The sequence below is a fragment of the Micromys minutus genome, assembly GCF_963924665.1.
Source record: "Micromys minutus genome assembly, chromosome: 27".
Taxonomy (NCBI): Eukaryota; Metazoa; Chordata; class Mammalia; order Rodentia; family Muridae; genus Micromys; species Micromys minutus.
In genome coordinates, this window is record NC_137962.1 from 26589932 (window position 1) to 26699159 (window position 109228).

Consider the following 109228-nt stretch of genomic DNA (forward strand, 5'->3'; position numbering starts at 1 on the left):
ACCTCACTGCTTAATAACTGTTCTGCTTGGGGGTAACCCCATTATTCAAAAGGGCCCTTGGTGATTTCCCCATACACATACAACAGTGGCACAGGTGCCTACAGGCTGAGCAGCAAAGAGACTGGGGAAACAGTTACATACCTGTTTTCGTCCAGAAGATTCTCACGGTTCACACAAGGAGAGTGCACTCGAGCAGTTTCCGTGGTGTTGAAGAATGTGAGCTCCTACATGTAGTAGCGATCCTCCAGAAACGACCGCTGCGTTGTGCCAAACACACTCAGGCCCAGGTGCGTGTGTCAGCTGAAGGTGGCAGGCACCCTGTACGCTCTGCAAATGCAATCTCAAAAGATTATTTTGCCGGTAACCTGGCAGCGATCACACATTTTCTGTTTCCTCACATAATTATACAGATCACCAAAAGGTACAGTAGATACTTTTTTTTTTTTTAAAGAAATCTATTTACCTGAGCACACTGTAGCTGTCTTCAGAAGAGGGCATCAGATCCCATGACAGATGGTTGTGAGCCACCATGTGGCTGCTGGGAATTGAACTCAGGACCTCTGGGGAAACAGACAGTGCTCTTAACCGCTGAGCCATCTCTCCATCCTCAGTAGATACTTCGGTTTCCTTATCTATGGACAATGCTAACAACTCTTAAATCTACTCACCAGAAATCTACCCAATATCTGTAGCTACATAAACTGTGACATGTCTATCAAAAGCTGAAAAGCTAATATCCACACATGAAAAATATAGACAATATTCATCTTCTGGGATCAGGTTTACATCAGGATGTTTTTTATAGCTCCATTCATTTACCTCAGAATGTTTGTTCAATGGCTGAGTAATATTCTACTGTAATAATAAAGAATTCTCCATTCATTCATATACTGATGACATCAAGGCTGTTTCCAGTTTCTGGCTATTATGAGCAGAGCAACATACATGGTTGAGCAAGTATCCCTGTGGTAAGATGAAGTGTTCTTTGGGTATATGCTCAAGAGGGGTACAGCTGCCTTTAGAGACACATCTTTTCTCAGCTGCCTGAGGGACCGTTACACTGATTTGCAGTGGCTGCATAAGTTGGCAGTCCCACTATGGATGGTGAATGCTCTCCTTTCCCCATTCCTCACCAGCATAAATCATCGTTGGTGTATCCTGTCCACCTGACTGCTGTGAGCCGAAATCTCAAAGCCGTCATGATTTGTACTAACCTGACAACTAAGGATGAGGAACTTTTCTTTAAGGGTTTCTCAGCCATTTGTGTGTCATCTCTTGAGAACAGTTTGGATTGTTGCTTCATTTTTAAATTGGGTTATTCGTTTTCTTCATGTGCAGTTTTGTTTTCTTTTGAGTTCTTTGTATATTGGAGAAATTGGCCCTCTATCAGCGGTGCAAAGATTGGTAAAAATCTTTTTCCTTTCTGAGGCCTCTTTGCCTGAATGATAGTGTCCTTTGCTATATAAAAGCTTTTCAGTTTCATGAGCAATTTATTGCTTGCTGGTAAGAAACTTTCCTTATGCTGCATTATATATTCAAGGTGGTAGTATTCTACAAACTTTAGAACTAGCTTGCAACCTACTTTCTGGAATCATTTAATCCCTGACAGCATACATAGTATCTTTATCAAGAGGAATATAGTTAGTTCCCTTATTGCTAGGCAGCCTAGTAGCCCTAGCCAACAGAATGAAGTGACTATTGGAAGACGGTACACTCAGCACAAGCTGATCCCACAAAGTGAGGCATAGCATGTCAGGAGATCTGGGTTGGGAGACCTGCTTCCCATCAGTGTCAGCAATACTGCTGTAAGAATACCAGCTCTTCTTAAGAGGCTTCCCAGCATTCTGGGGAGAAGAGTAGCATTCAGCATTCTCCTTTGCCTTACAGATTCTTAGTGACGAACAGATCTGCCTGTCAGGACCAGTGGTCTTCTCTGAAATAGCTCCAAAGAAGAAGTCACAGGAATCAACAGGAAACAAGTACAGAGACAGATACACCAAAATAAGACTCTTTTTCAAATACAAAGGTTACATTGTATCACATTGTTACAACGATATGTAACAATATATATAATCTCAAGTTGCACATTAGCTACACATATACCAAAGAGTTCATATGCATAGGCAAGATTTGAACCAGTTGTGAATGACAACCAACCTTTTCTATTTCCTCGTACAATTCTGATCACAGACTGGAACGACCTGTGTTAAAGCTCTGTCCCTGACAGGTTTGTTGACACTGACGGCAACAATAAGAAGAAATTCCTTACCGGGCCTGGGTTTCAACCTCAGCACTGTGGGGAACGAGCAAGTTCACTGGCAAAGGATTACCTGAGAACAGAGTTTCACATGGAGAGAAACCACCTGGTAGCTGAACCGTGATCACGTACCGAAGTAGGGATTAGCTGCTCCTTAGAGTGTAATAAACTTTGAACAGAATAAATCTAAAGCTATATTCAATATGGCATGGTATATTCTAATACACTAAAGTAGTAGAAAGGTCTTCAATTAATGGGAAGAAAACCCTTTAAAGCCCTTAAACAATTATAAAAATAACCTAGAGCTAGAACACCAACTTGTGTCAAGAGCTCGGGAGACAACATGCTGGTCCTGCTGGGATATAGCACACCCTATGATGCCACATCTTCCACCATAACAGCTGTCAATGCACATGCAGCTGGATGTGCACTGATAATCTCGGGGCACTGGTGAAGACCTTACACCTCCAGTTCCTTCCCCTTAAATCAAGGTCAGTGAGGGCACTGGCGATGTAGGACAGGTGTGACCTGCTCAGGCCACCATTAGTGAAGCTAAGCTTTGGATGCTAGTTGGTGAAATTAAGTATTCAAATGCAATAAAAAGCTCCCGTATCAAGTTGCCACAAAGTAATTTGCTTAAAAACATTGACCCTAACCTCACTCACCAAGAGCACAACACACGGACCAAGGTTCCTTCTATCAACGGCTTTGAAGAAACAGGAAGGCAGAAACCACCCTGTCTGGAGCAGCACTTCCTCCAAGATTCCTCAGGAGAGAATTCAGTTCAGACACTTAATCACGAGCATGGGAACTTGGGGCAACTACAGTCAGAATTTTTCTGTACCCACTGGGCTTGGAAAGGTGGGAGAAAATATGCTGGCAACTTGCTTCATGCCTACCCCGGAGCTGTTCTTTCTTGCTTACTGAATAGAGAGGATGACATCAGCGCTCTCAAGAGCTGGCAGGAAGGGCACAAAAGCCATGCATCAGTTCGACCTCGGTCTGGCAAGCAGAATGTGGCCTGTGCTCTCACCAGCTCCAGCTCTGAGGACAATTGGCTGCCTATGACGCAGACTGCCACCCACCATGAGTCCCCCAAAAGAGCAGCCAAACAACTGTCAGACCTACCTTGGAGGTTAGGGCGTAACAGCAAACCTAGGAGAGAAACTGGCGTTGGTATCAATACTGGCAGAGTTCAGCAGTGTTCTTCCTTAAGGGTATCGGGCTTTCGGCTCCATTCAGGATCTGTGAATGGCTCAGGGCTAGGAAGCAGTTGACAGCTATGAGAAATCAATGAATTTGGGCAGTAATTCCTGCAGTTTCAAATTCAGTTGTAAGCGACAAGATGCAACAGTGTTAACATTCTCTGACCTACCTGGTCCTGCAGAAGAGGGGTGTCTTTACTCTTCATCTCCAATGTCTGTAGTTGGAGGGCTGGAGAGGTGACTCGGTGGTTAAGAAAGAGTAATCAATGCTCTATCATAAGGCTAGAGTTTGGATCCCAGGACCTGCAATGGGAATGTTTGGGGGGGTGGGGGGATACATGCTTCTGTAGCTCCGAGGGATCTGACACACTTCTGGAACTCGGTGGGCAAACACGTACATAACCACACACAAACACATTTAAAAGAATAGTCTGTAGTTAGTACAGACTCCTGTAGCAGAAGAGAGATTAAGAACAGCTCAAAGCGGCAGGGAATGGGTATGGCTTGAGAAACGTTTCAACAAAGCCGCCGCAGAGTCAAGCTAGAAGAAAGCAATCCCAAGCTTGAGAAGCGGAAAAGTGTTGAGAATAACTTCTATGAAGGAAACAGCACAAATCTGGACAAAGCTAATGTCTAGGGAGGTCACAGGCCCCAGTGGGAAACTCTAGTTGACGTTTTGCTAAATGAAACCACTTACCTCATCACCTTCTAAATGACATGGGGACTGCCCGCAGATCAGCACCAGTGTCAGAGCTGATCAACTGCTGCTCTATGCAGGGGTCAGTGGTAACTGAAGACACCCAAAGCCATGAGGTCACCCCACCCGAAGATGACAGAGTATCACAGACCGGATAACAGGAAGAACGTAAAGAGCCAAAGGACAGATTGTTGTGACACTGTCTTATAGGTTGGCCATGCCCTCAAGTGGCTCTGAATACCCACATAAAAGTGAGTACACCAGCTGGAGAGATGACTCACTGACTGCTCTTCCAGAGGTTCAGTTCCCAGCAACCACATGGTGGCTCACAACCATCAGTCATGGCATCTGATGCCCTCTTCTGGTGTGTCTGAGGACAGCGACAGTGTGCTCACATTCATAAAATAAAAACTTAAAAAATAATTTTGACATAGAGTGCCAAGGGGCTCATGAGAGTCTCAAGATTAACAGGTAGTCTGATGGATGCGGGGTTTTTGTTTGCTGGTATTGCCATTGGTAAGGTGTCCGTGCTCCTGTATATAAATTCTCATCTGGGCTTCTGTAAAAATGGGAGATGTATGAGAGTAACCTAAGTATATATGAGAAACATAAGGACGCATGCTCTATATACTTAACACAAGCTAATTCACATGAAGAAGGTGTGCTGCGGCAGGCACCTCTGAGCTGACGGGCAAGCTCTGCAGATAATGTGTACCCAACTTCAGACAAGCAGAGTAGGGAAAGGGTGAGTTTTCTTGCAAGACCTTTTCTGTGCTTGGTTGGGGTTTCAAGGTCTCCCCATCACTAAGAGAGACCGTCCCCCTTTCGTCTCTTCCCTATGTTTGTGCGCACACAATCAGAGCTCCACATTCTAAGTCTTCAGCTCGATTCTTCAGTCTTGGTTCCTTCACACAAAGTCATGATTGTTACTGTCAACTTTACTGGACTGAGAAGCACCTAGGAGATTATCAGAAAGGCACACTTCTGGATGTCTGTGAAGCTCTTTCTCGAAAGGTGACATCCAGGGGGAAGACACTCCCTGAATGTGGTATCTAGAGGCTCAGGAGAAGGAAGAGGCCTACAGGTATTGAATTCTAGCTTCTTCCCTCCCTCCTCTCTGCCACCACCCCTCTTTCTCCCTCTGGCCCCGATGCTCTTCCCAGCTGCTGTGGATCGAGCAACTCTGCTCTGCCACATGCTCCATCCCATGAAGTCACGCTTCACCACAGATCCAGAATCAGTAGAGCCCAGGAACTAAGGTCTCATATGCATAAGATCACAACATAAAAAAAAAAAAAATGTCTCATCACAGCAGTGAAACTGACTTTGGTCACACAGGCACACACTAACCTTGCATCGTTGCGTTCCCTCCTTCTGAACTCCTGATACCTCTCAGCCCACATAAATCCTATCTCTTCATGGCCCAGCGGTTACGATTCACTTAAAGGTGAAGTCAGCTTTAGGCTGACAAGCATGGGTACCTACAGCATCCCAAGCTGTGAACCAGACTGGTCCAGAGAGGGAGGTGACTGCTGGGCAGGAGTGACAGCTCAGGCAGACGACTTCCAATCTTGCAGTTCAGCTCTATAATCACCGAGCGAGCGTCACTGTACCAGGCACTGTAAGGACTGGCTTCTGTAACATGAGAACTCCGGAAACAATCCAAGCTAACAGCACCTCACTTCTCCAAGCTCTCGCTGGCTGTTGCGAGGTGGACTGAATATGGAGTCATTATGCAGGCATATGTGAAAATGCTTCCACGTCGGTCATAGGAAACAGGAAAAATGAGAAGACACAAGCTCATCGCTTAGTATTGGATACTTTATTTTGCATTTTACAGTATCTGCTTCCCCCATATTGATCATCAAGGCCTTACGGTGAAACAATGAAAACTTATTACAGGAATTAGATATACTGAAAAACAATGGATAATTTACAAACACATCTCCAAAGAATCAAAAATATTTTTATATAATACATTTTTTAGTAAACATGAATTTTAGATGGTAAAAGGCATTTAAAAAAAAAACAAAAATAAACAAAACATTTAACACTGACGAGCCTAGCAGAACAACGCCGATGGCGAGCTGGACATAGCTTCAAATGCTGAGTGTAATTAGAGGGAAGAGGATCACTGGTTGGACCTTCATTTAAATAAATCTATTAGTAAGACTCTTTTTACATGAATTTCTACCAAGTGAACAATTTATTTGCCTTGGTAGCTTCTCAAATTTTATAATTATGCTTGTTAACAACTTGATTTAAAGAGCTGAGAATTAGTGGGAATTAAAAAGGAAAAACATGTAGCCTTACTGAAGAGTCAGCATTGACCACCACATGCACGGAAGAGGTAAAAGGTAAGAAAAGAATCTTAATACCAAAAATGACTCAACCTATGGAACTTATCATTTTCAAAATGGCATAATACATATCTTTAACACATCCACTGCAGGGCTCGTTAAAATTAATCATACTGCTATTTCTACTTTAAATATGATCTGTAAGTGATTTAGGGGTACCTCTGTAGACAGGATCACAGAGGCCACTGAACACAAAGGCAAGCATTGGGGCTCACACTTGCAATTCAGGAAAGCCGAGGCAGGAATCCCAAGAGTTAAAGGCCAGGACATGAAAGTCTGAAGCCAGCCTAGGACACATAGCAAGACCCTGTCTTGAATTAAAAAGTGAAAAGGACAGAACTGAATGAAATGAAAACCAAAGAGCCCCAGCATGATGGCACGTGGACATAAGGCCAGCATGCACGAGGTAGAGGTTAAGGCTAGCCTGGTCTACACAGAGTTATTCAAGCTAGCTAGGGCTATATTGTAAGAGCCTGACTTGGGAAAAAAAAAGTAGATAATGGGACTAGGCAGTAATTAAAACAGTGATTTTTTTAAGGTGCCTAATGTCACAAATTCTGTATTTTGCATCAATGAATGTTGGAAGAAACAGGGAGTGAGCGAGAGGCACTCACTGTCTCTGCACTCACTGCTGCTGTGCTGGCTTCACTGTGCTCACTCTCATTATCTGAGGACACTTATGAGGAGTGAGACCCTCTAACCCTACAGAACTGAGATGGTGGAGATTAACAGTAATCTGCAACTTAATCCCAAGCATGAGTGCCTTGTCATGTCCCTTTTTTGATACAGTGTGGGCCTAAAACAAAACTTAAGTGCTCTGTATATTCTAATGTTTTATTATACCCATCAGAAGGCTTTCTGAAACATCTCAACTTAAAATTCATCCTGCATCTCAGAGTATCCCTCCTGTTAGCCTATAATATTGTCTAGAGAGAGCAGTTAGGAGCCTCAGGAGCACTTCGTAGAGGAGATGACTTGGGAGAAAGATTTTGTTCTAATACATCCTTACAGATTTTCAAGTGCTTTTTTTTCTATACTGAATAAGAAATATCCTCAAAGCAAATATCGTACGATAGCAAAGTTCTAATCCATTAAGACAGCATACTGACATCACCAACTCAAAATGCTAACAGTGCCACTATCGTTTGCCACCTGGAATCTTAACTCCAGATTAAGCTCCTGAGACCCAATGATCAATATCAGACTATCTCAACCCACCAGCTCCCAACAATAACACAGGGACGTTTTGGTATTTATGGATGCCTAGGCCTTATAGCTTAGGCCTGTTCCCAACTAGCTCCTATAACTTAAGTAACCCATTTGTTTTGGTCCATGTCTGTCACATGGCCTGTGACCTCTCATTCAGTCCCTGAAAGTCAGACTTCCTTTGTGTCTGGGTGGCAAGTTCCCTGCACAAATTCTTACCATAGTTCCTATCTCTGCCCTGATATCCTGCCTTTCCTTCCTCACCTATAGGCGGCCAGTGCCTTATGAAACCAATCGGAAGGTGGTGGGGAATGTTTACCAACTGTGCCGACTCTGCTGACAACGTAGGATAACAATACCAAGTCCCGACAGTACTCAGCACTCTGCAGTACAGAAATCAACACGCACAGACAATCTTTACGTGATACACAAGATTATTATCCTAAAATATCACGGAAGACTATGGAACATGAGTTAAATTCAGAAGCTGCTCTCCAGAACTGCTTTTTTTTTGAAGATTAATATAACATTATTTTTAGAGGAAGTGTATGAAGATGGAGTAGAATATCCTACACATAGGGGAAACATTCTAATTAAGATACTTTAAAAGCTATTGAAGATGTTTATTTAATACTAGAAATGTGGTCAGCTATCATAAAGTATTTCTCTTCATCACAAAATAGTAAGGATTTACACAATCCAAGGAGAAAAAAAAATTCTAAAAAATTTTCTTGACCTGGGAACTACTTCTTCTAAAACGGGTCTCCAAAATCTTGAGTAGAATTATCGTACTCAGTAATGAAATGCTTGAGTTCTTCAACACAGCGCTCACCTATTTCATGTAAGTTCTGCCTCAGTGCAAACTGGATAGACTTTTCTAACGAGGGATCTTTCTCAATCAGCATTTTCACCACCATCCCGAAAGTCTCACAGTCTTGTCGGTAAACCTAGAATGGTGAAACACATTTTGGTTAGATGAGTGAAATTAACTAATTAAACACATGGCTGGCTGAGCCGGTAGAATTCTGCTGCTGAAATCTCTAAGGGAGACGTAGTAACACAGGTGAGCCTCCCGAATACCAGCCCAGCCACTGGTGGGGGCCGCCTCGGATGTGCACGCACAGCTGAATAAGCACATACAGACATCTGAAACAAGGCAGACCGCAAACAGGCTTTACCCTGGGGTTAGGCAAAGAAGGCAAGGGCAAAAATTAAGGCAAAAAAAAAAAAAAAAATCACTCATCTGTGAAGAAAGGTTTGTCAGGCGTGCTGGCCACACATTTAGGCAGAAGAATCTGAGTTGAAGGCCAGTTTGGTCTACATAGCAAATACAAATTTGATGTAAGCCAGAACTACCACATAGTAAGACCCTGTCTCAAACAAACAAAACAAACAACCCACAAAGGCTGGGCATAGGAAGAAGTTTCCGAACTTCAGAGTCTTTGAATCCCAACCAATCAACAAATTCAAATTTGTTTGGAATACAACAAAACACTGTAAGAATGTTGAGCATTTATCTGAGGGAAGCACTTTGCTTACAAATATTTAACCAAAGCCACCAAACAGGATCAAAACAAAAGATATGCACACAGAAGTGCACTATATCCATGTGCACATAAACAGATATATACACATGTGTGATTTTAAGTGTATATTCTTATTTCAAAATATGTAAGCTTTATCACTGGAAATTAAATATATACTGTCCACAAAATGTCTATTTCCCCCATGCTAAATTGTGTGTGTATACGCACTGAGTGTGAATGAATCTGTGCGTACGAATATTTATGTGTCTGTACACACTGAGTAAGGCAGGCAGGGACAGTTCTGCAGAACCGAACTTGGGACATCAGGCTGTGCAATGCTCTGACTGCTTAAAAACAGCTATTTAAGGACTCAATGAACTTAGGGTTGCTAAATTTTAATAAATTCGTTATCATGGTATTGAAATGAACTCACAAAGGAGGCTGTGCTAGTGTGGGCTCACAGCAGAACCTGATCTATAGAATAGGTTCAAGACCAGCCTGAGGCCCATAGCAAACAGGAAGGAAAGAGGGAGAGAGAGATTTACTGAAGAAAACAGAAGCTCTACAATGACATGGCACAGAGTAGAATATATAAACCTGTGTCTGTGAGCAGTAAGCAGCTTGCTGCCAAGCCTGAGGACCTTGAGTCTGAGCACACGTGGTAGAGAAGCAACTGTTCTGAAATCCACAAGCATGTACGTATGTATGCTTACATCACACACATATACCAACACACTCATACAGTAATGAAATCACCTTGTTAGCAATAAAACACACACACACACACACACACACACACACACACACACACACACACACACACACACACACGTTTCTAATATGATAAAATCTGCTTGAAAGCTATCCTGATCAACTCAACCACTTGTTCCAGTTTGTCCTGAAGCTTCCAGGACATGGAGCTGGTATTCGTATCCTGCAAACCAAGCAGAAACAGTCTAGACTATGAGTCACACTCACTGCATGTTGTACTGAGACAACATCACAACTGGCCTTATAGCACATGCTTCCCAAGTCAAGCCAACAGTCCTAGGGAGAGACTCACCAGGTTTGAGATGGGTGGAGGTAGCCGCCAACACACTGTTACACAATAACAGCACTCTCCTCTCACACCAACCACAGGCCTCAGAGGACTCCTTTGTGGGTGGCCTGCATTTTACTGGCTTTAAAAAATACATATAACAGATGCACTAGATAAAGATAATGTTACACTGAACTACCCTACAAAGTCTTAAATGCCAATTTACTTCTTAGTTAAACCCCATCACAGAACACAGTTGGGCTAAAAATCTGCATTTGAAAAAAAGCATCCTGAAATTCTTACACTGAAACCGTGACTGTCACAGGTTACCAGCATTTTTTTTTTTTTTTTTTTTTTGCTTAGTATATGCTTTTATTAAAGTCTTTTCTGGGATTTTAGAGAGGCGTCTCAGCAGCGAAGAGCACTCAGTGCTCTCCTGCAGGCCCTGAGTTCAATTCCCAGGACCCACCTGGCAGCTCACTACTTTGTGATGCCATCTTACAGTATGCAGATGCACATGCAAACGTAATATACATACATACAAAATAAAATAATTTTTGAAATTAGGGGTTTCAAGTCGTTTTAAAATTATTTACTGCAATACATTTTCTTTTAAGCAGAAATAACCAAAACTATTGAAAGTAACCTAAGTGTCTACTTGAGGGAATTTAAAAAAAAAAAAGTCTTTAATGCCCAGTTGGACATCAGATAGGAAATAGTTTTAGTTAAAGGAAGACCTCGCCCTGTAACATTTTATAAACACAACTTGAAACTGTCAGAAACCTATTTCCGAAATCTTTTCCACAGTAAATTCAATCCATGACAGGAAGGGTGCAGCTCCCTGTAGCCGGGCTTGTTTGCTTATGGTCCCTAGTTGGAAAAGCATCAACAACCTGCAGATCTGATAGCCACAGGCCACACAGGAAGACTCTGTTGCTGTTTTTGTTGTGTTTGGACCTGATGAAAATAGGAAGCAGCTCAGTGTCCGGGTGGAGCTCACACACTGCAGACGTTTGTTAGAGAAGGCAAGCTCCCAGTCCTTCATTAGAGAAGCCAGGCCTAACATCCAAGCTTCACACAGGGACTCCAGGAATAAAAGAGTAGATTAAAATAAAACAGGCAAAATTGTAGTTACTAATCACACTTTTAGACCAAATATTAAGGTTTTCAGTTGAATATAAAAGATGCCTTACCAAACTCAACAGCAAACTTCTCTACCTAAAATGGCTTGCCAGGGCCAGATAGGTAGCTGAGTGGGCAGAGTGCTTGCCGAGCAACATTGACAGCATGCAGCAAGGGACTGAACAACGGCATCTACTGGGATGTGAGACTCTCCTGAAAAGAACTCTACCCTGTGTTCCTGGGGCAGGGAAGGCACAAAGTTAAGGCAAGATAAGCTGTGATTAGCACACGCGCTCCAGGTCTGGAAGATCAGTATGGGGGTGGGATGTGGCACACTAGCCTCCAAGGCTCCTTCAGTATCCACAAGACTATTTCCTCTGCCCTTGCTGTCTCGTCTCATGTGATTTCCTTTATTCAAATGAAACTGCTTAAAATGCTTTATGTCCTGCTTCAGAAAGGGTCATATCCTCATAACAGAGGTAAATGGAGATGAGTCATATCTTTAGGGAAGTACCATCGGTCTGCCAGAGATTAAGTTTGTCTGTTTGTTTTCTTACAAGTCTAAGGATTGAATAAACACTCTAATTATCTCTAGCCTAGTATAGTTACAAATATAACACAGGCCAAAGAAGTCTCAAGAGAAATATTAAAACATTATGAATTAAATAAAAATAAAATACCAAAATTTGCAATGGGCAACAAAACTGTATTTATAGAAAGAACTGAAATAATTGAATATTATTAGAAGACACAAAATTAGTAATTTATGACACTAGAATAAAAAGATAAAATTCAAAGTAACTAGAAGAAAAAGGAAATGTTACAACAGAAAAATAAACCTAAAAATAGGAAATAAGGAATAGGGGAGATGGCTCAGAAAGTAAGGCCTTGCTATGTGTCATGAAGGTTTGAATTCTGAGTGCACACCCAGCAGTAAGGAGCCTGAGGCTGGCAGACCAGCCCAACCCCGACTCAACAACTTAGGCAGAGGCTGGAGAGATGGCTCAGTGGTCCAGGTTTCATCAGGCCAGCTAACAATGAGCACCGAACGCTCTGCTCTGGCCTTTGTCGTCATACACACACATCCCAGCACACACAACCCAAATAATACAAAGACTTACTCATGAAACACACACTGATGGCCCAGAGCTCTGGCTTCCATATTTATGCACACATTTAAGGAAGGAGGGAATCAATGGGACCAAGTGGCCTGAGGTCCTAATGCTGAGACTGGGTCTCATTTTAGCACAGACTAATCTCTGAGCTACAGAGCAGAAGAGAATGACCTTGAAATGATCCTCCTGCCTCCAGCCCTGGAGTGCACAGGCATGTAATTACCTGTAAATACCACCATGCCCTGTTTGTGTGGCCCTGAGCATGGAACCAAGGCTCTAAGCATGCTAGCCAGGCACTCTAGCAAGTGAACTACACCCCCAAAACCTGGCTTTCTGAAAAGAAAGCAAAACTGCTAACTCCATAATCAAAACTTTGGAAAGTAGAGAAGACAGAAATCACTTAACTTCAAGGATATTCACTACAAAAACAAAAAACAAAAACTCTTTTTGCTGATTAGATGAAATGGACCATTTCTCTGAAAGACACAATGTGCTAGAACTCTTAAAGAGACAGTTCATATCTGAACCCATCCATATACAGCCTATATCCACCTCCCAACACTCATTCAAAGAGCAGACAGCACACCAAGATGTTCCACTTGAAAGGAATAGAATAGAATCTCCACGGCCACCTCTTCTAGAAAACAGGCCAAGTCCTCCCTACCTCAGAAGACCTACTACCTGAATCTACCAGCTCCAAGATGCAGACCCTGGAATTCAGTTTAACAACACAATCAACACTGAGTGGTTTGCTAGTCACATCAATGCCAAATACTTAGGAAAGGGCAGTTCCAAGGGTAAAGGTAATTTTCAAAAGTTTCTGCAAATAAGAAACAATTTAAGAATTAGAGATATATTAATTTAAAAGAATCCATATCAATTAAAATGTTTTTTTCTTATTTCTGTGTGTAGTTTTCAGTCCCTGTGCACATCACTGATTCAGAGATTAATGAGACAATACAGAGCATTCACAAGAGAGACTTCCATAAAAGAAGGCTTATTCTGAACCAGAAATAGTGATGACCATGGAATTAGGAGGGCCAGCGCTTCTGTTTTGGACTTGGGGCTGCTCGTCACACTGGAATGTCAGGAAGCAGAGGAACATGAATGTTACTGCTGGGTTCATTGATCCTTTATCAGTCTAGCATTAGAGTGAGCCATTCACCTCAATAACCTAACACAGAAATTCTCCCCTACGCAAGCTAGAGATCTCTAAGATTACACAGTGAGACCCTGTCTCAGAAACGACACAGAACTCCCACCGGAAGTAGCATAGCTGTGAGGAAGTAAAGAGGGATAGAGACAAGGTTTTCCATGCGTACTCATTTCTAGCAATAAAGTTAGTACTAAGTATGTCAGCCAGAAGCTCAGAATGAGCCTGGACCTGGAGTAAAGTGAAGGAAGAAGAATGGAAACCAGAATCATTAGCAACATGAAAGAAAATAATTTCGTTTTCATTCCTACAAAACCAGAATAAATGAATGCTGCACAAACAGCAAAAGCAGGCATCAGAAGAACAGGAGACATAAGGGCCAAGCAGAAAAATATAGACATTTAAGCTCACAATAAGGAAGGTAATAGCAAGAAAAAATAGCACCAATGCTAGGGAGTTTGTATACCATGTTAATCAAATGCCCTCCAAATCAAAGAAACAATCAAAGTGCACTGACTAAAGGCAGAAAATAAATGGCAAGACACGAACGTTACTGGGGTGACCACAGTTATAAACTGCTCAGGATCACAGAGGCAGGAAGGGGGCAGGGATCATGTTGGTAGCAAGCAGGGTTAAAAGCAAAGCATTGACAACTGGGTCAGCGCAGTGTATTTAAGGAGCCCTGACTCTTAGGATCAAAATGGATTTGAAACACAATGAAAAGGGAAAGTCTACATTAAAAACCCAAACCAAATAAAACAACGAAGTAACTTCCAGGGCCAGGGATACAGCTCAGTTGGTAGAACATCTGTCTAGCATACACCGGGCCCTGTGTTTGGACCATGGCACAATACAAAACTGAGCGTGGTGATGAACACGTGTAGTGAGCAAATTCTCCCATTTCCATTCTCCATGTCACTGGCAAGTGCCGGGATTACAGACATGCTACACTGCATGAGTCTTTGTACCTGGTCTGAGTGTAACTCCGGCTAGCAGGCTGGGGCAGCTTAATGCTGTGGCCGCTGCTGAGCCATCTCACTAGCCCAGAATGTCTCTGCAGTCACACATTAGCTACAGTCACGGGTCCCAGGTGGAGCTCAGGAAAAGAAACCTCACGTATTAGATGTATGCCTGTACTTGTGTGAACAAGAATGGTTGCCTGTCATCCCGTGTGTCTGGTTGTAACAAGCTGAAGGCAGAGGGTAATACCACAGCTAAACTAAAATTCCTCAACACATCTGCAGAGCTGACCATCCCTGCACACGCATTTTCACTCCATAGTACCTCCTACTGAGTGCTTACTTTTCAAAGTTGAGTCACTGATGTAAAAACTGCTCAGCCAAATCGCCAGGACTAAAATAATGAAAAAATTTGAACTAAGAAAAACAGGGAAAATTAGAAATAAAACCTTTTGTTTTTAGAAGTGTCACCAAATATTTGATTGCTTTAAATAAAATAAGGGTCAAAGGCCTCCAACCTTGCCATGTGAGCCAAAAGAACAGCAGACAGTTCTTTCCTCTGTAATTTTCCTCTCACTGCACTGCCGTGTGCTTGTGCAGATAGGATGATAAGAGGGTTTTCATAGAAGCACATCCTGGAAAAAACGCATTGAGCCACCCTCATCTCCAAACAGATTTCCAGGATCACATGACAGTAAAACACCAACTTTAAAATAATGTGACTCCACCATTAGGGATTTAGTCTACTTATACTGTGATACTTAAAGGCCAGAAATTATTATTTATAGTCAGGATTTACCTCTTGAATAAACACCAATCATCTCCAACTTAACTGGAAAATTAGACCATTCTTTTAAAAAGGAATATTTACATGTTTTCAGAGGTACCAACCGCACCGGGGCAGCCAGTTTCTGCTCTGCCTTAATGACTGCCGGCTCTGACCTGCAGTTACATATGCACAGGGCCTAAGCAACACACCGCCGTCCATTCGGAACTGTCACCACCAACAATGGACACAATGAGAAATGTTGTAAGAAAACAAGACTAAATTGGGTTAATATATCTTTGGTAAAAAGCCAAACCAAAACAAACCCATGAGGAGATGGTGGCATTCAGGGTGGTACCTTGTGAAAAGTCAAAAGGATTACATGTTACCAGGTAAAGTAATAGTTCGAGTGATGTTCCTGGTTTCTGCTTCAGTCTCCACTGTGCACTGATGACAGAAAGGCTCCAGAATTCTCAGATACGGAGTCACCTCCAGTGAGCTTGGCCCTTCCTAGGCCAAACAGCTGAGCTGTGTCCCTTCAGTGTCAGCGTTCTACTCCCCCTAAACATGGCCACTTCAGCTTCGGACACACAGCAGGCCACGATAAACTGGAGCAGCAACACACTAAGTTTCTCCTCTACTCACATGCACAGCACACCGCCAACAGGCCAAATGGGAACCAGGTTAAACAGCCTGCGAGCTTTCCAGTGCCACAGACAGAGTTACAGAAAAAGATTCAAATGCAATACTTTGTTTCAACCTTGGAAAATGCAGCCTTCATATCTATGTGCATGCCATAAAGAGAGAAAAACACAAGAACTGCCAGAGATAAAAGCGAGTATCGGGGGCTGGAGAGATGGCTCAGTGGTTAAGAGCACCGACTGCTCTTCCAGAGGTCCTGAGTTCAAATCCCAGCAACCACATGATGGCTCACAACCATCTGTAATGCAATCTGATGCCCTCCTCTGGTGTATCTGAAGACAGATACAGTGTACTTATATACATAAAATAAATAAATAATTCTAAAAAAAAAAAATTACTTTCCAGACATACATGTCTGAAGGATTTAAAAAAAAAAAAAAAAAAAAAAAGCGAGTATCGTTTTCCTCCTATCATAAACAGGAAAGAAAAAAAAAAATCTACAAACACATGCATATCTACACTAAACAACGAAAACGTGGCTTTATAGTTTCATCTTCAAAAATGAAGGAAAAAAGGCCTCACTTTTAAAACTCACACAGATATGGCTACTCTTTCTAAGAGGTGGCTCAGAGCACTGAGTTTTAGTGGACTGTAAGTGGATGGAATACAGCAGAACTATGATAAAGTCTATGGCCACAGAATCTCCAGACTTGGGTGCTGGGAGCCCATGTCCTAATTCTTACTGTAAGGACTACTACAGTGCCTTAGCTCCTTGGACTTTCCCAAGGTTGTGTTATACTCTCTTCCCACAGTGGTTTTCCCCATGATTCGCCAGGACAGACTACAGTTTGAGAGTGAAGACTCACTTGGCACCTTTAGCCATATGAACAGCAGCAGAGTACCGCCTGTCTGTCAATGCCTACAAGGCACTGACTGATAACTCATTTCTAAAAGTAGAGACAGTGCCACCCTCAACTTAGGAAAGTAAAAGGGAGCTGCAAGAACATCTAGACATAATAAACCCTCCCAAGAAAGGCAGGACAAGAACTCTACTTACATCTTCTCCTGGATTCTAGGGATCAAACTCAGGCTTACAAGCACCGTCACCTGATAAGTCAGCCACCTTGCCAAAATCGTATGGAGGGAGACACGGAAGTGAGGACTGAAGTGTCCAGAGCTCCAAATTCTATGATAAGTATAGGACGTCTGAGAGACACGACAATGTCAAAGAAACTACTGTAGTGCCAGCCTACATGCCAGAGAACAGTACACACCCCCAACACTCCACATGGCCAGACAGTAAAACTAAGCCCAAATATTTAAGAGCACTTTCCTTTGTATGAAAATTCTAAACTATGAAATGTTTTAACCACTTCTTGCTTAAACCGTTTAATGTGAAGGTGATGCTTCCTTACGATCAATGCCTAGGGCTGAGTTACAGGCAAAAGTTTATTCTTATCTCTTACTTCTTTGTTTCTTTAGTTCTAAACTGTACAACATCCAGTATCTCAAGAACCTGATCACAGAATTAAAGATCAAAAAGAGTTTTAACCCTCTTTTTTAATGAAATAATTATCATTGCTAAGTTAGTGAGCATTTTATGTTCCTTGGTACCATGCAGAATATTCTCCCTTGGTCAAGCAGCAAGGTTTACAACTTGGTTAATTAAGCAGGTTGGTTTAGCCTATCTAATCCTTACTCACAGGATGCTATGAATTGTTGGAAGAAGTCCAAAACTGCAATTATTCAATCCACCGTGAACTCTCTACTCTCTGGTCAACTTCTCTATCAGCACATAACACACTGAATATTCTGAGCCCTTTCCACACCCAGTTCAGGAACTCCAGCAGTGGACAGCACCCCCTCTTTCCTATCTTCTTGTTTCCCTCTGCTCTTAGCAAAATTGCTTCTTTCCCATCTTATCTTCTTTCAAAAAAAAAAAAAATAAATAAAATAAAAAAAAATAAAATAAAATAAAAGCAGTCCACTCTATTCCTCTGCTCAGAAAGGGGTGGCTCTGAATTTTCAAAGTTAGGCCCTCTTACTTTAATAATTACTGTTTATCTTCTGTTTCCCTTCTACCCTTATAACAAAAAAGCTCCCTCCATTTTCCCGACACTGCCCCAGGCTAACCCAGGCAATCTACAGAAAAAGGAACCAAACATTATCTCCATAGCTAAACTAATCAGTCCAATACAAAATGATCACTATATGCCCGCACTAAAAATTCATCCGTAAGCTATTCTGCCCATCATAGAATTGTTGAAAATCCAACTTCCGACCCACACGTGTTTATATAACCACTGTGGGATATTTACTGATTGTGTTCTACAGGTTTCAGTAAATTGACTCTACACTAACACTGCTTCTCACTCTTGATTTCCCATCTAACCCTTGTCAACTGTGAGATCTACACTAACCTGACCAACTCAGGGATGAAACAGAATCCTTTCGTCCCGCTGGTCCCTCACTGCCGGTAAAACGGAGCCGAACATAGCCTTATTGGGTTCTAAGTAGTTCTATTAGGGAGATGTCATTTCCCTTGGAAATCCACATGAACCTGAATTTCTAAATATAAACTACAAACTCCAAATTGCAAGGCCTCAGGGAACTTTCTAAAACGAGTAAGGGTCAACAGAAACAGCAGCTGAGCTAAAAGCTCCCGGACCTCAGACACTGTAGTTCCTCAATATAAATTATAAAATCTTTCTTAAACATAGGCAAGCCCAAACATGAGGCTTTATTCTCACATAAAGGTGGTTGGTTAAAAATTGTTTTCCACACCGTGTGTGTGTGTGTGTGTGTGTGTGTGTGTGTGTGTGTGTGTGTGTGTGCGCGCGCTTGCTCGAGCGGGCGTTTTTAATGATTACAGGCTAAATGTAAAGCCAAACAGCAATAAACAGTATATCAATTGACTTCATTGAAAATGGCACAAAGGGAACCCTGTTTGTTCACAGCATGCTTGGTTTTTAAAGTTTTACACAGAGTAAAATGTGTATTGACTGGGCTTTATGATTTGTGCAGCTACTGACTATTGGCCAGTTAAATAGATCCACCAGAGTACCGCCCCCCTTTAATAGGCAGAAAGAAACTTGACTTAGCTGACAGTGTCCCTTTAGCTGCCAATGGCACTGAAGGAGCATCTGCAGGGCCCCGCCCTCCTATAATGTGTCCAGATATGAGAAATTGACTATATTTAGGATAATGTGTGCCTCCTGTTTACATTAAAGCTAGTAAGTTATAAAATGTCCTCCCTGGTGGGCATGGTGACACACACCTTTAATTCCAGTGCTCAGGAGACAGAGATAGGTGGATCTCTATGAGTTTAAAACTTGACAGATCTACACAGAGAATTCCAGGACAGCCAGAGCTCTAAAGACCATGTTCATTAAAAAGGAAAAAAGAAAAGAAACGAAAGTCTCTATGAATAGGACGTGCAGGACAACTTTTATCCACTTTGGCCCTGAATTGATGTTTTTGCCTCAGCTTCCCAAGTGCTGTGATCACAGGTATTTCCAAAATACAGCTTTGCTATTCCTTTTTTCTAGTGGGTAGGAGTGGGGCATATTTGGGGACAAACTTAGGGCTGGGGCAGGCTGGGCAAACATTTTGACAATGAAAAATATCTCCAATTTTTCTCTTTAAAAAATCTTAAATTGTAAGTTGTTAAAAATCTTAATTGTAACTAATTCTTGAAGACTGTCTTTGTCTGATTTAGTGTTTAATCCAGCCACTGAAGGTTTATCTCACTTTTTTGTTAAAATTACACTTTAATTATAAAGGAGGAAATAAAGAGATGGACCCTGTAAAATGTGAATTGTAGGGAGTTTTTGTTTTGTTTTTAACTGTTTTGTTTAATGTTTTCTTTCCTTACAAATAGTAACCAGTTCCCTTACCTCCCTGCCAATCCGCGTCCCAGTTTCAAAGGCTGCCCCTCCTCCCAGTTTTCCCAGTACTCAGCAGCTCCAAACTCTAACCACAGTACTAGCCATGTGCTCAGTTCTGCTCTCCTGGCTCACCCCACTTTCACTCTGCACCTGCCGTGGTCTCTCCTTTAGCCTACCCAGTCTCCTCCATCCTATACTGCCTTCTCCAACCCTACTCTTCCCTTCTCCGCCTTTCTCAGTCCCAGAAGTCCAGAAGGATACAAATTGAAGGTCATAGGGTGAAGCAGTTATCTTTAAGGGCCAGTTGACTAGCAACTGGGAGACCTTTAAGAAAAAAAAAAGGGGGCACAAGATAGAGAAATTACAGTATTGGACCCAAGTTCAGTTCCTAACCACATTTAAAAAAGTAAAATAAAAAAGAAAGGAAGAAAGGAAGAGAGGGAAAGGAGGGAGAGAGAGAGGGAAAAGGGAAGGAAGGAAGGAAGGAAGGAAGGAAGGAAGGAAGGAAGGAAGGAAGGCAAGAATAAGTTTATGGAAGCTGTGTACAGGTTACATGAAATACTATTTTTAGTTTTTTCTAACAGGGGCCCTGGAACAAAGTGTTCCTGGAATACCAAAGCATGGTTATAAAACCTTTCAAAGAAAGTTCAGAAACAAACAACACACACACACACACACACACACACACACACACACACACACACACACACACACACACACGGGGGGGGGTAGGGTGGGGGGGTTGCAGAAAAGGAAGGAAAAGAAAAGAAAAAAACCATCAATAAGATAAAGAGCCAGTGAAGTGGCTCAGTAGATGAAGGGTGTTAACTCCGCAATGTGTCTTTTACTCCCCACACAGCATGCAGGCACACAGAGACAGATAAAAAGACAAAGAAAAGCTGATAACACCGTGGGCGCCAACCTCCTCCAAACATGCCTAATGTGGAACTTTGAGTTAGTTTTAAATAGAAACACAACTTTTAGTGTGATTTTACAAAGATCTTCATAAAATACCAGCAGACTCACACTAGTAACTGCAGAGAACACATGAAGAGATGAGTTTGCTATTTCCAAGCATGATGACCATGTATTAAACAAAAGCCTAGAGAAGACAGCAGATGTTCAGGATTATATCTTGAAAAATAAAAGACAGTATATAAAGGGCTACACTGAAGAGAGGGAGCAGAAGACACAAGAAGCAGCAAGTCCACGCCCCAGAACAGAGGAGTTCTATAAAATACTCAAGAAGGATCCAAAAGTAACCAGTACCTCAAAGCTGTAAAGAAACAGGCAAATATTACTTAACGTTGGCATAAGTACTTGAGATTTCCAATACAGGGATGGCTTTCAGAGAGGTTGTCACAGAACCAGCACTTAATTAACAAATGTGCAAAGGGGGTCTGAGCCCATCAAGCACTAACTGAAAGCTGTGCTAACAAACCTGTGCCTTATGAACATCCTTAATGCTTTATTTAGTGACAAATAAAACTACTGACTTAAAGGGAACAGGACTGAATAGCAGGGACAGTAGTTTACTTCCGGATAAAGTCTTCACAGAATACTGACTAGTGTCTGGAACGGCTGCGCAGTCTGTACTTGATCTTACCTTTCTGAACTTTTATTTCCCCACATAGCTCTGTCTGTATCCCCTGGGGGCAGCATTCCCAAAGATAAGGTCTAGAATGGCCTGATATTGTCTACCCTTTTAAAGAACGGTTCTTATAAAATTTGTAATTTATATTGTTTATATTTCTACCAAACCGTCATTTAGCTTATTATAGACATATGCCAGGTCTAAAAAAAGGCAGAGACTTAATTTTGATATTTGCAATGTGACAGATTATCCGGTATCTAGTTCCTTCCCTTCCATGATCGTGTAATTCTCAGCCTCCATCTCCTGGGATGGAACTGCAGTGCACATCACTACAGCAGCTTTATGATGGGGGAAATCAAACCCACTGCCTCATGCTGGGTTAAGTGCCAACTTGGTTATAACCTCTGTCCCACCTACTTACCTCAAAACTAAAACTTGGCCCTAACACCTTAGCAGAAAGTTCCTGTAGTAATGCCACAGTAACATTTAACTAGTAAGCCACACATTTCACAAACTTTAAAACTTGGCAAACTAAATAATTTTTAATTATTGTAGAAATGCAATTTGTTTCAGAGGCAAACCCTGCACGTTGTGTTTTACTAAATCTATATATGCAAAGTCTGAAGAAGTGGCTGGTAATGGATTGTTACGTACAATTGGGTAGACTTGATGTCTAGACAAGATAATACCCAGTAAGAGCTGTACTTAAGAACATTTGTAGCTTGTCTGATAACATGGACAAACAAAGAATGTTTCTACTATGTGAGGTGGGCTAAATGCTTCCCTCATACACATAACAATAAATGGAGCTTCCTCTATTTGAAAACAATTTCATTTTAACCTATCACAAACTGAAAGCTGATTCTTCTATGGGCCCATACTCTTAGTAACATTTCCAGGACATCGGTTCAACTGCCGAATCTTTATCTATGGACTTCTTAAAAGAAGGAGACGGAGCAGGAGCTGGGGAGAGTGCTGGGACCAGGCTGCTTACAGAAGCTGTGAGCGACTGTAAGGAGGGAGCTGTGGAATGGATAACTGATCTGCTTCTGAACACAGGCACCCCGCTAGCTCAGCAAACACCAATGACTCTCCAAGCATAACCAGCGGCCACTAGGAAGATGGTTAAAAACTGAAAACGCATGAAATCCTATTATTAAATGTGAAATAACATGGAAGAAACGGTGTGAAGGGTGGACATACAGCTTAGCAGCAGAACACTCGCGCTGCACTGCAAAGGCCAGGATCCTATCCAAGAACACAGTAAAACACCAGACTCATAAATGAAAAGAATACTGAGCTTTGAACATAAAGATTTAAATAAGGAAAGTCAAAGATTACATAGTCTAACCTTTGCAGAAAAGCTAATTAAAAAAAAAATATCAAAACGTGAAATTTAAAGGAAACTAAATGTTGGCACATACTATTGGAGCAAAATAATATTTACCTATCAGCTTATGACTAGGCAGAGAACAAAATGACTTCTAATTTAACTTGATGTTTGTAGGTAGGTGGTGCTTCTGATAGCAATGGCCTATCGTAATACAACATGTACCAGAGCTAACCTGCCTGGTCTCAATAAGAACATATTTAGTGCATGTGTCCTTGTACGTGTGTATGCGTACATGAACAGATAGGTATGCATCACCTGAGTCTTATCCATGTTAAAAGAATCCCTTTTATCAAATGCTATGGGGTCCACTCTGCTTTCTATGTTCAAGAACATTTTCCTTAAGATGTTAGCATCCTCAAGACAATGGTGGTACATGCCTTTAATCTCAGTATCCTAGAACTCAGAAGTCAGGGAAAGGGACAGGGAGAGTCCTTGAGGACAGTTTGGTCTACAGAATAAGTTGTAGTACGGCCAGGGTTACAAAAAGAAACTCAAAACAAAAACCAACCGAAACAAAAAACTGACCAGCCAAAAAAATGTTCCCACACTTACCATATTCAATTAGAAATTATCCAACAAACATGCAGTAATACAATTTTCAGTAGGCAAAGTTTCATTAAGCAGTAGTATTATAGGATGTATTATGAGAGCCATAGTATGTATAGAAATGAATTCAGAGTAGCATCTTTTACTATCATAAAACAATATAAATACTATCATAAAACAAATAAAAGGAATATACCGTACACACATTGGTTTTAGGAATATTATCAACAATGCATTTAGATCAGGCAGAGCATGTGCCTGCCATCCGAGCCAATGATTAAGACACAGAAATTTAAGTTTAGCTTCTGCAGGACAGCAAGAATAAAAAAGGTTATTTTCAGCCGCATCCCTACAATTGTGTTGATTGATATTAATTATATTTCCTAACTTCAAAGATTCACAAATGATTAGTATAAGCAAGAAATTAAGCATTCTGGGCAAATGCATATGCTGTAAGTATTCTTGGGCCTTACTCATGAGGTGGCTTCAGATATAACCCATTCAGAATCATGGAAGTGGGGCTCTAACTTCCAGGCACTCTTTAACCCATTCAGTTCTTCCCTACCGGTGACAGCAGGCCCAGCAGACAGCACTACCGAGGTAAGGGTGCCCAGTGGTGAAGCAGCAGCAGGGCTACCATGAGGTAACCAACTGTGTTCTGGTTGGGTCTGAGCCCTGATCCATAGGAACTGGTACTGTACACATGGTCAAAAGCTCATGGCCTGGGAAGTCAAAGACCCTGGTAGGAAAGGTGCCCCTGTATTTTGCTTATGTGGATATGGAGTGCCTGTCAATTGCCATCTAAGCAATTGATTACTGTCACAGATTAGAGCTGCCATCTATATATTGGTCACAGAAGCTTCTTTCTGCAGCTAGGTGTTATTGTAGAGGCTAAAACATGGCCTAAGTGTTTACAGTAAGAATGTTCCATGCTTGGCTCTAAATATGACATCTATGTTCCCCAACTCCTAGGTTTGGGGAACATTAAAGGAAGAGTGTTGTGAGATGACATTTTCTAGGCAAGAGATGGTCTCTGCACTCTTAAACCCTTAGCAAGTGTGATCACCCTGCACAAAGCTGGGCCCTCAATACTGTACCATGGAGGGAGGAGCTGACAAGGTCCCACCCCCCACAAGGATTTACAATGGTTGCTGCTGCAGGAGGGAGAGGCATTTTCTTTTGTGATTGATGTAGCCATTGTGGAATTGCCTGCACTCTTACAAATAACACCCTATCCATGTTCACGTAAGTAACCCTAATTACACTCACTAACTCACAAGCAGACAGATGACTCTTTGGTGCTTTGTAACACATAATTCTAGGTGTGTGACACCCATGGCATTAAAGTCAATCCCTAAAGGAGCTGATTCCAAATGCCTCCTTTTTGGTTAAGTGCAGGTGAGCTCTCCCAGAGCAGAGAGCGTGTGTGTGGCAGTCTGGTGGCCCCACTGGCAGCCATCCCACACCAGAACCAGGTGAACGATTGATTCACTCAGAAGTATTCACTGAGCACAAACACACTGAGCTGACGCAGAGCACGCTACAGGAGCTCTGCCCTGAATGACTGACTTCAGTGCTGCTGGGTACATCTGCAATGGCTTTGTCAGATCATTTCTCATTTCTTACATCACATTCAAAAATGTAAGACTGACACACGACTGAACAACGGAAGGCTAAATAACTTCAGAGGGACTTAAACACAGTGAAGACAATAATGACAGTCCATAAAATAACCCACGTGGCCCTCAACTGGCCTTTTCATGATGGACCTGGTTACCCACTGGTTCGATCACTGAGCCATGAGGAAACTCTAGCAGGCTGTCACTGCAGGAGGCTTCAAAAGTGAAGACAAGTACCACCAGCCACTACAGAACAGCAACCAAGTACCTGGGGGTAATGGAGCTGAGGCTCAAAGACCTGGAGAATCAGAAGAAGCTTCCAAAGTCACTGCACTGAACAGCAGCTTTCTCAGGCCACAGCTTGAAGAAAATACAGCTTATGTGTTTGGTTTATGATTGTTTTATTTAAACACTTAACACAAGATTCTTGGTGCTAAGGAAGTAAAATGTGCTTATGTTGAATGGTGTCTTCAAATCTACGTCTATGCCAGAATCTTAGTACTTAAAGACAGTAAGCAAGGTCAGGTGCCAGGATACCTGGCATGACACAGTCACAGAGAACCCAAAACGCAGGAACTAAGGAGACCTCATATGGTTCATTTCATTAGTAATTTTAAATATTGACTGAAAGGCCTATATAGATTTTTGTTCAGTATCTTTTTATATATATATAAATTTTATTTATTCAGTATGTAAGCTTAACTATTGATCATGTAAATTTCTTTTAAAATCAAGACTTATAGTGATTATTTCAGGCCTTTCTGCTGTTACAGGAAATTGCCATCTGATAATCTACCCTGTTCCAGAAGTATGTCTTTGATAAAAGCCTTAAGGTAAATTTAATGTTTACATTCTAAGGTGCAAATTAACAGGGATGGCCTGAAGAAGTCAGGGAAGAAGGTATTACACATCATTAGGAAAACATTTTCTTTATCTTGGGCAGAGCATGTGGAGAATGCCTCTGTTTTGAGACTGCCTCTTAATACAGAACAAGTTCATTAAAAGGCAGGGATGTCTTCTTTCTTTGTAGACTATTTGTCTACCTGTGTTTTCATGTGTATGTACACACACACATGCAGAAGCATGCCACGTAGGGGTCAGATACCTACCTGGTTTTTCCATTCATCACATGGAGCCTCTGGGATCAAATGGTTTGATCATCAACCTTGGCTGTGTTTCTATTACTGAGCAATCTTGCTGACCCTAGAGATACTTTCTTATTGTGGCTAATTCCAAATCATAAAGTGTCTGAAATTCTCTTGTTTGTGTATTTATCAGAATTGTATATCACACCAACTCACTTCTTTGTCAACATATCTATATATTTAGGAACACTGACAGCTAAAGTAGAACAAAACACTGCATAGGATCATTACGGCTTCTAAATGCCACAATTCTGTCTGCTGTCACCTTAAATGCAGCTCCATAGACATACAACTGTCAAACTCAATCAACTGAATATTTAAGTCATATATTTTCTTTGTTTACTAATATAAATTGCACTTCAGTTTATATTATAGATATGTAACTTTTCTAACCCATATATTAAGTGGTAAATGTTTACAGCTTTCTACTGTAATATCAGTAAAATGATCTCTAATTATTTTATTCTAAACACAGGATGCAGAATCAGCATCAAAAGGAAATCTGTGAGACCATTCAAATCTTAATGGCTCACTCAGACCAGAGTGAGCCTATGACTTTTCAGGAACTACTCAAGTGGTCGGTCAGCAAGTGCTTCTTAGGAGCTGATGCCTAACAGAATATTTATGCTACATTCAAAAGGTTCTTGCTTTCTTTTATAAAAAAACTAAAATTTGTGATTACTGCGTGTATGTACATGATATATTTGGGCATGTGTGTCTTAACACCTGTGTGGAGGACAAGGACAGCTCTTTGGAGTTGGTTCTCTCTTTCACTTTGACATGGTTTCTAGAACTGAATTCAGGCTGCCAGGCATGTGCTACTTTACCCGGCTGAGGATCTTGCCCGCCTTGTATCTTACAACAAAAGCAACCGAGAATTACATAATATGCACTGTGGCTTTGAAGATGAAGAAGCTGAAGGTTCTGTTTTATTCGTCACTGAATGCTAGGCAGTCCGCAGCGCTCTAACAGCTACTTCCCTGGGCATAGTGTCTGTCACCTTACACTGTCATCTCATCTGCACACACGCAGACAAGCACCATATACCTGGTTAAAATGTCTATGTCTTTGAAGAAAGAAGAGGCTCTGTAAAAGTAACACTAGCTGATAGGACACCACGAATACAGAGGATCTCACACACAGGTAATACTAAGCACCATTTTATCAAGGCATAATGAACCTCAAATTGGGCAAGGGGTTGGTGCAAGCATTCAGCTGAGTATGACTCCCACATGACCCCGAGGATTAGATCTCTTTGAAATTAGTAAGGCCAGGAGAAATTATAAAACTTGTGCTGCAAACTCAGAATCTAGGAAAGGCTATCAAATCGAACCAAAGATTTAACATGAAAGATGGACCAACCTTGGTTAAGGCTAATTAACAAAATTCTGTCCAGAGATGAAAAGGTACAATACATCAAAAGAAGATGTCCCTACACTGTGGCAATCCCACCACAGTCTAACCCATGTGCCTGCCTTTAAACTCCAAGAACTATTGCAGCGTGTTCACTATGAAGTTTTCAAGTAGAATTTTATCTAAACTATAATATTGATCTAAGGGGAGCTAAATAGATGGTTTAGCAGTTAAGAGCACTTACTGCCCTCCACAGGAAGCAGGTTAAATTCCAGCACCCACATGGTGGCTCACAACTGTCTAGAATTCCAGTTCTGGAGATCTGATGCTCTCCTTTAGTCTCTGATGGCAGCACGTATACATACATACACGAAGGCACAAACTTGTACACATAACATAATTACTATTATTTAAATATTTTAAACAATCCATGTACATGAAAAAAATGTAAAGAGAAATTAGCAAAATTCAATGTAGCTACAACCTTGTTTATATAGACCTTCATGACTCCCTATCCATTGACATTTAATCCTTAAATTAGAAAAACATGATTTTGAAAATTATTTGTTTTATCTAAAAATTAGTTTTTAACCATACATTTATTATCATGTGCTAGCTTCCTGAATTTGTGGGAAATTCTGGCCTTATTTCTTGCCCGTGTGAAAGCCAAAGTCTCTAACAAAAGAGTACCCCCAGAGATCTTCTATTTTATACTGACATTCTTACTTTTTCAAGTCAGGGTATCATGATGTACTCCAGACTTAACAAATTATTTCTCTCCAGTCTCCGTTTCTCATAAACAACTTGAACTGCAGGTACCTGTCAACTTGATCAACTATTTTATACTTCTTTCAGTAACCATTTTAATGTAGTCATTCCATTTTCTCTCTTTATCCCCATACTCTCTCCTCTTTCCCCCACTGTCCCTTCACCCCTTCTCTGAGAGTCTCTGGCTGACCTAAAACTCACAGATCCTCCTGCCTCTGTCCCAGCACCGGAATTAAAAATGTGTGCCACTACCCCATAACAGGCTCTCTCCATTTCTTAGGGTCACTAGCCATCCTGCAAGTCTCAGCATCCTTTAGCAGCAGCTGCTTCATGTGTCTGAACAGCAACTATGAACACAGTCTTCCTACTCCCAACACATGTAGGTTTACAGAGAACTAGAAAAGCTGACCTCATGCTAAATGATTTTCAGAGCACCATCAAGGTATGACAACTTTCTCACAAAGAAATTATGAATAACAGTACAAAGAAAGATAAAATATTCAAAAAGACAACACAAAATACTCTGAAGCATTTCAGCTGAGTGTTTCTTCTAGCCATAGTCTTAAGAGAATTTGACTGTAAAAATCTACAACTCAGAGGACTAGACAGGTGGTATAGTGTTTAAGAGACCCTGATTTCAATCCCCAGTACCCACATCACAGCTTGAAATTGTCTGCATCTCCAGTTCCAAGGGACTGACACACTCTTCCACCCTCTGAAGGCACCAGGCACATGTGCAGTGCAGACACTCATATACAAAGGCACGTAACATAAGAATGAACCAGTCTTAAAAGAGTACAACATGGGAAGCGGAGGAAAGAACCCGACTCACTCGTCCATTCCTACAGCATCGTGAACAGCACTGTGAAGGTTTCGCCTCAGCAGGACAGGCAGTAACATAAGGCAACCTGAGCTTCAGTGACCCAGGAACCACTCCAAGGCCACTGTTAGGATTCTGCTTGAGTCTGCTACACACGAATCACTGTTGTACGTGGTGGATACACCACTAAGCAGAACGAGAAACTGCTCTTGTGACGTTTCCATTGAAGAGAGACAAGAAGGAAAACACACCACGTGAATTTTAGCCACGGCTACAATGTAGGACCCATTGGGAAACATGAGAAACCTCAGGACCCAGAGGTGGCAACTAGTACATCCTAGGTCTCCCTGGCTAGCCAGTGTAGACCACTTCATTGGTTCTGAACTAAACAGAATACTGTCTCAAGAGAGAAAGAGACCCCTTTCTACACACATTCAGTGGAATGTTTCGAGTGGAAGAGACAAAGCACTCTCTTTATTCAGTGCAGACACCGTGTGCCCGTGACAGAAGCCAACAGCTGTGCATATTAGAGGACCACACCCTCACCTGCTCGATCTCTTTGGTTTTGGAGGCGATGGCTTTAGAGCGGCTGCTAAGCTGGCTGTCTTCACACACTTCTGTGCCATCTGTGGTGTTTGACTCGGGTTCTTCTGTCTGGTCAATAAATAAGGGTGCCGTGGATTCCTCCTTGGAAGCAGAGAAGTCCAGTTACTTTCTTGAAGGACAAGGACATAGAGCATTTAAAATGGTGTATATGGTCACTAAGGGACTATTTTAAAAGGAAGTGCTGTTTAATCGATTTTAAGAAAAGAAAATGCATCATACTGTCTTGAGAGATAATGAGAGTATACGGGGAAGGCTAGAGGACATGATTGCCACTTTGTTGTGAGTCAAAAATTAAGAATGAAATAAAGAGCTGGTTCTGTGAAAAAAAATTAAAAAGTAACAAATGCTCTGCCAGATTAAATAAGAGAAAGTAAGGAAAACCCAAATGAGTAAAAATAGAAATGAAAAGCAAAACACAATGGACACCTAGGGAATTCAGAAAACCTAAAGCTATGGGTTTTAAAGCCCCATTACATTAGTGGCAGGAGAGATGGCTCAGCAGTTAAGAGCACCAAGTATCCCTGAGGTTCAAGGTTAGTTCCATACACCCACATGGGAGTGGCACTCTGGGTCCAGGCAGATACATTCAGACAAAAACTCAAACACATAAAATCAACAGCTGAAGAGAATCCATTACCAACAATAAAACCAGAGCAGTGATCTATCAAGTCTCAACTAATAGATGCCCACAGCCAGTGTACTCACTCCAAAATTGTATCAGAAAGCCAATACTATTTAAATTATTCTATAATTGGAAATAAGCAAAACAAAAGTCTTCCAAACTATTTTTATGAAGCAGGTATTATTGTGATACTAAACCCAAACACAAACACACACACACACACACACACACACACACACACACACACACACACACAAGGATCTCCCTGATGAGCAGATGGAGAATTCTCAGCTGAACTTAAGATCATAGCAAGAATATCACTCATTATGACTACACTGACTTTATTCAAGGGATGTGCAAATGGTTTAAAGATGTAAATCAATAAACTCTATCCATCAAGTAAGAATACTCAACAGAGAACATATTTGACCATCTCTTTAAATGCATCCCTTCTTGATAAAAATGGCAGCGCCTTTACAGAGGAACCATCTCTCAGAAATGAAGCCTGTGTAAAACAAACCTAGTCAGTCAGCATGGTGTGAAATGAAGAAACTCAAAGTGGTCCATTAAGATCAATAATGAGGCAAGGGTGTTCAGTGCATCTACTACTACTCCATGTAGAGCTTGAAATCTCAGCTAGAGCAGTTACACGCAAAGGAAACTTGTAGACAATTTAATTCTGTACATGAGACCCTAAAGACTCTCTTAGGTTCCATTCTACTGCAGTGATGATCACCAGTACCAGTTCTCTGGGGGAACAAGAAGGGTGTATTTAACTTAAACACCCTGCTCACAGTCCAGCACTGAAGGAATCCAAGGCAGAAACTAAAGCAGAAACCTTTCTCACACCCCAGGACTACCTGCTCTGGGCTTACACTGCAACCCAGTAAGGAGGGCCCTTCCACATCAACTAATCAGTAAGATGTCCTCAGGTCGTATGTCTTTGAGCCTGCTTATCTGTATGAGCACTGTGTCCAAGCAATGCCAAGGAGGCCAGAGGAAGACATCAGCTGGACTTACAGGTAGTTGTGAGTGACTATGTGGGTGCTGAGAACCCAGATTAACAGGATATAAAAGCATCTGAAACCTGAAACTGTCTAGACCAGTGTTTCTAAACGTTCATAATTCTGTGACCCTTTAACAGAATCCCTCGTGTTGTGGTGACCCCCCCAACCATAGAATTGTTTCATTGCTACTTCATAACTGTAATTTTACTGCTCTCATGAATCATAAATAACTCTTTTCAGATAGTCTTAGGCCACCCCGTGAAAGGTCTGTATGATCCCCAAAGGAGTCTCTACTTACAGGTTGAGAATCACTGCGCTAGAGGAAAAAGTAGGGGATAAGTGGCAACAGACAGGCACAGGTAGACACCGTGAACAGGACATGTGAGCACCGAGGGAGCCAACAATGAGAGCATTTCTGTACAGCAGAGGGAGCTGCCAGGCCAGTGAGAAGTTCCCAGAATGGGAAAACCTTGCCAGCTATAACACAGACCAGAGGACTGGTGTCTACAATACACATAGGACTAAAAAAACTTAAAGAAAACTCAACTTTAAAATGGGCTAAGGAACTGAACAGTAAGAAGAGATTCAAACAGCTAGAGAACACTTAAAACCTTTTCAGCATTCTTAGCGATAATGGAAATAAAAATGAAATCTTCTCTTAAGATTTGACCTCACACCAGTCAGAAAGACCATCACCATCAAGAATACAAGTGGCAGCAACTGGTGTACATGTGGAGAACTGGGAACCCCTACGCACTGCTGGTGGGAAAGTAAAGGACTAGCTGCTTCTTAAGCTGACCTGCCGCTTAAACTAGTGTGAGCACTCAGCCGTAGACCAACCATCACTAGGAACCCTCTCTCCAGGGCCTGGGAACATCTAAGGTGAGACAGAAAGAACTTAAGAGCCAGAGGGCAGGAAAAAACCCAGGTACACCAAACTGTTGTACTCTGATGATGGATGACCCTGACAATCATCTGCCTGCACCTCCTAAATTCTGGGATTACAGGTTGTGTACCATGTGGGACTTCCATCTATCCAGTTTAAAATCCAGACAAAACATTCGGGTGTAAAACAAAGGTGAAATAAAACCATACCTCAAACTCAGAAATTTCAGCCAAGTTATTTTCGTCTGCCTTCTCTAGGGTTTCGGTAGCCCACTTGCTTTCAGCCTCAGCAAGTTCCTTCTCAGTTAGCCTGCTGGGTTTGTCTAACACCTGGGAGAAACGGAGACATCTTTGTTAGCCTTCTTAAGGGACACACCATGCACTGAGAGCAAGCATAATCCCTTTTCCCTCCTTCAGAGACAACCAACAGAGAGCCTGGCCCTTTAACACATTTGTATTCTTAGCTCAAAGAAGGCTGAGGCAGGGGAACTGCAAAAGCCAGCCCAGCACAGCCACACTGGGAGACATTGCTTCAAAGTAACAACAGAAACTCAAAACCCAGCCCAGAAGTCCTTTAGGAAACATGGACTGCACACACATCACTCACAGTTTATTTACATAAAACTTCAAGACCCCATCTAAAGGGCCAGTGTAAAAAGCATGACAGATATAAAAATTGTACTCAGGATACACCCAACATTACACTGACTACAAGTCTTTATCTTTAATTTTGTTCAAATAGTTGACGTTTACTTAGGTAAATCTTTTTTTTTACATCTGTATTTTGTAATGTGTACCAGTGATTTTTAGCAGCATGTCTGTGCTGTCCACATGTGAGCTTATTACCACCTCCCCCAGAACACACACACCCCCCAAAAACCAGGCAGGAACAGGGCACTGAATCCCCTGGAGTTAGAATTACTAAGACTGTGATCCACCATATAGATAAAAGGAGTCAAACCTGGGTCCTCTGGAAGAGCAGCCAGTGCTCTTAACTGCTGAGCCATCTCTCTATCCCTAAAGTAAATTTAATACATAAAAAAGGCCCAAATATGTTATCTTTATAATTTATGATAAATTATATAAATCATACTCCTCGCACAAGAGGTTAAAGACTTGAGTTTCACTGTTATGTTTTCTCTGTCAAATACAATCCAGGCAGAGTGTGGGCTTTGGAGGGACCGGCAGATTACAGCACGCAGTGTTGCTCCATCACTGTTTACAGAGGATTTACTCCTTTACAAAGCAGTTGTGAGCATAAAGATAAAGGGCTTAAAAACAAACTATAATGTCTGGTAATTCCTCTTTTCTATGTTCACTGACAAATTTATCATACTAAGACACTTTTGAAAAAAGATGAGTAAGTTCACGGAGGAAATATAAAAGCACAGAGCACCATCTTTCTGGCCCACTCAATTCCAGTAAAGGAAGCAGCAGAGCTCAGATTAGAACTCCTTTCCTTAGGGAAGTCAAGATGCACGAGCCGGATCATTTCCTCAAAGTGCTCACTGCTCCTTATCTCCTTATGCACCACTCAGTGGCTGCTTGCTGACTTCATCCTATTTCCTGGAATAACAATGTTTACCAACTATGAGCCTTCACCCCTAACTTGATCCTGTCTCTTCTCTTAGAGTATGTCTACGATCAATCTTGATTTTCAGCTTGATGCAATCGCCTAAGAAATATGCCTCTGGTGGGCCTTCCTTGCGGGAAAGATTGACTGGGTGGGAAAGGCTTGTCCTCAAAGGGCCTCCCAACAGGTAGCCAGACATGACAGAACATTTCTTGGAAAGGTCCAAGGAAAAGGCGGTGGTGCTATGTCTGCCGTCCTCCCACAGTCTCTGAGCCCAGTTCCTCTGACCTGCACTGAGACCACTGAGGGATCCAGCAGTATGGACTGAGTGGCTCAGATCCTACCCACAGACCACCCACCCTATCATGAAAACCTGTGTGGTCAGTTCTCACTCACCTTCCTTACCGTGTGCACTGCACTGGCTCTATTCAGTACTCCAAAAAGCCCTGTTTAATGTACAATCCCAGTGAAAACAACAGAAACCTCAGCATTACTGGTATACTGCTAGGAATGAAAGATATGTATAGACAAATCAAAGAACATTCTGATAGAACTCCTTCACGGAAGGAACCTGGAAGGCCTCATTACTTCATGTTAGAAAACAGTAACAGAAAGACAGTAACTTGTCTAAACTTATTGCCAAATACCCATAGAAGGGGACACATGAATTGTGCTCACACCTGATTAAGCTCAGTGAAGTACAGACTGATCATGAATAATATTTAGCATGATCATGATATATGTGTTTAGATGTGGACACACAGATACAGACAGACAGACATGACACAACACATGCTTGCGGCACACACACACACACACACACACACACACACACACACACACACACACACACACACACACACACACAGAGTATTCTGAAGTATTTTGCTCCAAATATACTTGACTCAATTACTGAGAGAAACTGCAGGTTTCTGTGAAACTAGGAATGGCTCCAAAAAGCTGTCACTTTAAGAGATCTACATAAGCAAAGTAAGAAAAGCTGTAAGAACCCTCGCCCCCAAAACCTGTGTCTACCTAGGAAAGCTTATTACAGGACAAATGCTTGGCCCAGAGAGGCCTCCGTAGTCATTTTCAGAGATTCCACCGAGGAAAATTGGTCTGTATAATTTGGTTTCTAGCACCCACGTTGTTGGCTCACAATCACCTGTGACTCCAGTTCCAGGGGCTCCAAAGTCAGTAATCTCTGGCACTAGCACACAGACATGCACACACAATTTAAAAATAATCGTTTTTTTTTTTTTTTTAAAGCAAAAACAAAGGAAGACAGCCAATCAGAGTCGGCCCTAAGCTTCTAGGCCTTTGCGCACGGCAAGATACCTTCTCAGTGAGAACGAGTGCCTTGTGTGTGTGATGTTGGGCATCATGGCTGCCATGCACATAATACAAATTGTTAGGTTTATCTTCTGTAGATCTCTATTGTCTGCTCATCCTCCTGCCTCAGCCTTTAAGTACTAGGACTATAGGTATATAATAGATAGGTATAAGGCACCTACACAGGTCAGAAGGTTAAAATAGTATTACGACAATATGTTACTAGAAATATAAACAAAATTTTAAAGAAAACAAAGGCATATTCAAGAAAACCGTGTACACTTAATTTTAAAGAGGGGTTTATGTTTTCATAGCGTTATAGATTAAAAACGAGCTAGCGATTGCTAAGTTCTCATAAACAGTAAAGTGAAATCTAGCACAGTACCTTTACTATCTGCTCAGTCACTGGGTGTACTTGAAAGGCTATCACTCTGAAACGATACTCTGAGCGCAGGAGGCTGAGGCAACCTTATCAGGACCAGCCTGGGCTACTACTTAGTAAGTTCCAATTTCAAAAACACACATAAATACCGATTTTTCAAAGAGCTGGCTTTATAGGGCTGGGGATGCCCTCAGTGGTAGAAAACATCTATCAAATGTTGGCTAGGGCAAGGATCCACCCACTGCCACAAAACAAAACAGAAAACAATCTGACATTCCAGAAGCCTGAGATTTCTGAGGGCTCTCCTGATAAGATTTGTCACAGAAAGATCACTTTTCCCTTTCAGGACGAGAAGCTGCTGCCCCCTGTGGACCAACACCAGATTGACAGGTGATAACTATTTTTGCTAAAAATGTCAAAAACATTAAAAGAAAAAACAAAAACTAGAGAGTATCTAAACAAGTTCTGAGCAAGAGAAGGGTGTGAGGCTGACACAGGTAACTAGAACACGGGATCCACCTTCCCAATACATAAGGTAGATAAGGAGCAGCCAGCACTTGGAGGAAATTATCCAGCTTGTGAATCTAATGCATTCCTATAGAACTGAGACTTAAGTCTACTTATAGAACTTCTCTATGAGTCAGTTCAGAGAGAAAATGCTGAATACTAGATAGAATTGAGCAGTTTTAAATATGTTACACTTCTGCCTATATTCTCGGCTCCCCAAACCAAAGCCAATCCTAAGTACACGTTCCATCTAAATGTCTATTCCCATTTGGCTATAGAGAATGTACAGCAAAAGATCAATGAGAAAAATGGTCATTTATTTTTCAAGTTCTGATAACTTAAAACTCAAGGTTTCAAATGGCTCCATTTAGCAGCAACACGTGTGCCAGGCAACACATCATCTTTACGAGCTTCTTCCACCTAACTTAGAAAAACAACAAACCTTGGATGAAGAAACTGCTGACGAACTTGAGGGTGAAGTATCTCTTGAAGTTTTCAAAGACTGGATGGATCTCTCTTTACCTATGTAATAATGCCAAGAAAGAATACAGGAAAAGAAACAAAGTAAGATGGAGTTTCTACTTCATGTGTTCCTAATTCTATAGCTGAGTTAACAGAAAAAGCTAGATACATATTTAATACTGAAATTTCTTATCACATTATTGTATTAACATTGAAATCTACCTCTGAGTAATATCACAAAACATTAAAGTAATGCCAAAATGAAATAACATCATAGACCACATCAATGTCAGCTGACGACCACAGAAATGCTAAGAAAGGAAGAAGACATTTGAATTAGTGTGTCTCCTCCTAGCCACAGCTCTAGAGACCTGGGCCTCTAACAACCTGGAGCAGTATTAACACCTCTCCCCAAGGCTATGCAGGAAGACAGGAAGCCTCTCTACACAGCTTTCAGCCGGGAACCATTCGGTTCTTCCCATCCCAGTTTTGGGCAGTGTGCAAGCCATGAGGTTTCCTGTTGCTGATAATCTTTAACATATCATCATATCAATACACGGAATGTTATTACAGTTAGTGTGTAGATATCACAGGGCATTCAGTTAAGGGGCAGCCCAAAGAACTGCTAATTTAGCAGATACCTAAATATTCACACCATTTAAAAGCATTTAGAAACCCATCAATACAGAACACTGGCCCAGAGCCTGGCATGAATGATGTTAAAAAATGTCTTTGCTTATGAGATAAGGACACCCTCGTTAGTTATTTCAGATACTCACATGACATTTCATGGAACCAGTTTTAATAGAAACATAAGCCAGAAAATATATTAACAGTATTACTTTAGTAGGTTCAACAACCAAAAACTTAATTTAGTTTTTAGTTAGCCAATTTAGTTAAGCTACTTTAACGTTTAACTTCCATTCAATCCTGTAATCTTAAATTCTGAAAACCTAAAATATTATTAACAGAGTTGTTTTAGAAAGTGGCTACACAGAAGCTGCTCAAGCCTGGAAAGGGGAAGAGAGCCAGGAGAGCAGGCAGAGCAGAAGCACACAACCCAGCCGCCTGCAGAGCGCAGCAAAGCCAGCTTCAAATGGTGTCCCTCAGACCTCCTTGCTACAGCTAAGCAAGCTCTAGAGACCTGGGGTGATGTTAAAACAATAGTTCTCCCCAAGGTCCTGAAGACAGGAAGCCACTCTACAGAGGTCTTGTTCTTCTCACCCTGGCCATGGGCAGTATGTAAAGATATTCTGATTGTGTTCGGTCAGAGAGCAGCACTGACTTATATCAACTGCAGGCCCCAAAGGAGCTGAGTGTCTTCTGTGGGGGACGGCCCCACCCGCCAGCCTCATCAGAACCATCCGGCTTTGCTAATGTTGAGTCCAAGTGAGAACCCCCTGCTCTAGTATTCCAATTCTTGTTTTAACAGGTTTCTAAATCTAGATTCTTGTGGTACCATAATCCTGGTACCATAAGTTTCAGGCCAGCCAAGGCTGAATGGTGAGACCTAAAAATAAATTACCAAAAAAAGAAGAAGAAGAAAATAAAAGGATGATACAACTATGAAATCCTACAATAAACAGTCAGGAGCATAATTCAGTCAGTCATTCCCTAATATATTCCCAACTCATGTGGCAAATTATATACTACATTGTATAGTCGACCCTACTGCCAAAAGGCACTGCAAACAGTGGCTCTCAACATGTATGCCACCACCCCTTTGGGGTCACAGATCAGATATTTGCATTGCAATTTATAATAGTAGCCACATGACAGTCATGAAGTAGCAAAAACCTAATTTCATGGTTGGGCTCATCACAACAGGAGGAAATTTATCAAAGGTTGAAAACCCTGCCCTATTGGTAGTTTTAGTCTACTTGGCTTTTAGGAATATGAGTTGGCACTGGAAGTCAGGCAGAAACAAACTTACTTCCTACACTTAGGTTACAGTGTTGTCTCTGCCCTATTCTGTAACAGTCCTTTGAAAGAGGATGAAGTGCTGGACCAATGAGCACAGACCAGGCTAAATAAAGGTGTAATTGTTAGGTAGTTAGTTGTATATGAGTAGGCTTGAAGGCCAATCATTGAGAAATGACCTCTCTCCCTCAAATACACACTGTAAAACTAAGAATTAAAACTGGAAAACTGATTATGGGTCAAAGAAAGGTATGAGCTCTGTAACTGGCCCTAATGAAAACTGGCATTCTGACTATCCAGAAGGTCTGGATGGAAAAAAAAAAAAAAAAAATCACTGGAGCTACAGGAGATAGGCATGTCCTTGGTTTACTTCTTTAAGAGTTAATCCAATGAGCCCGTCAATCACTTGTGCAGGAAAACACCCCTGAGCAAACTATCCATCCTGGAGACCTTAGGAAGACTGGAAAGCCTGTTTACAGGTGAATGGCAGTGGTCACTTTGTAATCAACGCACTGTCATCTTATATTACACACTGTCTTCTGCATTTTCAAGGTCACAAGGATGAGGAGTCCAGGCAAGACCAGAGCAAAATCATGGTGCCAGTTACAGGTTCAATTTTAGCAATGCATCAGCTAGAACATAGGAAAAACAAAAACCAAGCAACAACACACACAGAAAGGTGGCAAACAGCTGTCAATCTGAGACTTTGCCTTACAAACAAGACATCACTACTGTAGCTAAGCCAGGTTTGATCAAGTGTAGCCCAAGAACGTTTCCTAATTTCAGATGCTTCATGGCTAACAGAAGCAGACAGCAACTGATCTCGGTATGCAAAAGCAAGGGTTGCTCAGGGCGAATCTCACACACACTCATTCGTGCCTGTTACACAAATGAGTGGACAAGCAGGAAGCAAGAGCGAGACACAAACACAGACGGCAACAAAACCACAGCGTGAGTAGGGATGATCTCTAGCTCCCACGGCCACTGGTCTGCAGGCTCTATGCTCCCCTGGCAGCTATTCCTGAGCAGGAATGGCTGGCCCAGACCACCAACTACCTGGCTGTACTGCTATCCAACCTTGCTGACAGTAGACTTGAGAGCAATAAAATACTTTCCCCATTTCCATAACTTCTCAAGTCAAACCTCCCACCCTTCAAAATTCCAGATGAGAACCTACTTCCAAACTCACCTCCTCCTCGAATTGCTTCATTCTGTCGTTTGTAGGAAGCACCGACACGCGAGGTCTCTAGGGAAAGGTGGCAGGGAGGGATTAACACCAGCAGCTCTGTGCCCAGAGGAGCAAGGGAAGACCCCAGAAGTATGAGCAAGGAAAAGGGGGCCTCTGAGCACTTGCTGGTGATACTCACTCAACTCCTCCTAGCCCACTTCAAGCTGAGCTGCCTAAGCAGCCTTAACTGAAGAAAATCAAGGTAGAACAGGAAAGAACAGAACGTTCTGATACTGCACTGGCTCCTCAGAGAACAGACAGACACAGGTCCTAAAAACCAGCTTTTTAACAAAGAAATGTATATGTATCTAGATTGATAAAGAGCAGATATAAAGAGACTTTGTATAAGCCCCCTTAACCTGCCTTAAAAAAGTTTCTTGTAACTATTTTCTCACAAGAAAGAGACCAGAGATCAACAGCCTAGCCAGACACTCAAAGGGTGGACAGCTACTCAGAGCCTGCCTGAGGCTGTCTGTGTATTAAGGAAAGCTTTTCCCCATGGCTCCAGCTATTTTAACACCCACAACTTAACATCCCCCACCAGACACCAGCAACCTGCGTTCAAAAAGTCTATAAATTTCAATTATCTGACCTGTGATGTGATTTCCCATGTGTACAAACACAATATATTGTATGTCCTTTCCCCTGCTAACATGTCTCCTGTCAATTTGCTTCACAATTATAACCTATCAGAGGACATAAAAACATTAAATGGGTATCAACACTTGTTCACACAGTGACCATAAGGTTCACATTGAAAGATGTGCTGCAGGATCACATCAGGTGGGGAGGGACGCAATCAGTTGACTGGAAGCTAAGTCACAAATAGAAATATAACAGCAAAGTCTTCTGACTTGTTATTAACAGATATACCAATACTCTAATAGTATGATATCTAAAACTTACTGACTTTTCTCTACAATGTCTCTCATATGTGGATTCTCCCGAAACAAATTTATGGCTACCATTCTGGGTGAATCCTTTATTATGCTATATTAAGAATCTCAAAACAGAGGCTGGAGAGATGGCTCAGAGGTTAAGAGCACTGACTGCTCTTCTAGAGGTCCAGCAACCACATGGTGGCTCACAACCATCTGCAATAAGATCTGGTGGTGCCCTCTTCAGGCCTGCAGCCAAACATGCAGGTAGAAAACTGTATACATAATAAATAAATTGTTTAAAAAAAATTCTCAAAACATTGTTAGCTTCCTGCAGGGACAAAAAACCAAAAATAAAGGGCCCAAAAGGCAGAATCCTTCACTCTCTAACAATCAGACCCTTGCTGCTTGGTGCCAGACCCAGTAAACTGTTATGAGATTTCCTAAAAACTCATGAGTCCACCCTAAATGGCCCTGATCAAAAAGAAAAGGTATTATAGAGACCTTTCCATAATAACAGGATCTTGTACTTGCCAACTTCTCTACTCATGTAAGACCCTGAGCTGTCCCAGAAGGCCAGGTAGCCTTTTCCTGACCACTACGGAGGGACCCTATTGTTTCTAGGTATGGTTCTTCCTTATTCTCCCTCTAGCGCAGCCACTGTGATCCTAGCTGCTAGCAGCTCTGGCCTAATACAATGCCCTTTTGCTTGGACACTTTGCGCCTCAGCAGAATCCTTTGGTAGCCTAGCCAAGGAACACATCCTGTGCCTCTCATGACATCTCTTGATTGGGTCTTAGTGGTGGCAGGAGAAAGTGGCTCTTGAGCAACTGAGCAACTTTAGCTGGAGCATCTCTCCAGTAAGACCCCAAGGCTTCTGGACTGCACCTACCCACAATCCTCATCTAATTAAGGTGTAAACTAGCAAAATCCTTTCAGTCCCCTGTGGCAAGCCCTACTTTTCATTTGCAACAGACAAATTCTGTAAAAACTATACTTTGAAGGCAAAATCAACAACAAAAAGGTCAGCCTGCTAAGGTCTCCAAGGATAAGGAGCTACTTTTTTCCTTCTGGGACTTTGCTCACTCTCAATCTGTGGTAGAAGGGCCAGGGACAATGTGTCTGTCCAGGTTGAACCCACACATATGATGGTGACACCCCCCTTTTCTCTAATCACTTTTTCCTAGCTCATCACTAGCTGTCTAGAGTAGAAGGGGAGAGCTGTATGATTGGCAGGTTCATGCCTACCGTTTTCTTTTTGGACAGACTTTGCAATTCAAGAAACAAAGGTAATCATGTCTACTCTGTGCTCAGGATAATGAGCCTCTTTCTACTCATAAGTTTGTAAAAAAGTTAGTTCATTTCAATGTTGGCCCAACTAACATGGCTTCTCCTGCACGGGTTGGTACAGTTTAGTATGTTCTAAGGATGCATTTGAAAATGGTGGCTCTCCAACTGAAAAATGCTTTACGTGTGACCTGGGAGACCTCAAAGCCTCTGGGCTACACTGACAGGCTCCATCCTGACCTTAGAGAACTTGGCAGCACTAACCACATGCTACTAGTTTTGCAGACAGGAAAGATACAAGATAAGGAGGTTCAGAAAGTCTTGCACCTCACGTCCAAAAACCCACTGAAGTTAGATAATGTGTGGCAGAATCGATTCCCTGGAAAGAGACCATGAAAGTTGTAAAATGCAACGCTAAGTTGAAGCAGGGACCCTTAGGATGTTGGAGATACTGAGACTGTTGGGGGACCACTGAGGAAAGCTGCAGACATAGAAATTAGGTATGCTGGAGGCAGTAGGATTGTGGAGTAGAGCTATGGAAGCCCCTCGGAGCTGAGACACTTCCATCACAAGCCCAGATGACACAAGGAGCTACAGGGAGATCGCTCTCACCCTTCAGTCCGATCACCACATGCTCTGACTGGATTTTCCCCTTCTGAAATGGAAATGTTCACTCTGTCACACTATCTGTGGGAAATGTGTAACTTGGTTTTTATAAGAGCTCACTTCACAGGGATTGCCTTGAGTCTCTGATGAGGCTAATCTCTATTGTCAACTTGATGGGATCTACAATCACTTACTAGTCCAAACCAGGCTGACTGAGAGGGAGGACTTGCCCACTGTAGATGGTACATTACCTGTGTTCCAGTCCCTGACCCACTACAGAGAAAGCAAACCGAGTACAATCTTTCACTGCTCTTCGCTCCCTGACTGTAAATGTGATTGAATGGCTGCCTCAAGCTCTTGCCCTACAGTGACGGATTGCACCCTGTGGTACTACGAGCCAAAAGAAATACTTTGTCATTCTTTTGTCATCCCCAACCCCCACAAAAAAGAAAAATGAAGAAAAAGCAGTGTAAAGGCTGGGGAGATGGTTCAGCCTAGAAAGTGCTTGCCTTGCAGTTATGAGGCATCAGAATTGTGAGGCACAGGACCCCCACATTTTAGAAGCCAGAGTGCTTCCATGCACTTATAGCCCAGTGCTGGAAGGCAGACACAAACCCACAGCCACCAGCCTGAAAGGGTGTTAAAAGGGGGTGGGGGGAGAACACACCTAACCTCCCTCTCTCTTCTCCCCCCCCCCCACAAACAGGTTTCAAAATACTTGTTTAAAGAATAAAGATCTTGTATTTTGTCAGGCTAACCTGGGATTTCTATGGAGTTTGTCAGGGTTTTAGCTAATTAAAAATTAAGTCTCAAAAGGATATCTACTTATAACCTTGTTTTTTTCGAGTTTTAAGACATGCTTAAACTACCACTCATGCTTCAAGATGATCACCAATGACAATTAAGGAGTTAAAAGAACAGCCGGTATTTCATCTCCAGGTTGGCTAGATCTCAGGGGACCAAGGAATAAATACCTCTACAGCTCTAGTAAGTTGCAGGCCCTCTCACCCAGAACAAAGAAATCCCAGAGGTGTGTCTGTCTAATAAGTATATATTCTGCTTAGGGACTCACAGTGTGTCCACATAGCAAGGCTGTAATCCTGGTAATGAGAAACTAAAGCAGCCAAGGGTTCCTCCAAAGTATCTCCAAAGAAGCCTTAGCAGATCATAACAAAAAAGACTAACCAAAAATAAAAACATTTCGAAATAGAATTCATCCTGACCTGGTTCAGCTGACAACGAATGCCCAAGAAAGACAGTTGGCAACCAGCTTCAGCTTACTTAGACCTTACCGGGTTCTTAAACCTTGTTACTCAATGGCTTTTACTGATCTCAGGAAGCAAAATCAACAAGCATCAGATTTGTCCTTAAGTCCCATAGCTTACCATAAATTTTACACTCTGCCAGATCCTTAATCCTCCCACTTGGAGGCGACTGACCTCACCAGATTTACCAGATTCACTCTTTCCAAACCAGAGGCCACCTGGTTCACAGATTAAAGTGCTTTTGATAAACAGACACAAACTTTCAGTTTGGCAGTAAATCACTCATGGGTCATATAATCTGGGCCCATTTGGGTTAATTCCAAAACAGCCGAAAAGCTAAAGTAATTGCCCATACTAAAAAAAAAAATCCTAAATTGTACTTTTAAAAGGTAAGACTAGTGATACCTTATTGACTTAGTTTAGTGCAGTTCCTACCAATTAGACGGTAACCTTATGGCAACAGATGTCTCTCCCTTGCCATAAACCATTAGATTCCATTCCTAAAGCTAGCCACCAAGGTCTAGTTCCTTATTTGGCCACTTTCTCCTCCTGAAGTTAATATAAACAGTCCAGATATCAAAGTATGGAAGTCCAGCAATCAAAAGCCCCCTTTGGACTACCCCAATTAAGCACCTCATCCTAGCACAGGGTTCCTCTTTTACTTTTATCATTTGCCTATGGGCCATGTGTGTCCCCCCTCTATGCAGGGAGCAGTTCTTTGTTCCTCCAGAGCAAGTGCCCCTTCCCCACCCACCCCAGTCCCTGTCCTCTGTCTTTGTGCTAAGAACTTGGTCTCAGTGTGTCCTGTGCCAACTCCAGTCCTTGTCACATCTGTTCAGATCTTGTGTTCAAATACAACATGCTGATAGCATGAAGTCACTTGCAATGGAAGGATTCACTCAACCAGTATCAGCAAACATGACAAATCACTTTGTAAAAAAAAAAAGGCAGGGTTGTACCATGTAATTCTGGCTGGTCTTGAACTCCCAAAGATCTGCAAGGTCTGCCTCCAGAGGGCTAGGATTAAAGGCATGTGCCACTATGGGTAGCTAAATCTAAATTAAAAAAATTTTATGTCCTGAACAATTACTTTACTGATGCATGTAATATCCGACAATTCTAAGTTCAAATTTTGGAGACACACCAGTAACTGACATAGTTAATTACAATTCTCATCCATGTTGCCTTAAATCCACTTAGATTACTAAAATCTAAGAAAAATAAAACCAATCAGAGCTGCAGAAATCTTGATTAATATTTCATAGCATGAAGAATGCCACCGAGCATACGTGCTTCACCCCAGTTTTCAACAACCCTCTCACATTAAGACGAAAGGTCTCAGGCTGGAGAGTTGGCTCAGTGGTTAAGTACTGGCTGCTCACAATCTTCTGTAACTCTAGTCCCAGCTGTGTCTTCAGGCCTGAGAGTACCTCAGGTATGTAGTGAATATACATACACACAGGCAAATATCCATACACTTGAATAAATCATGTCTCTTAAAAACCAAAGGGCTTCCTCTTCCTCCTTCGATACATTTTAACGACCCAAACAAGCTCTTAGCGTTCTGACATTTGATTTTTTTTAAATAAGTGCTGTTTGGCTTTTACCACTGTGAGAAAATATACCCAAGAGAAACAAAATTTAAGAAAGAAAGGCTTACTTTGGTTCAAATTTATGAGTTCTCACTCTGCAATAGCTACTGCAATATACAGTCCTATGACCGTCACGGCAGATACAGGTGACAGGAGAGGCCTAGACTTATCTCAGCAGGGCCCTACACCCAAGACATACTGACAGCAATCTGTGAACTTGGGTTAAAAAAAAAAAAAAGGACCATGAAGTTGGGAGGAGTAAGAAGGGAAGGGGGAAGGATATCAGAGGACAAAGAGTTTGGTATGGATTTATCAAAACACGGTATACACGCATACAATTTTCTAGTAGTAAATAAAACTACTCAAAAACATTCTTACCAATAAAAAATGAGGAAGAAAAATGAATTTTAATATTAGCTGATTTACAACTGTTTAACTTACATATTCCAGTGTCATGAGGGCAGAGACATATGCACTCAGGAGAAGCCTTTCTTCGAGTGTTCATCTTTTCTAGAGCTGAGGGTTAATTTTAATCATCTACTTGACAGAATCTACAAATTACCTGATAACAGAGCGTCTCAATGAGAGATCCTCTAGATCAGATGTCCTGTGTTGACTGTGGGATAAGCCATAGCTGACTAGACATATTTATTGATGTGGAAAGTCCCGATCACTAAGGTTTGTACAATTCCTTGGCAGGACCCTGCCCTGTGCAACAGTGGAGGAAGGGAGCTGTGCCTGAGGCTCACAGCTTGATGGCTACCTCCTGATGTGGACATAACCTGACAGGCCATTTCCAGTCCCTGGCACCTTGACTTCCTGGGGAGATGGACTAAAACCCCCACAGCTCTGAGCTGAAAGAAGCCCCTTCCCCTAAGCTGTTCATGATCAGGGTATTCTCATATGACATGCTACATGAAACACAGAAAGCTATCAGGAACAGTGAACCATGCTAATCACAACAACCGGCAGCCCAAACTGTAAAGTACGGTTTCTGAGTATGAAGCTCAGTGAGTAAGGTGTATTATTAAATTCATTACTATCTTAAAGGCATATTCAACTTGGTGCCACTGTAAGCCAGCAAGCATTTCCATTGGCTCCATATACTAGCTATAAAGTGGTTGGCACTGAATTCAAACAAAGTTATAGATATAACTCAAATGCTTCAAAGAAATATTAAGTCCTGCAAGAGTTTGTCTTTGGTGACTCCTCGCATTTAATATACTACTTCAAACAATACTTTCTTCTTGAGATAGGATTTCCTACTAAAAGAAAAAATAAATGTAACCAGAGACATATACTTTAACAACTGCTGTTCTTCAAATCACACAACACAAAGGACAGTGTAGAAAACCCAAACTGAACCTGATGGTTCTGGTCTCACTTTTCATGCTAAACAAATTATAAACGACTAAGTATAAAAAAGTACCCTACATCCTTAGCGTAAGTATGGACAACTAAAAGTACTACAACCAATGCGCTCACAGCTGTCTTCAGACCAGACCATGGAGGGCTGGAGACAAAACTTCCAAGGACTGAAGTCAATGTGAAGACTTCATTGGCATAGTGGGGCGCATCTACAATCCCAGAACTCAGAAAGCACAGCTAGCAAGAGCCAGTTCAGCAAATTTGAAGCCAACTTGGGCAGCATGAGACCCCTCCAAAAGAAAACAAAACAGGAGCAAAATCGTTCGGTGTCAATCCTGACAGCCTGAGTTCAATTACACAGGCTCACACTGATTTCCCCACAGAGTACATACATACATACACAGTGAGATCCACACACAAAGGCAAATGAAGGACACACTAAGAAAGAACGGATGTCTGGGGAAAGATGGCTCCAGCAGTGCAGTGCTTACCCATAAGCACGAGGACCTGACTATGACCGCCAGCACCCCGGTGACCTCTGTACATATGCCCCCAACCACACAGAAAAATTAACTAAATAGATATACTTTTACATCTGAACAGAAAAATCAGACATGGGGACACATGACTGAAATGTTGATGTTGAGGAGGCAGAGACAAGCAGAGCCCCAGTCTCTGACCACTGCTCTACTCTTAAGTAGTAAGCTCCAGCCAACAAGAGACCCCCATCTTAGCCCAGTAATGAAGCTAGTAATTTCAAAGTTCTTGCTCCGTCCCTAGCTGGGGTAGGGTTGAAGAATTAAAAGAATAAGGGCATGAGAAATAAAACTGTTATCCTTACCTAATATTTATAGTTACAGAAATATTTAAAATCATATCAGGATTTCAGTTATGAGTACATATTCAGTACATTTTAACACACTGATCATTCAGTTCATGCCCCTGCTAATGGAGGGGCTCTCAACACATACTTTCAGATCCAGGCAAACCTGTTACTTAGCTTCATAATCATTACTTTTCTTTCTTTGTTGCTGAAAACAGGGCTTTTGCATTGGTTGTTTTTCACACACCGGTGTTCTGAGAACTCTGGAACTGAAAGGCATATGAAAGCCTGTACAGCCTGCCTTAAAGAGTCAAAGGAACTTGTATGTCTTCTCCTTACTGTTCTAGTGTCCTGGGGATCCAAACCAGTGTCACACTGTGACCCATGCTTCTGACCAAGGCTGGGACAGTATCCTGGAGATCCTGAGCGAAGTGCAGACAGAAGAAAACATGGTGCCCCAGAAAACTCTGCTCTAAGCCAACTCCAGCCTGCACTCGGAAGGCTGAGGCAGGAGCACTACTGGGAGCTCAAAGCCATCCTAGGATAAACAATGGGTGCCGGGACAGCCTGGGGTAGTACCTAAACTCTGTCTCACAGTAAAACAAAGTAATTTCTGTTTCAGAAGATAAACAGGAAGCTGGGCTCAATGCCCTGCTATAGTCTCCTTAACAACTTCACTAGGCGCTAGCAGCAAGAACCTCACTTCCGCTGCTGTTTTATGCTTTATAAAACTTCATTATCAGCTGTCAGATAGACTGTAAAGACAATTACATTTAAACTGCACACTTGTGCCCAGGGTGAGGAGGTTGAGAGATGTGTGGCTTCTTTAATCTCTATTCACACTAGCTCTGAGTAGAGTTAGAGGTTGTCTATTGTCTTGAAAGCTTTTTTTAGGCAGGGAGGCTAGTACCTGAGTTGGGGGTCAGAAGGAAAAGACAAGTGAATGAACGCACCCCGCAATCACATGTCCATTACTGTTCATTTCAGTTAGCATTCTAAGACCTGCCCTATAGTTAGTTACCTAGCAATAGCCAGGTGTGCCTGACAGTAAAAAGGGGCTGCTCGTCCCCCGCCCGCCACCTTCTCTTGCTCCTTTCTTTTTCTTGCTCCCACTCTCCCCCCATTCCCTTTCCCCTCTCTCTCCATGTGCTCATGGCCGACCTCTACTTCCCTCTCCTCTCCTCTCTCTTCTCCTCTGCCCTCACTCTCTGCCTTACTCTGCCTCTACTACCCTCTTGACTCCCCTTCCCCATGCCCTGAATAAACTCTATTCTATACTATACCATCATAGTGTGACTGGTCCCTCAGGGAGAAAGGATGCCTCAGCTTGGACTCAGAGAGGCACCCTCTTCCCCCACCGCACCTCCATAGTGCCCCCCCACTTTTATCTTTTATAAACACATCAGTTTCAATTCATCAAAAGACATAAGTCTTAGGGTTTCCATTGCTGTAAGGAGACACCATGACCAAGGCAACTCTTAAAAAGACAACATTTAACAGGTTCTGAAGTTCAGCCCATTGTCACCATGGGAGAAAGCATGGCAGTGTCCAGGCAAACATGGCTCTGGAGGAGCTGAGAGTTCTGTATCAATGTTCCAAAGGCAAACAGGAGAAAACTGGCTCCCACATACCTAGAAGGAGGGTCTCAAAGCTCACCTCCACAGTGACACATTTCTTCCAACAAGCCTGTGCCCACTCCAACAAGTGTCACTCCCTGGGCCAAGGATATTCAAAACAACTTTTTAAAATCTTTTCCTCCTGGGGCTAGAGAGATGGCTCAGTGGTTAGTGTTGCTCTTCTAGAGGACTCCAGTTCAATTCCCACCAACCCACAGTGGCTCACAGCATTTATAACTCTAATTATAAGGGACCCAGGCCCCCTTCTGGCCTTCTAGGGTACCAGGCAGTCACAGACAAGCAAGCAGTACATTTGGTGAAGACATGGGAGCAGACAACGCAACCACACACATTAAATAAAACAACAACCTTGTTTTTTGTGTATGTGTGCATTCACGTGTATGAATGTAGACACAGATGTGTCACAGCACACACATGGGGTTCAGAGGACAGCCTTTAGTGATGCTCATCACTGAATGCAACAGGCTAGCTGACCTAAAGCTTCCCATTTGTCTAGGAGTGCAGGAGCAGAGCCCCTGTGCCTCTCTTTCCTACAGGCTCTAAGATCACAATTTGGGGAAAGTGCTTTTATTCATGGAGCCTCCCTCTTAGTCCTTCAGAGCTATTCTTACTTCACACATCTGTATGCAAACAGATGTGCACTGTGAAGCTGTACTACTTCGAAAGTAACAGACCACTTCTGCAGATATTGTCTGAACACAAGAATCCAGCAACTAGAAGACCCTATGTGGAAGGAGGGTGCAAAGACCATTCACTTAGTATTCTTATTTGGACTGCCACAAAGGATGGGGCAAACTAATTTAGACTTGATGACTTGATCTCTATTTTACACACTGATGGGTACCACGGAGTGTCACGCAGATGCTTTCCCACAAAGAACTGAGGAATGCTATGTGCACCACTCACTATTCTGTCAGGTTTCCGCGTGTCTGAACTTGTCAGGGCACTCTCCTCGTGGAGGTGCAACACAAAGTCCTAGAAACACTTGTGCAAGAAGAAACAAGAGAAGGAGACATACTTCTGTGCTGAGACTGATGGAAGGAGTGTGTCCTGCTCCGTTCTGGTGAGTAGCTTCTGCTGCTGACACTGGAGCCGGATCTGCTGTGTGGGGAGTCCTTCCGGCCTACGGGTGATTCTCTGAAGAAAGGAGCGTCCCTTTTATGGGGAGAGCGATCTCTTGAGTAATGCGAAGAGTAGAAACTTTTTCTTCTAAAGCCATCTCTCATGTCCCTTTGAGGGAAAAAAAAGTTTAGTTAACTGTATTCTCTATCCAGAAATATACACAAATGGCAAGAGACCAGACCACCTAGTTAACTCGAAACTTTCACCAAACCATGATTTAGAACGTACAACTCTTCACAGCCTGGGATACAGCCAGGAGATTAAGTACAAAGCCGTTTTATTCCAAAATGTGAAAAACAAACACGGTCTTTTCCAGGAAAAACAGCTCATAGCAAGTTATTCTCTTCTAAATATGTAATGGGCAACCCTCATCCAAAAGCTGCAAAGTCTGAAACCTATATCCAATAGTGTGGTGCTCACAAGGTTTCCTACTCTGCCACATATAAGAGTTCACACCAGAGATGTTCACACCATAAAGCTTGTATAAAATGCTTCAAAACAACTCCTCACCTCAGGTACCTCAGAAGAGATACCTCACGGGTACATACTTTTATCTCCAAAGTTAGGAGCTAATCAGCTTGATTTCATGGCCTTCGGGGAGGCTGAACACTGATGGAGAATAGTCAAAGATGCCTTAAAATCCTGTAATACTCGAGACACCAAAGCGAAACTAAAGAAATCCATCCATGGGCTGGAGAGATGGCTCTGTGGTTAGAGCACTGACTGCTCTTCCAGAGGTCCTGAGTTCAAATCCCAGCAACCACATGGTGGCTCACAACCATCTGTGATGGGATCTGATGCCAATCCTGTCTCCAGATACTACATCCTGGTTCCCTCAGTGCCAAGACTGGGATGCATCCCACCATCTTTATAAGTCACTGTGGGTTTTTTGTAAATTCAAACTTATTAAGCAGTATCCATTCAAAGTGATAAGTAAGCCTAAAATAAAAAAATCTTAGATGGAAATTCAATCAGGGCCGAGGACGCAGCTTAGTGTGTAGGATCACTTTGCACGCATACATCACATGACGCTGTAGGTCTGAGGCCAGCACGGGAAAACAGAAACACGAGAGGTAGGAAGGAAGAGAAGAAAACCTTCATACAGGAGAAGCAGCCATGTAAATCAAACTTACTAAAAAAAATAAAGAAAATTAAAATGAACATCTATAAAAAGGCTCAAAGAAGTTTTAATTAAGCAGACTTTCCCTATTAAAATTACCATTTTCTTTTCTGTTTTTAATTAACGTTTTTTTTTTAATATTATGTATACAGTGTTCTGCCTGCATGTGGGCCTACAGACCAGAAGAGGGCACCAGATCTCACTACAGATGTTCATGAGCTATCATGTGATTGCTGAGAATTGACCTCAAGACCTCTGGAGAGGTAGCTAGTGTCCCGAACTGCTAAGCCATCTGTCCAGCTCTTGTCTGCTTATTTCGTTGGTATGGTTTGATGACAGGGTCTTAATCTTAGCCTAGGCTACAATGCATTTAAGTCTGTCCTCAAACTCACAGCAGACTTCAGATTTCAACCTCCTAAGAGCTGGTGTTACAGGTGTGCACACCATACCTGCCCAGGCACTGAACCCTATACAGACAAGTACCGACATAAGAAAAAGGACATCAGGGGCTGGAGAGATGGCTCAGTGGTTAAGAGCACTGACCGCTCTTCCAGAGGTCCTGAGTTCAATTCCCAGCAACCACATGGTGGCTCACAACCATCTGTAATGGGATCTGATGCCTTCTTCTGGTGTGTCCGAGGACAGCTACAGTGTACTTATATAATGAATAAATAAATCTTCTTTTTTTTAAAAAAAAAAAAGAACATCAGTTTTTATTTTCATCTTTGTTTTTTACTTTTCCTTCTTTTCCTTGTGCTGGAGACCACACCCAAAGCTTTTTCTGAAAATAACTTAAAATTATCAGTCCCCATTACACAAGTAACCGGTTGTCTTAGTTCAAAGACTAGCTGATCAATCCTCTAGATATACTGCTCAACAGAAACAATTATGTTACCCTAGGGAAAAGTAAAAATCATCTAAAATCCACCTAAAGTAGCTCATAGAAAGCATCAATACAGAAAGTATCCAAGAATCCTACTGCCATTAAGTCGGGTTACTCCAACACCACTAATGAGTCAGCGGCTATCTACATACTCGTAGGTCATAAGAATGTCTGACAGAGGCAATGAAGAAGTGAATGTCACAACAGGAGCTAAGGGTCTCCGCTGGCTCTGAGCCTGCCACTAAACCAATACACACAACATGCGATGCAGTCGAGAAGCACTGTCGGACAAAGGGGAACTTACATATCCCACGGATGATAGCCATACGACAGAGGATACTGATTCTCAGTACTCTGGCGTGATATATCAATGAAACGAGGACCGCCAATCTGGGAAACAGCAGCGGTCCACACCTGTGTGCAAGCATGTTATGTGGGAAGTACCCATGCACTATCTAGGCAAGACAGCAAAGACAGCCATCTTAGGGTTAGAAGAGGTTCTTGGCTCTGTCTTTATGACTGGACTTAGGGCTGTGAGAATGAACATAAAGGATAAATAAACAGACAGCTCTGCTGACAGGGCTGGAAACTACAGTGCAGAAGAGACAGGCTGCTGAAGTGAGAATAGGCAGAAAAGTAAAGCTGATTCCAAGGAGAACAAAGACTGTCTACTGAGACTAAAGGATCTTTATTGACTGCTTACGGAAAGGGAGGCAGCAGGATCAACGTCAGATCAAAACCAGAGGCGCCACCTACCTCTTCCTTTGAAAAGATGAACTAAGTTAGTTTCCTAATCGCAACACCAGAGGGCAGTCAAAGCACAGCTTAAAATGTGATGAAATCACTTCCCAGCCACTTCATAACTGCCTCCCGGCTGCCTATGTCACAAGCAACCCCCTAAGAACTAAGGCCAATGCTCTGTCAACTGTGGGGCATGGTGTCCTGATGGGCACTGTGGCTCTAGGAAGCTGAGCGTTTCCTAAGGATCTGTGATGGGAATAGCAGTAACTGTCAGAGGGAGAAGCTTCTATAATTTAATAGTTATTAAATTAGATGTATAGTAAGGAATTTTTTAGGTGGGGAGGGCCAGGAGCACACATTGGGCTTATATATCACAATCTCAGTCTATCATTGAGAAATCAAGGCAGGAACTCAAGGGGACTGAGGCAGACCACAGAGAAGTGTTGTTCATCGGCTTCATCCTCATGGCTTCTTGATTTTTTTCTTTTCATGTTGAAAATAAATTGTTTTCACAAAGTATATTTTGTGAAATATATGGTTTTTCCTCCCCCAACTCCTCAGATCCTCCCCACTTTCCTGCCCAACAAAATCCACACCCTGTCTCTCTCTCATTAGAATAAACAAGCATCTAAAAAATTAGTAAGAATAAAAAATAAGATAAAAAGCTAACAAACAAAACAGAATAGGACAAAAGAAACAGAAAAAAAAAGAGCCACAGAGAAATCACAAGAAGCACACAGATACTGAGACACACACATGTACACAGACAGCTCTTGAAAACAAACAAGGGAACCATATAACAAAAAGATCTGTGAGATTAAAGAAGAAAAGAAAAATAAGTGCCCAAAGCAACATGAGACAAAGAACCTCCCAAAGTACCATGCGTTCACTTGCATTGGCCATCTCCTGCTGGGTGTGGGGCACGCCCTTAAGTGTGGTTTGTTTCTCAGGTGAGACCTCTTGGAGAAAACTAATGTTTCACTGGGAAGCAATTTTTAACTGGAGATATCCTTAGGGTTAGGGATGGGGATGTGTACCTATTTTCCTCTCAGCACCAGAATCCCATCTGGCTTAACCTGTGTAGACCCTGGGGCATTCTGCCACTGTCTCTGTGAGTTTGCACATCAGTCCTGGTGTATCTAGGAGGCCTGGCTTCCTTGGTTTCTTCCATCCCCACTGGCTCTTAAGAACCCTTCTTATCTTCCACATAGCTCCCAGAGACCGGAGGGAAGGGATTTGTTAGAGACAGGGCTGCCCATTTAAGACTGAGAGTTCCAAGATTGCAATAGTAAGTTTCTGTTTGTTTTTTTTTTAAGATGACGTGGAAATCTGACTTGATAGGGTGCTTACATGAAGTCTTGGCTTCAATCCGGAACACCACATAGGGCTGAGCACGACAGCGCACACGTATAACTGCAGTGCTCTGAAGGAGGAGGCAGAAGAATCAGGACAGCAAGACTGCTGATGGATGAAGAACAGCACGGTGGAGAGAAGCACCTCGTCCTCTGACCTCAGCATGCACTGCAGCAGGAGCACACCCCTATTTATACACATACAAACATAAAATAGTTTCCCCTTGAGACAAGGCTGTCCTGAAACTCACTCTCTGTAGACCAGGCTAGACTCAAACTCTGAGATTCACTGGCCTCTGCCCCCCAAGTCCTGGGATTACAGGTGCGCACAACTGCCCAGTTAAACTAAATACTTTGTGATCATCCTTACCACACACACATATATATACACATACATGTATATCAACAATAAACTCACTGATCTAGATATTTTAGAATGACTGAGAGTTGGGTTAAGTCTATAGCAGGAAGTAAGTAGTCGCATATGCAATAACCGTATCTAAATGAAGTTACTCAGGGTCACGTAGTAAGACCCTGTCTAAAGAAAAAATAAACAGGCAAGTGAATTAATTTTATCAATTTTTAACTTAGCCTACCATGTCTGTCTAATCAACATATAGTCAAGTCTTGAAAATCTACTGAAGTATTTTATACTGTGTTTCCATCTTAAATCTTTAAAACCCAGTTTTAGTTTTCAGTTATGGAATATTCCTATCGGAATAAGTCAAATTTCATGTGCTTTAAAACACCACCAGAGACTTGCATCCTAGGAGCCCAGATTCAGGTGCAGAGAAACCAAGTCATCTTCACAACACAAAGATGGGGTCAAACAGTGTTATGTGGAGGCATTATCAAAAGAAACTGAAATGCCATGTGACTAAGCCAATCTACTAAAAGACAGGATAAAAACATATTATTAGAAATCAAACGGGGCTGGAGAGATGGCTCAGTAATTAAGAGCACTGGCTGCTCTTCCAGAGGTCCTGAGTTCAATTCCCAGCAACCACATGATGACTCACAACCATCTGTACTCAGATCCAATGCCCTCTTCTGATGTGTCTGAAGAGAATAACAGTATATTCACATACATAATAAATCTTCAAGAGATAATATTAATAAATGTAAAAAAAAAAAAGAAAGAAAGAAAGAAATTCAACACCTGTTCTCATAGTGTCAGGCTAATGTTTTCCAGATGAGAAACTTGTTCTGGAGGGACCAGAACTGATTAATCTTGTTTTGATAGGGATGCCTATTTGCTGTGGATGGTGAGGAAAGGAAAAAGAAACTTAACTGTAGAATGAGAACTTAAAATCCAACACACAGGACTGTACCTGACAAGAAAGAGAGCAAATGCTCAACAGGAGCAAAGAGAAAGACCGTGAGGGAGGAGTAAGGAAAGGGGCTCTGAGCTCTGGAGCTTCAAACACAAAGTGGTAGGTAACCCATCAGAAAGCCTCATTCCAGCAAGTGACTACAGAGACATTGTGGAAAAGAGGTTTGAGAAAGAGCCTAGAATGGAACCCAGATCCCTGTAAGCATCACCTGTGAGTGCCAACAGAAATGCAAATCTAAGGACATCCCTTCCCTAGCCACAGCAGAACCTCTGTCATTCTAGATTCTGAACATCAATAAAGCTTCTCTGGAGACTGCTTTGCTCACAAAGCTTCTCTGGGAAGGACTGAAACAGAGGACCTTACTAATGTGGAACAGTACACATGTCCACAAGAGTATATAATTGTCCAGAGGCTAGAAGCCAGAAATTCAGATTTAAGGTTATCGGTCTAACAATTCCCAAAGATTCTAGGGACAGACCATGCTGCTGGAAGCAGCCCTGAAGCATGCAAATACGAACTGTGAAGAACTGTCAGAGACGGGGAGGTGACCAGAATGGGCAGAAAAGAGTGAACAGGAAAATCTAATCATCAAGGAAGTCGGGTCCTAGAGGGTGTCAGAGGCGAAGGTGGAGTTGTCTACGTGGGCAAGTTCCAGGACAACAGAGGCTTGGAGTAAACAGTGAAGAGTAAGAACTGGTTCCAGAATGTGTCTCACAAATCAAATTTAGGAAGCATATGAGCTGAGGAAGTCCCTCCATGCAGAAAAGCCAGATGTGGAGGGTGAAAAAGAAAAGGTAGCCACTCTGCTTGGGGGGTTACGAATAGGAAGGGAGGAAGGGTCCCTATCAGGAAGCTCATTGCCTGAACTCCAGCTCCAGGAAGATCCAAAGCCTCCGGTCTCCACAGGTACCTGTACTCATAGGCATATGCCCAATCACCACAAGCACAATTAATAAATTTTAAAAATTGTTTTTAAAGGTATTTAAAAGTACTATGTAGTGTGAGCTTAGGACCAGTGAATCTGGTGAGAGAGGGCCTGGGTCTCCTAGCAGCTCACTGCTACAGACTTTAAGCAAGGCAATGAAAAATCATGACTGAACTCAGTGAAGATATCAGATCTTAGTGGAGAACAGTGAGGAGTGAGGGGCTCTGGGCTTACAGAACTATACAGCATCAGACTTTAACAGCCGTCTGTCTTCCGTACACAGCCAAGAAGTAGTATCAGCCAGCAAAGGAAAGGGGGTTAGATAGACACTAAGATCCTCTGCATTAGCTTCCTAAGTACTCAAAAGACTTCTACAAAGTAACTAGCAAACAATATTATTTAAGGGGCTAAAGGGCTTTGAAAATATATAAACAAACTGTGGGTACTGGCTTCTGTGAGCTTGAGGCCAGCCCAGTATGCATACTTCCAGGAGAGCCAGAACTACATGGTGAGATCCTGTCTCAAAACAAACATATGTACACACACACACACACAAAACTTACAAAAATATGCATAATACAACATGCACTTAACTTTATTAGTTAGGGAGAATTTTCAATGACATAGGGAAAGAGCTGTCAGGGAAAGGAAAAAGAAGAGAGCAAATGCATCTCACGTACTATTTCAGGACATCCTTTCCCTCTCATTAAATAGTATATAAATACTCTGCACAACATACTGACTACTTTTTTAGTCTATGGCAACTTAAAAATGAAATTAAGGCTTCAAGAATCACTTTAGAAAAGCAGTTAGAAACAGCTAGACAGGCTTTTAAGAATAAATGAACTACAAATCTTAAATATCTTTTGTTTCTAAAGTGGGGCAATGTGACCATGTGACTAAGGGAGTTTCCATCTGACCTATTATTTATTCTGTGGTACAGGACTGGGGTGGAGAGTATCTGGCTGCTCTTAGAAGACATTAAGAGGGTCGTGGTGAACACTTACAATCCCAGCACTATGGAGGATCTGAGTCTGAAGCCAGCATGGTCTATGAAGTGAATTCCAAGACAGCCAGGGCTACACAGAGAAACTGAGGAGAGTGAAAGACAAAGACAGAGAGGGAGGGAAAGAGGGAGGAAGCAGAGAAGAAGGATACGAAAGAGAGAGACAAAGATGTGCCTAAACAAACTGTAATAAAAATATCAAAACTATCTAAAACGTAGTAAGCTGACCCTCCCAAATACTAACCAGTATCTTCTCTTCATTTAGGAAAGGTTGCTGAAAACAACAGAAAACGATGGAAACACAAAGGTTATTTAGCTATGTAGGAATTTAGGTCAAATGTCCCAGAAACTTTAAAGACCCACCGAGTTGCCCAAGGACCCACGGATGAAGACCATGTGTTTTTATGTCATAAGCTGGTCATAGTAGAACACAGTCCACCATTCTGGAACAGAAGGAAGTAGAATTCTATGCAAACCTGGGTTACACAAAGAGGGTTGGAAGTGGGGAAGTAGAAATGGAGAGGTGAGGAATAAAGGGGGCAATGAGAGTGGAGGAAAAGAAAAACCATAGGAGCAGAGCTCCACCTCACATTCCACTAGAGCTGAACAGGTCTTGTGATTACACACCTATCTGCAGAGAAGGGCCAGGAAACGTGGCGTATGTGCCTAAGAAGTTGGTAAATGAGAATGACCCCCATAGGCCCATGTATTTAAATGCTTGGTCCCTTGTTGGTAGACTGTTTAGGAAGGATTAAGTAGTGTGGCCTTGTTGGAGGGGGTGTTGGGGGAAGCGCATACCAACCCAATCTCTCTGCTTCCATCTCACAGATAAGACAATCTTAGCTACTGCTCCAGCACCTTGCCCGTCTAGTCTGCATGAACTATCCCCCAAATGGTTAAGTAACAAACATTAACTAAATGTCACAGAAGACAGCTACAGTGTACTCATATACACAAAATAAATACCTGTCTGGGCAACCATAAACAAATACTGTTGGGTAGCCTGTTATTTATTACCTCTGGATTTTTAGCAGTACACGGTCCTCAACCCAGTTTCATTTGGTACCTTTCTGACCATTTGTCAACACAAACCCTGAATTAATCCCACAAATCTGTCTTGCTAGCAGAGCGGGACTGCTGTATCCTAGAGGTTCCACATGTCTGCAGGTTAGTCTACTACAGTGCCTGGTCAATGGCTGTCAGCAGGGTCTTTGTCTTTGGGAGCTCAGACTACATCAGTAACCAGTGCACATTTTAACCATTCCCTTCCCCCACCAATCTAATCCAGAAAACTTTGCTGTCCAAGGAGTCATCTCACTTTCCTAGGGACAACGAGACAGAGCAGCTGTAAGGAATAAACTATCCAAATAATGAGTACTTGGGCTCTAGAATACATTGGAAAGATGTCTAAGAACAAAAGACTCAGAGGGGATAGGATCAACTCAAAGCCAGGGTCCTCACTGACCGAAAAAAAAATTGTGACACAAAGTTACTGTCCTCAATATAAGTAAATACTGTATAAAAACAATGGAGTTGTAAAAGAGCAGGCACCTTTGTGTATATGCACACCTAACATACGTCTAGCCCTCAGAGCTCAAGTCTGAGCTCAAGGTGCCAGAAGATCTCATGTATGGCAAAGCACTTCTCCTTGGTTTGCAGTTGGTTGTTTCCTTCTTATATCCTCATATAATGGAGAAGAGCAAATTAAGTTGCACTGTTCTTAATATAGGTCCCAATCCCATTTACTAGGACTCTACCACCATGCATAAAACACCTACTTCCCAAAAGCATGAAGTAACAGCATCATGTTATGGATTATAGTTTCATCATGTGAGGCTTGGGATGTATACCTCAGCTGGCAGAGGCCTTGTCTTGCATATACTATTCTAGATTCCATCCTGAACACAGCATAAATTAGGTGTATAGTTGTACATACCTATAATCCCCACATTAGAGAAATATAGACAGCAAAATAAACAAATAAAAAAAATACATCAGAAATTGAAAGTCACCATCCAGGGAAGGAGAGATGGCTCAGTGGTTAAGAGCACTTATTGCTTTTCTTGAGGTCCTGAGTTCAAATCCCAGCAACCACATGGTGGCTCACAACCATCTGTGATGGGATCTGATGCCCTCTTCTGGTGTGTCTGAAGACTGCTTTCATGTACTTATTGCGGGTTTGCACCATGTGCAGGCGCTTACCACAAACCTTAATCTCATGTTGGAGGCACTTAAGAATAGCACAGTACAAATTGTGGATGAGAAAATGAGAAAAAAGATAGAACCAGAAAAATGGCCAATTACAGGCCCTCCTCCAGAAAATGTACCACAACCAGACTTCTCTCAGTTGACTGTCCGGAGTCCATACCTGGCCATGTCTTTGGCTCCCATCCTTGCCTGCTTCCCTCGTCCATTCCACTACAGCTGTCTGCAGTGCTGACCCCCACTCTGGCACACATGGTATTTAGTATTCACATATTTTTCAAGGCTATTTTCCCCACTTAACTCTTTATTCTTTCATGTTATCTTTACAACCAGTTTACCAACTTCCATTATTAAAATATTAACTGAATTTTTTTTTTATAGAAACGACAAACTTGACATTCTCCTCAGCCAAGAATGCCATGTGACACTCCACTATCAGCCAGGACATTTCCTTTATCACTCAATACCTTCCTTATGCTAGAGTATCGTAAAGCGGTTTCTCATTTATGCTCCTGACAGCTGACTGTTTGCTAATTCTCTAGAACTCCAATGGGCAGTAGGTTTTCTGAGGCTTTTGGCAGAAATGATCAGTAGCATCTTTAGTTTGCTGCTGTTTGTTTTTCCATAATCTTCCCCCTCATCGCTCTTGCTCTAGGAGCTGAGCTAACCCCTAGCACAAGCAGGACAAGCAGGAAGACAGTGTAGACAAACCTAACTCCCCCACTCAGAATAGCAAACACAAGCTCATGGCCTGCATTTGCAATTAGCTATCCGTTTTATACAGTCACTTGCTTGGCACAGCACACCATGTCAGGAACTGCCAGCAGCGGCCGGGATGGAGACATCTCGAAAGCCTGCGTGGCAGCACCTTGTGAAAAAGGATGGTGTCTGGGACCCTGAGAAGCAGGAGACACATCCTTCCAGGGGACCCACCATCTGAAATAAGAGACTGCCTGCAGTGGCCGGGATGGAGACACTCAGTAGCCCGAGGCAGCTCTTTGTAAAAAAGTTGTTCCCATTTCTCCTAACCTTAACCCTGGACAATGGCTGTACACATTTCATTTGTCTGTGACTGCTTTTCAGCTAGCCTTGGTGTGCACAATTATTCTACTATATCTGACTTTCCTATTTCTTTCTCCTTCTGCTCTGGTGGATTCTGGGAAACTGCACGTTCCTTGACGAGGTTAAGTGGCCCTCTCACACTGATCCCTCAGCTCACTGAGAATATCACCTGACTTGCTTGGATCACATGGATTTTGGTGTCCAAATTCTAGAATCTATAGAACTGTCCTTGCCACTGTAAAGGTATGTCAAGACAACTTTGCTGTAAGGCTGTCTCCTAGGGCTATCTCCCTCCCTCACTAGGACTCTGTGGCCATTACAAAATGCTACGGCTAATGGGACCAATGATGATGAAGGAGAGAGAGACTGGGAAGAGGAGGACCCCAGAGCCTGTAAAAAGTCTGACTCAGAGCCCAACCCCATAATTTCTATTTCGAGGGTCCCTCCCATAATCCTATGGGAGCGGTCTCTGTTTAAGTAACCGGCTGTTGTTTGTGCACCCCTTCCCCCCATCTGTGGCTGGTGCCTTATGGAATCTCCGGTCAGCTCCCTTTCCAGTACTGGCGCCTCTTCTGCAACCTCATACTTTCCTGGTGCTTGTCTATTGCTTCCCTCCAGTCCACTGCTTTCCAGTTTTCTTTCCAGGACATAATTCTTAGTCCATCCCATGGAATGACCAGCTCCTCAACTATAACCCCCCCAATCCCCACTCCCACCCCCCCCAACAAGTCTCTATGAGGCCGGCATTCTTTCCTCTTATAATCCATGAAAGATAGTTCAGCTTTTCATACTGTAATAAATACATAAGAGAAAGTAACTTAGGGAAAACAGCATTTATTCTGGCTCACAAGTTCAGGTGTTAAGCTGGGGACACACATCTAGTGACTCACTTCATCCAATTTGTAGTTTCTAGCATTTTCCTACATAGCACGAGCAACCATGCATTCAACATATTAAGCTGTGATGAGCACTCCACAGCATCCTAGCCCCCAAAAGGCTCACATCCATCCCAGAATATAAAATGTATTCAATTCATTTCTAAGAATTCCCCGGGCACTTATTGCATGTGTGGGTTTTTTTGTTTGTTTTGTTTTGGAGACAGGGTTTCACTAACTACCCCCGGCTGGCCTAGAACTCAGTATTTAGATAAGCCTAGCCTCAAACTAAGAGACTGGCCAGCCTCTGCCTTCTGCATTAAAGGAAATCTGCTACTATCATTGTGCAAATGTCTGAGACTCAAAGCAAACAAAATCTTGTGAGCCCCTGTAAAATTTCAAAACCAAGTCACAGGCTTCTGACATACAATGTGTTGTGTGACTTTTCCCAAAGACACTGGTGACCAAAGCAAATCAAAATAAGGATTTACTGAGAACTTGGGTTACTTACAAGGCAGCTGTGTTACCCCAAAGCCTGCTTTAGCAAGGGGACTGGACCTCCCTGCATCACTCAATTGGTTCTGAGGAGACAGTTTGGCCTTGGCCTGTGGCTTTGTGAACCTTGCCACCAAGAGTTTCTTGGGCCTTATATCAGTAGTTTTCTGAGGTTTATAAGCCTCCCTTCTCCCCGAAAAAGAAGTTTTAATTCAGGAAATAGCTGAGCAATACAATGGTAAAGAGTAAAATACCCATTCCAAAACGAAAAAACAGAGAAGCAAAGAACCAAAGCAATGCCAACCATAAAACAGTAAATTCTGCAGCTGCATGTACTGAATCATATAGGATCAGGTGAGAGCAGATAAGAATTCCAAAACGCTTAGGCCGCCCTACCCTACAGCCTTCCTCATTGCAAGCCCTATCTTGCTGGTTGCCTACAGCTTTCTTGAACAAATGTTCCACATTCCTAACATCTCCAAATTCCTTAGGTATCGACAGCAGCTTGGGCTTCACCCAGTAGCTTCGAGGATTACCCTCCGGGGGCAGGTGCCAACACTCCCACCTAGTCATACACTGACCTCTTATGGCTTCCTCTGAAATCTCAGTGGAAGTCTCTATGGAGACCTCCTGAAAGTCTTCACCTGTCTGAAAAACCAGTTATGTGAATAATACCAAGGACAGCTACCAGCTTAACCAGAATCTGGGCCTGCCACTTTACAGCAGCCTGAGTGCTGTAACAGTTGAGCACAGGAAAATTCAATACTGAGATTAACAACCTTACTTGGGTACTAGTTACACAGGAAGAAGAAACAGAATAAGAAAGCAAGATGATATCTAAGGCAATTGGCACTGTCTAAGAAAGTGTTCTACTTGAGGCTACAGAAGCCCATTGGTTAAGAGCACCTGATGCTCATCGAGAAGCTTGGGTTCAGTTCCCAGAACTCACATGGCCGTCTGTAAGTCCAGTTCCAAGGCATCTAACTCCCTCTACTGGCTTTGAGTATCAGGAATATACATACATACATATTTACATACATATGTTAAAGCTTGCCATTTGCATGTGTTACAAATGTTGCAAAAATGCACATAAATAAAATAAAAAACATCTTAAAGAGGAGGAGGAGAAGCAGAAGTGGCCTACACTGAGCTGTATCCACAGACCACAGCTGTTTTCCTTCTCAGATTTCTTTGGCAGCTACACTTTGCTTGATCAACTTCTTCATATACATTTACTTGTTTTCTGGGAAAACTAGACTTTTAAACGTCTCACTGTGCTTTTTGCTAAAATTCTCACTGTAAACTTGGATATCAAGAGACCAGCAATAAACACACTCCAATCCAAATACCAGGCTGCCTTCAAATCCTCTTCCAGCACATTTACTAGTCTAGTAAGATTAAATCCAGCTGATTCAGTCTCAGGTCATGCTCAAGATGAGACACAAGGGTTTGCTACAATGTAACATGAATGATTCACCTCTAGTATAGTTACCAAAAGTAGCTTCAATTCCACCTGAATCTAACGAAGGTCTTTCCTGCACACCTGTCTGAATGGCTACTGAGCTCCCTCCAGAACCACTGTAAGCTCTACTTGCAGCACATGAAGCTATTTCTGCAGACATTTATCAAACCTTCCAACAGAGACACTTCCACCAGCTTAGGAAGCACATGTCCACAGTAACAGCCCACCATGTCCTACTTTCTGTAAGATTTCCATCAATGTAACAACTAAAAACCTGCAAATTAAGGGACCACAATTTTAGAAATTTCAATCCATGGCTGGCTTGCTCTGTAACTTTGCTGTGGAGCTTAGGTATATATATAAGGACAAAGGGAAAACAGCAAGCTTTAACATTAGTTAAATGGAATTAACAACCTTAATTGGGCACTAGTTACATAGAAGAAGAAAACAATCAGAAAGTCTCATCTGAGACAACAGATAAAACTTAAGGACTGATATCTGCGTCTCTAAACCTGCTCACCCTTTCCCTCTTTCCTGAAATAAGCACATATATCAAGTAACTTGACTAGACACCTGAAATTTTCACCCTCTGTAACACTTGCTTAGCTCTAGGGAAACACTCCTTTGGAGCAAAGATGAAAAAACCACCCAGGATGGTCACATAGACAAGATTATGGTAACAAGTATGCCTATATAAGCTATGAAGTATTTCTCATGGGGCTGGGCCTCTCTAAGCATTAACTAGAGGTTATAGCTTTACAAAACTGAAAGTGCTTCCCTTTTTCTCCAAGTGCTGAGAATTTTTTGTTGGGGCAAGGTGAGTAGTTTTAAGCAGGTGAGGTAAAATATCACAGCAATGGGAGCATGTGTGGAAGACTCAATTCCATTAGCTGCAAAGACCAGTGACCCAACTTCCACCCAATGCATCACTGGTGAGCAAAACTAACACCTCGTAATACACACACATTTTGAAATATACTGTCAATTATAAAATGCCAAAAAATGAGGTACACCAGTGATTTGCTACATAATGCATGTTGCTTTCAAATTAAAACCCTAATGAAGCCATTCGCCTGTGCATTTGATGTTATGTTTCCATAGCACAGATCACAGAGAGTCAAGAATCAAAGTACATGTTTTTATCTTTTTACCTGTAGTCAGGCTGCCGGCTTGTGGAATGATCGTCTCTTGTCCATCTGTAGCCTAATTCATCCTGTAAAATAAAAAATAATAATTTGGGCTTTTGTCTGCCTCTTTTGAACAGCCTCCGAGGTAAAATGATAGTGAGAGCTCTCTCCTCTAGGGATGCCTGAGCTTCCAACAAACAGGAAATAAAGATACAAGTCGTCCACTTCAGCCACTAGACACGACTATGAGCCCGTGGTGCCACTTACCCGTATTTTAAAAACTGTGTTACTCCCCCGTGCCACAGACACATGAACAGACATGACAGCAGGCACTGGCCATCTGAGTGTACACTGTGCAGCCTTTTCATTTCCCAAGCTCTCTCACCAGTGTTCAGGTTCAAGTTCAGTGAAGAACTTATTAGTGCTTTTTTCATTTGCCTCAATAAAGGCATAATTAGAAACAATCTAGCAAGAATTATCTCTGATAAGCAATATTATGAAACGTGATGCAAAATTTTAAATTGATCAAGTGAAGGACATTTTGTCCTTTAAAACTCCTGCTGGAGAGATGGCTCAGCGGTTAAGAGCACTGACTGCTCTTCCAGAGGTCCTGAGTTCAATTCCCAGCACCCACATGGTGGCTCACAACCAACTGTAATGGGATCCAATGCCCTCTTCTGGTGTGTCTGAAGACAGTGACAATATATTCACATATATAAAAAATAAAATCTTAAAGAAAAGAAATACTCCTGCACAAAGAGACAGGGGACTGGAGAGATGGTTCAGCAGTTAAGAACACTGATTGTTCTTCCAGAGGCCCTGAGTTCAAGTCCCAGAAAAAGGTAAATAAATATTAAGAAGAAAAAAAGCCCATTCACATGGAGCTAGAGACATGGTTCAGTGATTGAGACCACTTGCTACTCTTGCAGAAAACCTATGTTTGAATCTCAGCACCCAGAGGAGGCACACATCCAGCTGTTAACTCTAAGTCCAGGAGATCCAATGCCTTCTTCTATCCTCTATGAAAATTGAACATATGCAATGCACATCCACATAGCAGGGAAAACACCAATACAATAAAATATAGGCTTGGCATGGTGGCACATGCTTTTAATCTCTGCACTCTAAAGGCAGAGGCAGACATAGATCTCTGAGTTCAAGACCAGCCTGATCTACATAGCAAAGTCCAGGACAACAAGGGTTATAGAGAGACCCTTCTCAAGAAAACCAAAATAAAAAAAACATGAACATGCAAATTTTTACAGTAAGACTGATATCTCTAAAATATTTTTCATTTATAAAATATTATTAATCATTCAACATTACAAACCCAACACTTTTGTAAATAAAAATTATATATAATCAAGAGAAAATAAAAACTCCATAGCTATAATAAAACACTGGATCCAGTAAGTTTCCATAAATAAATTTGAGTTAAAAATTAGTGTTCTAAAAGTTCTAAGGACCATAGGTGTGCTAGTTGTTTATGTAAAGAGAAAAAAAAAGTTACCTAAAGTCCAAGAACAAACAAGTTTTTGTGTTAACATGGCTTTGTTTTGCGGGGTTGAGGTTTGAGCTTCCTGACTTGCAGAGCAAAACTCTCACCACTGAGCTGAGCCAGTGAACCTGTGCTGCCCCTGAAACCTCACTAGAGGCTTTCAGACAACAATGTTCAGACACCAGTGAAAACAAAATTCCTCAGATGGACACAGGGGTTCTCATGAAAGGGCAAGAGATGCTCATGCTGTAAACAAATCCTTTCTCCCTGAGACCACCTGGGGATGGATCTGACAGTGACAGCCCCATATTACAGAGATGCTTCCTCCCCTAAAGGAACAGCATTGTAGATGAGCGCAGTGAAAGGCACAGGGTAAGGAAGCCGTAGCCCAGCACACTTCACTACCACATCAGACTCCTCAGAGCTCACAACTGGGAACGGCCATGAGACAAAGAAAAAGACAAACAGTGTAGAAACTATTGTAATTTGCAAGTAAGCAATTGCTTCCAACCTGTCAATAAAATAAATTATGAAAATTTTAAATACCTTCTAGATTATCAAGAACACATTAAATGAGTGGCTAACATTTTACGTGTTTACTATCTGAAACATGGCTTTACTACCCTCTAATCTCAAATAGTAAAGCTCTTAAAAGCAAACAGAACTTAAGAATGAGAACAAAAAGTGAGCTTAAGCCCACCTCACCACAGCAATTACGAGCACAAAGTGACAGGGGTTGACACCACCAACTATCAGGCGTGAGTCTGCAATCTGCAAGCTTAAGGTTAAAAGGTGAATGAAGCACAGGCTAGGTAGACAGCTCAGTAGAGTGCTCACCTAGCGCAAGAGAGGCCACCAGACAAAGCCAATCACATCGGACGTCACTCAGAGCTATCCAGGATTCTTACCCACTAGCCAGCATCACAAGACCCTTGACCTCTAGTACCCTCTGGAGCTCCAGCTGGCAGGCAACAACATCTAACAGAAAGGGTAACCTGGCACTCCAGAACCCAGGAAGCTGAGACAGGAGGACAGCAAGCACCAGGCAGGTGAGACCCATACAGTAAGACCCTAGTGCAAAACAGGGGGTCTGCAAATAAAATCAGGCCAGGCAACACAACAGAACACGAGCACCAGGCTCTACTTCCACCTGAACACAAGCGCCACAAGTCCACTTTCGAGGCCTGCACATAAATTTTAGTCACACGGATTTTGAACTTGAAAGAACAATTAGTACACGGGAGAAATTTACATACTCCTCTGTGAGATGGGCCACTTCTTCGATCATGAGAAAAACTGCGGCCCTCGTCACATACTCGGCAGTCAACATGACTGTTATATCTACTGTAGCCTGCTTCATCAGGTCTGGCTAGCAGAGGCGGTCTCTTGTCTAGGAGAGGTGGTCTCTTGTCTAGCAGAGGTGGTCTCTTTGGCACAACATTAACTACTCTATGGTAGCCATCCTAAAACAGACAAAAAGAAATATAGAGACATCACTAATTTCTCTATTTGGTTTTGGAAATGTTTCTTATAAGCACAGGCGTTCTTAACCATAATTCAACAGAATAAATGTACAAACCAACAAAAACCGCACCAATAAAAAATGTTACTATAAACTAATAGTAACATCTTCCTTAGATTAAGGGAAATAAAATATTTCAATGAAAAACAACCTCAAACATTCACAATAACACATAACAATACAAGGTAACAATTATAAGAAAGGGGGGCTAGAGCACTTGCTGTTTTCTCAGAGGTCTAGGTTTGGCTCCCCGTACCCAGATGGTGGCTCACAACCATCTATAAAGTCAGGTCCAGGGAACATGACACCCTCTTCTGACCCCTCTGGGTACTGTAGCCACATGGCGCACATACATGCAAGCATCACACTTGAACACATAAAATTAAATCTAAATAATATACAGTGAGTAAAAGAAGTCATTTAACAACTACCACTGCACACAGTAAGACTACAGCAGCACTGTTCCTAATGACAATGGGGTCAGCACACTGGTCTACTTTAATTATTCTATTTAGAGTAAACAGAGCTTGTGCCCATAAATCTGCAAACAGTGATGAGTAGATCCTGAACTAGAAAGACAAAAAAAGGAAACGTTTTTTTCCTTTTTTTTTTCAGAAGCTACTTTTTCCAGAAACTCCAGAGCAATACCTTTAGCATTTTACATTTGGACAAAAAAATATAAAAGCTGATCTAAAATTAGAACTAGTTTCCAAAGTTATATATTCTTGAAGATTTGAAATATTAATAGCTTGTTAGGGGTTGCAGAGATAGCCCAGTGGTAAAAGGCACTGATTGCTTTCACAGGGTTCAGTCACCTTCAGCACATGGTAGATCACCACAGTCTAGAACTCTAGTTCCAAGGGACTGAAGCTCTCATGCCTTTCTTGGGCACAGCATGCATAGCTGCACAAACTTAACATATGCATGCAAAATACCCATATGCATAAAAAATAAAACAGTATGTTAAAGCCTTCAGTCACTGAGAGGATACTGTGGGATTTGAGGACTCGGAAAACAAGTCTGTCTTATGTTAGTAGCTACTATGAAATAGACTGATTAGGGTAAGAGCCACAAAACATGCCGGAATCTGGCTAAAGCTTTCCAAGGGAATCCACCGACAGACTTTTGTTTTATAGAGACATGTTCTCACTGTGAAGTCCAGGATGGCCTCCACCACAGTCTAGTTTACTGAGGTAGGACTTAATGCTATAGCCAAGAATGGTCTGGAACAGCAACAACTCCTGTCTTAGCCTCCTGAGTGCTGGAATTACAGGCAGCTTAGCAAGTGTATAATAAAGAAACCAATTTTAAAAATAATCCAGTATCTTAATTTTCCATATATTCCAATTTTTAAAACTCTACTATGATACATATTTTCATCTTAGAAACTAGTCAAATAATTTGATTCATAATTCTATATTATACTTTCCACACAAATATTAAGTCTCATAATTAACTGAATACAAATTAAATCATTTAGGACACTTATTTCAAAGTATTTCTTGAGACTAGGGTGGAACAAAGCAGGGATTAGCATTCATAAGGCCCTACATTAATCCCCTAAAACAAAACCCACCAATTTCATAATGCATCATTAAATATATGTAAATTTGCTTTATCACAAAAACATGGTAGTTTTAAAAATTTTTAATTAAGTCTACATGCTTGCCATAATTCACATGTGGAGGCCAGAGAAAAATTTTCAAGAGTCAGTACACCAAATATATCATGTGGGTCTTGGAGATGGATCTCAGGTAGTCAGGTTTGGTAGCAAGTATTTTTACTCACTGGGCCACTGTACATCCCATATTAAACGTTTTGTTAAAAATTAAAATATTACGTAAGGTCCTTCCTTAAGCATCTTTATCCTTTAGAGACATAACAAATGTTTATTTATATTGGAAACATGAATACTAGATTTACTGCAAAATACCCTTCAAAAGGGAGCCAGTGATGAAGAACACAGGCTGCTATGCTAAAGAGGCTGGGTCTAATTCTTAGTACCTATATAGTAGCTCAACAGCCTATATGTTAACTCTTGTCCCAGGGGCTCCAACACCCTCTTCTGACCTTCAGCACCAAGCATGCACACATGGTTACAGACATAAATGCAGACAAAACACTGATACACATAATGCAAACAAAAATTCTAAACTGAGGTAGAACAACCTGGAAGAGAGAAAAATAAAAGATTGAAACACAGCTAACCAAAGGTAGATAATCGCTGCTTTCTTGACACATACTTTGGGAGTTTCTTGTCTTGCCTACCTTTACATACTTGATTTTTTTTTTTCTTTATAAAGAGCCAAACGCAAACCAAGCATGGTTAGACATGCCTCTAATTCCATGATTTGTAATTAATATATATAAATTATAGCATATATAAACTATGTATCATTTATGCTATAAATATATATTTACACTAATTGCTCACTCAGATACAAATGTCCTGGGGTCAACAAAGTACTTCAAAGGGACATCGGAGAACAGATCAAATATTTTAGGTTGGCCCTACCCTCTAAATAGATAGCATTATAGATCTTGGCCAAAATCTTACCATATCTGTTCTGGCAAGAGTCATAGGCCTCAAAACCTGTCAGTTAAGAAATAAAAACATGCGGCAGTCCACTGAGCTCCACAGAGCAAGAGCAAGCGAGAGCTGGACAGGTACTGGGTGACTCTGTGCCTCATGGAGGAAAAATCAACTAAACACGGGCAAAGGAGATCCTAAGAAGCCAAGAGGCAAAATGTCCTCATACGCATTCTCTGTGCAAACCTGCCGGGAGGAGCACAAGAAGCACCCGGACGCTTCTGTCAGCTTCTCAGAGTTCTGAGAAGTTCTCAGAGAGGTGGAAGACCATGTCGGCTAAAGAAAGAGGGAAATTTAAAGATATGCCAAAGGCTGACAAAGCTCATTATGAAAGAGGAATGAAAACCTACATCCCCACCCAAAGGGGAGACCAAAAAGAAGTTCAAGGACTCCAATGCACCCAAGAGGCCTCCCTCGGCCTTCTTCTTGTTCTGTACTAAGTACCACCCAAAAATCAAAGGCGAGCATCCTGGTTCATCCATTGGTGATGTCGCAAAGAAACTAGCAGAGACGAGGAACAACACTGCTGTGGATGACAAGCAGCCCTGTGAGAAGAAGGCCGCCAGGCTGAAGGAGAAGAATGAGAAGGATATTGGTGCCTACAGAGCTGAAGGAAAACCTGATGCAGAGAAAAAGAGGGTGGTCAAGGGAAAAGAGCAAGAAAAAGAAGAAAGAGGAAGATGAGGATGAGGATGAAGAAGAGGATGAGTAAGTTGGTTCTAGTGCAGTTTTTTTTCCCTTGTCTATGAAGCATTTAATCCCCCTGTACACAACTCACTCCTTTTAAAGAAAAAAAAAAACTGAAATGTAAGGCTGTGTAAGATTTGTTTTTAAACTGTACATTTTTTTTTGTATAGTTAACACACTACTGAATGTGTCTTTAGATAGCCCTATCCTAATGGTGTCTTCAATAGCCACTAACCTGTCTGGGGGTTGTAAAGTGGCATGGAAATTTAAAGCAGGTTCTTGTTAGTGAACAGCACAAATTATTAATATATGGGAATGATAGTTTGGTTGTTTTGTTTTTCCGGTGTTTTTTTTTTCCCTTTTGGTTTTACTTTGGCTTTTTTTTTTCATCTTCAGCTGTCACTGATGCAGTTTATACAAAGATAACTGTTGTTCTGTTAACTGAATACCACTCTGTAATTGCAAAAAAATAAAAAAATAAAAATATCAGCAGTTTTGTTGACATTCTGAATGCTTCTAAGTTAATACAATTATTTAAAATTACTACTGTTGTCCTTTTCATGGGTCTGAAAGTTTTCTTCTCCAGAGGAAGCTAGTCTTTTGCTTTTGCCCATTTGAGCCACGTGGATTATTACAGTGCGTATGCTTTCATACAGTCAGCTGGAGAAGAGCTTTTGTCCATATACCCCGCATATCATGGCAGGGTAACATTGTCATTCATGGTTGAATTCTCCGAGACCGTGACCAGCTGGATGAGAGATGTTATATAACCTACTTGGGACAGCAAGGAAGGGTCAGTTCTGTCACACCATGGGATGATTATAGTCCAGCAATCTGAAGTCTGTCCTTGAAGGACCAATAGAGAGAATGTTCTACTCCTCACATGAGGACTCTCTAACTGCCTAGCTGTGTAATGACAGTTGCAGTTCCTTACTGAAGACACCTGAGGATGTATCCCTGAAAGCGTGAGCTTAAAACAAAACTTCCTGCTCTCTGTTGTCCTCAGCCCCAGCGAAGGCTGTCACGAGAAGCTACAATGCCCCTGCCCTTCTATCTACATACGGGTCTCTCAGGAAACTTGACTCTTCACATGTATATTTAATTAGCTGGGCCAGCATTTAAAATTATGCCACATTTAAAATGAGGGGTGTAGTTTCCTATACTGTGGTCTGTCCCTTTATAAATCAGATACAAGGAAAGAGGATAAACTTTGCAGGTTAGTTCCAGTTGTCCAATCCATTTGCTTTTCTTTATAAAACCCAAACTCATTTATTAATCATGTTTAATCTGCTTAGTTTAGGGAACAATTTGGCAACTTTGTGGGGTTTTTTGAGATTATTGCTTTCTTAAAGTGCCAGTGTTTTAAATAGCCTTCTTGTAATTTTCCGCACTTTTGTGATGCAGCGCTGTTACATCATTTTACTTGGGTTCTTTACATTTGTGTTTGTTATATAATTGGAGGAGGAACACTGAACACGAGTCCTGAATGATACTAATGAACTAATAATTGCAGAGGTTTAAAAAAGAAAGAGAGAAAGAAAACATGCTAGGTGCACCCTCCCATAGGACCCTCTATGATCCTATACTATCCCACCCATTCCTGGACCTGCAATGTCTCCTCTAGGATATAGCCTGGTGAGTACCCTGGTCTCTTCATCCACACTTCTCATGTTATTTACCAGATTTACCTAGGTCCTACAACATAGACTAGCCTTTCCTGCCTTCACTGAAGATGTAGGCCAGCATCCTCCTTCTAGCCACCCCCAAACAACTATACACTCCCACACCACATCACCCAGACCTGTGAACCTGCACACTCGTAGCTGGGAACAGGGAACATCCTGTACTCTACTCCAGTCCCTCTGCCCACCCATCTACATTCTAGCCAAATGACATTCAATCTCTAGACCCATGTGACCACAGCATCCTCTCCTACCTAGTTCTGCTCCTTCAATAGCAAACCTAAAACTCTGTATACACAGCATGGAGAAAAAGAGCCTACACGCCCAGATCTCAGCAGAGAATATGAACAATATTTACTATATGAAAGATCAAGACAGCATCTTCCCTCCAGAACTGATCAGTGCTATAGAAAGGTTTAACAGTCATAAACCATGAAGAACTCAAGGAGTTTCAAGAAGACACAAACAGCTCAGTGAGATGGAGAAAGACTTAAGAAGAATAAACACCTAAGTGTTGCCCAAGACAAGGCTGTTACGATCCAGGACAGGAAAATGGAATAATAAGAAAAATACTGAAGAGAACTCAAGCTAAAATGAAGATGGAATTGAGAAAAAAATTAACTAGAAAACTTAGAGAAAAGCCTTATAATCTTAATCATCAGAACACAAAATATCAGGTCTCAAAGATGAAATAGAGGTTCTATATCAAACAAGCAGGAACAATGAAAAGAGATTAAAAACACAAAAAGAACACAGAAAATGTGGGACAGCAATAAGACACAAACCTTTGGATTACAAGTATAGACAAGGTAGAAACTCTAAGCCAGGGCTAGAAACATGGTTCAGGTCCTGAGTTCAATTCGCAGCAAGCACATGGTGGCTCACAACCATCTGTAATGGCATGCAATGCCCTCTTTTGTTGTGCCCGAAGACAGCAAAAGTGTACCAACATACATCAAATAAATAAATCTAGAAAAAGAAAGAAAGAAAGAAACTGTAAGCCAGTCCCATTTAAATGTTTGCCTTTTGTAAGAGTTGCCTTGGTCCTGGTGTCTCTTCACATCAATCAAACCCTCAGACCTAGTAACAGAGCAAAGTGCAAGTTACAAAGGTACCGCTGGATGAACTTTCCCTGGGTCCACAAGGGAATGAATTCACCCAGATCAAGTCACTGAACGTGCCATGTAGGAGCAATCTTTCCTTGCATTCCCTCCTGTGTTTCTTACCTGTAATAACAACTGCCCCGGCTACTTTGGCTTCTTTGAAATGTTTATGTAAAGGAACTCTAGGAGAGACACTGCTGAACCCAGCTCCCGGCCTTCAGAGCTGTGTTTGTGAAGTTCAAGCATGTTGCTGGATGTGGCGGTAGGCCACTCTACTCCAGTGCAGTGTATTATTTAAACGTTCACAGGGTTCTGTTAGACATTCAGGCTGCTGCCCTGACACTCCTACAACGCTGCTTATAAACAAGCATGCAATATGGTTTTAAATTAATGTTAGAAGATCTCCACTTCATAGCCAGGATTTTAGAACTTTATTTACTTCTACGTATCTTTGTGTGCCTGGTAAATGTACGCCACTTAAGTGCTGGTGCCAGAGGTCAGAGGCCATCAGATATCCTGGGGCTGGAGTTACAGGTGGCAGTAAGCTCCAGGATGTGAGTCCTCTGGAAAGCAGAAGTGCTCATGAGCCCTCTCTGCAGCCTTAAAGCTGTATATAGACAGTAGGTTTTTTTTAACTAAATCCAATGTTAGAAACAATAGCTACATTTGCAATTTCTACTGTTAAACACTTTTCTGCAAATTTCAGTGTGTTGATTATTAAAGTCAAGCATAAACATAAAATTACTTTCGCAAGGCATATGACTGTAAGCACTGTTCAACTCTCAGAGGCTAATGAAGGAGGAAGAAACTTGTTTTCCCTGAACAGAAATCAATACAACAGTAAGAGCCACCTGTGACTTGGCCATTAACAGAAATCACTGGTGTATTCAAATCAGGTGTAGTAGTTTGAATAAGGCATCCTCAGATGCTGGCATTTGAATGTTTAGTCTCTAGTTGGTGGTGCTGTTTGGGGAGGCTTAAAAGGTGTGACCTTATTGGAAAAAGTATGTTACGAGAGCTAAGTTTCAAGACTTCCGTTTTGGGACCATCTCCTCTTCTCTCTGCTCTGTCCTTGCTCTTAGCTTGGTGCTTCAGCCACCATGCCTGCCAATTTCTCAGCCATTAGTGACCTTAGATACTTCTGGCACAAAGCCGAAACAAACCTTCCTTGTGTAAACTGCCTTGACTATGGTGTTTTATCAGAGAAACCAAAGTAGCTAATATATCAGGTTATGGCCGTCTGTCCATACCGCTGGATCATTATACTCATCACCAACCCCTTCCATGAACTCCTGATGTTTAGCCACCTACTGCTATGGCTTATACCTCCTGTAGGGGTTCATCTCTTGTGTACTGTGTGGGAGATCACATGTCTGTCAATAAAAAGCCTATGGCCTATAAGGAAGGGTAGAATAGGAAGTGGGATCTCCAGCAGAGATCACTATGGGAAAGAGTCAAGCATGGCCCCAGGTGGAAAAGCCTGCAGTTAGTCTCCCATTAAAGTACCAGGCCTATATGCTGGGATAAAACACATAATGCCTGGTACCTGACAGGAAATCTTCATGTCACTGGGAACATGTTTTCAAAGAAGATGGTGGCACCCACCACCTGCCCTTTTTTTTGCCTCCCTTTTCTTTTTTGAGGTGTTTGGGATCAGTCCAGGGAACCAGGAATGTTAGGCAAGCACTAACTACATTACATCCTCAGCTCTTCAATTCTAATTCTTAGTCCACTCTAGGAAATCCGTGCTCTAAAACACCAACTGCCTATCCTTCTACCAAAAAGATGGCCTTAGAACAAGTCCTTACCCCTTGTTCCCCAACTCCAGTTCTTCTAAACCACTTTTCTTAGTTTTCGATTCCTGATGAGATCATTTTTTTTTACCTCAATAATCCTAAGTCAGACTCTTCAGTAGCTTGGGCCAGTCATGCATCTTGCAATCTTAAGTCAATACAATCTGCTTTTTACATCTGTAAATTACACTACTCAGTTAAACACCCACACACAAACATGCATCTTTCTGATCAAGGCCCATCTGGTAAAATAAAATTTCTATTCAAGAGATATTCTTGGAGGGAAACAAAACTTAAACACATTGTGGGGGGTGGGGGGGGACTGGAGAGATGGTTAAGAGCACTGACTGCTCTTCCAGAAGTCCTGAGTTCAACCACATGGTAGCTCACAACCATCAGGAATGGGATCCAGTGCCCTCTTCTGGTGTGTTTGAGGACAGCTACAGTGTCCTCAGATAAATAAAAAAAAATAAATCTTTTTTTAAAAAAGTTAGAAATAGTCTCTAAAACAACCTAGAAAGCAATGATCTATGATACTTGCTGAGTTGGCCCTTGCTAATATAATGAGCTTCCTTGGTTTTTTCCCTTTCTACCTTAAATCATTTTCTATCATTTCAACCTGAGCTATAATGCAGGCCAATGAACTCCAACCTTGAAGATGACACTGCTCATCTACGTGAGGTATAGGATCAAGAAACCTCCTGCCAGCTAGGTCTGGCTGCACAGTCCTATGAGCTGCCTGAAAGGCTGAGGCAGGAAGATCACAAGGGAAAGGCCTGTATAGGCCTCAGAGTGAGTTTAAGAGAAAACTAGGTAATTTAATAAGACCTTCAAAATAAGAAATGAAGCAAAGAGGGTGGGGTCAGTGGTCAAGTACTTGCCCAGCGTGAGAGAAGCCCTGGTTCAATTTCCAGTATCACCACCACACACACAAATCCTTAACACTATAAATAATTCTTGACAGGTAAACAAACATTTATGACTTTTGTGGTAGACAAAGCATCCACATAACATTCCACCCAATGTTCAAGATGAGTCTGTGCAGAAGATTAAGGGCTTCTTGACCTCCCAGTCACTTAATAAATGCTGAGCTTCTGCTACATACAGGACCAGATACAGCTCCAGGTACAGTAAATAAACTTATCAAGAACATCAAGAATATAGCTCAGAAGCCCCAACTCTCAGATTAACAGACGGAAAATCAGAATTACCTGTCCTTGAGCCGGGCATTCTTCTCACCTGTAGGCTGCCTGACCAAAAACCAAGCCAACAAAAGTGCTAACTAGAATATCCACACGCTTCTGCTCCAGAAAGACTCCAATAAAATGGCCATCTCTGGGTAGCCGGTAATATTAATTCATAACTTTTTTATCTTAATATAATTTTTGTTGATATAGACTGAACTAGGTCTTGCTAGGTAGACCAGGATTGCCTTGAATTCAGAGACCTCTTCGTCTCCCAAGTGCTGAAAATTACTTCCCAAGTGACACCATGCCAGGCTCAACATTAAGGTGACAAAGAAATGACAGACACAACTAGAAGCAGATGTTCAACCGCTCTTTGTTATTGCACAGTGTAATAGTAACAGGAATTTCCCCCTACCAACTAAATTCAATTCAAAATCTTTTTCCTAGAAACTTGAATATAAAAATACAGATTTTGCTGTTTACTTAAATTATTGTGCATTTCCTGGCTTTGAAAACCTGAGCTCCACCTTTTTCCAGCTGGGCTGGTAACGGATACCAGAAGATACCAGAAGATACTGGAGAAGGCAAAGTGACGGCAAGCTCTGCACTCGCTCTCGCCCGCGCGGCCATGACTTACACTGGGATGGCTCCTGGGAGGCATCCGTTCTCTCGGAAGTCGTTCGTAGTCATACCGACCCTCAGACCACATCTCATCGCTTGTGGGAGTCACTGAAAAGAAACAAACAGTTCTGGGTTGTCTTTGTCAGCAAGGAAGAGACAATAAAGAATCAAATGCCTGCCAAGACACCCAGGAAGGTAAGCGAGGAGGGAGGAAAACCATGTGTCCCTCAACTAGACTTAGAAATATGTGTACCTTTCCACATGAAGTCCTAACTTCCTTCTACTTCAAATGTTATTTTAAAATTCAGTAAAACTTCTCCCATCAAACATCCTATAAACCACACCGTTTCTTCATTGTCAAACCATTTTAAACCAGAAAAGATAACATTTGATGAATAGTCCGAAAAGCATGCCAACATGGCTACTCCAATTAAGGGTTACCTAAATTTATGATACAGCCAAAGCTGGCCTGGAAATGGCAGTCTTGTCTCAGCCTTCCAGAGTACTAGGATTACAGGTATATCCCAGCATGCAACGCTGCAGTTAGACTTTGTTCATTGTTCAAATTTTGTATTAATGCATTTGTACATACAGGTGTAGGCAGGTTTACATGCACATCCACATCAGAATGTGTATCAAAGTCAGAGGACACTTCAGGAGAGTGCTCTGTCATGGGGTACCAGAGTTCCAGCTCAGAGCATCAGTCTTCGTGTGGCTTTGCTGACTAGGCCATCTCACAAGCCCTCTAGTTTTGGTTTGGTTTTTCTGGCGTCAAACTACTAACCCCCCTTTCATGGCATTCCAAGTATGGAGTTAAAGTAGTACACTACAACAATATTCAAAAAATGTTCTGAATATGTCATATAAAAAAATCTGATGAAGAGCTAGTTGGTGGTATGACACGCCTTTAATCCCAGCACTCAGGAGGCAGACGCAGGAAGATGGTCTACAGGATGAATTCCAGGACAGAGCTACACAGAGAAGCCCTGTCTTAAAACAGAGAAAAGGAAGAGGAGGGGGAAAGAGAAGAGAAGGAAGAGGAAAGGCGAGGAGAGAGGAGAAAGGGGAGAGAGGGAGAGTGGGAGAGGGAGAGAAGGAGGGGGAGAGAGGGAGGGAGAAGGGGAAGAGAGAGGGAGTGGGGGAGGGGGGAAGAGAAAGGAGAGGGGAGAGGAGAGGGAGAGAGAAAGGGGGAGTGAGGGGAGAAGAGGGAGAGGGAGAAAAAAATGGTGTTGAGGGAGAGATGGAAGGAGAGGTAGGGGATAGAGGAAAAGAGGGAGAGAGAAAGGGGAGAGAAAGAAGGGGGAGAGAAAGGAGGGGGAGGAAGAGATGGGGGAGGAAGAGATGGGGGAAGAGAGGGGGAAGGGAGGGGGAAGGGAGGGGGAACGAGGGAGAAAGAGAGGGAGAGGAAAAGAGGGAGAAAAAGTTTCCAGGCCAGCTTAGACTACATGAGACCCTAAATGATTAATTAAACATAACAATGTAAAATGATGAATAAGGAGGAGGAAGAAGGGGTCCTATAATGAAAAGGGTTAAATCTATGACAAGGATAAAAAACCTAAAGTGGGCCCCGTGTTACAGGCTTGTCTTGGCTACCAAGGACTGCTTGACCCCAAAAGTTCAAGGACAGTCTGGTCAACATTAGCAAGAAACTTTGTCTCAAAGGGGGCAAAGTTGGCTAGTTTTATGTTGACACAAGCCAGAATTATCAGAAAAGGAAGGAATTTCAATTGAGAAAATGCCTCCAATAAGATTCATTTGCAGGGCATTTTCCTGGTGATTAATGTAGGAAGTGCCAGACCACTGTGGGTGGGGACATTCCTGGGATGTTTGTTGGTCCTGGGTTCTATAAGAAGAAAGCCTAATGTGGAGCAAACCAGGAAGCAGCACCCCTCCATGGCCTCTGCAGCAGCTCCTGCCTCCAGGTTACTGACTTTCTTTGGTGATGAACTACAGTGGTAGACTATGGATGTGGAAGTATAAGCCAAATACACCCCTTCCTCACCAACTTGCTTTTGGTCATGGTGTTTCATCACAGCAGCAGTAACCCTACCTAGGCAGAGTGTGAGTATGGGTGTGAAATACTGGAAGTCCTAGCACTTCACAAGAAAGCCAAAGGTTAGCAGCATCTCTACAAAGACTGTGCGCTTTAGGTGCAACACAGACTGTCCAGGAAGTGACACTACAAACTGCAAAGTAGAGACATATTTCCAGGTGGTTCCTGGCCCAGTTTAGGATTTTCTGCCTCTCAGTTTGGAAGATAAGTTATCTCAAACATTAGAATTACTGTAAAGAACTGGGAACTATATAAAATAGGAATCTATGAAGCTGGGGGCTGGGCTTAGGTTGCCTTTTCTTCTTTTTTTAATTCGGTTGACACTGCCATTTCATACATGCAACACAACTAACATTCCTTATCCAAGCTGGATCTTGAATCCAATTATCACGAAAAGAAAACAGGCACTAAAGGATGAATAAAGCACTATGAAATATGCTAAAACTGCTTTCAACTCGATAGTACCCTGCAAGGGTCAGAGTCCTTTAGAAGCATTCTTAAGTACAGTCACCTTTTGACTCGTGGCATGTGTTGCTTATGACATTATTTGTTTTTAAGAAATCACTCTATCCCACAACCAACCAAGGACACTGCCTCATTCATGACTAAGCAATTCTCTCCCATTACTGGAATCTCAAAGTACTCCAGGGCCTTAAGAAAGGGATGGATGGCTCAGCAGCTGAAAGCTCATCCTGATCAAGCATGAGGAGTCTGGCTCCTACCACCCACATAGAAGCCCACCCAGTTATGTCATATGAATGCTTTTGTTTAAATAAATCCCAGGTATGAATTGTCTAGTGCTCTAGGAGGTACTCGATTTTTGCCAACTGCAAATAGTCTGGCGACTGTGGGGCAGGTATAAAGGTCAGGGTCCCAAGAGAGCCAGGATGCTCCAAAGAAGCAATGGCTGCTCCCCCTCCATGCTCCTGGTTGCTGTTGTTACTGTTGTCAAGTGGTCATGAGCAAAGAAACGAGAAGTTGGAGATATCCTAACTATCAAGATCGGACTTACCCAAGAAACCATAGTCAGTAGCCTAAAGAATTCTATGGCCTCTTTCCCCTCTAACCTTCTTTCTCTCCTACCTAATGTTGGAGGGTTGGGAGGCGAGGTTAAAAGGGAATAGTGTGGAATAAGGGTTGGAAGAGAGGTAGAGGTTTCAGAACCCAATAAAATATGCCCTATGTACCATCAACTGAGATCTGTGACTGAAAACTGACATTGTTAGTGAAATTTACAGGAACTTGATAAAACAAATTCAGTTAATGTGTCCAACCAGACATGCTTTCAATCCAAAATCAAAATGATGCAATCCTTTTCACGTTATCCAAATTGCCTGTCCCATAGTTTGGAGACAAAGTACTGCATTATGATCTAGACAGCTTCCAATCACCTTCATGCTTTCTCACCTCACCCTGAACACTCCTTTCATCTTTTATTCTCATCTAGATATTCTGATAGCCAACTAGATTAATGGAAAGTCCCATTAGGCTCATACGGGATGAGCAGTAGGCACCTGCACTGGCAGTTCCTTTAGAATGCTCTCTAGACATCTCAGGGACTCCCTTAGCTGTCACTTGGGGATTTTAATGTCACTCAACCTTATCCTGCTGTCTTGGTTTCTTCACAATATTATCTCAAGTATAGTATGACTTATATGTAATGCACATTGCCACCTTATTTAGGGTTACTATTGCTGATGTCTCCATAAGATCAGGCTGTAGATAAGCCTGTAGGGCATTATCTTAAATTAGTAAGGAGATCATGGGAGAGAGCCTAGCACATTTTGGGGCCATCCCTGGGCTGGTGGTCCTGGGCCCTATAAGAAAGCAGGCTGAGCAAGCCTTGGGTAGCAAGCCAGTAAGCAGCATCCCTCCATGGACTCTGCGTCATCTCCTCCCTCCAGGTCCCTCTCTGCTTGAGTTCCTGTCCTGATTTCCTTCAGTGATAAACACAGATGTGTTAGAGCAAGATAAATAAACCCCTCCTCCCCATGGCATTTCATCATGGCAATAGAAGCCCTAAGACACCACATCCCTCTCCTAAGAAACAGGAGGTGGGACCACTATGATGTTCATTAAGGTCAACAATCTGAGATGCAAACCAAATTTACCTTGTAAGGAAAACAGTACCTCAAACTGGGCATGGTGGGCACTTTAATCCCAGTACTCAGGAGGCAGAAGCAGGTGGATCTCTGTGAGTTTGAGCTTAGGATACAAAGAGAGTTACGTTCCAGGACAGCTGGGCTGTTACACAGTAAACACTATCTCAAAAGAAAGATAGGAAGGAAGGAAGGAAGGAAGGAAGGAAGGAAGGAAGGAAGGAAGGAAGGAAGGAAGGAAGGAAAGAAGGAAGGAAGGAAGGAAGGGAAAGAAAGAGAGAGATTGAGAAAGAAAGAAAAAGAAAGAAAGAAAGAAAGAAAGAAAGAAAGAAAGAAAGAAAGAAAGAAAGAAAGAAAGAAAAGAGAAAACTATCCTGTCCTATCAATGATGGGGCATCTGTTCTTGCATCCTAGCTTTGCTCTAAGGAGTACCTTTGACTCAACACTTTCTCAGGAACTCATCTCACTCCTGTCTTCTGTTTTGATCAAAGCCCATGAAGAGTCAGAGCAGAAACTTGAGTAATAAAACTCAACACCGGTCTCTCCTAAACGTCTACTCTTCAAAGCACAAGAACATGTGCTTCCTACTCCTGTTCCCTGAACCTCTCCCCAGGGAATCTCTGTACCATCCATCCAGTCTATGCCCAAGATACAGCCCAAATGCCAACCTTTCTTAGTCTTCCTCTGTGCCCTTCAAAACACAGCACTATAGAACTACTTACTAGACAGCCCCATGTCCTACCAACTCTTCCCTCCTTCATCCCCATCACCCTCCAGTACAAGCACAATGATTTAGTCTAAATACTAGAGTAGGTGGCACCTTCAATTATTTGGAAAACTTCTTGTGAGACAGTTCATTGAGTCTAGCCAGGAATTTTAAAGCCGTCTTCAAGACACACCAGAAGAGGGCATCAGATCCCATTACAGATGGCTGTGAGCCACCATGTGGGTACTGGGATTTGAACTCAGGACCTCTGGAAGAGCAGTCAGGGCTCTTAACCACTGAGCCACCTCTCTAGCCTCCCTCCCAGCCATGCTTTTTAAATCCACCAATGCCACTTCCCTTTTAACACAAAATACAGATGAGAAACTCTTAAATCCAGCATCCCCAAGTGAATATCAATTGTTGGACACCAGCATTGTCCAAGAATTTTTTAAAATGACATTATCCAGGTCCTACCTTTTCAAAGTCCCCAAATTGCCTCTGGGAAACTTAATGGCTTTGAGATCTTAACATCATCAAGGGCCAAGATCAACAGATTAAAGAGAAGCAAGCTTATTCCTGAGATCAACACTGAAACACTAAGGAGTTGTTAAGGGCTGACCTGAAGCAAATTGTCAGGCTACTTCTAGCAGAAAATGTTTAAAATTTCAAATAAACCAAAAATCACTTTTCAGACTAAAATTTGAGTCTTTGGGGGGGGGGAATGCACTACTTCCAACTAAACAGAACAGCAAAATCCCAACTAGAACTCCGTGTTGCTTGGCACTCAAGAATATGCTGTGTGTGGATGGTGTGGGTGTGACGTTTCCTTTAATCTCAGCTCTGTGAATCTTTTAAATAGTGTAAATGAAAAATTACACAGAACCTCTGAAAGTCTCAGTGACAATGGAGGTTGAAATATTGCATGTTCAGAGTCAATTACATGGTATTTATACCTTAACAGTCCCTGTCTCCTGATTCCTTGAGTGTTCTATAATACAGTTACCCAAGATTAAAGATATTTGTTACCTCTATTTACTTTGTTTTTTTGAACAGGGCCTCTCTCTGTAGCCCTGGTTGTGCTAGAACTGGCTCTTTAGACCAGGCTGGCCTAAAACTCCAAGGTACACTGCCTCTGTCTCTAAGTGCTGGGATGAAAGGTGTGCAACACCACCACCCAGCACAAATAGTTGTTTTTAAAATATTGATTTAACTCATATATTATTTGTAAAGTTTAGAGGTAAGATAAATAATATCAATAAAGGCACTTGCTACCAAACTAGTGGCCAAGTCCAATTCCAAAAGGTACATATTGCAGAGAATCAACTTTTGAAAATTACCCTTTGACTTCCTCATACACACAAATAAAATGTAATTTAAAAAGTGAAAGGTTAAAATATAAAGAATAGCAGAGTGACTCCAATTTCCCTTTCTGACTAGTAAGATAAAACTATCAGTCTATCCTCAAACTCAGATCCACCTGCTTCTGCTTCCTGGGGACAAGGATTAAAGGTGTGTCCCACCATATGGTCAATTTCTTTAAAATTTAAAATACTACAAGGTCCTTGTCTATAGGCCCTGAATGTGTCTGATCTAAAAGAATACAATACTGTTTTTTCTGATTTATTCTGTAATATAACTTTATTTCCCCAAACTAAAGTCTGCTATAATCCTAAAATGACAAAGCAAAGCAGGTTTAGTACCTACAATTACGAGCAGAAAGTTGGGGTAGAGAAAAGGCTTACAAGAGTGCTAGACTTCAATCCCCAGCAACCACATGGTTGCTGTGATGGGCTGTTGCCTTTTTCTGGTGTGTCTGAAAACATCCACAGTGTAGCCAAATGAATAAAGTAACTAAATCTTAAAAAAAAAAAAAAAAAAAAAAAAAACAGTATAAGCATAGAGACAGCTATGCAAACACCTTTGCAGCATGCCAGACCTAAGAGCAGCAAGTTATAATAGTCTAGATGCCAAAGACCAAACTTAACAATTAGATCTAACCATTCCACATGACGTTATAAAGAATCAAATTCATCCACAATAAACCAAAGCACCAAAATTGAGAATAATTTGCTTACATACTCCAAATGTAAAATAAAGTCACTGGGTACAAAAATTGAAAATACAGCGAGACAAAGTTAATCTAGTTTTTAAACAAGGTAATTAATTTCAGCTGGTTTAAATTAACATTTTCCCCTCATCCACCACCTTCATTCCGTTAACTGTCCTCAATTTTAATCTTGGGCCCATGACTCCCATTATATGTCATGTTACATCACATTCAGAGGAAATGTAAATGAACTAGTCAGACTGGGGTCCAAACAGCTAGCAGAGTCTGGAGATCCGGGAGTTAGTTAATTGCTTCATGGATGTCAGAGCTTATTCTGAAGACTTCTCGCCTGCATACTACCCAGCCCTCGTCAGATCCTAGGGATGAACGACTGCTAACATTCCTAATATTTAATAAGCAGTATGTAGCCTTCACATGCACAAAAGTAATGCATGTCAACAATGAAAGAACTCTACCTCACACTGAATGCTGATCAATCTATTAGAATACCCCTGGGTGTCAAGCTCAGAAAGTCCGGAAGCCCAGAAGCCTAATTACAACTTACCTCAGGCTATCTTAATAAGACATCCCTTTGCCATCTCTGTGTTTGACCCAACAGCCTTGTGACTAACAGGAACCATTTTAAAGGTATAAGTCTGGCAGACCATTGGCTTTCACCAGCCACAAAGCTCAGATACCAATCAAGCTAAAGACAACATCTGATATTTCCCGCTTCGCTGTAATGAGCCTGGTTACCTGATCTAACAGCTTTTTTTAAAATGCCTCAAATTTCTTTGCTGTTAACCATAAAAACTTTATGAAACCGTTACCATGCTAGGACATGGAATTATTTGCAGTAACTGGAATCTATGTTCCCAGACCACATTAGCTAGCATTTGGCTCCAGAATGAGGTGTTTTTGTGTCAACAGGATGTTTAAATTGCTTCTTTTATAAGCCCCAGTGTATTGCATTACATACTTAGGGAGGTAAGCTTGACTGTTCACTGCATGTGATAAAATTATATGAGCAGACAACAATGCCAGACATTTGCCTGTCTTGATATTTAGGAATCCCAGTCTTCACCTCTATATGGAGCTTTATTTTAATTAAACAAAGTTATTTTAAATAAAGAGATAAATGTACAGATTTTTAGAATAATTTTTGCATAAAACTATATATATTTTTGTCAGTACTTGATTTTTTTTAAAGGTTTGATAGTATGCATTGAAATCTTACTAGTTACAATGAGCATAAAGTACATATAAAACAAAACGTTACATGGAAATAGTTTTCTTGGTGTGTAAAGATTAAACATAATCATTTTTAAATACTAAGGATTGCCACAAGACTGCATTCCTAGCTCTTGAATTATTAATGATTTAAGGTCTAGGTGTACCACACTCTGAGAAGGTGCTATATACTTTTTTTTCCTAAGAAGGACTGAGGCTTCCACATTTTGGCCTTCCTTCTTTTTGAGCTTCATATGGTCTGTGAGTTGTTTCTCGGGTATTCAGAGCTTTCTGGGGCTAGTATCCACTTATCAGTGAGTGCATACCATGTGTGTTCTTTTGTGACTGGGTTACCTCACTCAGGATGATATTCTCTAGTTCCATCCATATGCCCAGGCATTTCGTAAAGTCATTGTTTCTAACAGCTGAGTAGTACTCCATTGTGTAAATGTTTTACCAACCACACTTTCTGTATCCACTCCTCTATTGAAGGACATCTGGGTTCTTTCCAGCATCTGGCTATTATAAATAAGGCTGCTCCTAATATCCAAGGTGTACAAGGAACTCAAAAAGCTAGACACCAGAGAATCAAATAACCCTATTAAAAAATGGGGTACAGAGCTAAACAAATCATTTTCAGTTGAGGAACACCGAATGGCCGAAAAACATCTGAGGAAGTGCTCGACATCCTTAGCCATCAGGGAAATGCAAATCAAAACAACCCTAAGATTCCACCTCACACCAGTCAGATTGGCCAAGATCCAAAATTCAGATGACAGCAGATGCTGGCGAGGCTGCGGAGAAATAGGAACACTTCTCCACTGTTGGTGGGGTTGCAAGCTAATACAACCACTCTGGAAATCTGTCTGGCGATACCTCAGAAAATTGGATATAGTACTACCTGAAGACCCAGCTATTCCACTTCTGGGCATATACCCCAGAGACACTTTAATACACAACAAAGATATATGCACCACAATGTTCATAGCAGCTCTATTTATAATAGCCAGAAGCTGGAAGGAACCCAGATGTCCTTCAGAAGACAAATGGATACAAAAATTGTGGTACATATACACAATGGAATACTACTCAGCCACCAGAAACAATGACTTAACCAAATTCTTAAGAAAATGGCTGCATCTAGAGAAGATCATCCTGAGTGAGATAACCCAGTCACAAAAGAACAGACATAATATGCAGTCACTGATAGTGGGATGCTAACCCCAGAGGCTTGCACTCCCCCAGAAACAACTCACAGACTGTATGAAGTCCAAGAAATAAAGAAAACAAAAAATATACATATATTCACAAAACAAGAAGACTTTGACTATTTCCATGTTGCGTTTTGTTTTGCATGTACTTTACGCTTATTGCAACTAGTACGTTTTCAATGCATACTGTCAAGCCCTTGAAAAAAATCAAGTACTGACTAAAAAACATATTCACATGGTTTTATGTAAAATTTATTTTAATGTCTGAAAAAACAGTACTGACAAAAATGTGTAATTTTAAGCAAAAAATGTTTAAAATCTTTACATTTATCTTTGTTTTGCAAAATAAAGTCGTTTAAAAAACAAAAAAAAAAAACAAAAATAAATAAATAAATAAATAAGGCTGCTATGAACATGGTGGAGCATGTGTCCTTATTATATGTTGGACAATCTTTGGGATATATGCCCAGGAGTGGAATAGCTGGGTCTTCAGGTAGTACTATGTCCAATTTTCTGAGGAACCACCAGACTGATTTTCAGAGTGGTTGTAGCAATTTACAACCCCACCAAAAGTGAAGGAATGTTCCTCTTTCTCCACATCCTTGCCAGCATCCGCTGTTTCCTAAGTTTTTGGTCTTAGCCATTCTGACTGGTGTGAGGTGGAATCTCAGGGTTGTTTTGATTTGCATTTCCCTGATGACAAGGGATGTGGAGCACTTCCTCAGGTGCTTCTCAACCATCAGGTATTCCTCAGTTGAGAATTCTTTGTTTGGAGCTTAAGATCTTAATTCTTTTCCTGCCACACCCCTCCATCTCACAGAAAATAAAAACATCACGCCATTGCTTCTTTAATCAAAAAATCTTAGTCCACACTTCTCTACCCTCCATAGTCTCTGGTAATTTTCTCACCTAACCCAATCCAGGCAAAAAGCATTATCTGTGCCTCAAGCCCCACACTGACTAGTCTGGAATTCTCCAAAGTCTTCCTTTTTCCACTTTCAATTTCCATTCCTACCCATGGCTCAGTTCATCACACTGCCCCAACACCTAAACGAAGACCTAAAATTAGTAACTGATAGGCAATGTGTGACTGTCATCTGAAAAACACTTAAAATCTAAGATAGAAACCAAGAGTGGTGGCACACACAGCTTTAATTCCAGCACCTTCGAGTCAGAGGCAGTAGGATCTCTGAGTTCAAGGCGGGCAGGCAGCTGCAGAATGAGTTCTAGGACAGCCAGGGGCTACACAGAGAAAGGGCTGGGATAGGGGTGGGGTAGTGTTAATAGTATTTGAGCTGGAAATAGTACACACGTTTAGTCACCTGGGAGGCAGAAACAGGCAGATCTCTGTTGAATTTGATATAATCCACTTCACACAAGAAGGGAGGGGAGTAGAGTTGGTACTTGGACTATTTCTTGAATAAACTACAAGACCTGGCAACACAGATATCAGTCCTCACAACAGCTGGCAACCAGATCCTGCCACTCACTCACAAACTACCTTAACCTCTAAAACCGCAAACAGCAGCATTCCAAGGATAAGCAAAGCAAACACTACACGGCTTAATTTAAATGTAAAGACAAGACACAATCAGAAAACAATTGACTGCTGATAGAGGGCACTTAAAAGAACCCTAACTTAGGGAGGTTAGGGAAAGACTACTCAAAAGTAGATCTGGGGTAAACCTGAAAAAGGCCAGTAATCAGAAGGCTGAGGCAGAACAAGAGAATCATTAGTTCCAGGCCCTGTTTGGGGGATGGAGCGGGGGATGGGAATTATACTAATGGAAAGTAGATGGCAGGGAAATCATAGGACCCAAAGGAATAATGAGAACTTAACAAAACACTGAAAGAAAGAAAAAATACACATTAAGGAAATGCAATCAATCCGATACAGATGGAGCAACCAACACCCAATCTTAAAACCCAGACATCAGAAAAAAAGTTCAATTTAAAGGCAAAAGCCACAGCTTCGTTAGAGTCAGAAAACGAAAGAGTTTCAAAACAAGGCTAAATACGTTTGCGCAAAGCAGACAAATACGATTCCAAGGAGCACAGGCAATGTGCTCAGGGGTGAACTAAGGAAGGAGAAGCAGTGGTACCCCAAATCGAAGGAGATGAAGCACGAAACAGCACGGAGAGTTAATGCTCAAATAATTAGAAGACCAAAGGGGCTTACATCTTGGGCGATAACCAAGTACAACCGGGATGTGAAGCTTGGTACTTTGGGCTGGCCACAAGTTTGCCATGAGAATTAGTCCCAGTGGTCCCTTGGTGGACGCCAAGGAATTAATGCCTCTCAAAACTCAGCTGCGCCCTGGGTGGATTGCACTTCGTCCCTCTGCTTCAGTCAGGATTGATTGTGCAGGCTCCACGACAGGCTGTGGGTTCCGGGCTGCTGACACGCAGGTTCCCAGGGAGTAGTAACAGGCCTGGTCTGTATGTGCTGGTGGGTAGAAGTTAAGTTTAAACTACCATGCGTTACTTTCTGATTCCTCTGTAGAAATGACGAGCTCTTAAAGAATAATCAGTGTAGCCGGACAGTAGTGGTGCTCGCCTCTCATCCCAGCACTCTGGAGGCTAGGCAGGTGGACATGAGTTCAAGGCCAGTCTGGTCTACAGAGCGAGTTCCACGACTGCCAGGGCTACACAGTGAAACCCTGTCTCGCAAAACAACAACAAAAAATAATCAGTTCTGCCCATTCCATATTTTCAGAAAGAAAGGAAAAAAAAATAACGGAACGAAGAAGATTAACATTTGTCCATGCCAGTACTCATGAATGAGTCACTCTGTGACTCCAACACTCCCCACGTTGGCTTTGTCTCCCCGGCCACACTGACATCCTCAACAGCAAGTGGCCTATTTTTACACTTTTTTTTTTTTTTGGTCCACCTGTCCAAATGCCCATTACAAAACTGTAAAATTAAAAAAAGAAAGAAGGACTTCCTGACTGACCTCGAGTCACCGAAGTTACCTAGCTGCGAATCCCCCTTTTGCATACTAAACTCCTAAGAAGAAGCAGAACCTGTGTCCTAAGCGGAACACTTTGCTTTCCTCCCACATCCACTGAGTCTCTCTCCAGGTTCCTCCAGGAGCACAGGATAATGCACACCTCCATCGCGACAGGAAACGCCCGCCTGCCTGCCCGCCCGCCCTCCGCATGCGCCCCTCGCGCCCCTGCGGAGAGCCACTCGCTCACCTGCGTTCCACTGCCACGCCGCCGCCGCCGCCGCTGCCGCCGCCGGTGAAACCCGCGAAGCCAGATGTCCGCTCGCCCCAAAGGCACTTCCGGCGCGCGCCGTGACGTCGCCCGGCGCGCCAGCCTCCGGCCCGGGTGAGCCCGGGTTTCGAGGATACGGAAAAAGCGCTGCACCGCGCTGCGGTCGCGGTCGCCGACGCGAACGCCCGCGCTTTGGCGCGCCCCGGAAGGTAGCTGGGGGTGGAGCCGCCGCGGGCTCGCTTTCTCCCTGCTCGGCCCCTGCGCCGAAGGTAAGCTCCCAGGGCGCCGGACCCAGGATACTCCCGCGGCCCCGGCCCCGGCCCCGACCCCGGCCCCGGCCCCGGCCCCGGCCCCGGCCCCGGGAACGTCCGGCCCGCGTTAGCATTTCTCTAGAGTGAGAAACTTGAACTGCGACCAGCAGGTTTTGGCTTTCTGAGGCTTTTTGAATAATCCTCCCACTTAGCCTGCGGGGAGCACTCTTCCGGGTGATGGTGTCCATTGTCATTCAAAGAGCAGCTACTCAGTTATTCCAGGTACTTGACACTTACTGCTGACACCTGCGCTTTTTTTTTTTTTTTAAAGATTTATTTATTTTACATTGAGTACTCCAGAGCAGGGCATCGGATCCCATTACCGATGGTTGTGAGCCGCAACATGGTTGCTGGGAATTGAACTCAGGACCTCTGCAAGAGCAGTCAGTGCTCTTAACCGCTGAGCCACCTCTCCAGCCCGACACCAGCGCTTTTTAAGATCAAAAATTTCGCCAGTAATTTTCGGAGTTGTAAACAGTGACATTGATTACTAAACCTATTGCTACATATACAGGCTAATGTCCCATCCAAAGTACGTAATTCATGAAAAAAAAAGTGTGTCATTTCATGATTCGGTTGTGCATGAAATTAAAATCTAAAGAACTTTATCAAAATGTGTAACTACCCAAGTTTAACAAAAATGATTGACGTGGTGGCCTTTTATCTTTAATCCGTGTATTACAGACAAAGATGTAAGAGTTTGAGGAGTTTTTTAAAAACAACAAGAACAAAAGAGACAGGATAAGCAGGTGTTTCTTTCGGGAGTTGGGCAATGCTTAGAAAACACCTTTTTGCTTTTACCCTAAGAAGACGCCAAAAATAGCCTAGTGGCTTCCCCATCTCTTTAAAAACAGTCTTCAATCTCCTTTAGGCACCGAAAGGCTTAACACCCGCTGTTGGAACGAAATATGGTAATTCACACCCTTCCCACACTGGCCTGCTCTAATCTCTTTAAATGAATGGAGCTTGTGGAATTCTCCCTTAATTAAATCAGTGACAGTCGTTGTTTGGTTCGACTTGGAATAAGATTCCTGACGCCCCTCGTTTTCTGTTTTAGAAATGAGCGGTGGCTTGGCTCCAAGTAAGAGCACAGTTTATGTATCCAACTTGCCTTTCTCCCTGACAAACAATGATTTATACCGGGTAAGTGTTCCTGTAAGTACATCTAACTAATGAACTCTTTACAGAGAATCTGAAGCTTAAGCAAATACTGCTCCCTGAGAAAATTTTTAATACATATCTCCTGCAAATTTCAATGAGAAGAATTGCAAGTTTTTTTTTTTTTTTTTTTTTTTTAATTCCCAAAGAGAATTTGCACTGCTTTGATTTTGGTTTTTTATTTCAAGACAGAGTTTCTCTGTGTCGACCTGGCTGTCCTAGAACTCAGAGATCTGCTTTCCTCTGCCTCCTGTGTGCTGGAATTAAAGGCCTGTGCCACCTCAGTTTTTATATAAAGAAAATGTATTCTTTACAAACAGCTGGACAGTAATGTGTGCCCATGATCCTAACACTCTGAAAGCTGAGACAGTTGGATCAGGAGTCCAGTCTAGCTGAAACTACATAGCAACATGCTTTCTCTCAAACAAAAGTAAGTTGGGGGTGTAGCTGAGTGGTGGAGCACTTGGGTAGCATAGTTCACACATATGTAACCCCAGCACAGGAGAAGCTGAAGCTGGAAGATCTTGAGTTCAAGGACATCTTGCACAGTTTAGACCCAGTCTCAGAAACAGAAAGAGGATACTGAATGAGGCTTGCAGGTGAGATTTTATTCTGGATGGTAAGAAATAATCCTATTTTAAAGGTAACTGGAAGCTGGAGGCAATGTACAGTTGGCAGAATGCCTATGATCCCAATATTTGGAAGGTAAAGGCTGAATATTGGAAATTCTAAGTCATGTTCAGCTCCATGAAGACTTGGAGGCAAGCTTAGGATGCATGAGACTCGGTCATAAACAAACAAAAGGAGTCTTTTGAATAAAAAGGTGAAGCAGTAGAAGTCAGTTGTACAGACGCCCAGAGCACAAGCATTTCCAAAGAGGAAGGGTAAAAAATAAGTAAATCCATTCTCCCCTTCCTTTACAGGCCTGACAGAGGCAACCACTGTACTGTTACTCTAAAATGAGAACCCATTAGAAAGCTATAATCGCACAGGAAACTGCTGGACCTCAGAATCTAATATTGCTAAATATCTGACCCAGAACTCAATGTTCCAGTGCTAGATTACATGTCATAAGATTGTCTAAAAGCCTTTTTGGGTGATGTTATTTCTGTGTATTAAATAATAAGTCAGAATTATAAATACCTAGATATTTATCTAAAGGATATAGATACAGTAATATATGGGCAACTATATGCAGAAGTAATAGGAAGAACAGCCAGCTATTCAATACCACCAATGTACTAATGATGGGGAAAGTACCGCAGCAAAATAGAAGGATCTTTGCTTTGTTTCTGGTCTTTGACGGCAGGTCTTGTTCTGTAGCCTGGGCTTGCTTGCCTCAAACTCTTGCTTCTCTCTTCTGAACACCAGGATTATAGCCGTAGACCATCACTCCTGGCTGGAGATAGGTGTCTTATTATAGGAAGCTTTTGGTATCACATGTAGTGAGAGCTCTCTCTTTGAATGGTGGGTTGTGTAACTCTTGGTATAATTTTCTTCGACAGCACTGATAATAAAGCACAGGATTAGCTGGAGCCCTGGTGGGTCTGTTAGTCCCACAGATATCAGGAGTGAGGCTGCTGCCTAGTGTATATGCCATAGGTCTAGACATGCTAAGTGGGTTTGTTTTTCCCTCTGTCCACTCCCTAGGGGGAGTTAGGAACGGAAGCATATCACTTGTAACTATATTATTCTAGTCACTAAGAAAATGGTTTTTTGCTGTTGAATCAGTGTCTGGCTGTGTTTCCCTAAGTCCCCTAGGTATAGGACTGTTTCTTTAAAAGTCTGTTGTGTAGGCCAAAGGCTGGAAATTTTCATAAAATATAAACAGAGAATCTGGTCAGTACATGCAATCTGAATATTTAATTTGATGACATTTTAAATTATAAATTATTCTGTGATCTTTTATTTCAGATATTTTCCAAGTATGGCAAAGTTGTAAAGTAAGTATTCATAGTACAAGATACTTGGTTGACTAAAACTACTACTGTTAACATTCTTATATGTGGTTCAGTTATTTTCCCATGTAATAAACAACTGATGGCTTTCATATCATAAATGACTGTGTACTATAAAGATTTAATAGTTTAATAAGTATTGCTTTTTTAGTGCTGAGAACCATTCTCAGGGCCTCAGACATACTAACCACACTCCTAATCTCTAAACTACATATCTAGCCCCTGAAGGTTTTCAGAGCTAGTTCTTGTGTGGTGTAGAGCTTAGTGGAAATGTCTAGGGGAAGTCACACTGGAGTGACATCATCTCCGTGCTCATGTATCGCCAAGCCATGTCAGAATATCTTCAGCCAAACCTCTGAACCGGCTATAGACAAGTCACCCATTTGACACCCGATGGATTGACCCTTGAACTATTCTTAACCGCCGTTGACATTTGTATATCGGGTTATTCCCCAAACTACCTAGAGAATGACAATGAACCCAGTCATAAGTCCTGACTAAGAAGTACTGGGATTTTAAGCCCATGTGTGGTTTTAAAGCAGGAAATACAGCACCGTTATATAGATCCATGGGGCGCATCTCCAGTTCTCTTTAGCTGTGCACAGTGCCGTGGTATTCTCGGCCAGTTGAGATGAGAGCAAGTTGACATGGCCAGAATGAAATCTGTAACTACACCAAGGAAGAAGCCTAGAACAAGATGGTCAGCTAGAAAGACCGTTTGAGAGTCAAGTGGTGTGGCCTTGGTGTGCATAAGGGCTGGATGTGCAGGAAGGATGTGTCAGGATGGTCCACAAGTTCTTGGGATAGTGTCTGCTCAGAAGTATGTATACGTAAATAAGCCCTTCACACCCTGCATTTTTGCACGCCAGAAACATGGAGGCTGTCACAGGTCTGTTTTCTTTAAGTTCTTTTTTTTTTTCTTTTAATATTTAATTATTTATTTCATGTATGTGAGTGCACTGTTGCTCTCTTCAGACACACCAGACATGGGTGTCCATTACAGATGGTTGTGAGCCATCATGTGGTTGCTGGGAATTAAACTCAGATCCTCTAGAAGAGCAGTTGGTGCTCTTAACCGCTGAGCCACCTCTCCAGTCCTTCTTCAAGTTCTTGCTGTGATTTTTTTCTTTTCCCAGAGAAGAGATCTCTAAGGACAGACCCTGTGTAACCGGTTTACAGAGTCTCCATCACTAGACTAAGCTTTTTCCTGAGGGTGAATATTCTTCTGCCTTCTTTCTGTAACATTCTTAGTGTTTAACTCTGGAGTTCAGAGTTAGTGGTTTTAAAATCAACCAAGAACACATGTAGCTAGGTTTATAGATTTTTTTTTTTTACCTTAGTCATAAGAACCAAGTATCTAATGCAAATGTTCTCAGCCTATAATTCGGAGTCCCTTTAGCTAGCCTCTATGTCCAAAATATTTGCAATTCATAACACTGTCAAAATTACAGTTATGAAGTAACTACAAAAAAATGTATGGTTGGGGTCAGCACAACATAAAGAACTATATTAAAGGGTTGTGGTGCTGAGAGGGTTGAAAAGCACTGCCCTCAGCTACCCCCCACCCATTCTGTTTGTGTGTGCACACCCATGGTATATGCATGGAAGACAGGAGGACATCAGGCATCCTGATCTACTGCTCTCTGACTGACTCTCTCAGGACAGGTCCTCTCTCTGAACCTGAAACTCACCCACTGTCTTTTGTTAGGCTTGGGAGCTCCTGGGATCCACCAGTTTCTGCCTGTCCAGAATGAGAAGACAGGCTGTAGAGCCATGCCCGGCTTTCATGGGGGTGCTGGAGATTCGAACTCAGGTTCCCATGCTCACAGAGCAAAGCACTGCTGCCCCTCTCTTACAAAAAGATTCCTTTACCCACATTTCCCTGTCTTTACCCTTCTTTCTGTTCACACTGTAGCTTGCACTGTCTTGACTGTGAATGTATGCATCTATGTGTACACATTGTTTTTTTGAGTTACCAACTTCAGTCTCCTTTATATCTGCATACTGAAAGGTGTTTAAAATGATGCAACTGGGGGCTGGAGAGATGGCTCAGCGGTTAAGAGAACTGCTTGTTTTTCCAGAGGCCCTGAGTTCAAATCCCAGCAACCACATGGTGGCTCACAACCATCTGTAATGAGATCTGTTGCCTTCTTCTGGTGTGTCTGAAGACAGCTACAGTGTACTTAATATATAATAAATAAATAAATCTTTTTAAAACAAAAACAAAAAAAATAAATAAAATGGTACAACTTATATAACACAGTAAAGTTAACTTCATAATTTACGTTGGAAGCTTTTATTGAGCCAGTCCTCTCTCCTGTTCTGTCAGTTGAGGTAATAGAGTCAATCCTAGATATTCCTTTTCCCCTGTTACATGGTTCTCCCTAGAGCCAAGGGTTGCCTTTAACTGGTGTTTCGCCATGATTAGATGCTGACTGTGTCGTCCTGGTTCATGTTCTTACCATGAGTGTTAAAGATGGCGGTTTTCTCACTCTGCATTTGCTCTGTATCCAGTCGTCTCTTGGCTCCCTTATGTTTCTGTGGCTGATGCAGATGTGTAAGCACTTTCTGCGTGTTTTGTAACTTGGTACTCTTTCATCCGTGTGTTCTAATTGCCTTGCGGCTGACTGATGAGCACTGACTTGCCAACTTCTATATGTTATGTTCATGCTTTGTTTAATTTATTTATTGTAACATGAAATTTCAAAGTCTTCTTGCTTCCACCCTGCTCAGACACAGACAACTATTTTATTTCCCAAAGAGCTCAGCAAAAACATTGATTTGCTTTGTTTCTAAGATGTGTCTCAGGCTGGAGATGTGACTCAGACCCTGAGAACACTGCCTGCTCTTCCACAGTACCCAGGTTCATTTCGCAGCACCCATTTGCCAATAATTCTAGTTCCCAGGGTTCCTAGCACTCAGGCACTTCATACACATGCAGACATACATGCATGCAAAACACTCATGCACGTAAAATAGAAGTCTCAGATAAGGCAGAGTCACCACATACTGGGAGCTAACCTTCAGCTTGGTACAGTCGTCTTGCCTTGGCATCCTAAGTGTAGGCATTCTAAGCGTATGCCACCACACCAGATTCAAGCATTGTTCTTCTAGATTAGGATAAATATGTTGTTAGCAATAGGTGTGTGGCACAGGAGCATTTAGACAGGGCCATGGACCACTACACCTGAGATTCTCCAAAAGGCACACTTGGATCTAAAACCCGAGAAAACAGTGAATCGCTTTGCTGTTGTAATCAAGAGAATACCTCACTTTATGCTTTGGGTTTTGCAAAGCAGGGGTAAGTAGGGAAGGGGATGTGGACTTTGATGTGCAGTTGATAGAACTGTTGCATTATTCTGTCTCTTGCTCGGACCCTTTGAAGCTCTGGATAGCTCCCACTTCTGGCTGTGCTCCTCTGGTCTGCCATGGTTTCTCCATGATCCCCCAGGACTTTGAAGAGCTAGATGGTTTAAGTCAGTCTCTCTTCAGCAGGACTTCATAGCCCAGGCTGGCCTCAAGCTCTCTAGCCAAGGATGCCCCTTCCATCTCCCCCTGCTGAGTCTGGGATCACAGCATCCACCACTGTGAATCATTTCTTATTTCTCATGTCAAAGGTCTCATTATTTAATCTTGTGAAAATGATCTTCAGTTTCCTAGGTAGTTCCATGCTTTTTGTCTTATTTTTAACTGGTTCTTTGTTTGTGCTTTAAGGGTTACTATAATGAAAGACAAGGATACTAGGAAGAGTAAAGGTGTTGCATTTATTTTATTTTTGGATAAAGACTCTGCCTTAAACTGCACCAGAGCAATAAATAATAAACAGGTAAGCCATTGATTTAATCAAGGTTTTACTCAAAAGTCTGTGTATTCATCATAGCACAAAAGCTATGGGACTGTAGAAGATTGTTAAGTTTGATTAATTTCTGGAGTTCGGGAGTGGCTGCCTTTTGGAAAAAAGATGTCAGCATTGTACTGCATTATCAAATTGCTGGAAGAGTCTTAAGAGAAAATTACAGCAGAGAATCCATCATGTAATTACTGCAACAAGAAATGAGGAAGCAGTATCTGATAACTAGGTCTTGGTGGCCATGACTCTGTGCACTCACATCTTTCTCTGACGTAGTTATTTGGTAGAGTGATAAAGGCAAGCATCGCTATTGACAACGGAAGGGCGGCTGAGTTCATCCGGAGGCGAAACTACTTTGATAAATCCAAGTGTTATGAATGTGGGGTGAGTAAATGTGGACTCCGACTCTGCTTTGCATAGTGTAAAGTTCTCTCTGTTGTCGTGTGTTAGCGGTGCCCACCAGTGTGGGGTATGGGAGGAGCACGCGGACAGGCACAGGACACAGGACTCTGAATGTCCTGCCTGTCTGTCACTTACGCCCTCTCTGAACCTCAGGCTAACTGCAGACTGCAGCAGCCTTGTGTGCGAGTGAGCCTGTGCTGGAGAACACACATACACGCCTGGCTTTGTTGGTAGTGTGAGCTCTGGTGTTTGGACTCTGGTCTTCATATGTAGCAGTACCCTCCCCAGCCTCACCAGAATTTTGTTTCGATGAGATTGTTTTCAGTTTGTTTTGAGACAGGTCTAATGTAGCACAGGCTATCTCAAAGTCATCTTGTAGCAGATGATGTAGCATATGACCTTGAACTTATGATCCTCTTGCCTCAACCTCCTGAGTGCTGGGATTACAGGCATGTCCCACCACTTCTGGTTTATGAGTTACTAAGGCTCAAACCCAAGGCTTTGTGAATGCTAGACAAGCATGGTGCCATCTGAGCTAAACCCTCGGCTCCTCTCCAAAATTTCTAGCCAGCTAAAACCGGGTTATAAAAGCTATTTTACGTGGAAACTGCAAACTCATGTGAGTAAAGATCATTGAAATGAAGTATTCAGGGGCCAGCAAGATGACTAAGTGGGTAAAGGCCTTTGCCATACAAGCCTGATGACCTGAGTTTAATCCTTGGAACCCACATAAAGGGGAAGAAGAGAAGCTAATCCACAAAGTTGTCCTCTGACCTCCACACTCAGGCTGTGGTACGTGCATGTCTACAGACAATGATAATAAATAAAGTTGGAAAAAAAGAGTAGCATCTAAAGATGCTTGGAATGGGGTTGTAGGCATAGCTCAGTGCCATGGAGATTACCTGGCATCTGAAAGATACAGGTTCATCCTCAGCATCACAAAGCAAAAGAAGAACACAAGCATAAAAATGCCTGGAGTAGGTGATACACAGTAATTTTCATTGCTTCTAAGCCTTCACAAGTGTTTTCTAAAACACAAGGTTAATGATATATCTTAATGTCTTGAAAGGTACTAGTCAAGCATACATCTGTTAACAGGCATGGCTTGAGTTTCGTTGTTGTCTCTGGGAGGGCATAGTCATTGGTGTTCACTATCAGTGTGACTGTATGACCCATCCTCCATAAGATAACAGATTAAACACCTCTTGTAGTTATTGTTGGGACAGGATTGCAGAATGCCCCCAAAGCTGGCATTGAATCCATAGCCTAGAGTGATCCTCCCACCTTGGCCTTCTAAGCAGCCACAGCTAAATAGGTGTGCTGAGCCACACCTGTTTTTATTCTTAACACCAACAAAATTTCACTCTTGAGTCTCATAACTGTTAGTTCCTAGAAAATGGCTGCATAATGCTTACTGAATCCAGACATATAAACACTGAATCCAGATGTAAAAATAGAGAGACATAGGTGATTTCTGCCAGACATTGTCATTGCTACAAAGTAACAGGGTAGACACCTGAAATGGCTTGACATCTCCTACTTCTCTGTTGCTGTGGTAAACACCAGGACCAAGGCAGCTTACAGAAGGTTGATTTGGGACTTACATTTCTAGAGGTCTAGGAGTGCACCACCGTTCGGGCCAGAGCCTAGTGGTAAGCAGGCAGGCATGGCACTGGAGCATAGCCAAGAGCCCATAGAAAATCCAGAAACTGGAAACAGCAAGGGGACACAAGGAGGTTGAGGCCAATCTTTGGAAACCGGAAACCCACCCCCAGTGACACACCTCCAATAAGGCCACTCGTTCTAATCCTTCCCAAACAGTTGAACCAGTTGGGGACCAAGTACACAAATACAGCAAATACATTTGCTTATGGGGCGTACTCTTTCAGACAGCAACTTCCTTTCTCCTGCTGCCACCCTTTACCTGTGTTCCCCAAGAAAAGATGCACTGTAGACAGGCAAGATGGCCAGAAAGGAAGGAAGCAAATGTGTGTTGAGTGCACACTAATGTGGTCAGTTCATACTGTCTGAGTCCTAAGCTGTGTCTGTGAAAGAAGTGCTGGCTGTGCAAAGTAGCACAGGACGAGTGGCAGGAGGGAGGCCCTGAGCTATAGATAGTAAGTTCAGGGCTAGCCAGGGCTACAGAGAAACTGTCTCCACTAGGTCTGTTTGCTTATTTAAGAGCTTCCTTACTCTCCATGTACATAGTGAATACAAATCATCTGAGAAATGCTAAAAAATAATACTCCAGCCCCATGTTCTTTTGATTTGTCGATTCAGACAGACATTATTATCATGCTTCATACATTTTTTTCTTGTTTATTATTTGGGGTTTTTTTTTGTTTTGTTTTGATTATTTACTCTGTCTCAATATGTAACCTTAGCTGACCTGGAACCCACTGGGTAGACCAGGCTGGCCTCAAATTCAGAAAGATATGCCAGCCTGTGTCTCCCAAGTTCTGAGATGGAAGTTGTGTGCCACCACACCAGGTTAATACTTTTTCTTTCTTAAAGGCAATGCCTCTAACATAGGCTAGTCTTAAACTTGCTACATAGCAGAAGATGGCTTTAAACTTTCTCTTCTCTTCTACTTCAGAGTGCTGGGATTACAGACACGTGTCTCCACCCTTGGTTTATATGTTGCAGGGGAGTCACATCCCACGTTTTGTGTACGCCAGGCAGGCACCGCAGCCACTGAGCTATATCACAGACATACTCTGTTTCTATAGTGACACAATTGTCCCCCTAAAATAAAAAATCTGCTTACATCTATTTATCCTGTTTACCAAAGCAATTGTACCACTACCCTTTTCCTTTAGTGACGTGTGTTTACATCTTCTGTTACTATTATTTCAGAACACAATAGAATTGTCTCCACAGTAAATTAACAGTAGATGGTACCTCTTAGATTCAGCTATATGCCAAATACAAAGTACAGGTTATTTTAGGCACTGTGGAAAATTGACTCACTCTCTTCTACATAAATTAACATAATACTATTGCATGCAGTTAGGGAGTTAGTGTGCAGATTGAAACCCATAGTTCTGTGTTTTACAGTTTAGTAGTCTACATGATTACAATAATCCAGCTCAGTAAAACAGGATGATGATGTAAGCCATGTACTTTACAAAAGAAAGAAAAATGTCAGGTAGTGCTAGACAGAGCTCAAGCCCAGGACCCCAGGCCTGCAGGGCAGCTACACTGTCACTGAGCTGTATCCCCAGCCTCCTGTTATTTTTAAAGCTGAATATTCAGCAGCATCTTACAAGGTGGTAGGAATAATTTTCCCCATTTATCAGGTGAATCTAAGATTTATATTACTGTTGATGAGTCACATAAGAGTTCTTTTGTCGGTTAACATTGAGGTTTAAAGTGTTTGAGGAAAGAATTCTACTTTGCTCCCTAGTTATTACTGCAGCATTACTTGGAGTATCTCGGGCTTTGCCTTCTGACGAAAGGAGCAGGTGTGGCCCTAAGTCCCCACAATGAGAAGAATGTTTCTCAGACTCTAGCCTTTGATTCACAGGGTCAGGACATGTTTCTATCAGTAGCGGCAACTACAATGGTTTATTTCTTCTTTCTTTTTGAATGTGAAACAACAGGAAAGCGGACACTTAAGTTATGCCTGTCCTAAAAACATGCTTGGAGAACGGGAGCCTCCGAAGAAGAAAGAGAAGAAGAAAAAGAAGAAAGTCCCTGAGCCGGAAGAAGAAGCGTATGTGTGCCTCACTCACTGAGATGCTGTGCTGTTTGCCTTCATTCTGCCACCTGACCAAATCTGGATTTTCTCTCTCTGACCTAGTGAGGAAGAAGTGAGTGAAGAGGAAGGGGAGGATCCAGCTCTGGACAGTCTCAGTCAGGCCATAGCATTCCAGGTACCGACATACTCATTCTGGAGGGGCTGGGGTCTGGGCACACTGCTCAGCGATGGACCACATGCTGGGCAGGCTGGGTTCCCAGCACCAGAGAAGCAATGCAGAGTGCAGCAGGAAAGGAAATAGGGGCCACTGTGTGGAGCGTAGTGTGGATGTCTCTGAGCGCAGCTACAGCCTTATTCCTACCTACCCGGGAGGCTGAGGTGAGGAACCACTGGAGCTCAAGGGATCAAGACCAGCCCAGGGACACTGTCTGGAAAAAGGAGGGGATGTAGTGAGCACGTGGACCATACCTGTGAACTGAGCACTTGGGGGTGAAGCAAGAATATGACAGGCTAGCCTATCCTGACTACAGAGTGAAACCTGCCTCAGAGACTGAACAAATCATAACACAGGGCACCATGGTGTAGTGTGTGTTTGTGTGTGTCTGTGTGTCTGTGTGCGTGCACATGTGTGTGTATGTCTGTGTGTTTGTGTGTCTGTGTGTGTGTGTGTGTGTGTAGGGGGTGTTTGTTTTGATTTTTTTGTTGTTTGTTTTCTTTTGAGACAGGGTTTCTTCTTTATGCATCCTTGGCTGTCCTGAAACTCACTTTGTATAGTTTCTACAGTTGGCCTCAAACTCACAGAGACCTGCCTGCCTCTGCCTCCCAGTGCTGGGGTCAAAGGTGTGCCACCTGCCCGTGGCTCTCTTTTTGTATCACTGCACTGACCACCTGTAATGACAATTTCTGTTTCTCTCTCCTGTCATAAATTTGAGGCAATACATTATTCTAAGGTCTTTGAATGAAACATTTACATTTGTCTTTCTGGATAGTAAGGTCCCGCATACTTTTAGTGTGCTATTAACCTGTCTTTATTACAAAATTGGGGGGAAGTATTGACTTCTGGATGTGTTATCACATGCCTGTAATCCCAGCACATGGGAGGTAGAAACGAGCTCAAGGCCAGACTGAGCAACATGACACCGCTGGCAGAAATTAATGTTTAAGTTAAAGTTTTCGTTAAAAATTCTTTAGCATGTCTAGAAAGAATCCTTAGAAATTGCATATGGTGAAGCTAAAATTATCTTGCACCTAAGAAGGCTGAAGCAGTAGATCATGAGTTCAGGCCTAACCTGGGGTACCTAGTAAGTTCTAGGCCAGCATGAGCTATATAGTATATATATATATATATACTCTATATAGTATATATATATATATATATACTCTCTGTCAAAACAAAACAGGAAAGCAAAGGGTGAGGTAGGGATTCAGTTTAGTGGGTAGCATGCACAAAGCCCTGCTTTTATTCTTCATAGACCTGGGCTAGGGATGCAGCTCCAGCATCATGCAAGTACAGGCAAAGACTCAGAATCTCGAGGTCATCCTACATAGGGAGTTCAACACCTCTCTCTCAGGGAAGAAAAAAAAAATCCCTTGGTTAATTTCGAGTAGGACTGTGGTGGAGACCAGATTTGTCAGTGTGGCCTAAGAGGGTGGGAATTACTGTGTTCTGGTAATTTTCCATGGTAATTCTTTTGAATTAACATGATATGCCATAAATAACTGGTTTTATTCTGCTTCTGAATCATACTACAGCAAGCCAAAGTTGAAGAAGAGCAAAACAAATGGAGACCCAGCCCAGGGGGTCCCTCGACCTCAGATGATTCTAGACGACCAAGAATAAAGAAAAGCACATACTTCAGTGATGAAGAAGAACTTAGTGATTAAAATCATATTTATTTTGTAAATATTATTCAAATAAAATCTTACTGTACCAAATACAGATATGGAATAAAAGACTGGTTTTAATATTTGAGAATAAGAACACTTAAAGCCAAATAGTATTTACTCTAATGTAGTTCAAATGAAATTTTAAAAATAATTTCAAAGTACCATGTTTCTAGCTTGCTTTAGCACACAGTGCAAATCCTGAATCTGAAAATCTGGGTGCTCTGAACTTTGAGCACCAACGTGATGTCTCATTTGGGACTGTGAAACTCTCCCTCACAGCATTGTTAAATACTGTAGAAAACTGCTCTCAGACTTCAGTGTACATGAAACATAGCTGAGTCCTGTGTTTGCACTTGGTTCGTATCTAAGTATCTCCTTATATAGATGCAATTGTACCAGATTCAGGGCTACTGTAGTGCAGCGCATTTCACATACGGGACCCTCCATCTGCACTAAAACCAGAAAAAGTGTTAAAAACACTAATTCTAAAGAATAAAATTGAATACTGCCAGCTATCAGAAGTAGAAGGATGGGTAATCTAACACTTTCTTTGTGCCTGACGGGCTTATGTAAGGACCTGTGTAGAAAAATTAATCTCCCTTTTTGCCTCCATATGTGTTTGTACCATATGCATGCAGCACCCCCGGAGGCCAGAAGAAGAGCATGCAGTCTCAGTTACAGATGGGGGGAGCCACCGGATGGGTGTTGAGAATAAAACTCAGCTCTTCTGAAAAGCAGCCAATGTTCTTAACCATAGAGCAACCTCTCCAATCCTCAAAATAGTTTTTAAACAATAAGGCTGAACAATTAAATGACTGAGTGTGAAACTTTTGAAAGAATTCCATTTTTAAAGATGAGTGCTTTATTCCAGTTTGAATGAGCTGTCAATCCACTTGAGATAAAGCTCTGCCTGGGGACATACGGTAAGAGGCCAGCCTGGGCTATGCCTGTGCATGAGTTCCTTAATAGAACTAAGTGAGATAGTAAAGTTCTAAAAGGCTTAAAACTAGTTACTTTCTGACTGCAGCCCTGAGATCTGTTTCCTGCAAGTTAACAGACCTTAGCCTTCTCCTTTCATGTGATTGTGCACATGTTGCTAATTAAAATGGGCCTTTGCCCATTCATAAAAGGATAAAGGGGGGGGGTGTTTTTTCTCTTACTCACCCAGCTTTCCCCCATCTTTACATTGTTTTTAGTTTTTTTTTTTTTTCCAATTGACCTCCTTTTGTTGAAAATGCTTTTTTTCCACTGGATGGTTTTAGCTCCGTTGTCAAAGATCAAGGAACAGTAGGTGTTGGGGGTTCATTTCTGGATCTTCAATTCTATTCCATTGATCTACCTTCCCGTCTCTGTACCAATACCATACAGTTTTTATGAATATTGCTCTGTAATACAGCTTGAGGTCAGGGTTGGTCATTTCCCCTGAAGTTCTTTCATTGTTGAGAATAGTTTTTGATATCCTGTGTTTTTTTATTATTCCAAATGAATTTGCAGATTACTCTTTATAAGTATAAAGAATTAAGATGGAATTTTGATAGGGATTGCATTGAATTTGTAGATTGCGTTTGGCAAGATGGCCATTTTTACTATATTAATCCTGCCAATCCATGAGCACGCAAGATCTTTCCATCTTCTGAGATCTTCCATTTTTTTCTTCAGAGACTTGAAGTTCTTGTCGTAAAAACCCTTCACTTGCTTGGTTAGAGTTACACCCAGGTATTTTATATTATTTGTCACTCTTGTAAAGGGTGTTATTTCCCTAATTTCTTTCTCAGTCTGTTTATCCTTTGAATAAAGGACACCTATTGATTAATTTGAATTAATTTTTTATCCAGCCACTTTGCTGAACTTCTTTATCAGCTGTATGAGTTCTCTTGAAATTTTTGGGGTCACTTAAGTATACCATCATATCATCTGTAAATAGTGATATGTTGCCTTCTTCCTTTCCAATTTCTATCCCTTTGACCTCCTTTTGTTGTCCAGTTGCTCAAGCTAGGACTTCAAGTACTATATTAAATAGGTAAGGAGATGGGCTGGAAAGATGGCTCAACAGTTAAGAACACTGTCTACACTTCCAGAGGTCCTGAGTTCAAATCCCAGCAACCACATGGTGGCTTACAACCATCTGTAATGAGATCTGATGCCCTCTTCTGGTGTATCAGAAGACAGCTACAGTGTATTTATATGTAATAAATAAATAAATCCTTAAAAAAAAAAAAGAATAGGTAGGGAGAGAGTGGGCATCTTTTTCTAGTCCCTGATTTTAGTGGGATTACTTCCAGTTTCTCTCTAGTTTGATGTTGGCTACTGGTTTACTGTATATTGCTTTTATTATGTTTAGGTATGGGCCTTGAATTCCTGATCTTTTGAAGACTTTTAACATGAAGTGGTGTTGAATTTTTTTCACATGATTTCTCAGCATCTAATGAGATGATCATGTGGTTTTTTTTCTTTCAGTTTGTTTATATAGTGGATTATGTTGATGGATTTTCATATATTGAAGCATCCCTGCATCCCTGGGATGAAGCCTGCTTGATTCTGATGGATGATCTTTTTGATGTGTTCTTGGATTTGGTTTGCAAAAATTTTATTGAGTATTTTTGTATCGACATTCATAAGGGAAATTGGTCTGATGTTTTCTTTCTTTGTTGGGTCTTTGTGTGGTTTATGTATAAGCATAATTGTGGCTTCATAGAAGGTAGTGTTCCTTCTATTTCTATTTTGTAGAAGAGTTTGGAAAATATTGGTGTTAGGTCTTTTAAAAAGGTCTGATAGAATTTTGTACTAAACCTATCTGGTCCTGGGCTTTTTTTTTAATATTTACTTATTTATATTTATATTATTTATTAAATATAATACACCATAACTATCTTCAGACACATCGGAAGAGAGCATCTGATCTCATTACAGATGGTTGTAAGTCACCATGTAATTGCTGGGACTTGAACTCAGGACCTCTGGAAGAGTAGTCAGTGCTCCTAACCACTGAGCCATCTCTCCAGCCCCAGGTCCTGGGCTTTTTTTGGTTGGGAGACTTGTGATGACTGTTTCTATTTCTTTAGGTATTATGGAACTGTTTAGATAGTTTATCTGATCCTGATTTGATTTTGGTTTGATTTGATCCTGTCTAGAAAATTGTCCATTTCATCCAGATTTTCCAGTTTTGTTGAGTACAGGGTTTTTTAGTGGGACCTGATGATTTTTTTAAATTTCTTCAGTTTCTGTTGTTATCCTTTCTGAGCGCCGCCTTTCTGTTAACTCTCACACTTCAAGCTGATAGAAAACAGGTTTTATGAACAGAGGAATGGTGGTGCACATTTGAGAGGCAGAAGCAGGTTGGATCTCTGTGAGTTAAATCCCGGTCTGGTCTACACAGTGAGTTCCAGGTCAACCAGAGATACATAATGAGAGCTCAGTATATGTTAGATTAAAAACAAAGCAAAGCCCTCAGCTCTGCTTCATACTGTCTGATCCTGGGGTTCTTTTCTGTATCAAAGCCATGGGTTCACTCTTCCCTGAGTTGAGGGCTCTGTGAAATGACAGAACTCGGACTGTAATCCAATCACATGGAGCTATGGCAGCTTCTCCACCTCCACAGCTGACATCTTTTGCAGCTCATCCAGAATCCCTTAAAAGCATTGTCGTTGCCTCAGGAGCCTCTCCCAGACATTAAATAATTTAAAATTTCCCTTCAGGGCAGGAGTGATGGCCCAGGGTTAAGAGCACTGACTGCTCTTCCAGAGGTCCTGAGTTCAAATCCCAGCAACCATATGGTGGTTTGCAACCATCTGTAATGGGATCTGATGCCCTTTTCTGGTGTGTCTGAAGACATTGACAGTGTACACACATATGTAAAATAAATAAATCTGGGGGGGAGCTTTTTAAAAAAGTTCCCTTCGAACAAACAATTAAAAAAAAGACATATCTCTTAAATGCAAAAGTGAACTCCATTAAATAACTATTAGTGGTTGTGCCTTTGCCGCTTCCTTCTTTTTTTTTTTTTTTCCTTTTTGGTCGCTTCTTTTTTAAGGTACTATTAATATAACATATACTTGATGATCATAATAACACACAATCTTCTATTTAATTTGTTCACTTTTTTACAATTCTTTGTTACATTTTGCTATAGTATTAGTGTGTAACTATCGGTACATTCTTCTTATAGTCTTTGGGACCTCATTCTTAAAAATCCCCCAAGTTAAAATGATGAAGGAAGCCATCATCCAAAACCCGATAGCCTTTGATATATAACAGCATGAGAAGGAGCCTGTGCCCTTGTTAAAGGGCCAGTAGACCCAGGCCAGGTATCCTCAGCCCTCTAAGATGCTCATAGTCAAACTAAATTGACGTCAGACTCTACCTTAAACGTGATTGATTTTCTAAAACAATAGCTCCCACACACCTCATGATACAAAACAGCTCCATGCCTTTAGACACTAATCCTCAAACTGGGCGTAACGCCCCCTGTGATGTAAGCATCTGTGTGGCCTGCCCACAGTAATAATATCCATTCTTCAGATTCCTATCAATGATGGCTGTTGGCCAGTACCGATGCTCAGAGACGCTGTCTCTGAGGAGCGACCAATATTCCAAAGACCACAGGCTTTGAGCTCAAGAATAGTGAAACATGTTTACCATTCTAACAGCAGTGGAACTAGGAGAATGAAGCCTAAAAATGAGGCAGACGAGCAATGGCCACATTTATTCAGAGAATCAGGCAATTTATACTCCCACTGTCTAAAAACCTCACCTGAGTAAAGTTCTCTATGCACTCTCCGGTGTATACAATCCCAAGATCGGGCAGTCCATGGCATAAACGTGTTTTTCTATAGAGGCCTATAAACCAATGACCACAGCCAGTTGTGATGAATAAATAATAAATGATCTGAGGTAAACCCACACCTACTCACCACACCTGGGAAGCACACAAAAGCACATTCCAAGAACAATTCTGTTTTTGGAAAAAAAACGAGGTCACATGACTCTTGTCTCCTCCTACCTTCCCCTCTTTCTTTTTTTTTTTGGTGAGTTTTCTCTCAGGCACTCAGAATTCCCCTCCCACGACTCCATTCTTGAACTGTGTTCCGATGAAAACAAATTACCTTTCGTTTTTATTCTTAAAGCAAGAAAACATGAGGTGACATTTACAGTTAGCTTAAGCAAAGGCAAGCACCATGTCCTTGCTTCCAAACACATGCACTTAGAGAAGGCCACCTCGTGGGAAGAACATTCTGTACTCTGCCCTGTCCTTGGCTCCTGGGACTTTCACAGCTTTCTTACGCCGACTCCCACAGAGGACCCTCTGATTTCCAAGTTCTTCATACGTTGCCATGTCTCCCTTGGACCAGCAGGTTGAGACAGTTTGGGCTTGGAATCCTGTAAAGAAAAGGCGCCAACAGAATCCAAGCAGCAGAAAAAAAGTCTGGCAATAGAGCAAAGCCTGAATGGTGGGGGATGGGGGGCAGTTGGTAGCTGAATGACTAAATAGAACCCCCCCCCAATACCATCAGCCTACCACTCAAACATCCACATCCACTGCCCTATGCTTGACATAATAAGGATTTATTACACTTTTTAAAAATAGATTTATTTATTTATTTTATGTATGTGAGCACACTGCTGCTGTCTTCAGACTCACCAGAAGAGGGCATCAGATCCCATTACAGATGGTTGTGAGCCACCATGTGGTTGCTGGGAATTGAACTGGGGTCCTCTGGAGGAGCAGTCAGTGCTCTTAACTGCTGAGCCATCTCTCCAGCCCCTTATTACCCTTTTAAAAATCTCTGCATGCATTTGGGTGAGTTCATGCCAGAAGACACAAATTGACCTGCAGGGGTCAGTTCTCCTTGTT

The 109228-nt window shown here is 42.0% G+C and overlaps 2 protein-coding genes across 5 annotated transcripts; one reads left to right on the top strand and one right to left on the bottom strand.

Annotated features, from left to right (window-relative positions):
- Window positions 1–6017: 6017 nt before the first annotated feature.
- Window positions 6018–90170, bottom strand: PPHLN1 (periphilin 1). 4 transcript variants are annotated; one of them, XM_080939025.1, is made up of 10 exons: window positions 90091–90170; window positions 77561–77652; window positions 67616–67822; window positions 64886–64947; window positions 50171–50382; window positions 39658–39714; window positions 36529–36608; window positions 32503–32622; window positions 29719–29859; window positions 6018–8672 (listed from the first exon to the last, which is right to left on the bottom strand). In XM_080939025.1, the coding sequence occupies exons 2-10, from the start codon at window positions 77630–77632 to the stop codon at window positions 8478–8480; spliced, it is 1146 nt and encodes a 381-aa protein (XP_080795151.1). In that variant the 5' UTR covers window positions 77633–77652; window positions 90091–90170; the 3' UTR covers window positions 6018–8477. The 4 variants fall into 4 exon arrangements, with proteins under 4 accessions (XP_080795151.1, XP_080795153.1, XP_080795152.1 ...); XM_080939027.1 differs by lacking the exon at window positions 67616–67822; XM_080939026.1 differs by lacking the exon at window positions 39658–39714.
- Window positions 90171–90215: 45 nt separating this feature from the next.
- Window positions 90216–103437, top strand: ZCRB1 (zinc finger CCHC-type and RNA binding motif containing 1). The gene is made up of 8 exons (XM_080939705.1): window positions 90216–90380; window positions 91480–91565; window positions 93495–93523; window positions 97253–97364; window positions 97665–97772; window positions 101393–101505; window positions 101593–101665; window positions 103243–103437. Exons 2-8 carry the CDS (start codon window positions 91482–91484, stop codon window positions 103372–103374), a joined length of 651 nt encoding a protein of 216 aa, XP_080795831.1. The 5' UTR covers window positions 90216–90380; window positions 91480–91481; the 3' UTR covers window positions 103375–103437.
- Window positions 103438–109228: the final 5791 nt, after the last annotated feature.

Excerpts from the sequence above, each read along its gene's own strand:
- PPHLN1 (XM_080939025.1), bottom strand. The coding sequence starts at position 77,632 with ATGTGGTCTGAGGGTCGGTATGACTACGAACGACTTCCGAGAGAACGG. Across the intron at positions 36,609-39,657 it reads TGAAGCAATTCGAGGAGGAG|GTAAAGAGAGATCCATCCAG; the intron begins GTGAGTTTGGAA and ends ATTATTACATAG. Across the intron at positions 32,623-36,528 it reads CAGCAGTTTCTTCATCCAAG|GTGTTAGACAAACCCAGCAG; the intron begins GTTTGTTGTTTT and ends CGTTTCTCCCAG.
- ZCRB1 (XM_080939705.1), top strand. The coding sequence starts at position 91,482 with ATGAGCGGTGGCTTGGCTCCAAGTAAGAGCACAGTTTATGTATCCAAC. Across the intron at positions 93,524-97,252 it reads AAGTATGGCAAAGTTGTAAA|GGTTACTATAATGAAAGACA; the intron begins GTAAGTATTCAT and ends TTGTGCTTTAAG. Across the intron at positions 97,365-97,664 it reads GAGCAATAAATAATAAACAG|TTATTTGGTAGAGTGATAAA; the intron begins GTAAGCCATTGA and ends TCTCTGACGTAG.